Consider the following 144179-nt stretch of genomic DNA (forward strand, 5'->3'; position numbering starts at 1 on the left):
CATGTCTGAAGACATTATTTAAATGGAATTGAGCATAGATCTTCTTGAAAGTATTCGTGTATTGGATATTTCTGAGTTGTTGATGTTCACAAAAGAATGCTGTGTAAGCATGATTACCATTCTCCACATGTCCATTTGGGTAACTGTATTCCTGTGATGCAACTTATGTGCTATTTTAGTATGTAGAAGCTGTTCTGGTCCGAATACGGAAGATCATGCTTAGGTATATCCCTAGCAAAACCAAGTAGCTTTCAATTCTTGGATCGGCTGTATCTATGCCACTTATAGTTCTCAATGGAATTTCACATGTCATTTGCACAAATCCATCTTGTACATTATCTTGTACATAAATCCATATTTCAACTATCTTTCTTTATGGAACAACAAACCTATTAAGTTCACTTATTTTTTAGTCAGATCATGTTTGGATTACTGTGATGTTGTCATATGGGTCTATTCCTGAAGAAAGCACAACTGGTACAGTAATTACGGTATTCCTCCGTAAGACGGGTTGCCAACCTTTTGGATCTCAGGGACCACCAAACTCATAATTTTAAATCCCGTGGACCAGATACTCTGGGAAAATCCCAAAAAAAGTCTGCAGGAAAATTTCCCACCCCGTTTTCCTACTGATTGATCATTCTTTATTTGGGATCACAGGATGCTGTCTCCAGCTCCGTTCTTGGGGGGTGGGGGAGGGAGGGAGGGAGGGAGAGAGAAAGAGAGACTTTTGGCTTCATACAAGGAAAACAGCAGAAGTAGAATAAGTCTTTCTTTCTCTCCCCCAAACTCCACCAGAAATGATTCTTTGTGAGACTTGTCGAGTCAGCGCAGCCTCTTGGAGCAGGATGCCTTGCAGGGTCCCAAAGACTCATTTCTGGTGGAGTTTGAGGAAGAGAAAGAAAGACTTTGGCTGCTTTCCTTGTGTGCAGTCAAAAGCAGAAAAAAAAAAAAGCAGAAAGAAGCAGCCTGTTGGCCTGGCAAGTCTTGTGGGGTGAGTGGGGCAAGTTCCGCCCCTCCATCCTTTCCCCCCTCCCCTCACTACCTCATTTGTTTGCAATGCAAGCGATGCAAACCTTGTGTTCCCACGGGCCATGTGGGCAGCGTAGCCTTGTGTTCCTGCACAGCCTGGATTAATTGCTTTGGTGGGGGGGTGCTTTGGGGGTGTCATTTCTCAAGGACCACTAAAATTTTCTCATGGACCACCAGTGGTCCCCAACCCACTGGTTGGCGACCACTGCTCTGTAAGATCTCTGCTTTAGCTAGACTGATTAACCTGGCTACTGGATACAATTCAAAGTGTTAGTTGTCACCTCTAAAGCACTAGATTGCTGGAACCTGCTCATTTTTCAGTGAATTCTGTTCTTAAAAGATAAAAAAACAGGGGAATACTTGAAGTCCCACCAACTGAATACTGCCAATCCTGCCCTCTACAATAACATCTTTCCACAGTTTCATTTGACTCAACCTTGATGTCCTACAGAAGGACTCTTAATGTGGTTTTCAAATAGGCTAGAGGTGATTTCTGATCCCAAACAATAGATCATGGATGGATGGTATTTGTATATTTATTCCTAGTGTATTATACTGGCATATAAGTATAGCACTACTCCCAAAAGGACTGCTGGAGTCTGGGTTCCCCTGGCTTCTTGGTACAGCCACTGGTCCCTCGCTCAGGCACCTCTGCTGGCCTGGGTCATTTAGTGTGGTGGTCAGTCTTCTTTCAGCAGGCAATGAACATGATGAAATGATATTCATGTGGCTGGTCAGCTCTTCTTCCTTTTCTCTTTCTCTTTCTCTCCTCTTTCTCTCTCTCTTGAATTGCCTCCTGGGCTCTCCTTCCACCACCTTTGCTCTTTCATGGGTTCTTCTGCTTGCCCCACAGCCTTTCCTATCCTCCCTGTTGCCTTCACTCCTCTCCCTTTCCACAGGCCTCTGTCTCAATTTCTCCCTTAAGCCTCCTTTCCTCCTCTCAGGCCTCCTTTCCCCCTGGCCTCCCTTCCAATACTTCCTTTCCAGCCTCCCCCCTGCCCCGACCAACCAAATCAATTCTACCTTCCTCCTCTCGCACTCCTTCTATCTCCTCCCCTTCTTCCCCAAACCTCCTCCTTTTATTCCCTTCTCCCCCTTCCCCTCGCTACATATGGTTTCTGTTTCATTTTTATATTGTTTTAACTTTGTATGCTACTACCATGAAGCTGGTGGTCTATAAATATGAATGAATGAATGAATGAATGAGCAATGTTTGTGTACTGCACAATTTCTAGGTTTTAGAATAATGAATAAGCAAAACTAACAGAAAAAAAAATCCTGAAAATGAACAAGAAATGCACAAGAATTACATAACAATGATTACAATAAATAAAACCATCTCCAAGGCCTTCTGTAAGCTAGGATATTTGAAGCAGAGTGTTCCATGTTATCCTGATTTCCTGTCTTCATCCAGTGGATTTCTTGAACTAGTATGGTTCTTGGCAGACTTTCTCTAAATGACTAGGTTGGATGAACAGAACCTTTTTTCTGCCACACTGTAAGTAAGGGGTTATCCATATCCATCTTTATTTTTTATCTTTCTCTGTTCCATATAGCTGTATCCATATCCATCTTTATTTTTTATCTTTCTCTGTTCTCTTCCAATGCACAGTTCCCTGAGCTGAGCCCCAAAGTCTGAAAACAAAAAAAGGAACTTAACTTCCTTGTCAAAAACAACTCTTAAGAAGCAGTTGTGGTTATTCTGCTATTGCTGCTACAGAATATGGTAGTGTGAACTAGGAGTATGAAAACATTGAGTACTGAGATTTGATTTAATAATTCCCTAGATCAAAATGACTTTCCAAAATAGGTAGTTCGTGTTTACAGAATTATCAAATCAATTATTTTTCAGCACGGAGGGGACAGGACAGTTGTTTCTGAATTGAAATGTCCTTCTTAGTTAGTTTTATTTTATACTATAATTCAGAAATATAAGTCAAGCAGGGACTATGAATTGAATCAATGATTTAAACAGAATTGATTCAATTTAAATCTATTGTATGCAGTAAGCACTATGCAATATAACAGTTTTTGAAGTTATTGCAAGCTCGTACAAAAGATAATTAAACAACTATCAAAAAATAGTTGAACAATGGTTATTACTGAAATCATTCCCAATTTGTATAAGTACACCAATAAACACAGCTGAAGCTGAATACTATTTTTAGGAAAGCTTAATACCAAAACTTTCTTTGGCTTACCAAAATCTGTCTCTGATTATAATATAACTAATTCTCTTTGAAAAGTGTTTTTCTGCTACAAGGACTCATTGTAAAAAAATGCTGCCTTGCTTCTTTTTTTAAACTTTGCCTTTTGAATAAACTCTTATTTTAAGATGGCTCCCAATTTAAATGCTCCTACAATATGAACACAGAGAAAATGCTGCTTGTTATTAACATCATTTCCCCAATTACCTCATTTATTTGATTGGCAATGGCATTCATGAACATCTATGATATCATCAACAAAACTGCATGAATTGTCAAAGCCAATCAAAGGGAATTGCCTGTAGGCAAATAGATTGAGCACAGAAGAAGTAGGGCCAGCCAGCAACTATGAGAGAGACAAAAGAAGTAAGACAATAGTGAAATTCAACTTTCAGGGCTGCAGAGTTTTTAAATAATACTATACCAAGTAATTACTGTGCATATCTTAGCTACAGCAACCAATTTATTATTCCTTTTAAGAGAGCCCTGGATTAAATTTTAGTATCTTTTCAGGAATATGTGGCAAATTTCTCATGGAACTTTTTTTAGCAACCTTGGACTAGTTTTATGAATGCTGACATGAAGCAGCTATAGCAAATAACAACTTTCCTTCTGAAATAGAACTGGTCCCAATTTATTATTCCACCTATTAAAGAACTTTAAGATATGAAGTGACAGAAGTGGTGCCTGGAGAGTTGGTGGAAAAGACTAAAATTGAACCTGATCAAGAATACATATGAATTCAAGGTCATACTATGGTGATCATGGCGCTAAATGTTATGCATGTTACCTGTATTGTGTTGGTTGACTGTCAATTGGTGGCACTATTTAAGTTATCCATCTTTCATTAGGAACAACTTAACAGGTAATTCTGCCTCTCCCTTGGCTTCTTTGTATGTGTGTGTGTGTGTGTGTAGGTTGGCTAGAGACAGATTTTTTTAATGCAGGGGGGTGATGTCTGTAGCCTTTTTAAAAAAAAGGTACTTTTTTTAAAAGGTCTTCTCTGCATCAATCCATTCTCAAACTTGGTTTGGGGGGTAAGTTGCCAAAATAACTCATCTACATATTTTCCTAGAATTGGATTATTTGTTCAGTTTCCAGTTGAGTCTTTTTTTAAATAAACTTTATTAGTCTTTTATATCTTTAAAAACCGAACCAAAAAATATGCATAACATTAACAGTGTGTGACATCTATCTCATAAACTTCTATTTCATACTTATTTACAAATATATACAATTTATACGAACATAAACCTTTAATCTGTAGGTTGTTTATCATTAATTCTTTCATCATCCACCTGTCTTAATTCAATCCAATCATACCATTTTCCCCAAATTCTATAATATTCAGACTCCTCTTTCTCTCGTAACCAGGGTTAATTTATCCATCTCAGCACACGCCATTATTTTTTGAATGATCAATCCGTCTGATGGTATATAATTGTGCTTCCAACATTAAGCGTATTCAATTCTAGCAGCTATTAAAATGTGTAATATTATATATTTTCCCATTTCTTTTTAAATATCCCTAACAAGAATAATTCTGATTCCAATTCTATTTGTCCCTTAAGGATCTCTTGAAACCATTTTTAAATTTTAAGCCAATACTTCTGGGCTTCTAAACAGACCACCACATATGATAAAAAGTACCCTCTTTCTTCTTGCACTTCCAACATGCCGGGTTCATGTTGGGATACATCTTTGCCAATCTCGCAGGAGGCAGGTACCATCTATAAAACATCTTATAAATGTTTTCTTTATATGAGGCCGATTTTGTTAAATTACAATTTAGGTTCCAAATATTCTCCCACTCTGTCAAATTTATTTTGTGTCCAATGTTTTGAGCCCAGGCTATCATACATCCCTTAACCACCTCTTCTTCCAGTTCTATGTCTAACAGATATTTATAGATTCTTGTGATATTTTTTTATCTGGACCTGTTAGGATTTTATCCAATTGTTGTAGTTCCAAATATATTCTGAAATCTTCTATGTCTTTTTTATACCTGTTTTGTAGCTGAAGATATGCCCACCAGTTGATGTGTATCCCTTGTTTTTGAAGGTCCTGGATCGATTTTAAATTTTCTTGTATGTCTAAAACATCGTTATATTTTGTCATTTTACATAAGTCTAAATTGTTTGGGTGTATCATAGCTTCCATTGTAGATAGCCAAATTGGAATTTTCATATAATGTTTCTTTCTAATTTTAATCCAGATTTGTAGTAGGGAATCTCCAATCAAATGCCTGTGAAAATATTGTTGTTTTTTAGTTCCTGTTTCCCACAAAAAGACATTCCATCCTCTTTGCAGGTCGTGGCCTTCTAGACTTAATATTCGCTTATTAGTTAGATTAACCCATTCTTTAATCCAGATTAACATTGTCACATTGTAGTATAATTCCCAATCTCTGCTTTTAATATCTTGTAGTGCTTTCATCTTTATTCTAGGTTTTTTTTGCCTAACCAAATAAATTTCACCGTAAGTTTATTAATCTCACTAAAAAGATTTTTCCCTAATTTAATGGAAATCATCTGAAATAAATACAGGAATTTGGGTAAGATGGACATTTTAATGGCTGCTATTCTTCCTAACAGTGATAATTGTAATTTAGCCCATAAATCTAAGCCTTTGTTTGTTGTATGAGTTTATTATAATTATTGTCCTTTATTGTTATGAACAGCCAGTTGAGTCTTATGTGCAATACTTCACAACAGAAAGTATATTATATGCAGGCATTATACCCTTTAAGGTCAGTGAGCACTATTAATAGATATTCAGCTCCAACCCAATCCTTTCCTATGTTGCTTTATCCTATTGTGTTTTCCCCTTTTTCCAAATAAATGAATTATTGCATCAAACTGTTCCTGTTTTTCATTGTGAAGACTGGTCAAAGATAAAGATATTTGATAACCAAAATTTCATATACAAACAAAATGTATATGTATAAATTTAAAGGTATCTTTAAAGATAAATGAAATATGCCGGTTTACTCAGGGACCAAACAGGGAGTTCCACACTAGAATTGGCTGAAGGATTGACAGCAGACTCCACCTTCCCTCCTTGTTCCTTGCTCTCCGCCCATCCATCTTTTTGGTTATCATATTGATGTATTCCAATTGTGTTCCTTTTTCAATGTTTATCTTATGGTTCTATTATTTTACTTCTGTTTTCACTCCTTTCATTTTCTACCTTATTATTTTAAGATGCTTAGAGTAGCCCCATGCACAATAGGAAGTAAATAAATTAACAAATAATAAACCTAAAGAAAAAGCATTTTTCCAATAGTGTTTAAAGCCAATCTTTTTTAGAGTCATATTTAAACCAGACCAATTTTGAATAGCATACTTATTTATTCATTTGTTTATGTAACAGCATACCTAATCTATGTGACTCTGGGTGGCTTATAAACAGACACGCACACACACACTAACCAAAAATAACTAAAATAATAATAACCAACAGAACCTGTGGAAGAGTGCAGTCAATCTTACTAACAGTGTCACCATTTTGCAGGTTGTACAATGCTACCAGATCCCAAAGCAGGGGGTAAAGCTATATTCTCAGCTGTTTCTGGAAGACCAGTAAATAACAAAGGTATTAGAAAGCAAAAAGTTTAAGAGATTCAATAAAAAAAACTTTATTTGAAATAAACTAAAATACAAACTGGAGATATTACAATAGCAATAATTAAACAGACTAATAAGAATTGAATTAATCTTTGTTGAAATACAGACCAAACTCTCCATACAAAACCAGTCTGTGGTTTCTTTCCAAGTTCCTTTAAATCCAAATGATTTTTTCCTAATTTATTTTCTTCCAATAAGAAAGTAATGAAATAATTCACTTTTTTGCAAGGTGTATAGAATAGCTTTCCTGTTCATATCATCGCCACACTAATGGTCCCTCCTATTTGCATAACTTTGTGGGAAAAATGTTGGATTTTCACTCATTTTCCTAGTGGTCTCCTGATTCAAGCAAGAGACTGATGCTTTATTTTTTTGTTTTTTTATCCCCCTCCCCCCGTTTTTGTGTCTTTCTCCAAATTTAATCTCTTTCCTTCTTTTCTTTTAGTCTCCCTCCAAACTAATTTTTTGTTTGATTGTAGCACAGCTCTGAATCCAGCTATTTTTAATCCTGAAACATCCTAATAAATAACTTTGGATAGGTACTTTGTGGCTTATGAACACCATCATGACCAGAATTTCCATCACTAAGTAAGGCAATTGTTGAATGAATAATGTGTGTGGTTTGCCATTAGTTTTGTCATGGGTAAGCAAATCAGTGCACTTCTTAAAATGATTCGGCTTTGCTTAACAGCAGCCAATTGAGAAGGTCCTAAATGGCAATCACATGACCCTAAGAGACTGCAGTCATCATAAATACATGTGCCTGAATTTTAATCAGATGACAGCGAGGATCTTGCAATGGTCTTAAGTGCAAGGATCAGTCACATTACTTTTTTCAGTGCTGTTATAACTTTGAATCCCTTAATAAGTGGTTGGAAATTGAGAATGAAATCCACACCCAGAGCCCAAAATCCCCTCCTTTCAGGCTGTTCTTTTACATGTAAATCTTAGAATAATGTGCATAACTGAAAGAAAACTGGTATCTTTCATCCTAGCAAAACTATGTAGGATTGATCATTTTTAAAAATTGCTTTGGTATTTTAATGCAAACTTGATTCAATTCTGTTTAAATTATTTATAATTTAAAAAACTAAAACTAATGGTTAGATATTGCAAGAAAGAAATCCCATACATATTGTCTATTTTAAATATTCACTAGAATGGAGTTTTAGTAATATGATAATACACTGATGAATATTTCTTCAGAACTGAAATACTATGGTCCCAACTCAAGGATTTTCACACATGCTTCCACCAAATACCACCCAGATTTACATTCTATAATGTAGGAAATCAGTAGTTATTTCTAGATTCAGTCTAGAACGTAATCAGTGCTATTTTCCTCAAAGACATCCTAAAAATATTTAAACACATACTTTTATCTAATACGTCAACTTTAAGAAGCATTTTGAGTTGATGCTAGAAAAGGGTTCAATAGTTTTATACTGCTGTGTGCTTGACCAGTAAACAAATCTAAACAGCAGCAAATAAAACTTAGATCTTGACTTTATTTCTATTTATTCCATTCTCCTTAATTCAACTTGTAATTAAAATTTCTTTTGTCAGTAAAATGATAAGAATATCTCAAGTATTTGATATGTTCAGAAAACATGTTATATTGAAAACAACCTATAGTAATTGTTGTGTTGGTAGCCACAGTGATCGAGGAATTTATCCAACAAATTACTGAAGAAGCAACACTTCTGAAAACAAAATTTGTTGATATAGTATCAAATGTCTATATTTTTCCCTAGTAATATGTTTTTCATAAAATAAGCCAAGTATGATATGTTGTAAAATAAATTATGGATCGGTGTATTCAGGAGATATTTTATTACCATATATTAAGCTTTACAAGTTTTACTGAAGCTCATTAAAAGCATTACAAAATTATAACCTTACAGAGAAGAAATTAATTGTATAACATAAAACATAAGACAAAAGAGGAATGGGGAATAAAGGGGAAAAGTCAAGACATAATCTACAAAAGGAAGCACTAATACTGATTAAAACTGGACAATAATTTCTTTGGAATGAGGGAAGACAGGTAAGTTTTCAGGGATGAAGTCAGAATTTAATTGCTTTTAAGAGTATGATGAAGATCAAAAGTGCAACACCAATACACAGGTTTGTTGTATATAGGCACAAACTAATGGAGAAAAACAACTGATATTATGCATAATATAAACTAACTTACAATAAGGCAGCACACAGTTTGTATTGCAACCTTGGCACTTACGTGATTGGATAATATTTGGCATAGCAGTGAAATGATACATAGAAGTTTTTTGTGTGGCTCTCCCCACATTTTTCTTTTTATATCAAAAGTACGCTACCCGTTTGAACCTTGACTTTTTAAAGTAGGTTTTCTGCTTGTAACGTTACCCTTGTAATGGTAATAGTAATCATATACTGTTCTTTTTTTAAAATAGAAATCATGTAGAAACAAGACCTTATGAAATTATCAGAAATAATTAAGTTCCTACTGAACTAATAAATTTAGTGATGGGCCTCTAGTGTCTTATGAGACAATATGATTCTAAAATTATGTTATTAATATTATTTGATTGTAGTATGCAATCAAAAAGTACTTTTTAAAGCTCTTTAAAAATTGTGCTAGTTGTTAAATTCAAAATTTTATAAATTACTTAATCTTTGCTAGAAGATCAGTATTACATAAATTTGGGAAGCATTTTTTTTAAAATGTAGCTCATTTGAATCACTTGAAACCAAGTCACCTACAGTCACGCCCCTACAAAACACTCCTTGTATTATTTTCATTAAATTTGACAGAAACAGTTATTTCATCAAAAATCTGAACATACTCCTGAGGCAAAATTTTCATTTAAAAAAAAAATTAAACAACACTATTTTGTAATTTGTGATATACAGTTATGCAATATATGTTATGTGTATTGATAACAATTTAAAATTAACTTCTTTAAAGTATTTTATAATGTTATAAATGGAACTTATTATGTTAACTACATATCATATATTGGCATTCATTTGCCTGTACATGTATATTTCCTGCCCTCATTTAAACTACTACAAAACACCAAACATTGGTGCTTACATTACTAAAAAATCTTCAGGTTAAAAAAAATCCCTAATACTAGGGTTTGTTTTTTTACATTTTAAAACAAGGATAATTTCTTTCTAAATTTGAATTAAAATAAAATTTAAATTTTATTAGGTGAACAAAGACATTTAAAGTGAATTTGCAAAGTAGAAAGAGCTTCTTTCAGAGTGCAATCATCAGGGATGTTTAATGTCAGTGAACTTTTTCCCCAATGAAACAGAAGGAAGGAAACAACAGCCAATCAATATGTGACATGGTGTAGAAATGTTAGCTAAAGTAAAAGCTAATAGTATTGACTACTGCTATTTATGCTATTTTTTTAAAAAAATTAACCATTCAATAACAATTTTAATGGAATTATTTGCATAGAACAGGGTTATACTTGTTAAAAAAGACTTGAGTAAGCATTGCAACACAAGATAAGGCACGTGTTTTTTTCTGTAATATATGAAATTCAGAAACAATTTTTAGGAGATGAATACTCCTACAAGGATGCCTGTTTTACCCTGTTCTACCTGAAGAATGCAAATAAGCAGCTGAACATAAAATAAAAAAAAATCTTAATCTTTTACAAGAAAGCCTTACCTGAAGCCCTAAAAAAGAAGAATTATACTTAGTAGAAATAGAAAGCTAAAGTAATATTTTTGCTTTCAAACAAACTACAGTAACAAAGAACAGCTATAAAATGCAGACTATTAATTTTTATAATGAATAACTTTTTTCCTACAAGTGCCTTTTGAAGATAATGAAGCTACTTTGTGAGGCACTTAGGCTAACTGTAAAGAAGTAATGTGATGAAATTTGTTGTACAAAACCTAAAACTGCATTTCATTTCTTTCTATCAAACTTTCTATTAAAGTGCTAGAACCTGAAGTGTAAAATAAAAGAAGAAATGGAAAATCATAAGCAAGTACGCAATTAAACTAAATGCTTTACTTGCTCTTCTGATTAGAACACCAGGTTCAAAAAAGCTTGAAGTAACGTATGAAATTTTTATGCTATTTCAAATAAGATTGTCAGAGTATCCATTTTATTTTTAAAACCATAAAACCATTTGCCTTATCTTATGCTCTAAATGTGATGCAGCGATTATATTACAATGGTGCATACTCTCACTGACATGTGCACACTTTTAGGCTATAGGAATAGCCTAACTTCCACATATAAATATCAAGTTTTGAATGACATATTCTATATGCATGCATATTAAGTGCAACATCTGATTTTCATTTTCTGATTTTAGAGTCTTGATCAAACTCTCTGCAAGACTTTGTTGCTGAACTACACAAAACCATTAGATGCTAAATCTGAGAATGATCTGGATTCTGTTGAACGATGAAGTGATTGAAGATGTGTCCCAGGTTGAGTGCTGACAGCATCTAATTGCTGTAGATAATTATCCTGCAAGCTTTCGTCAGCAAACATATTCTGAAACTGGAAAAACAGACAAACATTTATTAAATAGAAATCATCCAATCTATCTTAATCAGGTAAAAATGATATCACACCCAGAAAAAATAATTTTATTGCTTAAACAGAAAGAATTGGATTTAACTAATTGTCCCCATTGAAACAATATGAATTTATTCATCATAAGCCAACCTGATTTCAAATTAGTTAATTTAGGAGTAGTTAATCCCTCATGTCCCACTTTTCTATTGGACAATGCTTTTGTCTTATCCTCAGACCACTGTGGAGGAGTTATATTTAGTTATTCCATTATTAATAAAGTTGTATTTGTCTCTCTTTTCAACAAAAATCTTGCTTTATAAAATATCTATGACATTTTAATGATGCTGCTGTCTGGTCACAGTGTGACCAGAGTTATAGTGTGAACAGAGAGGCTATATTGGCTTGCACAGAGCTACCTGATTGTGGCTCTGAAGACAAAATAGACTTGCTCTTATATTCAGGTCCAGTGGCCATCTGTAAGCTGTTACACTATTAAACACAGGAAAAGATCACTCGCGGGTTACATCTTAGATTAGCTTATTATATTTTTCTCAGGGCCTGACAAATACATTTCAAAAAAATGTATTTCCTGTATATTTTATTATTTACTGTTACAGACTATGCCATTTGAAATATACTTGCACATCATTTTCTCTATTTCATATGCTATTTTTGAACCCTATTGGGTATCACTTGCTATTAGCCGTGCTATTTTTTGGGACTTGGCCAAGATTCTAAATGAGTGAATGAATATGCTGTCTGAGTGATTAAAAGGATATAGTATAGGGAAGAGTTTACAGGCACATCAATAGAGCTTCACTTATATGCCTCCTATGGCCCCTCCTACTATTTGAGTGTCATTTTCAGGCATTTTAAAAAGTAAATTTGAAACACATTTTCAAGAGCAGTTTGAAATAATTAAACACATAAATTTTTTTAAAAATGTTTCAGATTAACCCACTAAATATTCAAACAACCAGAAGCAGAACAAATGAATTGAAATTTCCAAGCACAATTTTTTTGAAGGATCATCTGTTAATTTTATACAATTCTGTTTTCTATATTTTGACTTACTATAGTAGTGATCACATTAAGGGTCAAAAACTCCATAAGACTGTTTTAAACGTATTATTTCTGTACCTTGTTTGATGGCTGTTGTTCCAATAATACAGGATCATACTGCATTTGCTCTGACCCATTTGCCTGGGTTTCAGATACACACTGATACATTGACAAAGCACCAGCATAGTATGACTCCGAAGTTTCTGTAACTTGCTGAGAGTTCTGCTCACAGGACTGACTTTCAGGGACTTGAAAACAGTTGAGAAAATCTAAATCGGAAGAACTCGAAAAAGTAGACACATTAAAGTTTTCAGTGAAAAAGTCTACCTCTGTAAAATCTGGGAATTGTGACATCATGCTGGTAGGTTGCTTGTAAGGAGTATATTCCCCTCTACAAGCATATGTTGCTGTACTGTCTTCAGATTTGTAAGGGAACTCCTGAGTTATTTCTTGTATGTCAGATAAGTCAAATGGCTGTATCTGCTCTTCAGAAGGGTTAAGAGTTGTGCTGCTGAGAGAGTTCCAGTTTCCGAACATCCCATTTACCTGCATAAGCTTCATCTTCTGGCACAGTTGTTGCTGTGGCAGCTGCTGTGGCAGCTGCTGCTCCATCATTGGTGGTATCTGCTGTTGATCTATTTGCTGCTGCATTAAACAAGCAGAATTCTGAAACATGGGATCCTGCTGCTGACAACTTGAATATAAGACATCTGTCTTATTTAAAGACTCTTGAACATAGGTCAAGATTTCATCAGTTATGTCAATATCTCTAATGTCATCCACACCAGCAAAATCATTCTTAAAAAACTCATCGTCCTGCGGAAAATTAAAGTCTATATTATCAAAGTCAGTTTCGAGCATATTCATGATACCGAACAATTCATTGTTTTTGATATCCTGAAAAAGCCCTACATTTTCTTCGGGAACCATCAAGTTACTATCTTGAGGACAGTCAGTCAGCTCTTGCTTGAGGATGCTATTATTCCCTACTGATAAAAGAGCATCCTGCCAATTTCTGGCCATCATGCTGCTCAATTCACATCTAGTATCTGCAAAAAAGTCCCTCTCAAGGGAGATTTTATTTGAAGCAGGTGGGCAAAGATAAACTGATTCATCCTGCTGCAACATTGCTCCCAAAAGTGAATTGGGATCAACAGATTCTTTGTACAGTGCAGCCTTGGCAGCAGCTCCTTTTCCAATACCACTTTTAACCTTTGTCTGAGATGAATCCATTATGCCAGGCTGAGGAAATGCTACCTCATACAATACAGCCTCACCTGTAGCAAACATGAAAGGCAACTTCATATTGCGCTTTCGTAAATGCTCTGCCCCCTCTTCATCTCTGAATTGAGAAACACAAAGAGAGTAAAATTAATTGAATTTCAGTATTGAAATATGCAATGAAATATCTACGTGTGCACAGAAATAATCTAATAAAATATGTTTAATAATTATAAATAATTATAATTAACTAGATTGTTAAAATGAGTTTGATCATGTATAAATTGTATAGATTAGGAACATGCAGGATTTTATGCAGAAGCTATAAATTATGAATACATAAGAAATATAAGCTAGTAAAAATAACACTGGCAGGATGGGGGAGAGGGCAGATAATTAAATTGATCACTATAATTCTTTGTGACCATACAAGAATTGTATTCCCAAACCAAGCTTATTTGCTTTTTTATTTTAAAACTAAAACTTACAATGTTTGGGATTTTTTGTTTACTTGTTTGTTTTTAAATGATGATTCTCCTTCCTCCAATACTATCACAGAGAATTTCTTTAAAAAATAAAACCCGGTATGATTATAAGAAGAGTGAATTAATATTCAGAAAGGGGAAATGATTGAGCATATTTATAATTTGTGCACATTTTATTTTCTATTTTTACTTCTGTGTGAAATGTATCCATTCATTCTTTAATGTCACAAGGGACAATTTTTTATCAACATTTATTGTGTGGATGCTTCCATTAATAATTTTATTAAGTTTTATATCCCCACTTTATTTTATACAAAGGATTCCTTTAATGGTTGATTCCTAAACATTGGCTTCTATGAAGCATTTTTGTTTCAAATCTAAAAGCATACAATAGTAGTTAATAGGGGAAAATATTTGAAATGAACAGCCATAAATCTTCATTACTTCGTTTACTTATGAGAGTATGAGAGTATAAAAAAATATTGCAACCACAAAGAGTTATATGAAATATAAAAAATCTGTTAGCAGCATTAATTATGTAATTAATCTGCCACTGCATTTGTGTAAAATGTAAGAGCAATTAAACACCAAGTGAATGTATTAAATTATTTTGTCATTAATATTATACTGTTATATTTTTATTTCCTTGTTTAGGCTGAGATCTTAAAAAATATTAAATTCTAATGAGTTTTTAAATAAACATTTTATTTTAGTCATAAGAACTCTCTGTGATAAACATTCTTCCAAGTAAGAGCCAGGCAGTTTGATATCTAAACCACATATGTTGAATTAAACTATGAGTCAAGTTTAATAACCCTAAGGAGCTCACGGATATTATGGGGATATTATGTCCCCAAAATATCACAGATCCATGTCAGACATTGTCTAATGTCACAACCTACCTTGAGGTTCCGATACCATTGTTAATACTAGTTATTTTATTTTTACCTTTTGTAAGGACGTATATAATTTGTTAGTCGTAATTAATTACTACTTTTGTTATTTAGCAGAGGGTTTTCTAGTAAGATTGGTAATACTAACTTATATATAGTAATTCAACCCTCCTCTACAGTCCCCAGAATATTTTAAATTCACATAATCAAAATTTTTCAGCAGATTATTTACTTTAAAACAAACCATATAAATTATATGAATTATGAACATTTTGGACTTTTCATCACCAAATACACCTCTCTGAAATAATAAGAAAAGAAGCCAGCCTGATCTATATTAGTATATGCTGGTTTATCTGATTTAGGAGTTGATAGTTATAATCTTATCTTGATAGCTACTTACGTAAGAGGTCTCTGGGTGGCAATGATATAATCTGGTCTTCCATTTTTATAAACTAGACGAGCATTTGCTTGAACCCAGGCCCATCGGTTTTCCTTGGTAAGAAGTCTAAACACTGTCATACCACTCTCTCCAGTTTTTATCACTAAAAATAAATACAGAAATATTTCAATTAATTTAACTAGATTTAACATTCAGATTTATTAGTATATTTTCATCAAATTCTTATGCAGCTGAGCCAAAACCATAACTTGGTGAAAACAAAATTGAAGACCTTAACACTCTTAAAATATCCTAATAATACTTACAGTAGGTCTGGCACCCAATAGATCAACTACTGTACATTTATTATAAATATTGTCTACCATTTATTAGAGGAGCAATATTTAAATAGGATAAAGATACTTGCTGCTCTGTATTGGTGAACCAGAGAACTACTTCTGAGAAAAAAAGAAACAGGATGACAATTCTTCCACTAAGAAAAGGGGAAGAGTGTCTCTGATAAAAACATTTTTAGTAGAAGTTCAACCAATCAACATAAAATGTTGATTTAAAAATATTTAAATACAGCAAAATACTGCAATACATTCTAAATTTTGCCTTTGGAAAAATGCTTTAATATATGCATTCTAACTGGATCTAGTGGCATAAAAGAAAGAAATACAGAGTGGGAAGCAAAAATAATGTGCATGAGCATATTAAAATATTGCCTTTTCCAACATAAACTTATATTTAGTGAAAGGAGGTGTCTAAAGGAAAGTTGAAAAGAAAATGTGTATTAGGATATATTTAAAAATATTCTGGCACTTATTTCTCTCCTTATCAAAACTTCATGAAGATATATTTCTTACTTCTGACATGGTTCTCAGCACAATAAAGCATATCGGCTGCATGGATAAACTGGTATCCTGTTCCTCTCATGCAAAGTTCTGCCTCACTGTAACCCAGCACAATTCTTCCCCTGTAAGATATATTTGATAGAATTTTTTATCAGTCACTCAGAGAATTTTTTTTTTTTTACTAACCACATTATCAGTATCAGCATTCAGTAGGTCAATGGGAAAGATCAGCTAAAAAGAAAGAACATTACTACAACTGTTCTTCACAACAGCATGAGTGGAAATGTTAGAGCATCTGTTTAAATAATGGGAAAAAGCAAAACACGGTCTGGCTGTCTGCAGTTACTATCTCAAGATATCAGTCCTTGAACTATACAGAATCAGCAGGGGCTGTTCTGACTAGGATTTATGACTTTTCCAAACCTTGGGGAAAAAGAAAAAAATGTTCTGGGGCATGTCACCCTCTAAGCAGAGATTAAGACAACTGTTTTACCTACTCCCAGAAGCAGAACAGGTTCTTGGGTGGGAGACAATGTTACAAACAATGCTTCCCTCCCTTTTAGTAATGCTCAAGAGACAATTCTAAAAGGGACGCGCCTTTCAGAATCCCCAAGAAAAGCCTTAAGAGTATGGACATCCCACTTTTATTTTTACAAGTTTTGTGGGCATGAGAAAAGAATGCATATTATTAACTAGTTGTGGTTGATGTTGAAATTGTCTGGAAATACTTGCTGGAAAAAAGTAAGATGAATATCAAATAAATAAATAAAACAATGTGGGGCAGAAAACTTAAAATAACATAATTTAGAGGATTTTGCTAACAGTTGTTATAGAAAAATGACCTATCCAAATGTAGCTACCTTCCTAAATATATGCCTAAAATCTATTCTTTGAAAAGTATAGTGGATTATGATTTTTCTTAGCAAATAATTCTTTATATAACAAATGAAAAGCAAATGGCATTGATGTTTTGAAAAACTATATGTACATGTTGAAATTATAGTATACAACTTAGCAAAAGATGTGCAACAATATTCATTATTTATTTATTTTACTTACTTTGCATCACATCCAATTGGTGTGAAGTCCAGCTTATGTTTAGTTCTGAAAATAAAATTCTTCGTACGAATTTCAAGAATGGAAGGTGGCTGAAGTGGAGTAGCCACTGCAAACAAAGCCAGTTGGGGCGATATAACAGTTCCATCTTTCCCTTTCTTGTTCTGACCATGGAGGAACTTTAATCGCCCTTGAAAATTCATAGCCTTTAGAAGAAAAAGCAAAGCTATAATCATATTATTTAGTTTTAATCCATATTATATCTTCACAAAAGACAACTGCAGTTAAAGAGAAAGTGAAAGAGAAATTTGCAATTCATTTATTATAGGTAGTCCTGGAGTTACAACTATTTGTTTAGTCATTGTTCAAAGTTATAATGGCACTGAAAAAAGTAGCTTATAATTGCTTTTCACTCTTATGACCACTATATTATCCCTATGGTCATGTGATCACAATTTGGGAGCTTGGCAACTGACATGTATTTATGACAATTGCACTGTCCCAAGTAATCACCATTTGTAACCTTCCCAGTCAGCTTCTGATAAGCAAAGTCAATGGGGGAAGCCAGATTCATTTAACAACTGCATGATTCACTTAACAATTGTGATTTGCTTAACAAATACAGCAAACAAGATTGTAAAATGGGGCAAAACTCATTTAATCATGGCTTAGTGGTGGAAATTTGGGGCTAAATTTTGATCTAAGTCAAAGACTATCTATATTAGTATCATAACACTTCTGTATATAGGTAGTCCTCTACTCACAACAATCCATTTAGTGATCATTCAGCATTGAAAAAAGTGACAATTTTCCACACTTATAACCCTTGCAGTATCTCCATGGTCACATGATCTTGGCAACTGGCATACATTTATTATGGTTTCAGTATCCCAGAGTATGTGATTACCTTCTACGACATTCCGACAATCAAAGTCTTTGAAGGGGGGACATAAGCACACCATCTTAAGGTTTAGCTTTAAAAAAACAACCCTTTTTTAATTGTAATTCTGGTCTTCCTTATATTCTTATAGAATGTGTTAAGATATCCATAAAGTAAAGGGCTTCTTGTGAACTGTTGAAGGGTCTGCTCTTATGATGGATTATCTCAAAGCCAAGTTTTTAGAACTAGTGTGGTGTGTTTAAAGCACCCGGAGAAACCAGGAAAGTGTAGCTCCAGTCTTATCTTAGGCATAAAGCTGGCTAAGTGACTTTGGGACAATTATTCTCTCTCAGCCCAACCCACCTCACAGGGTTGTTATGGTGAAAATAGGAGGCGGAAGGAGTGTTATGAATGTCCATTACCTTCAATTACTTATAATAGAAGTAAATTCAGGATAGGAAATTAACAGTAATTAAGAACTATTTTGACTTCAGAAAATTCATTCTTGCCTATCTAATAAGCAGGATATTGCTATTTCTAAACATTCCATTTTATTATGGAAATTATAAAGTTATGTGTTAACATAATAGCATTTTCTGCCTGCTATTTATTCTTTTCCAGATATTGAAGATTCATAGATCATAGTCTGCAATGTGTAAATTCTAGAAGTTAGCAATGTTTTAGTAACCTTTGTAATGTTTTGGCTATTTTCCTTTGCTTTGTTATTCACTGTAGTCTGTGTAGAAGTGAATTTGCAAATTAGTAATGCAAAAGGTCAAGGAAATCCTTCTTGCATCCAGAATGCATGTATATCTGATTTTCATTATTTCCTATGCTATTTAGAACTATATTTTCAGAATTCTTTCAAAAATCTTCTTGCAGTTTTTCTGTAGATTGCTGTGCTAGTAGCCTCCACACACACCCAGCTCCATTTACTTTTCTGGGAATGAAGGAAAATTGATCAAACAAAGAAGACTTCTAATACTTCCCTATAATGGAATACTTTTTCAATTTCATAAGTTTTTCGGCCCTTCTTTTCCTTTTACGCAGTAGTTGCTGCTAGTAATATGCCACAATTGCAGATTTCTTAGGACACATTAAATATACTATAACCAATTTGCAACATAGTCTTGACTTACCAAATTTAGCTACTTTCAAACACTCAGTACGTCACCAATTTTTAATGACCGTTTGTGGTAAACACAATTTTGTATACTTAATTAACACCTATTATGTATTATTTTGTGGTAACAGGCTTTTATATGTGTAGGATAAGGAAAGTGTGGTAGAGAGGCTATAAAACAAAGATTTGTAATAGAGCATTGCCATCATGAGAAATTAAATCATTCATTGAAATCACATAACTATGTACCCACCAAAAATCCAGATGAATTATCCAAGAGACAGCGTAATCTACAAATGAAATTTCGCTCCATGAAGGATGAATTTTCTGGGGGTAGCTGATCGGGGTTGTAATATGTTGCTATTTGTTGAAAGCCATTATCTCCTATAGGGGAAAAAAAATAACCTTAGAACTTCTTTGAAAAATATCTGCATTATAAAACTTGCGATTTAAAGGAGTCTCTGCCCAACCAGACTTTGAATGGCATGTCAAGAGTACTACAAAAAGGGATGCAGCAGCAAAAAGTGAGAGAAAAATAATTAAGTGAAATATTAATACTTTTGTATTCAATGAATTTCATTATTATTTAATTGTGACATTTTATTTCTGTCACACGCATAGCTATAAATTTCAGATTTTAAAAAATTAGATTGTTTCATGTGGAAAGGTATGTATTCTTAGGTTTTAGGAAGTTTTTTTTTTCCTGAAAAACACATATAATTTTTTGTTCATAACATAAAACTTCCATTGTTTTCCCACAGTTGATTTTTTTTGTTTTCAATATTATTTATTCACTTCTAAACACACAAATTTAACTGATGTATATTTTTAATTTTAATTCTATCTATCTATCTATCTATCTATCTATCTATCTATCTATCTATCTATCTATCTATCTATCCATCTGTCTGTCTGTCTGTCTGTCTATCTATCTATCTATCTATCTATCTATCTATCTATCTATCTATCTATCATCTATCTATCTATCTATCTATCTATCTATCTATCTATCTTCCATCTGTCTATCTATCTATCATCTATCTATCTATCTATCTATCTATCTATCTATCTATCTATCTATCTATCTATCTATCTATCTATCTATCACATCTATCAATTTATCTGTACCATCCATCCATCTCACATATCGAAAATCAATTCTAATTTACAATTATTGTATGAATAAATTAAACCTTTAAATTTGATGTACCAAAAATACTTTTATGAGCAAAGTATATATTTCATATATATTTTATAAATCTGACATATACTTAAGAAATAAGTGGTAGTTATTATTTCTATCTGCTCCAAATTATATTTCTTCTTGAAGAGATTGCAGTTTTGTAAACTTTTCCTTTAAAAACTGACAGGTGCATAAAATTAAGGGCATTTTTATATAGGGCATCTGATGTAAAGTGGCAAATGCATTATGAAATACCTCTTCAATTACCTGTAAATTTTAAACTGATTAACTTTTTAATTGAAGCACTGTAACTACTTGCAGCTATTTGATTCCTCACCTTGCATTATCTGTCCAGAATCTGAGGACTGTATAGGATTAAGAGCCCAGTGAATCTGACGCTGGAATTCTGGTCTATCCTCTGTGTGAATTAATTCAAATACACACTGGTGTATAATGTCAGACTATATCAAAGAAATAATAATAAAAATATTTCAGCCATTTACTCACCAAATCTGATTACTAGAAAATAAGCACTACAGTTTATCTCAGTATAATTGAAAAATAACACAAGGAAATGATTTACATGGAAAAAAAACCTTGCTGTATAAGTTAGATTTAAAAAAAAAATCATTCTGGAACAATACTACCAGTGAAGAAAGGATAGACTAAGCATAGGATACACTAAACATCTAGAATCTAGAAGTGTAGGGTCCTTGGTGCCTTCTGACGTTGGTTGGTTGTTTTTTTTTGCAGACGTTGCAGTGAAGAAAGGATAGACTAAGCATAGGATAGACTAAACATCTAGAATCTAGAAATGTAGGGTCCTTGGTGCCTTCTGACGTTGGTTGGGGTTTTTTTTGCAGACGTTTCACTATCTGCAAGAAAACAACCAAGGTCTGTAGCCAAAACAACCAAGCTCAAAGAGCACCAAGGATACCACACTTCAAGTATGAACTCCAAATATTCTCTTCAATTGATAATTAGAAGTATGTGGAAAAGAAAGAAATCTTAAAGGGGTTTCTTTAGAACAGATGTGAACATGAAAATGAATCTATTGTTAGCCCATTCATCCACAGAAGAGGATTATAGGATATAATTTGGAATCAAAACTTACATTATTTAATAGTTTAAAAACTTTTAACATATCTTTAAGCCACCATGTTGCCTTTTTAATAACATTTCCTAATTTTAAGGCCTCCTATATTAAAATTGAATGCTTGTTATCTGTGCAAGCAGTAGATGTCATTAGGCAGGGACATTTACTGAGGACAATTTAACTCACTAACTTACTCTGAGAAGTTAACAGGTCTGGAAAAAACATTTTGAACAAAGAGAAAAATGAATAGTGAAAGTGAATAGAAATGACACAACTTTCTGGATTGTTTATACACTGCACTATTTTTTCAGTGAACCAAGGAAGTGATGTTAAAAAAAGTTGCATTTCATTAAATAACAACAACATAGTAATAATATGATTTTTTTTTTTAAAATGTATAATTAAAGTGCATACCTGCTGGAAACCCAAATAATCCTGGATTGTAGAAGACACATAAAATATGTGGGCATCTGATGTGACCACTAGCACAAAGCCATTTAATGCCTGAAGACAACAGCAATATGATTTAAAAAAAAAATCATGCATGAACAATTTACAAGTACACAAAATAGCCATAGTGTGATATATTTAACAGCACTTTGTGAACACACCCAACAAAGCAGCAGAATTATCTTTCCAATTCTAGCCTCTTACTTTAAAGTAATACTTTACAAAGCACACTGGTTTTTATGAATAGTTGTTTAACGGACCAAGGGGATGAAATTGAAAAAAATCTGGAAAAAAACATTTTAAGTTTTGGGAGGCTTTTTATTTTTAACACAGGCATAAGAGTTAAATATAAATGCAAAACCTGATAGGCGACCAGAAGGATTCAAGGAGAGACTGAGGGGTTTTTTTAAATGTAGTTTTTAGAGTATTGACATACAGTGGCTAAATGGCACTAAAGTGAGATTTTTCAATCATGAATTTTCAGAAAATCATACATAAAAATTAACAGTGGGTAGATTCATATATTGCACAAAATAAGAATCAAGCAAGCATAATGTCCCTTAGTTTGATCTATTAAGGAAACAACTGCAATTTGTTGCTAGAAGAATTGTAACCAAACTATTATACAACATTTGTTTAATTGCCAAGCAAAATGTATTTATTTATAAATCATCTACTACTACAATCTGGGCTGAGAAAGAGAATGTGGTCCTGTTAAATCAGTGGAGAAATGAATTATGATTCCCAAAAGTGCTTTTCCAAAAGGCAACTGGACTTTCTTGGAGAAGGTGGGGGAGGTTTCTTTGAAAGCATTTCCGCTTCTCATCCAAGAAGTTTCTTCTATTCTAAAGAACAAAAAAAGTTTCTTGGAAGAGAAGTGAAAAGTTTTGAAAGAAAAAAAGTTAAGTCCAGTTTCCTTTTGGAAAAGCACCTTTGGGACATTAATGATCTGGACAATTGAGAATAATTCCTCAAATAGCAAGAAATTTGTTAAGAGATTAGTAATTCAGAAGTCCATGAAACTGGTGAAATGATTCCTTTGACTGAAGTAGGAAAACAAAGGAAAGGTAAAAAAAAAAAAAAGAAACAACAAAAGAAGAAGAAAACCTCCAAGGACACTTCTAAAACTGTATTAAGAATAATAATAACTGGGCAGACCCAAGACATTTTATACGATGAAGTTCTTTTGTATATTGCTGCAAGGAATTCCTTTGAAATATTCATAGTAATTCTGATAATTACCTGCAACAAAAGTTCACCTTCTAGCATATGCATTCTCCCTCTGGTCTGCAAGGTGCTATTGCTGTCCTGCATGCTATTTGTTTCAGGTTTTGCTAAGCTCCTTGACTTCAATGCAACTGTAGGGAAAAAATGAAATAGTCAAAAAATATTATAAGCATTTCACAGAAGTTAATTGGATAAAAGTACCCAATCAAAATGTAATTCTGAAAATAATATTAATAAAATGCATGATTTACCACTGTGTATAGACAATTTAAAATATAAAGGAAAATAAAAGCAATACAGCAACACAGAAATTCTATCTGGTCAACATAGGCAAACAGTTATATTGGTGTAAAATGCATAAATTCTTAACCTACCTCTATTCTGCTTTGCCAGCAAATGGTGGTATTCTGATTCTGGGTGTGCAAGAAATACTAAGCAAACCCTCCGGCTTTGCTTGATCCTCCCTCTACCACCAGCCAATGGAGAACCAACTTCCCAATACAGCAATATTGCAATTGGCAGATTGCTTTGCTGATGCGTTTAGGCATCCTCCCACTTCTCCATTTTGAAAAGAAAAAAAAGTAAGTTCTTGATGATTGGATATCTACAAAGGAAGCCAAGCCAATCAAGCAGCAGTCCTTGAAATATTAAGCCAGCTACGTTTTAAAGAAATGTTATGTCTGTTTCAAAGACATGTCCCCCATTGTTTTTCTAAAAGTGCCGGTGAAGCAGCTGTGCATCATCGCTAGGGGCAGCCTTCAACCTTGCACTTCTTCCAAATAGTGTATCTACTGTGAAGTTTTGAGAAAACTTAGTTTGGTAGTATCTTTTGTAGAGTTTTTTTTCCAAATGTCTTGCATAGCCTTACGATGCAAAAATAAGCAACTTCAGAAATTATATGATTACAAATTAATATTAGTTTATGTTTTAGTACATAAATACATTTAGTACATTTAGTGTATAGTTTATAAAATTTAATAAAATTATTAAACAACTAAAACAGTTATTTCATGAAAACTGTTCCCAGCCTGGCCAGCTGAAAATGTTTGGAGAAAGAGAAGCTGCTGTAAGAGACGTTGAACTTTTCCTTCATTATCAGTATGTATAAAACCTTCATCTTGCAATCAGGAATGAGACAAGTCAGAAACTTGTAATATCATAGTTGGATGCTAGATTTCCCAACAACTGACATCCTTGATTATCAAGGTTATAAGGTTGACCCGATAGCTTATAGCAATAAAGATTTTTAAAAAAACGCTCTAATCCAAACAGAAAACAGACCAGAAACATGTTTATAACTATAACTGAATAGGAAAAAAAACTACTACATAGAGTCCATAATTTTATGAGACCAGAATTTCCATTGCTAAGCAAGACAGTTATTGAGTTGTATCCATTTTTTGCCATGATGTTAAAGAAAATCACTGCAGTTATTTAATGAACCATGCAGCTGTTAAGCAATCTGGCTTTCCCCATTAACTGTGCTTGTCAGAAGCATGGTTAGAAAGTTAGTAAATGGTGATGACATGACCATGGGGATACTGTAACAGTCCTAAGTGTAAGTTGTAACTCACCTTTTTCAGTGGCATTGTAATTTCAAATGGTCGCTAAATGAATGGTTGTAATTATACAACCATACCTGAAGATACCTGTATCAATTCGCCATCCTTACCCAAGGAGTAAAGCAATGAACATATGTTTAACTACTTTTTAAATGATGGGAAGATAGGAACAATATAAGTATCTTGAAAGCTGCTGTGAAAACCTGATTTTTACTAAAAATTACTGATCAAGCCTGACAATATCTCTGCCCTTATTACTCCATTTCTTTTTCACAAGCACAGGTGAGCACTGACCTTCATTCTCCTTTAAGAAGCAAATGTATGTATCTTTGCAGAGCAAATGTATGCATCTTTGCAGAGAGAATTCCAAAAATATGACACTGATAACTTGACAAAGGAGAAGATTGATAACCAATTATCAAACTGAGTTAATTATAAAGAAATAGAAAGTTAGGAGTAGCCTGACAGCAAGTAGATGAACCTGGTCTAGCTCTAATACACAGGTGTCAAACTCATGTCATTGTCATGTGACGTATTGGGACTTTTCCCCCTTTGCTAAACCAGGCATGGTATGGCCAACACATGACGCATCCAGCCCACGGGCTAGGAGTTTGACAGTCCAGCCCTAATGGATCAGCTTCCAAACATTTATACCCAAGCCAATTTCTTCTTTTCTGCCCATCTTGATCCAATCTGCATCTAATTTTAACTACCGCTTAATTTAGGCTGACTTGCTGTGTAAAAATTTTTAATAATGCTGACAGACATCTAAACAATAATAATTTCCAAAAGATATTGTCTTTACTTTCAAAATATATCTAACCTTATTTTAATGAGTTTTAGGTCAAAACAAAAACAGTTGATTGAAAGACTGTAAGTCTCTAAAAGAAAGAAAGCTAACTTAAAAAAAATGTATTGGGAAAAATGTTAGGCTTCCAAAATTTATTTTCTCCCTGAAAATGTTTTTCACATTCACCTTAGCTCTAAGAAATATAGCATTCTGGAAGTTAACGAATGCTATGTAGAAAACACAATACCACAAAGATGTGTATTGTGTATCAAAATATATAATCTTCTAAGTTATAGATGAAAATTGGCATCATAGGGAATGTTCAACACTGTTATATTTGCAAGTGGTACTCAAGTAAAGATGATCATTTCCTTCATCCAATCATAAAATGAATAAAACTCCTGGCCAAGCCAATGTTAAGAACTGGAAAATTCCCTTTCATGGGCATTTAAGAACAAGTATTACTTAATAAAAATGTGCTGTAAATGCACATTTGCAGACTGATGATACCATAGTTTGTAACCACTTCAGGTAAGTAATGAAGAAGAAAAAGAGAGTGCAGAACCATGTGCAACCCCACAAAGAAGAGAAAGAGAACAGGATCTCTTCTTCCCAGCCACCATGAACACCCATGAAGCTGAAAAAAGGAGAACCAGCAAAACAAAGTGTCACCCATCTCTAAGAGCTGATTTCCCCAACCAACTCCTAGACCTGATCCAGAAGGAAACCATGATCAATGGTACTGAAGGCCAAGAAGAACAAGGATGGATGCACAATCTCTAACCCAGCAACATCAGAGATCATTACAAATGAAAAATGATCTTGTCTTCAGATTCAACATGTTCAAACTGATACCATTTAAAATAGCAAGAATCTGCCTTGGGCATCTATCTAAGATCTGTAGCAAGGCCAACATTCAATAGAAAACAAATCTGACTGATTTTATCTGATAAATGCTGGCCAACAGTTCTGCATGGCCTTGTAGAAGAATTCCTACAAGGTGCTTGACCCCATCAAGAGGGCATATGTTACCTGAACAAGACTGCAGGATAGCTATTGGTAGATGCAGTAACAGTAAAAACTTATCTAATTTGCAAGACACCAAGCTGGTAGGAATAGCCAATACTCCAGAAGATAGGTTCAACCAACAGAATCATCTTGACACACTTGAACACTGGCCCTACGTAACAAAATGAAACCCAGTGTTGAGAAAAGTAAGGTTCTATATTTAGGCAAGAAAAACTAAATGTAGAGTTATAGAATAGGTGGCACCTGGCTCAATCAGAAAGAGTTCTTAGAATCCTAGTGGACAATCATATGAAGTATAAGTGTGCTGCAGCTTCCCAAAACACTAACTCAGTCCTAGGCTGCATTAAGAACATATGAAGTGTTAGTACCACTTTAAAATGCCTTGGTAAGACCACATTTGGAATACTGCATCCAGTTTTTCTCACCATAATATAAAAAAGATGTTGAGACTCTAGAAAGAGCGCAGAGGAAAACAACAAAATGATCAGAGGACTGGAAGTTAAAACACATGAATAGGCATGCCTAGTTTAATGAAAAGAAGGACTAGGAATGACAAGATACTGTTCCAATATCTAAGGGGCTGCCACAAAGAAGAGGGGGGTCAACTATTGGCCAAAACAGCTGAAAGCAGGATACCAAGCATTGGATGGAAACTAATCAAGGAGAGAGGTAGCCTAGAACTAAGGGGAAATTTCCTGACAGAACAATTAATCAGTGGAACAACTTGCTTCTAGAAGTTGTGTGTCCCTCCCCCCCCTGGAAATTTATAAGAGATTGGACAATCATTTGCCTGAAATAATACAGGATCTCATGCTTTAGCTGGGTATTGGGCTAGATGACCCCCAAGGTCCCTTCCAAATGTGTTTTTCTGTTGAAGTATTGTCCTTCGCTGCCCTTACAATCAGGAGGTAGGTTTGGTAATAGCAGCTCTAACCCATGTTCACTCAAATTTGTTCCTTATCCAGTGAAATTCCAAAAGGAAGGTCACATGTAACATTCTTTTTGAATGCAAAATGAACACCTGAAAAAGATTTCTGTTTAGAAGAGGAAAACTAGTGATCCTCTGTGTATGGTTCACTAGACCAACAACCTCTAATTCTGGAATGCTTAATAAAACAAATAAAACTAATATTATAAAAGCACATTAGTTACATATGATCTTAAAAGATCACGGAAATTATTGCATCGTAATCCACATTATTCAGGCAGAATGATTTCTTCTTTCTCATAGAAATTTTTTCATCTTTAGCAAAATATTTTATAACTCACAGACCTCTTCAATGAATGAAAAGTGATTCAAGGGAAAAGTTACTCCAACACTCAGTAGGCTCAGCTCTTCATAACAGAAGGAGAATAATGTTTGGTTTCATTCTGCTTGATTAGTACAACTCATTCTGTTGGAATTACATTTAAAAAGTATCCAGAAGATGCAAGTGGTACAAAATGCAATAGCTGTCCTGTAGAACAGTGATCCCCAACCTTTTTTACGCCGCGGCCCGGTATCCCCAACCTTTTTATGGCGCGGCCCAGTACCGACATCAGCTGGGCGCCGCCATCTTGTTTTGATGAAAAAGTGCTTCCGGTGAGCTTTCTACCGGAAAAGCTCACCGGAAGCACTTTTTCATCAAAACAAGATAGCGGCGCCAACAAGCCAGCGACCCGGTAGGATTTGTTCCACGGACGGTGCCGGTCCACGGACTGGTGGTTGGGGACCCCTGCTGTAGAATAGTGCAAAATACAGAGATTATCTCTTTTTGATACTGAAAGATTTACATCGATCACTAACTGATTATGAGGCATACAGTATGCTGTACATTCAATCAGGGTTCTTCATTATAAAGCAAAATAAAAGTCATGAGGTATTTATTAGAAGTTGCACAAGTCCATATGATTCTATAAATAAATTCTCCTCGATATAGTCTTTGTATACTGTTTATGTCTTATTAGTTCTTTTCTATAAATGTAACAGAATAACAGAGTTGAAAGGGACCTTGGACGTTTTCTAGTTCAATTTCTTTCTACCTTTAACATTATCTTATATTATATTGTGCCATTAAAAATAATAATCCTGAAACTAGTCACCGTAGGTTTTTTTTTGTAAGATTTCCAAAGTGCTTTCCATTGTCTGCCTCCTAGGTCTGAGAAAGTGTGTCTGGCCAAATATCATTCAGATAGCTTTGTCCCTAAGGTGGGATTAGAACTCATGGTCTCCCAATTTTTAACCTATAGTCTTAACCACTATACTAAACTGACCCTCATATTGTCTTAGTCTACTACTTCTTATATTAACTCTATGCTATTTTTCACTGTTATGGCAACACCTAGCATCTGGTGCTTCTTGCTCCTTTTTCAAGCACAATTTTTCACAATATCTGTAGCAACATATACTAAGAGGAAATATGCGGCTATAAGAATTTTGGCAACTATTTTCCAATTTCCAACAACTGTATTCATAGCATTCATTACAAAGGATCTGTCTTCATCTCCTTTATATTATAGCAGGGGTGCCAAAGTCAACTTCATTGAGGGCCGCATCAGGCCTGTGGTGATCTCGGGGGGCCAGGCAGGTATGGCCAACTGGGTGAGCACTGCCAACTTGACACCACTCCCCAAACTGCTGGCATGTTTCCTCTTCACATTGGGTAGACTGGGCCAAAGCCACACCAGCATGGGGTAGACCGGGCCAAAGCCAGGCTGGCTGATCTTTCCTCTTCCCATGGGGAAGACCGGGCCGAAGTCATGCTGGCCGATCTCTCCTCTTTGCATGAGGTAGAGCAAGTCAAAGCCATGCTGTCCTGATCTTTCCTCTTCGCATTGGATAGACTGGGCTGAAGTTATGCTGTCCTGATCTTTCCTCTTTGCATGGGGAAAACTGGGCCAAAGTCACGCTGGCCTGACCTTTCCACTTCGCATTGGGTAGACCAGGCCGAAGCCAGGCTGGCCTAATCTTTCCTCTTTGCATTAGGTAGACCAGGCCAAAAACATGCTGGCCTGATTTTTCCTCTTTGCATAGGGTAGACCGGGCCAAAGCCAGGCTGACCCAAACTTTCCTTTTTGCCTGGGGTAGAGCAAGCCGAAGCCATGCTTGCCTGATCTTTCCTCTTCACGTTGAGTACACTGGACTGAAAACAGGCTGGCCGATCTCTCTTCTTTGCATGAGGTAGAGCAAGCTGAAGCCATGCTGGCCTGATCTTTTCTCTTTGCATGCTGGTGTACCCAAAGCCACACCAGCATGATGTTTCCTCTTTGAAAAGGGAAGACCGGGCCGAAGTCACACTGACCTGATCTTTCCTCTTTACATTGGGTAGATCGGGCCGAAGCCACACTCGCCTGATCTTTCCAGTTTGCATTGGGTAGATCAGGATGGCCCGTGGGCCGGATCTGACCACATTGCAGGCCGAATCTGGCCTGCAGGCCTTGAGTTTGACACCTTTGTATTATAGGATTGGGAACCATGGTCCTTTCCTGGCTCAGGAATTCTGGGAGTTGAAGTGCACAAGTCGTAAAGGGCCATAGTTTCCCACCTCTGCCTTATAACCATCTTTCTGGGAATTAGCAGGTCTCTTCAACGACAACAAAGGAGCTTCTAAAAAGCTATACAGTGTCCTGAATACTTATCAATCCTCATTATTCTGGAACCATTATATCAATCCTCTCTCTGAAACCTGGAAAGCAGAGCAGCCTTTCTGGAGAAACTGGAACAGTGGGGTGTGTAGCAGCAGCTAACTTCAGCTGCTTGTTGTCTCTCTCTACTAGCTATGGTATCATCTGGATAATTGCTTGAGCCAACTGATTTATCTGCATATTGTCTGGCACTGACCTCCTGATTTTGTTCTGGAGTAAAGCAGTTCAACCATGATCGACAAGAGTTGATTACCAAAGTCTGTGTCTAAGCGCACCAACGTGCCTACCGTCCCTGTCCTATTGTTTCTCTTATTCTTTTATTTTTCTTATATGTACCCATTTCATGTATTCACAACTATGTATACGCTTATACTTATTATCTTGTAAACAATTGGCAAATCAAATAAATAAATAAAATAAAATAGAATTACCTACTGTGTAGATGGAATAAAAAGTTGCCAAAATAATGTAATACTCTTGGCCTGTGTTTGAAACTAAAAGTAGTTCCTATTCAAAGCATATCAAATTCTCCTAAGTATGATTATGAAAAAGGGGGATGGGATTAAAAGAATTCTGGCAATGTACTATTTCTTGGCATAAAATTTGTTTCTATACTTGATTAATAAATTATTTCACTCTAGTTGTTTTAGGCCTCTTTATTCCAACATACATTATATTCTCTTTTACTGTCTTTATTTAACATTAGCTAACAAATATTGCAAACAAAAATTATCAGAGTACCTGAGAAATTTAAATAAAAATGGGATAATCAGCTGGTGGCAAATGTTCCTATTGAACTGATAGTAAAAAGAATGGGGGCTGTTCTTTCTATAGTATCATATCACAGGGCCAATTTTGTGTTTCATAAGGAGTTTTCCTTTAGTTCCCTTTCAAAACAGCAATGAAAAAAGGACAATATTAAATTGAACTAAACTTGAAGCTGTCCTAAATTTTGTAACTGTGATGTTACAAAATATGAGGCTGATATAGAAGGTGAAATTTGATTCGAAAATGTGTTGAGAAATCCTTTGCCTTAATATTGATTTAACTTGATCTAATCCTAAAGTTATGGAATGTTAATAGGCTGTGCCATGAAGTGCTCTTTTAAATATGGGCATCATGCACAAGAAGCTAGTCTTCTCTGTCTCTTCCTACAACTCTGCTAATGCTCAAGACCCATCTTCAATGCCCTACACATTTCTTCTTGCCAGCATGATGAGCTTGTTCTCATTGTGCTCATTTTTCATTGTTTATTTATGGGTTCTATTATTTTATTTCTGTTCTGTTTATATTCTTTTTCTTTTTATTATTGTAATAATATACATAATTTTATAGAGTACCTCATGGCAAGATAGGCAGCTAATAAATTTAACAAATAAATAATAAATATCCAGCATAAATAATATTAAGAAAGCTTTATATTAGCTAAGATAATAGTTATAAAGGAAGAAGTTATACCTCACACAAACCCAATTTTAAATCATGCTGCCAATAACAGATATAAACATGTATTTATATGTTTACATAAATATAGCTCTAGAAGAGAAAGGCACACTTTGTTATGTGCAGTGTTTAATATATGTAAAGTTAAGATGAAATCTTATTTAAATCATCTTCTTTGAAGGTGACCTTTGATGAATGTAAGAACTAAAAGACTGCAATATAAAATTGAAGTAGCTTGAAGACTAGAGAAACACATGATGGTAAGATATATCAATTGTCTTTGAATGTTTTTATCATAAAATATGTTGACTCTGTCAAACATATTACAATGGCATCAATTGAAAGTTATTTTAGGATAAACATAGAATTAAGTAATGTGAAATAAAACAATGATTGCAGATCTATCATCTCCAAGAATCTCTTATATCACAGTGCACTGGGAATTTTGTATAATTTTGTATAATGGCTTGTAGGACATAGCAATAGATAAGGAGTGGTGATCAGCTACATTGGCAATTTGTCACTTTCAGTCATTCTGGCTGATCATCTGTCATTGCTTTTATATTGTTATCTCTTTATTATATATAGTTTATTTTCTGAATATGGCTAGTTTAAGTGCTCACATTTAGTTCTGAATGGCACTCATTACATAGTTTTTTAATAGAATACAACAAAATCTTTTCAAATGGGGATGGCTTGATAAATGAAAGAAAAAGCATAATGGCAAATATTTTTATTTTATTTCATTTTGCTAAATATTGCCAATAGCTACAATTGATTTCTACAATTAATTTGGCAATATTTGGAACTGTACACCTCACTGAACATTGTGCTCTGTATGAAAATGGAAATAAACAAGAATGGTATGAACTACAAAGTATACTAGTAACATTTTTCATCTCTAAGTTATCATCATAATTGTGCATTATTTGAAGTTGGAAAAAATTTCATTTTCAACAGATTGCCAGGAATACTTTTGCTTACACAATAAAACTATTATTATTCTTTTACCAAGTCTGGATCATGATGTAATCATTGCAAAATACTTAAAAAAAAATCTTTTGCAGTTGTTTGTCTATCTCACTGCTTTGCTGCATGACCTAATTGTGCTTTAACTTCAGCTGATGGATAACGGATATGATATTTTTCTAAATAATTCTCTGAGATGAAACAAAACATTTCTCGATAAAACTGGGGCATCACTCAGATTTTATTTAATTTTGCAAATTTAAGATAAACATCAATATTCTTTTCATAAATACATTTTTATCCAGTTTTTTTTCTGATCATGGATCCATGATTATTGATTAATAAAGGGGGGAAAACCCTATAGATTCCTAGACTTATATACTAAACATATAGATTCCTAGATTCTAGATTTTTCTAGGTTTTCACAGATGGTTTCATGATATGCTCATGGAAGGCTTTAGCAGGACAACCACTCTTAGAAAGATTTAATATTGTCAAACATTTTCAGTTTTGAGACTATATCTCTAAGAGTAGATCCGTGAAGAGTTAAGAATGGTTTTGTAACTGTTTCTAGACTGATGAGAGGTATCAATTACTTTTTTATGAAGTTTAAAAAAAAATCTCAAAATTACTGAGAGTTGGAGAGCATAAACACTTATACTTTTTATTGTTTCTTTTCATCAAGATCTGTAATATAATAACATAATATTTCTTTGTAATGAGGAAGCCACAGTATGTGAAATTTATATAGAACAGGTCTGGCCCAAAATAAAGTCTGGTTGTTTAATTTAGTCCTGACACAACTTCTCTAGTTTTAATATAGTAGAACTAAGAGAGATACATTTTTTACACCAGAACACTGCATGTAGATTGGTGAAATAAATACCAAACAAAAATCAACATCCTGATCACATGCATGATAAAAGATATGCAAAATTTCAAAAAATCCAAAAGAGGAAAATACAGAATGCATGCATGTGACTTTGATATACAGTGGAACCTCGGGTCACAAACGCTCCTGTTCGCCAATTTTTGAATCGTGTCATGATTCAAAAATTGGGTGGAGAATAAAATCGGTGCAGAAAGATTCCTTTCCGTGCCAATTTTCCCTTCAGCGCCATTTTTTTGACTGTGCACATGCACAGTCAGTCGTGCTTCCGGACACTATCAAATCGGGTTGCAGCCGGAGTCTAGGAATGGATTACGGTCACGACCCAAAGCTCCACTGTATTTTCCTTTTCTCATTTCAATTTTTCTGAATATTTTTCTGGTGGTGGAGGGACTTTTTCACTGATCCTTAAAAGACAAGGTTCTTCATTATCATACTGTCGGCTAATAGAAGGTGAATCAAATTAGAATTTTAGAAACTTGTATTTGAGCTATACCATATTTATAAGAGTCATACATGTGTCACCCTTTGAAGTATATGATTTGAATTGTCATATAATGCAAATTAATTGTTAAGACATTCCCATGATGAAACTGGTGCAAGGATTTTACTGTGTACCATTTTATGAGATAATAAATTTTAAGGTTAAAATTATTTATTATAAGGATATGAAAGGGATTGTCCTATGCCTAAATTGCCTTATGCATCTTTTTGTTCAAACATCTGAAACCAGGAACACATTTTTACATATAGCTGTCTTGTGTTGGCATTCATAACAGAATTACTCCTTTATAATGTAGGATTTTTTAAAAAATCATTAAAAATCTTAATGTGTTGTTTCAATTTGCCTTTTTAAAAAATAAATATCTGTATTGGAATTGAGTTGTGGTTTTTTTTAAAGTAAGTTGATATGTTTAGAGATACTGTTGATAATTTCAAGATTAATTCATAAATGATTTGTATATAACCAGAATTCTATATCTAAAACATTATGTTTTCTGGCAAACTAGAAAACAGCTAATTACCTCACTTAACGTAAAGGACATTTCACATAAAAGTGTAATGTTTATAACCTAGATAACTAATTGGAATAAGTGTTACTATTTAAAAAGACATGATATTTTACAAATTAATGTCATTTCTCATGATTATTACTATCTTTTTTCTGTATACATTTTTAAGTTCTGTAATAGGTTACTTTTGAATAGACTGTGATAATTTGCAAACATCTTCTTTGCTGGATGGATATTTTTACTTTATTTTTTGCACAGATGTCCTTTAAAAGCTGAAATAATATGGTAAGTTCCAATTGAACAGGTGTTCTTTAGTTGACAACAATAAATTATTAATGATATGAAAATATGTTTTTCATTTCTTTTAATGTTACCAGATTTTAAATTCAATTTGAATTCTAAGATTACAGAAAAATACAGATTTCTCTTCTTACTTTAAGAAGTAAATTGTATTAAATTTTTATTTAGATATTTTTTTAAAAAACTTTAATTTATTTAAAATACAAATTTATGGAAAGAGAGTTACCATTTTTTATTTTAATCTGGATTTATAAAATATAAATCAAATTAAAACTTTAACTTCACAAAAAAATAAGATAACCCAAATATATAATCCTGACTTCACATACTCTCCATATTTGCTAACATGGGTATGGGAAATAACAGACTTCGAAAGTATCAATATAGAAAAGGTCAACCAGAAGAGACTATGAGGTGGAACCTGTCTGAGGACTTTACCCAGAATAGATCTGGATACAAATACAAGGAATAGAGGAGAGAAATAAAAAGTGGAGCAATAGGGATAAGAATTCCTATTAATGTAATTCTAATTTTTTAAAAAATAAGTTTACCATATATTGATTAAAACCAAACTGTAATAGCTGCTACGAAGGAGATCATTACCGGATAATTTCATAATCAACTTCTTATACTTGTTGATAAAATAGACAAATATATAGAATGTAAACAGTACAGCAAATAAATGAAAGAGCAAATGTTGATGTTGTGATCGTATCAAAACATGCAGGATATTCATACTACTAGTAGTAACCATTTTTTAATCCCGACAGTCCCCTTGCCTTTTTATTTTATTTTTTGCTTTTTCTAGCATATCATTTGAATGGACTTTTCAAGTTACTGCTAGAATTCTCAGGTTTAAGCAAAAATTAGAAAGACTAATTGCTAAATGAAAAAAAATTAAACCTACATCTTCAGAGTAGAATTCAACTTGCTAACTACAGAAAGAAAAGAAATTCATCTGTACAACTATGCAACATTGTTTCAAATATAAACATACTAATTCTTAGATTCAGCTTTCAATTTGAATATCCAGATTTATTAGTAGTCAGCAGTGCTTCTCTATAGCAAAGTCTAGGGTACTCAATACTGAAAAGTCAGAGAAGACCATTGTTACATGACTTAGGCTCTTCTTGTTTGGACTACTGAAACATGTTATATCTAAATAACCTGTAAACAGTGTTAGGTATAACATTGATACCAAATATGGTTTGGGTGAATAAATATATAAAACTTAGATATCATGGTTTAAGTGCTTATCACTTTAAGCACAATGCAGCAGGCAATTAGCCGATTAAGGGTGCGGTTAGAAGTTACAATATAAGGAAGCATTAGAAGCTGGAAAGCTTACTGTGAGCTGACTGTCTGGCTGTGACGCTGTCTGGCTGTGATCTGTCTGGCTGTAACTGTTACTGTGTGCTGCTACGACTAACTGTGATTACTGACTGTGAGTGCCTGTGACTGAACTGTTTTTGTTTGCTACTGTTTGCTGAATATCCAGCGTTTGTTTCTCTGGAGAGTGAAACCGGAGGAGGAGAAGATATCTTTATCGGCTGATAAAGATATTGCAAGGACTCTTAACTTGGACTATACTAGTGAGTCTTACTGGATGGAAATACTGTGAATGACTTAATGGACTGAATGACAATGCTTAAACTCTAACTGGATTAAAAACTATTTAAACTACAAACAGTGTTTGTGTTCAGTGTGTGTATACTCTGGGGCCCTTCCGCTCTCGTTTGGCTGCCTGGCTTGACTACTGTTGCAATACTCTGCTAGGGGTTAATCTCCAAACCCTAACATTGGTTATGGGCCCAGCAGCATAGTCTAACTAACCAGGATATAGCAGAGAGAGTTGGTGTGAGTTGCACATTACTGTAAAAACAAACTGTTTTAATTAGTTTAAAATAGTTAAAATATCTGAAGAGTAATAGCACAAGTAAATTTGTCACAACTGTCCATGATATCCAGGCTGGATGGAACAAACTATGTTTCATGGTCAATGAAATGTAGTTTACTTCTACGCAGAGAAGGATTGTGGGACATTATAGCAAACCCACCAGATGTGAGTAGCTGGGATCCTGCTAATGATGATGATAAAGAAAAGTTACAAGACTTTAAACTGAAGAATGAGCAGGCTTTATGCATCATAGGACTGACTCTCTGTGATCAGCAGCTTGTCCATATTCGTGGAGAAGAAAATGCTGCAAACTGCTGGGAGAACCTCAGGAAGATTTATGTTCGGGACAGTGTAGGAGCACATATAAATCTTACACGGAAGCTTTTTCGAACGCATCTTCAGAGGAATGGAGATATGTTAGTTCATTTAAATTGTATGAAAAGCATTTTTCAAGATTTGCAAGAAAAAGAGCTTATATTTAATGAACTGCAACAAGTCTACATAATATTATCTTCATTAGATCAAAGCTATGATGACTATGTGACTTCGTTAGAGGTATTGCCAAAAGAAAGCCTCTCATTAACCGAGATTACAGGCAGGCTACTAGAAGAAGCCAGAAGAAGGCGTGAGCGTGACGAGCTGAGAGAAGATAAGAAAGAAGAGAAATTATCTTCAAAGCTTGAAAGAAACCAGCTAAGCAAAGTAAAGCACCTGGAAGAAGAGAATTTATCTTCAACGGCATACACAATTAAAAAGTGTTTTAATTGTGGAGGCAGAGGACATTTGGCAAGATTCTGCAAAAAGAGAAAAAGCCAGAATGTAAAAAAGCCAAAGAAAGCATTTGAACTAGCCACGTTTAGCAACTCTGATGTGAATAATAATTTATGGGTGGTTGACAGTGGCGCATCCCACTGCATCACAAGAGATAAGACAAAATTTATAAAAATGTCTACAAGTTCTCAACATATATCTCTTGCTAACGGCTGGAAACTGAAAGCTAAAGGTCAAGGTTTTGCACGTTGTCCGTACATAAACCAGGATATAAAAATGTTGTATGTACCGCAACTAAAGTTTAATTTGCTTTCAGTAAGGGTATTAGATAAATTAGGTTATGTAATTACTTTTAAGGATAATAATTGCATAATTGAAAAAGATAACAAAAGGGTAACTGCAGCTTTAAATGGAACATTATATGTATTAGATAATAGTAAGAAAGGGGAGGCACAAACTGTATTTAATAATATAAAGCCTCATGAAGAATGTATCCATTTATTGCATAGGCGTTTGGGGCATGTAAATTTTAAAATGCTAAAACGTACAGTTGAGTTATCTGAAGGAATAAGGTTAAAATCTTGTGATAAATATTTACGTTGTAATGTTTGCTGTGAAGATAAGAGCAAAGTATTGCCTGCAAATAGGCTAAATGGTTTCAAAACAAAAGAACCTTTAGAAGTAGTATTTGCAGACATAATAGGTCCAAAGAAACCCAGTATGGGGGTGCTAGATATATACTGAGCATTATGGATCATTATTCTAGATATGGGTTTTGCTATTTAATGAAAAGCAAAACTGAAACATATCAACATTTTTTCAATTGGCTTAGGTTTGCTGAAAGAAAGTCTAAACGACAACTGATAACCCTGGTGACAGATAATGGCACGGAATTTATTAATAACAAATTCCAGAACAGACTTAAGGTAGCTGGAATAGAGCATAAGAAGTCTGCTCCATACAGGCCAGAACATAATGCTTTTATTGAAAGAAGAGGCCAAACACTACAGGCAATGGTTAGAACAATGTTAAATGATTCTGGGTTACCTGATTCTTTGTGGGGGGAGGCTACAATGTGTGCTAATAACATATTGAACAACGTTGTTAATACAACAACAGGTGAAATTCCATTCACCAGGTGGCATGGCAGGAAACCTGATCTAAGTTACTTGCACACATTTGGTGCACCAGCATGGGTGCATATTCCTGCACAACTCAGAAAAAAAGGGCAACATAGAGCTAAAAGATTTTTCTTCGTTGGTTATCAGGCAAACCATAGGGCATATAGATTTTGGGAGAAAGGCACATCTAAAGTGTTATGTAGTGCTAGTGCCCAATTTCTAGAACATGAAGGATGGGAGAAATTAGAACAGGATGCCAATAAAGATGTAATTATTGAATCCTATAGAAATCCCATTAGTTATCCCTGTAACTTTAAAAATAAAGTAAAGAGAAAAATACAGGATGAAATAGTGCCCATAAAGGAAGAAACAGATTCAATAGCTGAACAGGATGAGGAAGATGAACAGGTAGTAGTTCAACAAAGTCCTCCTGTAAGCCCTGTAATTCCCAGAAGAACTACACGTATATCTAGACCGCCTGATAGGTACCAGGCTAACACAGTGTGCCAGATTAATCAAGTTCCTAATTCTGTAGAAGAAATTAAAAAGTATCCTAATAAGGAAAAAGAAAAATGGTATGCAGCAATGAATAAGGAACTGAATTCATTAAGTGATATGAAGGTGTATGAAAATGCCAAATTACCTGTAGGAAAGAAATCCATTGGCTGCAAATGGATATTTAAGGTAAAAATAGATAAGGATGGTAATTTAATCCATAAGGCAAGGTTAGTAGCCCAAGGTTTTAGGCAGAATGCTAATGACTACGATGAGGTGTTTGCACCTAGTCTTAAGGCAGCAACCTTGAGGGCAGCTTTAGTGTGGGCAGCTAGTAAAAACTATATAGTTAACCATTTAGATGTGGAAACTGCTTACTTGCACGCCCCATTAAAACATATTATTTATATGAAAAAACCTGTTGGTATTAAAAGTGAAAGTAAGGATAATAATGATTGTTGGTTGTTAAAGAAAAGTCTCTATGGTCTTAAACAATCAGGCTATGAATGGAACCAGTATATTGTAAAGGAACTAGACAATATAGGATTTAAAGCTGGTTTAGCCGATCCATGTCTGTTTAAGAGGGATACAAATGGGAAAGTATCATTATTATTACTGTTCACAGATGATATTGCTTTGATAACTGAAACTAATGATGAAGCAAATAAAATAATAGCATCATTAGGAAAGAGAATAAAGATCAAGCAATTAGGGGAGATAAAGAAGTATCTCGGTTTGAATATAAAGAAAACAAGGAAAGGTTATAAGATATCTCAGGAAGATAAGATAAGCAAATTGCTAAAAGATTACAAGATGGAGCTTTGTAAGCCAGCTAAGACTCCAATGAGTCAGGAGTTTAGCAACACTGATGTACAAAGCCCTGAGTTTGATAAGGTGATTTATCAATCTTTAATTGGTAGTTTGAGTTATATTAGTAATTGGTCTAGACCAGATATTTCGTACTGCGTGAATCAGTTGGCTAGATTCAATTCTGCACCATGTGAAAGACACTGGATAGCAGCTAAGAGGATATTAAGATATCTTAAAAAGACAATGAATTATTCATTGTATTTAGAACCAAAGGGTGATTTAATTCTAAGTGCTTATGCAGATGCTAGCTTTGCATCAGAAAGAGACACTAGAAAGTCGACTTCAGGAACAGCCATAATGCTGGGTAATACATTAATAGGCTGGAAGTCAATTAGACAACAGCATATAAGTTTGTCTACTATGGAGGCAGAATTCTCCTGTTTATCATTGTTATGTACAGAATTAATAATGTATAAACAAATGTTAATTGATATAGGTATAACAGTAGATTATCCTATAATTATACATGAAGATAATCAGGCAGCAATTCAAATGGCCACAAATATTGGAGTAAAAACAAGGAGCAAGCATACAGATCTAAGATATCTAAACGTGAGACAATCTATAAGAAGTAAGATGATTCAGCTAGAGTACTGTATGTCGGAGGACAATTTAGCTGATAATTTTACTAAAGCCCAAGGTGCCAGTAAGCACCAGGAGAGTTGTGAAAAATATGGGATAAGATTGTAAAGGTATTATATATTTATTTCACCCAAAAGGGGAGTATGTTAGGTATAACATTGATACCAAATATGGTTTGGGTGAATAAATATATAAAACTTAGATATCATGGTTTAAGTGCTTATCACTTTAAGCACAATGCAGCAGGCAATTAGCCGATTAAGGGTGCGGTTAGAAGTTACAATATAAGGAAGCATTAGAAGCTGGAAAGCTTACTGTGAGCTGACTGTCTGGCTGTGACGCTGTCTGGCTGTGATCTGTCTGGCTGTAACTGTTACTGTGTGCTGCTACGACTAACTGTGATTACTGACTGTGAGTGCCTGTGACTGAACTGTTTTTGTTTGCTACTGTTTGCTGAATATCCAGCGTTTGTTTCTCTGGAGAGTGAAACCGGAGGAGGAGAAGATATCTTTATCGGCTGATAAAGATATTGCAAGGACTCTTAACTTGGACTATACTAGTGAGTCTTACTGGATGGAAATACTGTGAATGACTTAATGGACTGAATGACAATGCTTAAACTCTAACTGGATTAAAAACTATTTAAACTACAAACAGTGTTTGTGTTCAGTGTGTGTATACTCTGGGGCCCTTCCGCTCTCGTTTGGCTGCCTGGCTTGACTACTGTTGCAATACTCTGCTAGGGGTTAATCTCCAAACCCCAACAAACAGTGATTAATTTTTTTACTTTGGCACCAAGTCAAAGTATTGATAGGAAATATGTGAATGTCCATTATGCAATTAATTACCTTCATTGTTGTTCTACTTATATCTATAGTTTAAACACTTACATGAAGGGTAGTTAAATAAGAGGAACAATTTTTCCTATAAGGTTGGCTTGCATTTCAAGATTTTCAGACCTGGTCATTTCTGTACTACCAAATTTGAACCATATTTTTAATGAGAATTATCTAGATCCTACCTTCATAGTTTTAATGTTTTCTTAAAGAGAACTTGATATATCTATTGACCTTTATTTGTTGACTTGTAATCATTGTACAATGTGTTTTAGCTAATTGTAATTTATGTTACTGATGTTTGTGCTTGGACAGCTAGGTGACACTACTCGTGCCAGACATAACTGTTACAGAGTCCACGAAACAGATGTCTCAAGTCCAGAAAAAGAATGACTGGAAGTGTGTTAATTCAAAGTCATGAAAAAGGTTCAGAATTTAAATAGTTATAGTTTGTTTGTGAAAATTGTATTGTAAGCAAGTTTGCTGAATATGGAGTTAAGGATCTGGTACGTCAGCATTTTAAGAAAACTAAATTTTAATCACTGGCTGCTAAATTGAAATCCACCCAGTTCTATTGATATACTTAAATTGTGATACTACTTATACTTACCTGAATTAAACCCACTAGGGTTTATTACTTAATTTTCACAAAACATACATACATATACACTTGTGCTGTTATGTTTATTCATTTTTTTTCACATGCTTTTCTATATAAATGGATGAGATAACAAATTATATTACTGAACTATGTTAATCTCTTATCCTCAAACAAGAGGCTGTTTAAATAAATACTTTCTGAGGAGCACTTTAAAAATTCATTTAAAAATAACCTTCAGAACCAAAAAATCAATGAAGCACATTTTTAAAAGCTATAAATAGGTAACATAAAAACTACAACAGTATACTTATATTTTATACTGAGAGTACAATTCCTGGTATACATGGCATTTAGTGTAGGATGAGTTTAATTTTATATAAGCCAGTTTGCAGGTTACAGAGTTCAGTTTGTCAGATTGAGTAATTAATTGGCAATAAATTTTTAACTGAATTATTTTAAGAACGGATATGCAAAATATAAGTAACAAAAGAAGCTCCACAAAAATGGTTTCTGCTTTATCTTTGGTAGGTATTATTTTAGTTAATTTTTAAGCATTATACAAATTGCATTACAGAGCCTCGGTAACGCAGTTGTTAGAGTGCTGTATTGCAGGCCACTTCTGCTAACTACTGACTGCCTGCAATTTGGCAGTTCAAATCCCAATAGGCTCAAGGTTGACTCAGCTTTCTATCCTTCTAAGGTAGGTAAAATGAGGACCCAAATTGTTGGGTGCAATATGCTGACTCTGTAAAACCACTTATAGAGGGCTGTAAAGCACTATCAAGTATTAGAAAAGTCTAAGTGCTATTGCTATTTCATTAAACCAATAAAAAGAAATTCAATATTAAACATAATATCTACAGTTTATATGAACTGAGATACAATGTATGTAATCTTATTAAACTTATATTAACAAATGAAACAAGATTATTCTACCTAGTATTAAGTACAGATATTTTGGAAATATTTCCATTGCTGTAATTTGCCAAAGTTTTTCAAACAAGTTGTTAATAGTTAACTATTCAAATCATACCAATATCTGGCAGTAACCAGTAATCCTAGCAGCTATAAACACATGAGATTATTTGGTATGATTTATAGCTATGGTGGTTTGCATTTGCTGACTACTGGTACTAATATTAACTATGTAATAATTAATTAACTCTATTAACAAATCATCACATAATGTGAAAAGTCCACTTAGATGCTTATAAAAAGGAAACTACTTGAAAAGGAAAACTTGGTGAAAGGGAACATAATACTCTGCAATCTTCAATACAAAGATTCCCGAATAACCATATTTTTCTCCCATATTTATCTTTGTTTTAATATATCAACTAAATTAACAGGATAAGACAAGTTTAACCTCTGTTTTTAATACATTTTATATGCCTATCCTTTGCTGTAGGACATCTGATATAATTATGCATCAAAGTAAAATGCAACTGCATGGTTCATAAAAAGTATCTGTTCGCTTAATATTTTAAATCTAGATGATATCTCAAAAGCTCCATACGATTTGATTAAAAATCTATAACAAACTAGTATTTGTACACCATTATTTATTGCAAGGCATTATGGAATCATGACAAAGCAATATTTTTGTCCCTATTCCTACCTTCTACATGCAAATTTCTTGAATGGATCATTGCAGAGAAAAATCTCAATTTTAGACAGATTTTTTTTTAAAAAATATGCAACTTACAAGCCCAATTAAAAATATCATTATATTGATAGCAGAAACAGCTTTTCCCAATGTTACAGTACTAATGTTATAATAGTACACCAAATTATGGTAATATCATTAATCCAAGTTTATAATCAAAATTTCCACACAGAAAAATTCCACTCCATATAAGTGCTGCAAAGCTTTATTGACACAAAGGAAATATCCTGCCCACTGTTCAAGTAAGTGGAATCTCTCAAGTTTGTAAACTTACAGTTTTTCCTGTTCTAATACAAAATGAAATTCAATGGTGAGAAAAGTTCTATATTTACGCAATAAATGTAAGAAAAACCAAATGCACAGGTATGGTACATGACAAACTACTCCTAAAACTAAAATCTTACAGTATCTCTGGACACCTGCATTACTGGATAGAAGCATTCTGTCTAACAGACAACAAATGGTCAAAATTGGGAGCATCCTATCAAACTCTGTACCTGTCAACAGTGGTGTCCCCCAAGGCAGTGTTCTAGGATCAACTCTTTTAATACTCTACATAAATGACCTCTGTGATCATATCAAGAGCAACTGTGTTCTCTTTGCTGATAATGTAAAGCTATTCAACACCATAGACCATACTGCTACCCTTCAAAAAGACCTTGACTATGTATCAGAACGGTCAAACAAATGGCAACTTCAAATTTCAACAAATAAATGCTCCGTCCTACATATTAGCAAAAAAAAATCAGAAAATAAAATACAGGCTGAATAGTCAAGACCTTGTTGATGATCCAACTCTGTCAAGGACCTTGCAGTACTCATCTCAAATGACCTAAGTGCTAGAGCCCACTGTAACTACATAGCCAAAAAGACATTAAGAGTTGTTAACCTAATCTTACATAGCTTTTTCTCTGGTAATATTACACTAATAACTAGAGCATACAAAACATTTGCTAGACCAATACTCGAATACAGCTCATCAGTCTGGAACCCACATTACGTATCTGATATTAACACAGTTGAGAAAGTCCAGAAATATTTCACAAGAAGAGTTCTCCACTCCTCTACTCGTTGCAGAATACCTTATGCCACCAGACTTGAAATTCAAGACCTAGGAAACCTACAACTACGCCGCCTTCGGTCCGATCTAAGTATAGTATATAAAATTATACATTGCAATGTCCTACCTGTCAATGAATACTTCAGCTTCAACCATAACAACACTAGAGCAAACAATAGATACAAACTCAAGGTTAATCACACCAAGGTTAATCGTCGTATTTCCTGATTGCAGGAAATACGACTTCAGCAACAGAGTGGTCAATGTCTGGAATACTCTACCTGACTCTGTGGCTTTTTTCCCCAAACCCCAAAAACTTTAACCTTAGACTGTCTACTATTGACCTCACCCCTTTCCTAAGAGAGGTCTCTAGGGGGCGTGCATAGAGACTAGACATCCTTTTGCCTGAAATGGTACAGTTTCCTGCCTAAGAAGCAGGTTGGACTAAGAAGCAGGAAGACTTCCAAGGTCCCTTCCAACTCTGTTGTTCTATTATTTGTTATTTTATTAGAATAGCACAGAAAATCATCTGTAAATTTCCCTTCCAGATTAACTTCATTCCTTTTCAATTTCTCCTTCCCTAGCTTGTATATTTCTGAGATCTCTTTAATACTGAACATACATTCTCTACTGATGCCAAGTCTACATCCTAGAACAGGGGTGTCAAACTCACGATGTCACGGTCGCGTCATGTGGCACATCAGGTCAGCATGTGATGCATTTGGCCCGCAGGTTGGAGTTTGACATCCCTGTCCTAGAATCATCACAACATCCTCTAAAGTCCAATCATAATAATATGAAAGAAATCACAATCTTTTCTTAGCTGTTTTTTACTTTCCTCTTACTATTCTTCCAAAGGCAAAAGTCATTTCACATAGCCATACTATTTTTTACATTAATCTACAGAACTGCTTTTTAAAAACTTTTAAGAAGGTTCCAAATTAATTATTTAACTTGTGTTTCATAAGATTTGTTTCAATAAAATTCTGTTCTGAAAATAATTTAAATTAATCTCTATTATTTTCTTGTATTTTCTAAGGGATTTCCTTTTCTACAATAAGCATTTCCAATTATATTTCCTTATGTTTTGTCAGGAAACATGCTAGTTTGTGTATGATCTGCTTATGGAATTAAACTCGGATTACACCAAGAAAGTGCTACTGAAGTACACATTTTCTTAAATTCCCTTAGGTGTTCATGTCCCAGAATGCTTGTTCTTTGAGTACAGAGAAATATTCTGAAAATAAATTTAAAAATATGGGCTAAGTATTGTACCATCAAAAATCTATTTTCCTATGAGCAATAGAATAATATATAGTCTATACTAATTTTTAATTTTTCCAAACAGCATTCAGTGGGTGGGGTAGTAAAATATTGAAAAGTTGAAATGAATGTAGTAGGACCAATAAGTTCAGAAGTCTTTGAAAGTAAGATCAGGTTTGAAAATTGGCTGGATAAGGTAATGAGTGACAGAGAAAAATACATCTCCTGATGTATTCCTACAGGGTGGGCAGTTAAGCAATAACTTAGTATGCAAGTGAAAGTACCTTCTTTTTCTTGTTCTCCTCTGGTCATATAATTCAAAATGAAATATATAAAACACATTCCATACCTTCAAGTGTACACAAATCTGCACAGATATTTCATGAGGTAAGAGCATCAACAAACTCCCCAATGTGTAGATATTTTACTTTGTTATACAAAGTACATATGCTTTTTATGGTCACTGTTGGTGAAAACAGTGAAAGCAATTATTCTAGAAACCATACTCAGCATGTCTTGCCTGGCTTAATTTAAACATTGTTTATACAAAAGTAGAAAGAAAGATATAAAAAGTGAAAATGTAAGAGATGACCAGGTTGAGCCTGAAGGAGGGGTCAAGTGCATCATTAGTCTTCATCTTTTCATGCCCACAAGAGTCCAGCCACCTTGAATTCCGTTGATTCTTAACTACCACTATTTTGTTTGGACTGTTAATAGTTCAGGTTCTTTTTGCTGAGCCGGAGTGGGCATGGCCTACAGGTGACACATCTGGCCCGTGGGCTGCCAGTTTCACAAACTTGTTGTAGAGAGTGTTAGCATGCAATAAGCCTATATTCATTTGAACCGCTCTGGCTCCCAATTCCTTATGCTTGACAGAAAAGTCAACATTATAGAATATCAGAGAATAGTGCATGCAAACTTGCTTCTTTCAACTGGAATAAAGCAGACCTTGCATTTTACTGCCCATGGGCCTCATATGGCCCCTTTGGCTCACCTTGTCTGGCTCCCAAGATCAGCAGCATCAATGGCAGGTGTGAGCAGCAGGAGGGAGAGGGTAGTGTTGCCAGGGATGCAGTATCAGGGGAGAACAGAATGTTTGAAGGGCAGCATTCAGTGGGTGGGGTAGCTGCATGGATAGTAGCAGCCCTCCACAACAGTCCCAGTTTCTCACATGGCCCTTTGGGAAAATGTATTGCTCACTCCTGGAATAAGGAGTGAAATAATACTTGAATGTCAAGAATAGCAAATATTTTAACACTGCCATTTGACCACTTTAAAAAAATAACATATTGCTTAAGGCGTACTGTTTCATAAAATATTCTCACAAGTAAGCCTGTTCTGGTCCTGGATTAACCAACTTCCTAACTGGATTGTTTAAATCTAGAAAAAGGCAAGTGTTTTCTTTGGGGAAGAAAAATCTATTGTTTCAGATAACGCTTGGGTTTCCTTTTAAACGTGATCATATGATTGCAGGTTTATATTTTAACTTTCCTCAGGAATTCACACACCCCTCATTTGTATCCTGTTATTCATTTAGCATTTCCCTTTTGCTTCAACAGACTTAACAAAAATCCATAAGCAAAAGAGAACTTTTACATTTACAAGACATGTTATAATTCAATACTAATACTTATGTGTTAGAACCTGCTTCATGTGTAAAACTGTATTTTTACATCTTTCCACTAATTATCCTCTCTTTCATGTAACTCCATGATTAACTATAGCAAAGGAGGCCAACAAGCAAGAGAAGCATGTATATGGTTGCCAGCCAACAACAGCTTCCTAACTTTACTGGGTATTGCTTCCATAAAAAAACTATTACTATACTGCAGGCTACATAAGCCTGGCATGCTACAAACAGATGAAGTCATATCTGCATGGGGTGGGGATGTATTCAGAAGGTGAACGTGCAACAATACATCATATATTTGTTTTGAAATCACCTTACAGGTATTTCTAAATCTAAATCTCTGTTAACACTGAAGACTTTATAGAGCAGGAATGGAAAATGTATGTTGCTTAACCAACTAATATAAAGCTTTGCCTTGATCTAGACTATAATATTTCTAAAACAGATTCACTGATATCAATGGTTCAAATAGAACTAGAGAACATCCATTATTTTAATATGCTCTTTTTATTATTATTTCTGTTCAATCATGTCCAATTCTCAAAGACTGCCTAAAAAAGTTTTCTTGGAAAGATTTTTTAAAAATGGCTCACCATTGTCTCCTTCCCAGGGTGAAAGAAAGTGACTGGCCCAAGATCATTTAGGCTTTGTACCTAAAGTGGGATCAGCCTCCCAGTTTCTAGCCTGATGTCTTAACCACTACACCAAATTGACTCTCCTAACAACATTAGATGCTGTGGTAATACAGTGGTTAAAATACAGTATTGCAGGCAAACTTGCCCACTGTTAGGAGTTTCATCCTGACCAGTTCAAGGTTGACTCAGACTTCCATCCTTCCAACATCAGTAAAATGAGGACCCAGATTGTTGGGAGCAGTAGGCTGACTCTGTAAGCCATTAGAGAGGGCTGTAAAGCACTATGAAGGGATATATAAGTCTAAATACTATTGCTAGTGTTATTGCTATATCCTGACAGCTCTCTATTTTCCCCCAAACTCATATATGAGAACAGATATCCAAAATCCATATTTTGTGCTCTTATTAGCCACTCATTTATTTTTGCACATTGTTTCAGGGTAAAGGGATTGTCCAATATAGCTGAAATACAGTAGAGTGAGTCCTAATTCTTATCTTCAATTTATTTTTCTTTGCTTCATAAACTCACAGAACAGGTTGATAAATAGGCTTAATGAGAAAAGAAAAAAATGCAAACGTGCAAAAATTGTCAATATGAAAAAGCACCAAGGCTTTGTCTGCACAACCTCACCATTCTGCTGATATCTAACTGTATTTCAAGGTTACAAGCCTGTTTGCGGGCTGGTTGGCAGATTTTCAAGCACTCTTGAGACAAAAAGGAAAATGGGAGTAGAGAACTTTGCCTGGGCCCAGGATGAAGATATTCCATGACCAATCTAATTGGCTGTACTAAAATATCAATACCAAATTGATCTCACCATTCACTAATCACTCAACTATTCTTCTGGTATTTTAACACATCTTGAAACTGGTACCTGTTGCTGTTTGCTCAAGGGAGAAAAGCAACACTTTAGCATAAGAACCGCAAAGAATGATTTAAGATGTCTCACACGTGATCAGACAGAAAGCATCATATGGATATATAAGAACAAAAAAAGGGGGAGTATCTTGGGCATGTATGTGCAGTGATGAGGTATAAGTAGAGAAAGATCATTGGTAAGAAACTGTCCCAAACACTCAGAAGAAATTAATAAGACAGGAGAAGCTTAGCATTTCACAATCACCCAACATTCATCTACTATAAAGCATATTCTACTCAATTAAATTCTCCAGAATTACCAAAAGCCAAACATTCTCACATTACTAAATTGATGTAGCATGCAAGTTCTGCTTTGGATTTGTTTCCAAGAGAGTATATATTCTAATAAGTTACACTGATAACCCAACTCACAGGATCAAAATTTAACAAAGCTATAGATTAATTTCTGTGACTGTTTTTAAGAGGTATCCATACTTATTTTCCTGTACATTTTGTAAAATTATGCACTGAGAGTAGGGGTGGAGAAGGGCCAGAAACATTTTGTCCAGCCCAAACCTGCAGTGGATCTTGAAAAAGTTCTTAAATCTAATCAGGTAAAGAATTCTTTCAGATTTTGAACATTGTTTCTACAGGGATGATTGTGTTCTATTGTAACCCTTCTAAGTATATAATTCAATTTGATAATGAGAGACAATATATGCCCTTTCTAATCTCTTGCACAATTCCATATCACATTGATATAAAGTACAATTGCAACTATACAAAGTACAATCGCTAATATTGTACACACACAACTCCTCCTCAGTCAGTTTTCTAACTCTGAGAAAGACACACACACACACACAGAGTGGTGGGATTCAAAGAATTTAACAACCAGTTGGCTGTCATGGGAGGCGTGGTCCATCCCCGTTCTTCAGCTCTGCTGCACATGCGGGGCGAGCCTCCCGCGATGGCCAACCTGACCCTGGGCACTGGTTGTTAAATTACCTCCCCCCCCATCAAAGTGGATTCTGGACGCTGCACTGCAATGGTGAAACGGGCAACAGAACGACTGACAGGAGGGAAGGAGGAAGAAAGAGAGAAAGCGGCCTTCTCCTTCCCTCGTGCTGGCTGCTCCGTTGCCCGTTTCTCCATTGTAGCACTTAAATCTACAGTTAATGTATATATAATGTACACTAAATGTACACTTACCGTATATGCCGCGTATAAGGCGACCCGGCGTATAAGACGACCCCCAACATTTCCACTCAAAATATAGTTTGTTATATACTCGCCCCTCTTCCGCACGCCTTCCACTTTTGCACTTTTTTTTTTTTGAGGCACTTTTGTGCACCGTGGAAAGCGAATCCCGTGAAGCGAAGAGACAGCCAGCCTTCTCCCAGCTCCCAAGGAAGCGAGGCTCGCACCGCCCGAGCTCCGCTGAGGTATCCGGCTGGGGCTGTCAGGAGTTGTTACCGCTGGCGCAGCTCCGCGCAGCTCCAGTCCCGCGTTGCCTCGAGAAGGGGAAAGGCAAAAAGGAAGAGCCGCCGCGGCGCTTTGCAATGGCAGCAGCGGCTCTTCCTTTTGCCTTTCCCTCTCGAGGCAACGCGGACTGGAGCTGCGCGAGCTGCGCCAGCGGTAACAACTCCTGACAGCCCCAGCTGGATACCTCAGCGGAGCTCGGGCGGTGCGAGCCTCGCTTTCCTTGGGAGCTGGGAGAAGGCTGGCTGCTCTTTCGGCTTCACGGGATCGCTTCCACGGTGCGCAAAAATGCCTCAGCCATGGCAGCCGCAGTGCTTCCCAATTACTATTTGCCGGCGTATAAAGATGACCCGGCGTATAAGACGACCCCCCCAATTGGAGGCATGTTTTTCAGGGCAAAAAAGTCATCTTATACGCCGGCAAATACGGTATATACGCTTAAAAGGAACACAACTTTTAAAAGGAATACAACTTTTAATTTTTTTAAACATTGAGAGCCAAATTCTTCTCAGTTTCAGCTTTAAAAAAGAGGACTAAAAAGGGGGGATAACTTAAGAGAATAGTAACATTATATCGGTCAGGAAAACAAATTCAAATTTCTTACCATCAAAGAAACTTTTGGCTCTCAGGTAACTCACGCTCAGTCTAAGTACAGAAAGTTTATCCAATTTGGCAATAACATCCTGAGGGAATGGCAGAAGACCAGCCAGACGATCCAGCTCAGCATTCAATCGATCTCTATGCCTTTTCGATGGATTTGACTTCACTCCTTCAGGAGGGGAAGGTTTTACTCTGCCATAATAATAGGACATAGTGAGATCACATTTGAAACATGTGTATTTTCACCTATAACAAGTATCATTCAGAAGTATCCCAAAATAATATATACAATTTCTTACTGGTCCTATGAGTTTCAGTGAATGTATTTTTGTTTTCAAAGGTATCCATTAAAATGAAAACTGTTAGGAAGTGACCAAGCAGGGTAAGGGCAGAAGAAGAGCTGAAAGATATTCTGATCATACTTTGGGTTTAAAATGATAATATCTTGCAACTGTTTTATCAGTATGTACCATCTATAACTAACAGAAAAACTTTATATTTAAGTTTTTTAGTTATTTTATCTTTTTTTAAAAAAAAATGTTACACATTATTATTACTGACAGCAATTAACTATAATCAAGTATGCTGATCCAGTGCAGTTAGATAATTTTTTGAATTGCCAGCTAGACAGTGACTGGTCCAAAGATGCCTAGTTTACTGTGCCTAAAAAGGACTACAACCTGGGCTTCTCTGTTCCTAATCCAGCATTTTACCCACTATACAATATCAGATCTCAAATAGTACACATATGTTTATAAAATTGATATACCACACTTCCAGAAATCTTCAGGATAGTTCATACGCACTATAAAACCCACGCACTATAAAAACAAACAGTCATATACGGTAGATATAAAATTGTTAAAATACCAGTTTTGAGATATATAAAAAAAAAGTCAAACCAAGATATTTAAAGTGACCAGAAGAGACCTGTGTAATCTGACAGATCTAGAGTGTTTTTGCAAAGAAAAGTGGGCAAAGATTCCCAAGGCAATATGTGCCATGTGATAGGCTCCAAAGGACTAATAAAATTAAAAGCTTCTTTGATGATGTATTAGTTTAAAGGTGTAAACACTTATTCAACCACACTACTGTATGCTTTTTATTGTTATTTTGTCAACCTAAAAGATTTAACTTTGTTTTTCAATTAAATGATACAATTAATTTGTTATATAAAAAATTTCTAAAGTGATTTATCTTGGTTTGGTTTTTTTACATCTGAAAAATCTGACATTATAGCACAGGTGTTCAGACTTTTTATATCTACTGAAACTATCAGAGCTATAATATTTAAATTCTAGACTAGAGAATACAAATACATTTACCAAGAATTGAAAATATATTTATATAAGGTGAAATAATCAGACTCAGTTGCTATTCTCCTCAGAGGTTACACTGTCATGTAAAAACTATTGGAACCTTAAACTGCAAGCTTACTTATGCATGTGTCTCTATGTTGTTGAAATATATTTTTCATTTGCAACTGCGCAGCTGAGTCCCCAGAATTACAGAGTTACATAAATAGCTTATGAAACAGATAATATGCACATAGTTACTTTTCAAACATCCGCCCACACAACAAGGTTAATGTGTGAATTGGGTCATGTAACCAGTAGTTGGCATTCCTAATTTTTTGAAAACATATTTTGTTGACAAATAAATTTATTTAATTGCAGATTAATTTATCTATCTGTTGAGTTCCAGATCAGGTATATTCTGTTCCAGATAAAATTGAAATATTTCATCATGAATAACTTCTACAATAACTATGTCTTTATGCTCACAAAAACTCAATTGTAAGAGTCAATAAATGTCTAGATTTTTAAAGAGGCTTTTAAAAGAGGGAATCATACAATGGAACAGGTCTTGAATGTTCACTATAAATTAAATGGTTCATTCTGATCATAAAGCCAAAACCAAACTAGCCATTGCTTTCAATTTTTTTCAAAAAACATTACCTTCAAAGTTCATTGGGGACCATTGATTCTAAGAGTCACTGGCCTGCCCTCATGGCCCACCTACCCACTGGCCCCCACCCTGCAAAAAGCAGTGCAGCCCTCACCAGCCAGGACGAGGTGATGGTGCTGTTGCAGCAAGGGGGGGGGGGGCTGGAGGCACAGGCGGGCTGAAGTGGCAATGGAGATGGCCGGAAGGTGCAGGAACGCCACGCTACTTGCATTTTCGCAGCAATCCCGCACCTTCCAGTTCGCCTCTCCTGGCCTGGGTTCCTCCTCGATGGCCGTGGGCTATAGGGACAGCCCAGGGCAGGGAAAGTACCAGCTGGTGATGGTGGTGGGAGAGGGCGGAGTGGGCAAGTCTGCACTCACCACCCAGTTCAGAGGTCCAGAATAGGGCGGTATCGGCAACGTCAGTTTTCTCGTCCCTCTCGGCGCTCTGGTCTGCTGCCGCCCTCTCCACAGCACCAGCCATCGCTGCCTGGGTAAAACACAGGAAAAGTGAGCAGAAACATAGCTCTTGCTGGGGCGAAAGAGTGGAAATCAAAGAAGGCACAGGCAAGAGAAGACAGAAGCTGCCACCTTTGAAAGGCAGAAACTGCCGCTTTCTGTTGCCTGTGCCTTCTGATCTCCGCTCTTTCACCCCAGCGAGAGCTATGTTTCTGCTCGCTTTCTTTTCCTTTCTTTTCTAGGCAGCACTGGATGGGGCCATGAGGGGGCAGCAGAGACGTCAGGGCTGCTATCCCCCTCAGCAAGCCAGGCCTGGAGGAACGCAAAGAATTGTGGGCGAGTGCCAGAGAAATGTGTGTTGGAAATGCCAACACACATTTCCAGTGCGCTCTCCTCTATCCTGAAGTAGGACTGAGTGGGAGGAAGGGAGCAGGGAGAAGGGTAGGAGGGAAGGGGAAGCCTGGCTGGTTTTCCTTTGGCATGGGGTGGGGGGGAGACCAAACGAGTGCTGAGGAAGACGGGCTCCTAATAACCAGCCTATTTATGCAGGCAAGAGCTTTTCTGGGCTCCACCCCCCCCTTCAGCCTCCACATAGGGCCGGACCCTTCTCTGCTTGGAAGCAGTGGGAGAAACCTGTAGCTTAGTCTGAGGAGGGGAGTCTTCTTGTGTGGAGGAGGAAGGGGAGGTGTTGCCTAGTTATTAGGAGCTCGTCTTCCTCAGCACTTCCAGCTGGCCCTCCTTCCCTCCCCCAACTCCAGGCAGCCACACCTGGCAAAGGAGAGATTTCCTCTGACTTGGGGGAGATATGAAATGACAGGAGACTATTCCTTCCGTTTGGAGCCGGTTCCTCCCCGTCCATATCTTCCCAGCCTCCAGGCCCCTCTTTCTTCCCAAAGGATGAGAAAGGCACCTCTTTTTCCTTTGATCTGCCCCACAATTATGATTAAGCATTTATGATTTTGTTATAATTATATATATGTATGTATGTCTAATTAAATTTATATTTAATATAAAAAATAAAATTTTTATATTAAATATATTTAAAAAAAAATTGTATTAGTGGTCCTCGGGATTTAAAAGTATGAGTTCGGTGGTCCCTGAGGTCCAAAAGGTTGGTGACCCCTGATTTAGTAGGATGTTTGCATTTACAACTGCTATGCCTAATCTCTGCAACATATACTATCGAAATCCATGTTCATATACATACACGCATGCATGCATACATACATATACTTTTTCGGAACATATGCATATACTCAGCAACTTATACAAAAGTTAGCCAGCTGGTGGAAGTACAGAAGGATATGAAGATTAAGGATAAAATTCAGTTATTGAAAAAAATACAGTGGCTTGACTCCATCTGAAGTCCTAAAGCCTGCTAAACAAAGGCTCAAAGCACGGCTAGCAGGCCAAGAAGATAAATGCCCTATTTGAACTATCCAAAGTATCCTGAATACAAAACAGTAATAGCAGAACCACCAACAGCAAAAATACAGGAGAAAAAGAAGACCTATAATCCCAAATGCAAAGCACTTGCAGGACCCAAGAGCGTATCACCCAGCAATCTCCCAGAACAGGAACTAATCACGGGCACACCAGCAGACATTCAAAAGCAGGCCAAGAAATGAAGAGCTGGACGACACCTGGCCCAGATATGATCCATATCTACTGGCTAAGAATTAGCATTAGCGTGAACGCTAGCAGCATAGATGAACAGCTGTCAGCAACATGCTACCACCAAGAGTAGCACAAATGAACCAGCTGCTAGGAGCAGGCTCTCACCAATCTGACTAACACAAGGAAGAACAGTGATGTTTAGGTAAAACCCTCACAAGGGAACAGCACCATCTAATTATAGGCCAATAACTTCTCACTCTACAACAAAGAAAATTCTATCATGCATCATAGCCACTGTACTACAAGACCATATGGATAATTACACAGATAGATAATGCAGTCACCCAAGACTCAAGGTCTAGACCAGATGTGTCAAACTCTATTTCATTGAGGACTGCATCAGGATTTGAGATGGTGCGTAGTTAATTCAGTGTCAGTTGTCGAGGCTCTGTTTTCAACCATGATATCATCCTGCAGCTCTCTGCCAACAAAAATGGAGTGTGCGGTCACCCTGGGCCTCCGTTTTCGCTCGCTTAGGACTGCAGGAGACCGTTGTGGCCAAAAATGGAGCCCAGGGGGGCCTCCCTGAGCTCCATTTTTGCTGGCAGAGGCACTGTGGGCTGGTCCTTTGCTATTTACAGGGAAGCCCCATGGCCCAGTTCTAAGCACCCCGCTGGCCAGATCTGGCTCCCGGGCCTTGAGTTTGACACCCCTAGTTTAGACAGACCAATCTAACCATAGCCTGAATTGATTACAGGAAATTACATTTCAATGACATACATATGGGTCTGACACTATACAAAGTTAACAGGGCACTATGGACTTTCCTGTGCCATATACTATACTATGTGGCATATATTAAGGTAATGCACTGTCCCTGCTGCTATTCCGCATAGTTTAGAACCCCCCAGCAATATAATCACAAAGACTAGAAATGGATAGAACAAGAGTGGAACTACTACCAGCCACCTCTTCTACCTGGATGACAAAAAGCAGTATGCTACGAGTGAATGGAACAACTTGATATAGATCTAATGACATCAGGAAGTGTGGCCAGATGAAAGTGAAGAGAGGGAAAGTAGTTGGAACTGATAAGAACTACAGCAGGCCACATATTGACCAACTATGAGTACCTTGGTATCCCACAGTCACATTATGAAACCATAATGAGGCAGCAAAGGAAAAAAAAATCAGCATCCAAATACTACCAAGACCTCGAGAGCTAGGCCAATGAGAAGAAAAAGATTCTTGCCATCAACATATACACCTGCCAGTCATTAGATGCACTGCAGGTGTAGTGAATTGGCCAAAGGAAGACTAGCAAGCTGCTGAAGTGAAGCCCAAAAGATCCTCATAATATATGGAAATGTCCAGCCCAAATCCAACACCAGAGATGTTACATTGATCAGAAAGAGGACAGGCAGAGTCTGGTGAATGTCAAAGTAACTGTCCTGCACAAAACCCAGAATATCCAGAAATACATCAATAAAATGGTACATAAAGAGGAGCTACTAAGAAAATGCCTGAGACAGTAGATGACACCTTATATGGGATGCATCATCAACAAATATTTAAGGTTATTGATACTGGGAAATGCTGTCAGTGGCTGCAAAAGGCTGGACTAAAAGACAACATTGAGGGATCAGGGATATTCTATGGATCTGGGATATCAAATCCATAGAAATAGGTCTTGAGATGCAGTGTGTACAAAGAGGTTTTAGACACAGTCCAATGTAAGATGTAAGATACAAATAGGAACAGCATGGCTGTTTTAAAAATTTTGAGTCATATTATAGAATTTTCCATAATAGTTACGTAAGGAGAGGTAGTCCTCTACTTACAACACAGTTGATCCCAAAATTTAGGTTGCTAAGCAAAAAAAATTGTTGAGTTTTGCTCCATTTTATGATTTTTCTTGCCATGTTTGTTAAGTGAATCACTGCAGTTGTTAAATTAGTAACACGGTGGTTAACTGAATCTGGTTTCCCCATTGACTTTGCTTACCAGAAGGTTGCAAAAGATGATCACATGACCCTGGGACACTGCAACTGTCATAAATGTGAGTCAGTTGTCAAACATCTGAATATAAAACACATGACCATGAGATTGCTGCAATGGTCATAAGTGTGGTCATCAGTTTTTTCAGTTGTAATTTTGACGGTCACTAAATGAATTGTTGTAAGTCAAAGATTACCTGTATTTTGTTACTTCCTCAAACTAAGCGTTGTAAGCAGAAATTTTGACACAGCTTGTCAATCTACTCTTATTTTTTAGAAGACAAATCAAATTAATGAATATTCTTTTGGACAAATCAAAACAAACTATGTTAATAATTGTGATTATAAAATATAAAAGTGGTTTTGTAGAATTTAAATGCCATTTATGATGATTAAAAAAAATATTATTGAAGTAGAAGCTATAACTTAAGCCAAAGTAGAAAAACTGACACTACACTGATTTTATGAATGAATTGATTTGTCTCTTTGATAAATACATAATTTTCCCAGATAATAAATTAAAATCTTCATTTAGTTACCCTTATATTTTCATCTAACACTGTTAATTACTCCTCAAAGTTAAACAATAAAACCATATTTAAACCCATTCAAATAGTACGTATAAATCTATGCTACAGGACCAACTTCCTATAAATATGGAGAGTTTACACTCTAACAGGAGTATAAAATAATATATTTAGAAAATTGCCATTAATTCTTATTTAGGATCTTGATAGGATTTAAGGGGAGCTTTTTTAATTCTCCTGACAATGGTTTTTTACAGGAAAAAAAGGCCTAGAAATGCACAACAGATGATAGAGATGCAAAAAGATAGAGAAGCCAATTATAGGAGAGAGTCAGTCACAATTGTATTTCAAAATGATCTTATCTATATGGGAGGGAGGGAGGGAAGGAAGGAGAGAGAGAGAGAATAAGTGAATTTCATTTGGCCACTAAAATATACAGTATACTTTCCCTTAACACTCCTTAACACTTAAATATTTCCCTAAATTTGAAGACTCCATTATAAAATGGCATGCATGATAATTTTTAGGTACAGATTATAATACTATTCCTAGTTGGAATGACCAGATTCTTTTTTTAAAATTGCATAGTAACCAGGATCTGTTTCTCAAACAGGGAATATTACATATTTCCTATTATTTCCTAATATTTTACTCTATATATGTTTAACGTACATATTCAGTACATATATGTGAAAGATTAGTAAGATTAATAGGTTTCATTTGTACTAAAAATGTTTAAAACATTATCATTAACAACCTATAGGTATCATTGTTCTAAATTCTGACCATCACTACTTTCAAAAGATTAAGCATTAAAAAGAAAAAGAAATATTTTTTAGGTCAAATGCCATAATGATTAGTAAATTTAAATGTGTATTCCTGAGATTGTAATATGTAATTTATGTATTTTTATATTAATTATGTTTTAATGAATTACCAAAATATTTGTATAGATATTACAAAATTAAATTTCAAAGTATTTCAAAATATATCTATTATCTATATGTCTTGTGATAGGAAAGAGAGAGCTTTGTTTTATTAGACAACAAGCATAAAAATTTAAAGTTACAGGTAATTTACACTTAATGACTATTTGTTCATTTGAAGTTACAATGATGCTGAACAAGAGGGACTTATGAGCTGTCCTCTAATTAAAAGCCATTGTGTAACCCTATGCTCATGTGATCAACATATGAAAACTTCCCTGCCACCTTCCCCAAAGAAAAGTCAATATAGAAACCAGCAGGATGTCCCAAGCCAAGGTAATGTGAAATCCTCACTTAACAACCACAGTAATTCGTTAAATGACAGCAATTAGAAGTGCCAGAATTGTCATTGTAACTCAGCAGTCATGCAATTCTTTTATTTACAATTGCAATGTTTAACAATGGAATTTTCATTCCCGATTACCATCATTAAGTGAGGACTATATGTACAAAGTCATTTGCACAAGATGACATTCTTAAACATCTCTTTCAATTGAGACCTGAGTATAGTGCTACGATGGCAGTAATTGTGGATGATTGCTGGTAGGATCAGGATGATAGTAATGCATACATACTGGCTTTCCTTGATCTCTTAGTGGATCATGATATCATTCTGGACTGGCTTAGAGATTTGAGAACAGAGACCACAGTGTTGTAGTACAGGGATGCCAAACTCGCGGCGTCATATTGTCATCACGTGACATATCACAACTTTTTCCCCCTTTGGTAAACCAGGATGGGCATGTGTCTCATCCAGCCCGTGGGCCGTGAGTTTGACACCTCTGTTGTAAGTAGTTCTTTTCCTTCCTCTGGGATTAGTTCAAGCTGGTGTTGGTAAAGAGTGAAGTTGAATATTGAGCCCATGCATTGTAAGGTTCCTTAGAGATTCCCCTCTTTTCAGTCCTAATTAACAACTGTATGAAGCTTCTGGATGGAGTTCTATTGTTGTAATGGTATGTAGGAATGATCTTAAGAAATAGAAGTCACAGACACAGACTAAAGATGGAACCACATATCAAATGGCATGTAAAAGATATTTCATCTCATGTAAGCAGGAGGGTGTAGGAAACATTTTAAAGGGACTCTCCCTAGGAAAAAAAGAAAGAAAGAAAGAAAGAAAGAAAGAAAGAAAGAAAGAAAGAAAGAAAGAAAGAAAGGAAGGAAGGAAGGAAGGAAGGAAGGAAGGAAGGAAGGAAGGAAGGAAGGAAGGAAGGAAGGAAGGAAGGAAGGAAGGAAGGAAGGAAGGAAGGAAAGAAATGCTTTCAGTTGTGCAAGATTCTGTTAATAGCTCTATAATAAAAATAGAGCTGGTAATCCTGGTTGTGCTTCTTGTCTGGACTACTTCACAGGGCTAACACCTGTGCAAGGATATAGATATTATCTATATGCCGCTGATATTCTTAAAGTTATAGAGCCTTGAGACTCTAAATGACAGTTAGGATATAAATCAAATACAAATATACATACATACATATGTTCCTTAATGAAAAATAAAAGAGAAACTTCAAAAAAACTGAAGCTAAACAACAAAAGCTATCTTTTTTTTTAATGATTATTTCCTAAAGTAAACATTTAAATATTCTATTGCTATAGAATGTTTTCTTAAAATTACTATGTTAAATACGTTCATAAACATCAATATGGGAATAAAGATGGAACCACATATTTTCTAATCTATATCAAGGAAATCTGCCAAAAATAACAGTTTGGATGGAAAATAAAGGACTAGTTAGGAGCAGAATTTCCAGATGTGCCTGCCTCAATTAGATTGAGCAAATTAGAAAAGAGGAAAAATAAAAATATATTTCCTGACCCTCACAGATCCTCATTCATTACCCAATATTACCTTCTCAGGTCTTTGTCATCAAATACTAGGTTACTGCAGACAATAAATTTCCTAATAAGCCAATTATAGTTCTTTGATCACAGTATTATCAGCAAGTCCCATTGCCTTTAAAGGATATATAGTTTATCAGAACTATAGAAGATGCTACATTTCTTAGGCAAAGCTCAAAGCATAGAAATCAAATAGCTTTTCTTCTCATTCATAACATAGACTGTTGAACATGACAGTTAAAAAGATGCCTTATGCCCTAAAATATTCTATACGACAAATTTGGCCCATAATATCAATTTATAGTCTACAATGGACATATTCAAACTAAAGATACAAAAGGAACACCTGGTAAACTCAAACTGTACTTCACATCCTTAACAGTAGCACAACATACACAAGCTTAGAAGCTTTATGACTTTTCTCAATGATTCTCTGGATCAATATGCTTATACATATCTTAACTATGCTGTTTTGATCAAGAAACAAAACAGAATAGTTAAGATATGTATAGTAAGCTATTACATATTACTTAATTCTGATTTCTATATGGGCTGCTTTGTTTGTTAAGTATTACACTTAAGACGTATTAAATAAACAGAAAAAGAAGCAGACAAGACTGCATCAGCTTTCCGTTGGCAAACGTATTTTACTATTCCAGTAACAGAGAGAAGAAAAGGCCAAATAGTGTTTACTTAGGCATCATAATTCAAGATATTTTCTTGTAAAATTTTATACATACAAATATCACAAAGTCTATTAAGGACTCTTATTGCCAGGTAAGTTTTTAAGATTCCAGTTTGCGGGAGCTATCTAAATTTAGACTAATCAATATTTAAAATATACAGCTGGATTTCAGTTCAAGGAAGTAAACACAAAAATTGAACAAGGAATTTCTATTCGTAACTCATAATTCTCTACTATTCTTTAGTAACTTTGTAATGTACTTTTCTGCAGAGTTGGGGGCAGGGTATTGCATAAAACTTCTAGGCGCTTCAAAAGCAATCCCAACATCAATTTTAATAGCTTAACAATATATAAATAATGTTATTTGCAGAAAAGAAAATCATTTATCCTTCTTTTGAATTGTTTGTATGTTTATATGGCATGGTGGCATTTATTGATCTAAATGCACTAATAAAATCAGAACCTGTTCCTGTCAATTTTAGTTCTATGTACAGAAAAGAGTTGGTTGAATGGCCTTATATCAAAATCAGTTTTCTAATATTAAAGTATTGAAATATCTATTTGCTTGCCTTGGCTGTAAACATCTTATTCCTTTCAGTACTCTATTGCAAATACTTTCTGTTTGGACATTTTCATATGAAAAACTGAATGGCTAGCAAAATAAGACAGTGATTTAGTAATTATTTTAAGATAATTATGTTATGCCAGAAAATATTGGAACAAGTTAACTTGTTAAAATCTAGTTGCATACCAGTGAGTCCATTATTATTTACAGAACGAACCGTATTGCTTAATAGTAAATATTGCATAACTAACAACTGTCACCTCTAAAGGAAACTCTGAGGACATATTCATTTTATGGGGGTGTACTACTTTTATATAAAGCCCAGAAATCGGTATATAATATACCTCACCTCTTAAGGCCGCTTTATAAGCACAGAGACTATCATACTGCAAAGTCACACACTGATCAAACTTATTCTGAATATCAAAAATGAATAGCATATGAATTTTTGCACTACAGAGGACAATTAAAATATGATAAACATTTGTTCTCAGTGTATTCATGCTAACACTTTAAGAATTTATTTATTATATCCCTTTCGTTATTTTTATAAATACCTCAAGGTGATGAACATACTTAATCATTCCTCCTCCCATTTTTTTCCAGAACAGCAACCTTGTAAGATCAGTGACTAGGCCAAAGTCACCCAGCTGGTTTCATGGTTAAGACAGGACTAGAACTCATGGCTTCCCTTTTTCTAGTCTGATGCCATGATCACTAGACCAAATTGACTAAAAAGAATACCAATAGATGGTAAGAGAATTAAGCAAGAGAATGATCCTTAACATCCTCTGAACAGACAGGTGCCCCAAGCCCACTGACACAGATCTAGGAGCACCTTTATGGCAAGAACAAACAATCTTCAGGGTACATAAGAATAAAAGATGGATGAAGGTGACTATTGAGCAAGGAATAACATTAAAGGAAGATATAGCTGAAGTATCTGACCTGCCTTACTTTGTGGGACCCTGAACAGAGTCGGAAGAGTTGGAATGCCTAAATGTAAAACCAATATGCTCAAATGGAGACTCTTTAGTAGATAACATGCTATGTGATTGTGGAGAGACACAGACCCCGGCCCATCTGCTGATATGTCAACTACTATTAGAAAAATGTACAGATAGTCCTCGACTTATAACCATTCATTTAGTGTCCATTCAAAGTTACAACGGCACTGGAAAAAGTGACTTATGACCATGCTGGCGCAGTGGTTAGAATAGAGATGCATGCTAATTTTCTGAGTCTCAACAGGCTCAGGGTTGACTCAGTCTTCCATCCTTACAAGGTTGGTAAAATGAGGACCCAGATTGTTGGGAGGAATATGTGGACTCTGTAAAGAGGGCTGTAAAGCACTGTGAAGCAGTACATTAGTCTAAGTCAGGGGTCACCAACCTTTTGGATCTCAGGGACCACCAAACTCATAATTTTAAATCCCGGGGACCACTAATATGCATTTTGACTGATGGTGGCTTGTGGACGTTGGTGGGAGAGAGTGGGGGAGGTGGGGAGAGATCTGATCTAACCTCTCTCTTTCCCTCTCTCCCTCTCCCCCCCACTTCCCCCTCTCAAATACATACACACAAACACAGAGGTAGGGGTGGGATTCAAATTTCTTAACAACTGGTTCTGTGGCATGGCCTAATTTGTGGATGTGGCATGTGACTGGCTGGGTATGCCTTGTATGTAAATAATATAAATACAATAAAATAAATATTTATGTAAATATTGAATTATTAAAAAAAGAGAAACTTTTACCCCAAATCAGGCAAAACAGGCAGGCAGATTGAATTGCTTACAGAATCACTCAGAGATCTATTTTTCTGGAATCAGCTACCTGAGTCTGTCACATAAAATTTGCTTGCAAGCAAACTCATATTTGCTAGCAAGCAAACTCACAAAATCAACTCACAACATACCATGTATGTAAATATTGATTTTTTTTATTAAAAAGAGCAACTTTTACCCAAAATCAGGCAAAGAAGGCAGGCAGATTGAGTTGCTCACAGAATCACAGATTCATTCAGATATCTATCCATCTGCCATTGGCTAACTGAGTCAGCAGTGAGAAACAAAAGCTTCAGTCCTAAGGAGATCTAAAGATTAGCTAGAAAGCTAGAAATCCAATGATTTCCTGCTTTCTAGCTAATCTAAATCTCACGGCATAGCAGAACACCTGATGGTCTGGGGGAAAAAAGGAAAAATAGCAACGTAGCAGGCAAGTTTGCCAGGTAGAGTGAGTGGGCAGGGAGGGTTCCTGCAGCATGTGGGCAACGCAGCTTTGTATTCCTGTGCAGCCTGGATTAATTGCCATGGGGGTGACATTTCTCTGCAGACCACCAAAATTTTCTTGCGGACCACCAGTGGCCAACTGCTGGTCTAAGTGGTATTGCTATTGCTATTTTTCACTTATGACTGTTGCAGCATCCCCATGGGCAGTTCATTTACATTGACAATGTAAATCACAACTGACTCACATTAATGCAATATCATGGGTTTTCAATTCAATGTTTAGAATGTGAAGAATGTGTGTTTCTGTTTATTTTTATAATCATAATGTACACTGGAGATGCTATTTAATTTTGTTGTATGAGGTGCAATGATAATGAACTAAACTAAATATTTATAACAGTTGCAGTGTCCTGGAGTCACGTGACCCCCTTTTTGTGACCTTCTGAAAAGCAAAGTCAATGCGGCAACCATTCACTTAATAATTGTGCTACTAATTTAAGAACTTACAGTCTTTAACTTATGAACACAGTTGGCACTGTAATTTCCATCATTAAGTGATGTGATTATTGAGTCATCATGTGACTGTACAATATAACATTTAACTGCAGCTGTTAAGTGAATTAGCAGTTGTTAAGTGAATCTGGCTTACCCCACTAACTCTGCTTGTTCCTTAGGAAGGTTGCAAATGTTCTAGTATACTACAATCATCCTAAGTACATGCCGGTGGCTAACTGCCCATTTGTGATCATGTCATGGGGACACTGCTGTGGTCCAAATTCGAGGACTGGTTTTGTCTTTTTTCAGTGCCTTTATAACTTCAATATATTATTAAATGAATGGTTGTAAGACAACGATTACCAATAATTTTTCAGGGTAATCTTTGGGAAATATCTATAGACTCAATGCAGGTATGCTAATGAATATTTCATCAGCAGTCCTACTTAGACAGTAAACATGTAAGTAATTTAGTAATACTGAAAAGAGTTATAATATCTGACATTATCAGATGACCAAATCATCAAAATAAACTTTATGCATGACTTGATTTAGATACAAAGTCGAGTGCTATGCTTATTTTAAAGTAAATGAAAATAATCATAGCACTTGACTAAAATCCAAATCAAGTAACAATGAAGTTAATTTTACTAATTTTAGTGAAGTATTTTTTTAAGAATCTATACTTTCATTAACATTTTTTAAAAATTCCCAATGCCACAATCTTTTTATATATAATTATATAGAAATTCATGTTATTTAGCTAATTACGTCTTAAGTAATTTTTCAATACACTTTCTGATATTTATACCTAGATTAACTATGATTTCATAAAATAAAGAGCTTTCTTAAAACCTGATACAAATATTGCATAGAGATCCAGTATAATGTAGTGATTAATGCGTCAGACTAGTACAGCCAGTCCTTGACTTATGACCACAATTGAACCTAAAATTTATGTTAAGTGAGATACTTGTTAAGTGAGTTTTGCTCCATTTTGTGACCTTTCTTGCCACAATTGTTAAGTGAATCACTGCAGTTGATAAGTTAGTAATCTGGTTAAGTGAATCTGGTTTCCCAACTGACTTTGCTTATCAGAAGATCAGAAAAGGTGATCATATGACCCAGAACACAGCAATAGTCACAAATATGAACCAGTTCCCAAGCATCCAAATTCGATCACATAATCGATCATAGGGATGCTGCAAAGGTTATAACTTTGAAAAATGGTCATTACAATGCCGCTGTAACTTTGAATGATCACTAAACCAATTGTTGTAAGTTGATGACTATCTGAATGAATGAATGAGTGAATGAATGAATGAATTCTTTATTGGCCATGTGTGATTAGACACAAAAGGAATTAGTTTTGGTGCATATGCTCTCAAATGTACATAAAAAGAAATTAGGAAACTGAGTTCTAATTTTGCCTAGGTGACGTTGGGCTAGTAACTCTTTTTCAGTCCTAGACGCAGGTAATAACCACTTCTGAAATCCTGTCAAGAAAACTGCATGAACTTATCCAAGCTGTTGCTAGGATTTGAGAAACCCTCCCCCAATAAAAGTTTTGCAGACGTTAAAATAGCCAATTTTTAAAATAGATTTAAGTGAATGACTGTAGTTAAGTTAGTTAACACAGTGGTTAAACAAATTTGGACTCCTCATTGACCTTACTTGTCAGAAAGTTGCAAAAGGTGATCCTATGACCTCAGGGATCTTGCAACCATCATAAATGAATCAGTTGCCAAAAGGCTGGATTCTGATCATGGGACCATGGGGATGCTGCAACATTTGAGTAAAAAGTTAGTCTTTTTTCAGTGCCATTGTAACTTTGAACAGTTACTAAACAAACTATTGTAATTTGAGGACCATCTATATTATTAGATCAAAGAAACAGAACTAGCTATTGTTTGACTATGAATGTAGGGCTGTGTAGATCTCTTTGAATCTGAGGACAAAAAATATCCAGATCTTTTCAAAAGGTTTAAAGTCCCAAAGAGCTTTAGGTCATCCATATTTGCTAGTAGAATAGTTGGTGAAACTCACCAAGTGAACTGTTATAAGCCAAGGCCTGTTATAACTGTTATAAGCCAAGGTATTACCCTTCTTTCATTCTGATTTCAATAGCTGACCATTTGCAAATATAAAATGTCCATCGGTGGTCTTCAACTTACAACAGTTCATTTGGTGATTGTTCAAAGTTATAACAGTACTGAAAAAAGTGACTTATGTCATTTTTCACTTATGACCATTGCAGCATCCCCATGGTCACGTGATTTACATTTGGATGTTTGACAACTGTTTCATATTTATGACGGTTGCAGTGTCCCGGGATAATGTGACCATCTTTTGCAATCTGTAAAACAAAGTCAATGGGGAAGCCATATTCACTTAATAACCCTATTACTAATTTAACAACAACAATGGTTCACTTTACAAATGTGGCAAGAAAAGTCATAAAAATGAGACAAAACTCAAAACAATTTCTCACTTAGAACATAAATTCTGGGCTCAGTTGTGATCGTAAATCAAGGACTCCCTGTACTTGTATTTGCTTTTCAATACTTTAAAAGTAGAACAATAAAATAAAAAGTACATAAATGAAAACTTCAAATATTCTGATGTAGAGTGAATATTACTCCTTAGACCAGAGAGAGAAACCCAGTAGCAGTACAGATTATAGCCTGCACAAACTGGATTACTGCACATGTATACCAAACTGTGGCCCAAATGCACTCTGCATTACTGCAATCAGATTACAAATCAGGACCCAGAGCTAACTTTAGCAAAAAGCCATAGACTTTCAGTAATTATTTATAATTTCAGTAATTATTTAAAATATATCAAATTCTTGATTAGGAAACCCAGCCTAGTGATTTAAAAGCATATGACTTCATCCTTTCCCACTTGACAGGCTTTTTCTGACTTTAATCAGCCACCGGCTTTAACAGAGCCACATAAAATCAGGGCATTGAATTGAGGCTTGAACTGTTATCCTCAGTCCAGCAACCTGTATACAACACCAGAGTATTCTAAGTCCATGTATTTTTAAGAAAGTCTCTGGGCATGTTTAAAATGCTAGCTTTTACCTATGGATCTAAATAACAATACTCGGGCCTCAATATTCTTTTCTTTAAAAAAAATCATCGATGTTCCACTGACTTAAAAGCAAACTTTTTATATAGCCCGAAAACAGTCTCTCACTAATTATTTACAAACATCTCAGGAGTTACTAGAAGCGACTGCGAAGGGGAGGGAGGGGGAAGGAGGAGATGAGCAGAGATTGCGCAAAGCTCTTATTCAGGCCACCGAAAACCCTTCGAGGCTGGTTAGGGTCGCTTGCTTTTAGAAAGCACGGCCCAGGTTTCTGTTGCTTTTTAAAGATGGGGAGGCCTCCAACCCTGAATTCTCCTGATCCCCTTAAAAGCATGTAAAAGGGGCAGAGAAATAAAGTAAAACACAAAGCTGCAAGTCAAGAAAGAACCGCCAAAGACGCCAAGAAAGAGAGAGAGAGACCACACGTTTCAATGGACACCGCAGTGGGTCAGAGGTGTCACTTCGTAAAGGAGGGGTGAGGCCGGAGCCCAGATGCGCGGCGAAGACACGCCAAACATTGCGCCCGTCCCCCTCCCCCTCCCCAAGACTTCCTTCCTTCAGCGCCCAGACAAAACATTCCCCTTACATCTTCTGCACGGGTTTCCGCCGCTTGCGGCTGGCGTAGGTGACATTGGGATTCATCCTGCCGCCCACGCCACAGCTCCTCTTCGGCCAACCGGGGTTTTCGGCACAGAGTTTTGAGTTTTCACTCCTGGCTATAAACGGGAAGGCAAAGGGAAAGAAAGCTCCGGGCACCGTGCCAGACAGCGACGGCTTTGAAGGGGGCTTTTTCGCCGAAGCGAGCCCCGGCTCCACCCGCTACTTGACCCGGCCCTTGCGTGTGGTTCCTACTCGACACGCAGAGCCCCCGCTCTTCCCGCCACACAGAGTCCCCTGAGGGGCGGCCGACTAAGGAAGGCGAGAGACGAGGGAGCGTGGGTTGTGGGGGTGGCGGCGGCAGAGCCAGGTGCTCGGCGCCGGCAGCACCCACTCCCCCGTTGTTATCGTGGTCGCCCCCCCCCTCCTCCTCCGAGCGGGCGGGTGCCTCTGGGCAGCCGCAGGGCGGGGTCTCCGAAACAGGTGCGGAGGCGGCTGCAGACCGGCGGACCGATTGGTTTTCCCCTCCCCTTCTCGTCAGGAGCAAAGGGACCTAGGCGGCTGCCACGGCTGGAAGCGAAACCTCCCTTCCCTCTGCAAAGCTCGCCTCGCCGCTGTCGTCAGCAGCGGCGTTCTTCGAGGAGCCAGAGGGCCTGGTTACGTTTCGTGTTTTCTCCTCCCACCGCCGATCTCTGCCTGTCTTCCTGGCTGCGGCGGCACTCTGTCCCGGACTCCTGGTCAGCAGCGACCCGGTTAAGCCGCCAGTCCTTTCCTCTCCCGCGGGTCCAGCCCACAGAGGAGGCCTCAGTGTGGCTTGGGTAGCGGAAGGGAGCCGGAGACTCGCCACGATCGGAAACCAGAAGGAGGAAAGCAAGCAGCCTAAGCGACCGGGGAGGGGGGGATAAAAGCGGGTAGCGGAGTTCTCCCTCAGAGCCGCAGGAGGATCTCCGGCCTTGACACACGGCTGCCTACTTTCGGGATAGTCCTTAAGTGGCCTTCGGAGGCGAATTTGCCTCTTGGTAAAACGAAGCCCCAGAAATATAGGCGCGGCGGAAATAGTTTGCAGGGGGATCTTTGCCGTCCACCCCCCGCGAGTGGTAAAACACAATATCTGCATAACATGGGCTGTTCCCTCTGAAAGCTGGCTCTACTTCAGTTGGGGCCTCCATAATCTCTGCAAGAATTGCAGATCATCTGATCTCCCTCCAAGATAATGGGTGACAAAGCCTAGCAGATTTCAAGTTAAAGTGGAAAAAAGCCATGTGGGTAGCAAGTTTCTCCAACTTGGTACCCCTCCCCATAAATTGGAATGCAAGTTCAAACAGCACAAACAAAACTTCCCAGGTCGAAAACAATTCATACCTCCTACATTTAAAATATTGCAGTTTTTAAAAATTACTGGGAGTAAATATCTCCTTATGCCAGTCCTTAAGTAAGAAACATGGTTTATTTTTAAAATGTAGATGTGCTCTGGAAAGGCTTCATAGAAGAATGTTTAAAATGAGATATTGTATAGAATAATTTTACTTTACTATGAAAACATGTCCCTGTCTGCTTAAAAATATTTTTCCCATGGCAGCATTAACTAAAATAAAATATGATCCAGAAATCATCTAACTAGCTACAGATCAAATAGAAATAAACGTACCAAAGTGCATCAATTCTACATTAGAAACTCATAGATACAAGAGCTGTATTTTTTTGAAACCAATTTTCTTAAAATGCTCTCCTTGGTTTATCTAAATAAAAAACAACATAGAAATTAATTTCCTCAGTATGTCCTATTTTATGCAAGTCTTTAATTTTAGAATATACTAAATCTTGATTTAATTAACTATAATACCAATGTTTTACTCAATATAGTACTTTCCCCCATAGCTTCTGGTAACATACAGGTTAGTGTTCAGTGACCAAAATTGCAATGGCACTGAAAATAGTGACCTTTACCCATTTTTCACATGACCGTTGCATCATCCTCTTGGTCACATAATCAAAATTGAGATGTTAGGCAACTGGCTCATATATATGATGTTTGCAGTGTCCCGGGATCATGTGATCACCTTATGCAATCTTCTGACAAGCAAAGTCAATGGGGAAGCAAGATTCATTTACAACCATGTTACTGTTATTCAGTTATTCCCATAAACCCTGGCAAGAAAGGTGGCAAAATGGGGCAAAACTCATTAAACACTCACTTGGCAACAGTGGGCTCAATTGGCTTAAATCAAGGACTACATATATTTTATATAAGAAGTGCAAATTTTATTACATTCAGTGATGTCTCTTGAAATATATTAAATTTTCTAGTTTTTGTGGAATCAAAATTATATCTAATTTATCTCAATGTGCCTTAATTCACAATAAAAAATTTTTTTTGCTGAGGAAATAGTTTCATCAACTATTTTTAAAGTACATTTCAAAGCACCCACATTTCGAGCAAAGATGAATAAGGACGAGAAGGGACTAAAAATGTGTAAGCCTAATTCTTTAGATTGTAAAACAGATACAAGCAGTCGGTTAATGTGGTTGGGACTGGCAACTCTGTCGCCATGTGACTGTAAAATGAAAAATAGTGATTGGGCTGACTTTTAATTCCATCAGTTTGGGCTGAGATCGTTAAATGTGATGTCATACCACAAGTACAACATTTTGCCATTTTACCCATTGCTTGGCAGAAGCTGCCTATCAGGTTTCTGGGTAAATCAGATAAAATAACTAGATTATCTAAAACTGTTTTATTATAAGGGTATATTAACAACATCTTGCAAATCCGAAGATACAAAAGTCCTATCGCTGCCACTTTTAACCATCTGATCAACACAAGCAGGTCCTTAAGTATCTTCCTTTGATCATTAAGTCCTTGAGACTTCCTCCCTCTCTTGTCTGATTTTTTTTCAAGGAACCTTTTTCCCTCATTCCCCAAGGTTATCTGCAAATTCATTACACTGTAATGAAGATCACAAATGGCAATTACATCACCATGTGACACTGGTATACTCTGACCATGAGGACAGCTGCAAATTCGAAGACTGCTTGTATATTTCCTTGTTCAGCACCATTGTAACCAAACAGTAGCAGAACAAGTGGTTGCTAAGGTCTATCTGTATACAGCACAGCCACTTTTTTTTTGTCTCACAGATATCTCTGGTTCAGAGATGGTATTCAGCAATTTCTGACCAGTTCAGAAGAACCAGTAGCAGAAATTTTGAGTAGTTCAGAGAACCGGCAAATACCACCTCTGACTGGAGATTTTATAGTATTCTTCCCCACACGCCCACCAAGCCACGCCCACAGAACCGGTAGTAAAAAAAATTGAATCCCACCACTGCTTTGGTTCCTTTAACTTTCCGCACAAGATTTCTCTAGGACGGGTGTCAAACTCAAGGCCTAGGTGCTGGATCCAGCCCATGAGCTACTTAGATCTGGCCCACGGAGCTTCCTTGGAAACTTCTGCAGTACTTCTGCCAGTGAAAAGGGGCTCCTGAGCTCTATTTTTGGCTGCCAAGGGCTCCTGCAACATTCTGCCAGTGAAAATGGAGCCTGCGGCCTTCCCGAGTTCCGTTTTCATTGGCAGAAACACTGTGGGCCACCATAGGCGCCCTGACACAAGTGATATTGAGCTGGCCATGCCCAGTCTGAACATGCCCATGCTGGCCCCCTGAGGTCAAACACAATCCTGATGCAACCCTCAATGAAATCAAGTTTGACAGCCCTGCTCTAGAATAACAGTGTGTTCTATGTTTGGTTTACTTCCTGACAGAATTGTAAGCTAACTTTGATCTCTTATGCCAAATGGAGATCTAATAAATGATCTCAACTGAATGGTAGTCAACATAGGACTAGCAAGTTGTACAATTGTGATATTTGCTTGAATCTGCAAATATACGGGAGATAATTAGATAACAGCCATTTTAAGAAGTCATTTTTATTAGGGATGCCACTTGAGTTTTTTAAAAGGAACCCTGCTACTTATTTGTACTGCTGAGATTTGGTGTAGTTCCCACTAACATTTGCCAGCACATTTTATTCATGCCAGGTTCTGGAAAGCTGCTTGCTGGTTTTTATTTTAATGTAAACTTGAAGGTTCTGCTAAATCTGGAGATTACTTTTCTTTATTTTGAAGAGACTTTACTTTGGTCGTGACCAACTTTGTTTTCTTCCTTTCCCGTTTAAGCCTTCCTCCTTGTTTGTGTGGTAAAAATTGGATGTCCTCAGTCAAAAGGATCTTTACACCTCCTGTATATGGTTAAACCATGAAGTAGAAAATAAAATTTCAGGATTCAATAAAATTAATAGGACAAGGGAATCTCATTGAATCTAGTGGGATTTCTAGTAAGTACTTCAAATTGTGCAGTAATGGTTCTACAAAGTTGATGTATGGGTCAACTTAATGCTGTGCACACACTATTATATATTAAATAGGGAAATATATCAGGACTTTTAGAAAACTCTATTGATAATTATATTATGAGTTCATATATACAGTAGTTTCAGGCAAGATGACATTAGAGAATCATTAATCATTAGGAAATGATTAATTGGAATCATTAAAATATAATATCTTCAATAATCTAGTATTTTATCTAACAAAAAAAAACCCCAATAACTTCTGTGTTTTTCACAGAAGTTCTAATATAATTTGGCTAAATTCTAATAGCATTAATAACTTAAGTATCCATAAAAATATCATAGTAAAAATCTAAGCCAAAAAAATTATATAAATTTTATACAATTCTTTGGGAGAACAATTGCATTTGTTATAATTGTTGCATGCAAATTTCTGTTAATTTAATAAAAATAAGATTTCTGCTCAAGTTCCAATGTTTTTTCAGAACTTGCTGCCCAGTGGAATAAGGCTGGAAAGATGGTCGACTATTATAAATGTGAAGATAAAAGGCAATGCCGTATGCAATATTGAAAGACACTATATAGCGTTAATACTTCATGTCTTCAAGCAAATACCTGAATATAGCTATAATTGTCCTATACAGATCAAAAAATAAAATCAATAGGATAAATTAGTAGTATCCATTTAAGACTTATTTATTAGTCAGAAGATTTAAGTATAATGTTTAATAGTTGAGAATAAGATTAAACCTAGAAGAAATAAGCAAAATTAGGACATTCAGTTCTGTGTACTTTTGGTGGGACAGGTACTAACCACAACATAATCCAGCTAATTTTTCTCTTCCAAAACTCCTGGCAATATTGGAAGCCAGATAGAAAATAGTAAATAGATACATTTAAGAACAATTAGTCTTATTAAAGTTTTTTTTTTTTTAGAATAGGACAGAAAATTTGCCAGATTGCATAAATCAGGGGTGCCAAACTCGATTTCATTGAGATCCGCATCAGGGTTGTATTTGACCTCAGAGGGCCAGGGTGGGTGTGGGTATGTGAGCATGGCCAGCTTGACATTACTTGTGTCGGGGGCACCTGTGGTGGCCAAGTGCGAAGGCAGCACTTCCCTCAGACCTCCCCTCACTTTCATTACAATCTTCCTTCCTTTTCTTCTTTTTCTTACCTTCTTCATTCCCCTTTCTTCTTCCTTTCCCTCTTCTTATTTTTCATTCCTTCCAGTGGTGGGATTCAAATTTTTTTAGTACTGGTTCTGTTGGTGTGGCTTGGTAGGCATGGCAGGGGAAGGATACTGTAAAATCTCCAGTCAGAGGTGGTATTTGCCGGTTCTCCAAACTACTCAAAATTTCTGCTACCAGTTCTCCAGAACTGGTTGGAACCTGATACCACCTCTGCTTCCTTCCTCTCTTCTCATCTTTCCTTCTTTTTCTTTCCTCTTTCTCTTTATTGTTCCTTCTTGCATGCCCAAATGCAAAAGGGGAAACATTTCTCCTTTTGTTTTTAGTTTGCTTTGATAGCCCTCTGCCAGCAAAAATGAAAAGTTTTCACTGGACCCATTTTCAGCTGCAATGGTCTCCTGCAACCCTCTGCCAGAGAAAACGGATTGTGTTTTAGCTGGCAGAGGGCTGCAGGAGACCGCTGTGGCTGAAAATAGGCATGCAACCTCCATTTTCACTGGCATCATGGGGCCAGTACTTTGCTGTTTCTAGGATGGCCCCTTGAGTCAGTTCTAAGAACTCAGCGGGCTGGATCTGGCCTGTGGGCCTTCAGTTTGACATCCCTGGCACAGATATTCTAAAAACTGAAAATAGCAACAATGCAGATTTATTCTAATTTTTTAACCTTCAATTAAGAAAACCAGACTGATTATGGCTAATCTTGAAAAGCTAAACAAAATCAGTTCTGATTAATTGTGATTGGAAATAGAGGCATAGACTACAATGTAAAACTTAAAAATCTGCTGCTCACCCCTCCTCCAGCCCATCTTGCATGCAACTGTGGGTAGATAAATAGGTATCACTTCGGTAAGAAGGTAACAGCGTTCCATGCACCTCAGCATATAGTCATGCTGGCCACAGAACTATGGAAGAATTTTCAGACAATGGTGGCTCCCTCAGATAAGAAATAGAAATGAGCACCAATGCCTAAAAGCAGACATGACTGTACAGGGGAAACCTTTACCTTTAAGAATAATGAGAGATCCTGAATGTTTTTGGAGGTATCAAAAGTATGTCTGTGTGTGTAAGGGGAAATGGACACAGAAGAAAAGAAATTACAATAGAACAACCACAGGAAGAGGAGTGGTAACTTTTTATGAGAAAGTATTAGAGGAAAAAGTTCATCTCCTAACAGATGAATGGAGGCATAAGGAAAAATTACTTAAATATTGCTTGGAATAATATAAAAAGAATTATGTTTCAAAGTACCATAGAAATGTGTAATTATATCAGTGAGAAACATAATTAAGACTGCTTGATGGAATGAAGTGAAGGGGCCTGTAAATGTGGATAAAAATTTATATAAGGAAATGGTCACTGCAAAAAAAAAAAAAAAGTCCAAAGAAAGTCATAGTACATAGAAAGGACTAAACGAGCCATCAGCAAAATAAATAAAAAAATAAAATGAAAGTGATGAAATGAATACGATGAAACTGAAATGATGGAAGAAGTATTCTAGAGATTTGTATAGAAATTATAGTGTTATGTTGGAGACTAGAATTGGAATGTTTTATAAATGTGTCCAAGAAAAAAATGGATGACAAGAAAGTCATAAATGTGAAAATATTTTTTAAAAATCAGTTAAGCTGCAGATGGTACTAGTAGCATGATGGAATTATACAAATGTTATAATTATTTCCCTATCTGATGCTAGTACATAAGTCACAGCATTTGCATGAGTACAGTTACTGTATATGATATTTCTTCTCTTCTCTGCAGATACCCAAGAACAGTATAACTGGAGGAATGTTAGGGTGGGGTTGAGTTTGCAATTTGCTTAATATGTATATAAAAACTGCATCTGTGCTTGAGAATTGGAAGAATGCCATTATTGTTTCTTTATGTAAAGGGAAGGATAACGAGTGACTATGAATTTAAAAAGTTATTGAGCGACTAATGTAAGGTATCTGCAGAATTCTGATTCAAATGATAAAGTGAAGTGACAATAAGAAAAAAAAAGTATTTCTACATAATAGACATAGAGAGTGCAGATCAAAGTTTTGTTCTTCAGTTGGTCACTGTGAGAAAGAAAGATTATTGTACATTTGCTGATTTAGACAAAGCCTAGAGTTGAAAGTTAGTTGCTAAATGCATTAAAAGTATATGCACTAGAGTTAGGGGGAATGCACATATGGATTGTTTGAAGTTATGGCAGTCACAGAACAGATAATTTACACCCTCTACACTATCCTTATCTGCTATAAATGGTCACACTGCTCCTATTGCAATCACATGACCACATTTTGCAATGGTTTTTTTTAATGATTTCTGTCATTTTGTTTTGGCAAAATAGCCCCATTAAAATAAATGGGTTTGCTTAGAAGGTTGGAAAATTACTTTAGATTACATGGCTTTTTATCTTCTTCAATAAATAGGTCAAATGATGTCAAAAGCCCCATCTCTCCATCCACTATAATAGTGTTCAGAGGGAACAATCTATCTGATCCTTGTTGTTAAAGTGTCATTGCCCACATTATAGGCGGAAAGTAGACTACATATTGCTGGTCCAAGCTGGTTCAGGTGATCAGCCATTGTTGTGGTTCTGATTGCAAGAATAAATTAAAAAAGAAGTAATTTAAAGAAATGCAAAGGCTAGATGAATTATATTCTAGGACACTAAGGGAAGTAATAGAAGTGGTTACAAAAATGTTTTAGTAACTCTAGATTAACAAAACAACAGAGTTAGAAGGGACCTTGGAAGTCTTCTAATCCAGCCCCTGCTCAAACAGGAAAAAATAGTTGTCCAATCTCTTCCTAAAACCTTTAGTGTTGGAGCACTCTCAACTTCTGTATGCAAACTGTTCCACTTATTAGTTGTTCTAGCTGTCAGGAAGTTTCCCCTTAGTTCTATGTTGGTACTTTCCTTGATTACTTTCCATTCATTGCTTCTTGTTCTGCCTTCATCTCTTCTTTGTGGCAGCCCCTTAGATATTGGAAGTTTCAGAAGACTAGAGGAAAGCAAATGTCATCTTCACCTGAAAGATACCAGCTTGACATCTAACACTGGACAAAGTTTCCAAATAGATTATCCACCAGCATGCTTGTGAACATTTGGATGGGTTTGTTATAACTATGAGACACTACAGTTGGGGGGGGGGAGCAGAGGTGGTATTCAGCAGGTTCTGACTAGTTCTGGAGAACCGGTAGTGGAAATTTTGAGTAGTTCAGAGAACCGGCAAATAGAGATTTGTCTGGAGATTTTACAGTATCCTTCCCCTGCCATGCCCACCAAGCCACGCCCACAGAACCAGTAGTAAAAAAAATTGAATTCCACCCCTGGGGGGGAGGAATCATGCCAGAGAATCTATCAAAGTAACATTGTCAAAGTTATCATACTATAACATACTGGGATTTGGTATACCTAAACCTTAAAAAAAACAGCAGCAGAATTGCTCGTGATATACTTATTATTAATAAAATAAAAGGTAGATTATATTAATTATAAATGGGCCCATGGTTGGCTGAATGACCACAATCAAACAATGCTCATTAATGGCTCTATTTAATCTTGGAAGAAATATGAAATGGAATAGCAGGTGCTATTTCTTGGGCCTTTGTTATCAAACATTTTATGTTTGTATGATGGAATTCAAGGGACATTTACCAAGTTTATAGGAGTTGGAAAAACTGAAAAAATTAAAGATGAACCAATACTGTTGTGCACCTGTGAAAAAGGCAAAGGAATATTATAAATGTTCCTTTTAATGTTGATGATTGATCTATGAGTACTTATCTTGGGTTACATTAACAAAAATATAGAATTCGGATTACAAAAAGTAATTTATCTACTCTACTATTTCCTGATCACACTCATTTAGACTCCTGTATCCAAATCAGAGAAAATTTAAAAGAGAGTTACCAAGATACATATAAAGCTCTATAATGAAAAGTTAAAGTATCTGGATAAATTTAACAACCAGAGAAACCTAAATAAGATACAATATTGCTCTTCAAATATCTGAAAGTTGTTAATTCTCTTCACAGGAGTTTTCAAATAAGCTGGATCATTTGTCAGAAAAGCTGCAACTGCTAACAGATTGATATATTCAAGACCCAGTAAAATGTTTACACCTTGGAATCCAGTTCTGGTTAACACGCTATGAAAAAAAAGATGTTGGGACTCTATAGAGTGCAGAGAAAAGCAACAAAGACGATTAGAGGACTGGAAGTTAAAACATATAAAGAACTGTTGCAGAAATTGGGCAGATATTATGTCTAGTTTAATGAAAAAAAGGGGCAAAGAGTGGCATGATGACGGTGTTGCAATATCTAGGAAGGTAGCCACAAAGTAGAGAGGGTCAACTTATTCTCCAAATCTGAAGGAAAAATGAGAAGCAATGAATGAAAAACAATCAAGGACAGAAACAACCTAGAATTAAGGGGAAATTTACTGACAGAACAATTAATAAGTAAGCTTTTAAGAAAAGGGTTTCCTGCTTGGGCAGGGGATTGGAATAGAAGACCTCCAATGTTCCTTCCAACTCTGTTATTTATTGTTATGATACTTGAAAAATATTGTTTCCATGAGTGATATTTAGAATACTTGCATCTGGTAGTAAACAACCCTAGTTATAAACAACAGTTAATATCTAATATTTCTAATAAATAGCATTATAGTTAATATTTGAAGAGCAATTGGGGATAGTAGCTTTCACTCCACATTTTATAGTATTATCAATTGGGTAGCATAAGAAAATGATATTGAGTGTTTTGCTGAAATTCAGTATGCTATACCAACACATTATCATGATGTACCAAATTAATATTTTCCTAAAAGAGTTGTTAAAAGTTAATCTCCCTCCCTCCTTCTGATGAATTGATATCTAGATTGTCATAATCCTTGTGGGGTTTGTTTTGGAAGAGATTGATCTGAATCTTCTCCACTGTTGACAGGATAACTGGTCTCTATTTTTCTGAATCTTCCTTTCACCATAATTCTATTGATAGTTAACCCATCTATCTTAAATGTATCACTTCAAATTAGCATAGGTCAAAAATCTATTCTTTTTTTGCAGAAGATTGTAGTGTAATCTCTGGTATTACTATATAAAGCTGAAATGATTGCATAAAAGCCATCAAAAAGCAGTCCATATTCTAGACAATTATAAGCTAGATAGATCAGTAATGCAGCCATTTATGCTTCTTTAAATAAAAGTTAGTAAAACAACAACAACAATCCTATCACTGAGAAATGTAACTTGGAAGAAATGAATTAAGATTAACAGGTCATTAGAAATATCACATTCACTACACATATCTCTAAAATTTAGAAATGTGTTTTTAATCACATAAATATAGTTAAATGTTTCCATATAGCCATAAATTTATATGAACATGAATGTCTTTTAATGTATGGGGTTATAGATATGCAATTTATGGGATTATAGACATGCAAGCCAAAATAATTCCAATCCATTTTGCCATCTGTAGAAGGTATTAGAATCATTTTGTATTATTTTTAAAGTATAAACTTTAAAAAATTAATATGGAGAACTTAGTTTCCCTCGATGTTCAGTTTTTAACATTAATTATCTTAAATGTCATTTAAGCAAAGACTGCTACAGAGTAAAAAGTTTCTCTTTAATCACATTACCATGTACATCAGGGGTGTCAAACTCAAGACCCTCCATCTGGATCCAGCCCATGGGGTGCCCTTGGGGCCAGTCTGGAAATAGCAAAAGGCCAGCCAGTAGGGCCTCTGCTAGCAAAAATGGGGCATGGGTGGGGTGCGTGCCTCCCCTGCAACCACTTTTGGCCTCTGGAGTCCCCCAGGAGGCCCTCCAGGCCCAAAACAGAGCCTCTGAGTATCCAGGAAGCCTTCCAGGCCCAAAACAGGGCCTCCGGAGTGCTGCAGGAGGCTGTCCTTGACTCAGAAGGTTATACAGAAGGTTATACTATAGTCTATGTCAACAATGTTGTAGTTCTAATTTTCCTATGGAATCAGTTTTTTGATCTGGTCTCTTATAAGGTGATCAAATAGATCAAGTAAGTATTAAAAAAATAAAATCACAGAAATGTACACCTCCCTATTTTTATAAGTTTTTAAAACCATGTCTGTGAAGGTGCGGTCCAGTGTCACGCTCACTATAGCCACGCCCTCACCGGCCTTCCAAGGTCAAATCCAATCCTGATGTGGCCCTCAATGAAATTAAGTTTGACATCCCTGATGTACATTAATACAACTTGGAAAGGGAAAAGATTTTTACAATTCACATATGTTATATTGCTGGCAAATGAAAGTATTATCTAAACAGGGCTCATTTTTGGGGAGAAAAAGGATCAGTAATGCAAATATAAACATTCAAGTGTTGGAAAGCTACTTTCAAGTTTTAAATGATCCTGAAATGGTCAGTGCCCTATGTCAGATATAGATAGGTAAAAATAAGAGATGTGATTAATTTTTAACAAGGTATAGAGGATGCATATTTATTATTATATGTGTATATACCAGAGACAATGATGAATATATCAGGAGGAAAAGAAAACAGCTGATCTGTTACAGTTAGTCCGTGCTTATTATTGATTACTGAATAAGTAAGTCTCATATCTTCTATATAAATGCTGTATATGAAAGCAAATGTTATAATAAGAAAATGTTGTAAAAAGCACCAATTAAAATATTTAATTTTTTTGCTAAGAGTTTACTGTCCTGAGCTAGGTATTATAATTGTTTGCAATAGTGGCAAATGTCTATAGCTTGTGGATATCTGTAGAATGAGGATGAAAGTTCACTCTTTCAGCTTGTGGGTTGGTTTCTGAATGTTTTATTACCAGGCTAAGAAACATCTTCAGCAGAATTTAGGGAATGTCCATGTTCTTCTGTTTATAAGGATTTCAGGTGTGGGTGTGCCAACTGTGGGTCTTGTAATGGTTCTTGTGATGGGTCAGGTATGAGTCATCAGTGAGAATCTTGTGATGGGTCTTGTGATGGGGAGGTTACATCAGGTGAGGGTCATTGAGAGATGACCTGCTGGACTGTGCAGTCTGATTTGCACAGTCTGAGAGGTTCATAAGCTGGTTGACCTACATTGACCTATGGTATAATCAGTCTACAAACCCCTCAGAATCTAAATCAACCTCATAGCCAACTAGAGACAGCAGCAACAACCCTCAACCAAACCATGCAAGCCCATGCATTAGCAGTTCACCTCCCAATGATCCATTACAAGACCCTCACTGGACACAACCACACCTGAAGCCCTTATAAACAGAAAAAAACCATATGAACTCTGCTGAAGATGTTACCTAGCCTGGTAATAAAATCTTCAGAAACCAATCTACAAGTTCGGAGAATGAACTTCCCTAATTATAAATGTTCTTTATAATGTTGATAAACTGTGAATACATATTATTCACAGTGATAGAATAGCAGATTTTCTTGATCGGACACTGTTCTTGAGTTGCCTAATGGAGTTTGGAGTTATGGAAGTTTCAAGTGTCATTATCAACATCAGAAACCATTTGAAGTTTTTATCATAATTAAAATCGCCTTTTCCACAAAGCCAATCATAGTTGCAACATATTTTTATTCAGGGTCAAGTAACAACTTATTAAATATCCATTACATTGCACAAGAATACTTACAGTGATTCTGTTTACTCCAGATGAATATAACATCTGGAGTCTGTGAATTAATTTGGGCCCACTGTGTAGTCAATTCCATTGAAAGAATTGCAATAGTACTTAGACTTAAATACTCCACTGTGCATTCTCTGAGCGGTATATAGAGTCAACAGATTGCCCCCAACAATCTTGGTCCTCTTTTTATCATGGAAGGATAGAAATCTGAGTCAACCTTCAGCCCATCAAGATTGAACTCTAGGCTATGAGCAGAGTTAGCCTGCAATACTGCATTCTAATCACTGTGCCATTAATGGTCTTCAAAGGCAATTTTTTGGTATTTTTAAGGGGTATGCAATATCAACCAGTTCTTTGATAATTATGAATTGAGCAGAAGTGGAATCCCTTGGGTTTAGAGAAGATGGGGAGGGGGGAGAGGGAGGGAGATAGAGAGATGCAATTAAAGACCTTTATAAGACTTTCCACAGCTATGGTTGGGCAATTGATCTGCAGTACTCCTATTTGGTCATTATGGAATATCATTACTCCACTTTGATAGCCCTGGAAAGTAATAAAGCTGAAGCTAATAGCTTTTTTTCTCCAAAGAGGTGCCCACGTGATGTAGACAGTAATTCTCTGGGACTTATATCTGTTTTACATCTTGGAAATTCAGCTTTCTGCTTCCCACAATGCACAATTCAATAGAAAAGGGAAGAATTCCTGAAAAGGGGATTGTTTTTCTCAAAATTCCTAAGGTAAAATTTTTTAATAGCAAGATGGACTTTACAGGTAATCCTAGACTTACCGCAGTTCATTTAATTACTGTTCAAAGTTACAAAGGCACTGAAATAAGTAACTTATGTCCATTTTTCACACTGTAGCATCCATGATCATGTGATCAAAATTCAGATTCTTGGCAACTGGTTCATATTTGTGACTGTTGATGTGTCCCAAGGTCATGTGAACACTTTTGCAACCTTTTGACAAGCAAAATCAATGGGAAAGCCAGATTCACTTAATAACTGTGTTACTAACTTATCAACTGCAGTGATTCACTTAACAACTCTGGCTAGAAATGTCATAAAATGGGGCAAAATTCACTTAACAAATGTTTCATGTAACAACAGATATTTTGGGCTCAATTGGTCATAAGTAGAAGACTACCTTTATAACATGACTACTCTTGTTTCATCCAAACTGAGTCCTCTTCACCCTCCATCCAAGGATTTTAGCTAGAGTCCACTGTCAGTTAACAAAGTAAGCAACTGCATAGGAAGCTGTTTTCAGTAAGTAGAGGGGGAGGGGTAAATCTAGGGACACTTTTTAAAGATCCAAGGCACTCATTTCCTAATTATATGCAGGGGATTATAATTGATTATATACTCTGTCAATATAACATGTTTATGGTGAAGCAGTGAATCAGATAACATTCAGACCTTAGCCATTTTTATAAAGGCAGATTCAAACCGTACCGGAATGTTAAAGGGTTTTTAAAAAAATATTTTATTTTTATTATTAAATTAAAGTTGCCCTGGTGGATAAAGAATATAAAAATTGAAAACAGGTAGGATGATCATTAGACTTAATAGCTGCCTGCACTGTTCCCTTCTTTACTGACAGTGAGAATGTAATTCCTACATTAAACAAGGCATAGATATGCTCATGTAAATAAACTTCTGCCAATATGCCCCCAACCCTGCCAGAAGCATAACTATCCTCTTCCTCCTTTTCCATTCTTAGTTGATAGAAAGAATAGATCTTCATCCTTTTTCCATTCCTCCCTCTTTCAGGTTTACATACATACATAGCTAAATACATAAATATATCTAGCATTAAAATCAACACTTTATGTTTAAAGTGTATGTGCCTTAGGTGTGAATTTCAGGGGAAAATTGGCAAACTGAAGACAATTCTACTAAAAATGGAATTGACAATATCATATCCTTTGTCTCTTGTTCATACTATCAGCTGTACTATCTATATGCACACCTTCAAAGTACATTCGTTTATTTTTAGTGAATCTTTTACATCTCTTACCATAAGGTATCACCATCATTTTCAGCCAGTTTTTTACAGAACAAAGGCTTTTTTAATATATCAGAAGCAATGTCATGCTGGCCCAGAGAGTGCATTCATTGCTAATGTATTTGCAGTGCAGACTATGTGTCTGTAGGCCAAAGGAGAAATGATTAGATATTTCCAAGTATTTTTCTTTGTTTCAAGGTAGTTATAGAGAGAGGAGCCACTAATCTGGATTAATGCCATGGCCAGTTTAATTTTTTTTCCTTATACAAGCTAGTACATGCCAAATATTTTGAATTGTATTTCCCCACTGTGCCTCACTAGTGGCCTTGCTGGCAAAGATTGATAGAAACTGAAGTCTAAACACTGGGTGGCCACCAGATTGTCTTTTCCCCTCCTTAGTTCATTTTCCATCTTTCAATTAAATTGCTATAGGTGAAAGAGGAAGGATCTGTACTTGCTTTATGATGTCCATATTTGACAGAACCTTTGACAAGATTTAGGAAAGCAATATTGGGGAAGAAAGTTAAGCCTTCTCTTCCAGCCTGGGACTGATGTAATTACACATTTACAGCATGAAGACTGATTTTAAGCAAAGAAAGATGGAGCTCTAACTCAATTCTCCATCTTGTTGTCTGATATTAGTCATTGTTTCAATATGTTTTTAGCATTGGAAAGAGTCTATACCATAAAGATAAGAAATACAGAGGTAATAGATGTCTCTGTGATTCTCCATAGAAGGGATTATATGTAGAAACCTGATAGGAAGCACACTGAACATAAGTATTGATTCCCAAGTGTACCATGAGTAACAAATGGATCCTATACAAATCAACCTACAGTACAGGTAGTCCTCAATCTACGACCACAGTTGAGCCCAAAATTTTTGTTGCTAAGTGAGACATTTGTTAAATTAGTTTTTCTCCATTTTACGATTTTTCTTGCCACAGTTGTTAAGTGAATCACTACAGTTGTTAATTTAGTAACACAGTTTAAATGAATCTGGCTTCCTCATTAATTTTGCTTTTCAGAAGGTCATATGACTCAGGACATTGCAACTGTCCTAAATATGAGCCAAAGATCTGAATTTTTATCATATGACCATGAGAATGCTGCAATGGTCAGAAATGTAAAAAATGGTCATAAGTTACTTTTAGTGCCGTTGTAACTTGGAATGGTCACTAAATGAACTACTTGTACTTACTTAAGGTACAGAAGATCAGGATATCATACTTCTGACATATTTAACTTAGGGCAGGTGAAGAGCCAGCTCCCTTTAAAAGTCCATAATTCTGGGACAGGTAAAAGAAAAGAGACGAAGACGACAAAGGATGCATGAAGTTGATTACAGTGACAATCAGTCCAATTTTGGGGCATCTGAAGGGCTAACCTGGAGACAGGATATCCTAGGGCAGGTCTATATGTGGTTCTTAATGTTCATCTCTAGATGAATCTTTGGCTCATTTGTAACAAACATAACATTTTTTTTAATTCCACCAATTGTGGAACTAAACTGTTATCTTTGTAGGTCCTAGATATGGAAGCAATCTACTAACCTCATATATAAATGTCAGGACATTCTACTATCTATAAAGCCAGGCAGGGGTTCTTCATAACAAGTATAGTAAAACAGAAGATAGGCATACAATAAATAAGTGTATGAGTACGTAAGCAACAGTTATCTATTTGCTTGGAGCGAAGCCTCAATGATAAGAGGTAACTCTTGATTCTTTAACATTCTTGTAAATGTTAAAGTAATCTTACTGATTAATAGTTCTGGTCAAAGACAAGGTTGCAACTCGTCTCATACTGATACCAGAAATGGTGGTAAGAAGGAATGGGCACAGAAACAAAGACTCCACTAAATATTCTCTACAATATTGTGACTGATTGCACGACTTCTGGGATGATTTCCAAGAGAGAGAAAAATAGCCTGAAGAAAATGTACAATTGTGACTAGGCCCATGAAATTGAGAATGAATCTGGCATTGGAATTAGTCATTTTAAGGGAAAAAGTGAACTGGGAACTATTCTGAAGACCTGGCAAATGATGAATAACCCAATGTGCAGGAAAGACTGTTACTTTTGGCAAAGAGATGAAACAAACTGTATGGGAATCTTTTAAATTAAATGTTTTGATGACAGAGCAGAGAATAGGAATAGAAATGGATCTATGAAAAGGTTTAATGTGATTATCAGACTATGTTGACATAACATAGGGAATTGGTCCATTTTTTGTAGAAAAAGCCAGAGAAAAAGGAATAAAATATGAATACCAATTAGAAAAACCATTAAACGTTCCAACAGACCAATTTGCACAAGCAACACAGATTGTAGTGTAGTTATTGGCTTAAATATGGCCATTCTTCATTTATTCTGTGTTCCTCTGCCCATGGATACTCATGAGTCCATCATCCCAAACTGAGTGCCATCCAGATGCATTGGGACTACAATTTCCAGTCTAACCAAAGGAATTCTGGAGCTGAAATTTTAAAACTACAGTGTCCCGCTGCTTATCTCTTCCTCCCATCCCACCACTCTAGGTCACCATTCCCTTCTTTAAAATGTAGCCTTCTTGAAAATGGAGATTTCCAAACACGGTTGAGAGTAGGCACCTACTCGCATAGTGGCACAAGGTTCCTTCTTTAGGAAAGCTGAGTCTTTCAGCAGCTGGGTACCTCTGTCAGAAGCTGTGAGAAACAGAAAGGTAATTTGGGTTTTGCTGGCCCTGATGTTGGCTGAGGAACAGGCCAAGTCTTACAAGCTGCAAAAGCTTTGTGAACCTCAGTAGCCTCTGAGCCTGCCTGAGGGATTAAGTGGCTGTGTTAGGAACAGGCCCCATGCTTATAGGGACACAATGGGGGTGAAAACAGGCAAAATTGATCTGTCTATATCTTTTGAACCTTGGATCCCAAAGCAGTCAGTAAAAGGTAATGATTACATATTCAACTAGCCATGTTAAAACATCAAATTCTGCTCGACCTTTGCCCAGTTTTTCATCTTCACTACAGGTTAAACAATATAATAACAATATGCAGGTTATAAGCAATATTTGGAGACAAAAATCTTTTTTATCATATAATATAGTCTACAGAAGAGAAAGTACAGGTAGTCCTCGATTTACAATAGGTCACTTAGTGACTGTTTAAGTTACAAAGACACCAAAAAGTGGCTTCCACACTTACAACCATTGCAGCATTCCCATTGTCACATGATCAAAATTCAGAAAGCTTGGCATATTTATGTCAGTTGCCAAGGTCATGTGATCACTTTTTGAGATTTTCAACCTGCAAACAATGCATTTGTTTAATAGGTGGTCCTCTACTTATGACCAGTGGTGCTTCAACACCTTCCACTAGCCTATCTCTCTCCATCTATGCCCTGCACTCTGTCTTGTTGGGCAGCAAGTAGCTCCGGAAGCATCCAGTCCTGGGACACCTCATCGGCCTCAGTCCATTCCACCTACAGTAGTACTAGTTAAACATTCATTTGCCCAACTACTTTCTTTGCTAGTTTTTTGCATTGAACTCACTTTTTCTGCCCAGCCACTGCAGCCAAAGCCTTGCTGCCTTTTCTGTTTCCTTTTTGGTGCCTTGCCTGACTGCAACTCCTTCAAGAAAGTGTACTTTTCCCTAAGAATTTATAAAAGAAACTGTCCTAAGAAGTAATATTTTAACTACTTTAAGGAATTACAATCATACTCCTATACACATTTTGAAAATTATACAGCTCTACTATATACAACTATATAAATGACATATATGGTTTATTTACCATCCTTGTGAGATGTCACAACAGCTGCAAGACACTCACATAAAAATAGCTAAATTATTTCATTGACACGTAGGCCAAATACATCTCATTGACATTTATGCTAAATACATCTTATTACAAAAAAATAAAAATAAAAAACCCAAATGCTTAGTATGCATATTTGCTTCATTTTAGAACAGTGATTCATACATAGTAGCACAGCATTCAGTTATTCAGAGTACAAAAAAATTAAGCTATGACTTCATCATGGTCTAGTGAAAGAGTTCTTTTGAAGGAAAAATGCTTTGAGCATTTTTGGTCAAGAGTATTTTGTTGTTGCTGATGTTTAAATACACTGCTCAAAAAAATAAAGGGAACACTTAAACAACACAATGTAACTCCAAGTCAATCACATTTCTGTGAAATCAAACTGTCCACTAAGGTAGCAACACTGATTGACAATCAATTTCACATGCTGTTGTGCAAATGGAATAGACAACAGGTTGAAAGCATAGGCAGTTAACAAGACATCCCCAATAAAGGAGTGGTTCTGCAGGTGGTGACCACAGACCACTTCTCAGTTCCTATGTTTTCTGGCTGATGGGTTGGTCACTTTTGAATGCTGGCGGTACTTTCACTCTAGTGGTAGCATGAGACGGAGTCTACAACCCACACAAGTGGCTCAGGTAGTGCAGCTCATCCAGGATGGCACATCAATGCGAGCTGTGGCAAGAAGGTTTGCTGTGTCTGTCAGCATAGTGTCCAGAGCATGGAGGCGCTACCAGGAGACAGGCCAGTACATCAGGAGACATGGAGGAGGCCTTAGGAGGGCAACAACCCAGCATTAGGACCGCTACCTCTGCCTTTGTGCAAGGAGGGACAGGAGGAGCACTGCCAGAGCCCTGCAAAATGACCTCCAGCGGGCCACAAATGTGCATGTGGCTGCTCAAACTGTCAGAAACAGACTCCATGAGGGTGGTATGAGGGCCTGACATCCGCTTACAGCCCAACACCGTGCAGGACGTTTGGCATTTGCCAGAGAACACCAAGATTGGCAAATTCGCCACTGGCGCCCTGTGCTCTTCACAGATGAAAGCTTTCACACTGAGCACATGTGACAGATGTGACAGGGTCTGGAGACGCTGTGGAGAACGTTCTGCTGCCTGCAACATCCTCTAGCATAACCAGTTTGGCAGTGGGTCAGTAATGGTGTGGGGTGGCATTTCTTTTGGGGGCCACACAGCCCTCCATGTGCTCACCAGAGATAGCCTGACTGCCATTAGGTACAAAGATGAGATCCTCAGACCCCTTGTGAGACCATATCTGGTGTGGTTGGCCCTGGGTTCCTCCTAATGCAAGACAATGCTAGACCTCATGTGGCTGGAGTGTGGCAGCAGTTCCTGCTAGATGAAGGCATTGATGCTATGGACTGGCCCACCTCTTCCCCAGACCTGAATCGAATTGAGCACATCTGGGACATCATGTCTTGCTCCATCCACCAATGCCACATTGCACCACAGACTGTCCAGGAGTTGGGGGATGCTTTAGTCCAGGTGTGGGAGGCGATCCCTCAGGAGACCATCCGCCACCTCATCAGGAGCATTCCCAGGCATTGTAGGGAGGTCATACAGGCACGTGGAGGCCACACACACTACTGAGCCTCATTTTGACTTGTTTTAAGGACATTACATCAAAGTTGGATCAGCCTGTAGTGTTTTTTTCCACTTTAATTTTGAATGTAACTCCAAATCCAGACCTCCATGGGTTGCTAAATTTGATTTGCATTGATAATTTTTGTGTGATTTTGTTGTCAGTACATTCAACTATGTAATGAACAAAGTATTTAATAAGAATATTTTATTCATTCAGATCTAGGATGTCTTATTTTTGTGTTCCCTTTATTTTTTGAGCAGTGTATATTATATCCTTTCTTGTATTTCACCATTCCCACAATACAGATGAGTGTCAAAGACAATTGGACAATGATTATTTATACTACAGTCTATGCTAGGGGAGTCAAACTCACATCCTTATGGAAGCATCACGTGACATATTGGGACTTTCCCCCCCTTTGCTAAACTGGACATAGGTGTGGCCAGTGATGACACATCCGGCCCACGTGCCAGGAGTTTAACAATCCTATTCTCTGCATTCACTTCTTAGGGCAGTGTTTTCCAGCCTGAACAACTTCAAGATGTGTAGATTTCAATTTCCAGAATTCCCTGACCAGTATGGTTGCTGGGGAATTATGGAAATTGAAGTCCACTTATCTTAAAGTTTCTGAGGTTAAGAAACACTCTTTTAGGGCAATAACTATAAAATAAGGATGGGAAAGTTGTTGCTTCTTAGATGTGGATGAATGAACTCAGCAGTACAGCCAATGTGGCTATTATGGTGAGAAGCACACTGAACTTTATTCAAATAAAACTGGGGAAGAAGTTTTATCCATCCTAATGTCCTATTTGTAAAATGAAAGAAATCCAACAATGCCACAATAAATATTGTGAGAAAAGTACTAGAAAGATTGTGAATTGGACAGATAATTCACAGGCAATTTAGACAGTATAAAAATCATACTGTGTTTTCTTTCTTTATGTATTGGAAGCTAATCATGTTTCCATAGGTAACATTTATTAGACCAACACAATATATTCAGCTTAATAAAAATTCATTTTTATTAAGTTCATTATCATTACTGATTTAGATCTGCACCATTACACATATAATGTAATACATTGCTCTGATTATCAATTAAACATACATTCAAATATAATCAATTACAGTTAGTATTGGTGGAGAATAAAATGACTTACCTATTCCTTTTCATCTTCAAAAAAATAAATTTTGTTGAAATCACCAAAGATGATCACCAATCAATGAGAATATATGTTGTGTGTGTGTATGTGTGTATGCATATCTATCTTTCTATTATCTCTCTCTTTTATCTATCTATCTATCTATCTATCTATCTATCTATCTATCTATCTATCTATCTATCTATCTATCTATCTATCTATCTATCTATCTATCTATCTTTATATCTATACCTCAAAATATTTAGCTAAAACGTTTAAAAAATAATATTTCCAGACTAAGAATTCAGCCTCTATTTGTAATGAAGGAATCATAGTGCTGAGGGGATCTTGGAAGATCTGCTCCAACCACCTGTAGAAGGGCAGAAATCATCAAAGCACCCTAGGCAAATGGCTCTTCAATCTTTGTTTGAAAACATCCAAGGATAGAGCACCCATGATCCCAAGAGGCAGACTGTTCCACTGCTTAATAGCTCTGTCTTGTCCTACTCTAGGGGATTACAGAGAATAAATCCACACCGTCTTTCTGAGACAGCTCTTCATGTATTGCTATCATTTCTCCCTTTGGCCTTCTCTTCTTTAGGTTAAACATGTCCAATTCTTTTAACTATTAATAGGACTTAGGCTCCTTTTTGTTACTGTTCTCTACAACAAAGATTGAATTAAAGCTGATGACACATATCAGTGGTTCAAAAATTATCACATTGTATCCTGTTGTCATGTCCAAAATATTTGTTCTATAATATTTTTCCATAATATTTATTTAAGATCAGAAAACAATTGCTAGCTCTAAGAGTAAATGGGAATTAGTCAGTATATAAATTGCATTATATTTGCATTATAATTGTTATACATTATTATGGAGCATAGGTGATAAAGATGGAAGATATCCATAGCTCAGGTAAGCCTAGCTTATCCACTACTGAGCTGAAGTGCAACACAGTATTGGATTGTGTTGAAATTCAAGTGAAGCCATCATGGGCAAAGATTGTGATAGCAAAGAAGATTAATACTGAAGTACAATGCATGTTGAAATCAATAATATAGGAATAGAGGAGCTATTTTTGATAGTGCTGTCAGCAGCATTTGTTCCCCTTGTTGCCAGTATATGTTGTTGTTCTAACCTCTTTGAGAGTATGCATGAAGAAATCTTCTAATCAATATACCATTTTAGGAATCAAAAGTTTCCCACTAAACAACTACTACAAGTTGTGCCCTGTTGCTTAAAATAAACCCAATGTCTTCCATGTGTTACAAACAAGTGTGAGAAAGAAGTCTATAGTTCTAAGAAAAAGAAAGGCCTTTTCAGTATACCATTTTAAATCCTACATTCTTATTATTCCATTGAGAAATAAGCAGAAGCTCTTAAAAGATATTGTGAAATATATAAAGGAACTTGCATGAAGCAATGTTTCATAAATGTATGGGAATGTTTTCATTGAAAGAGGAACCTGAAATTTGAGAAACAAAAAACATACTAGCTAAATTCTGTTTTGGAAGGGTATTTTAAAATGGGTGACAACGTGTGTGTGTGTGAGAGAGAGGGTGGGAGGGAAGGAGGGAGGGAGAGAGAGAGGGGGGGAGAGAGAGAGAGAGAGGGAGAGAGAGAGAGAGAGAGACAAACTTGCCAAATAACACTCATCTAATAAAAATATGTTTGGTTTGTATAGAACTTAATATTTTATGCCAATCCAACCAATTGTAGTTTATTCTAAACCAAGCATAAACATAGTTTGCCACTCAAGTGGACAGTTTTGAATAGTATTTAAGTATGCTGCACTAAAATATTTTTATCTGGAGCTTGGCATAACCTCTGTTGGAGGCCTCCTGTATAGGTCTTTCACTCCCTTGAGATAGTAGAATATGAAGTCTTAAGGGACATACTTCAAGTTATGAGGTATGGTTTTTCATTGTGTGGGCTTGGTGTCCTATCCCCCTCATTTTAATTGATTATTTTGTTTCATCTTGAAATGAGATATTGCATGAGAACTTGTAATAGGATAGCACATATGATGCAATTCCAATGAAGGGACATGATTGCTACTGCCCTTCAATACTATTCCTTGGATCTGAAAAACTAATTACATATTTGGCTCCAGGTCTCGGCTCTTAAGTTGCCCAATTGCATAGTGTGTATCATTCCTGTAAACACAAGATTCAAGATCGGTCTGTGAGTCTTAGATGGAAATGTATATACAATCCATACTATCTATATATAGCACCAACCAGTCATCGGTGTACTGGTATATCACTGACAAGGACAGAATATAGTGATATATCAATAATGAAGGTAGGGATTCATATCAGCGATGGCTAGATAGACAGCCTTGTAATAAAAAGTCTAATAATTTTCACTAACCTAATTGTTAAACCATATTTTCCCTGTGAGATCCACATTCCTTCAGGATTAATCAGTGGGCAGAAACACAAGGCAATAGTGTGTAAAGTTTAATGTGACGGCACTGGAACAAGATGGAACAAGAGCCAAAAATGGTGATATTTTTTTCTCTTCTTTTTTTCAATCACTCCCATTTCCCTACTCCATGGGCTCCATCGCTGACAAGATAGTCCTCCTCACTTTTTTTCAGACATTGAAATTGATAATTTACAACCATAAGTTTAAAAAAAAAGATTAAATTATCCCATTCTATTCTTATTTAACATATGAGTAAATGCTATTTTACTTCAATCTTTCTCTCTCTCTTTCTCTCTCTTGCTCTCTCTTCTCTCTCTTGTGTGTGTGTGAGTGTATGCATGCTCATGCATCAGCATGTACCCAGGCATACACGTTTACACACACACACACACACACACACCGGGGGGGGGGGGCAGAAGAGATTGGATTGAAAATAAGCCAATTCACCTTCAAGAAACTTAAAAAGTACGAGAGGATAAGAAAAATGCATCCTTTCATTACCTGATCACTAATCTTGTGCATTTTGTGCATTTTGTAGACCAGAATTTCTGAACCAACATGACTGGAGCAGGAATTCTGGAAATTGAAGTCCACAAGTCTTAAAGCTGTCAAGTTTAAAGACCCTTGTTGTAAACAAAACATCAGAGATCTAGGGACAGCAATGAATAGAACTGCACATAGCACTTCTATGCCAATCAATACTCTACCCTATAAGAGAAGAAATCAGAAGTGGTATTCAGCAGGTTCTGACCAGTTCTGGAGAACCGGTAGTGGAAATTTTGAGTAGTTCAGAGAATCGGTGGTAACTTTCCCCCAGGAGTGGGGTGGAAATGGAGGTTTTACAGTATCCTTCCCCTGCCATGCCCACCAAGCCACACCATGCCCACTAAGCCATGCCCACAGAACCAGTAGTTCATTTTAAATCCCACCATTGGAAGAAATGTGCTATGCAACATGTTAACAACATATGTGTTCATCATGAATGTCACCGTCATTACAGGAATGGAACACAGCACTCTGGTTTTCCCTTTTTCTATAATATTAGGCTGCCTTTGGACTACAAAACACAAGAACACAAGAATGGTCTCAGAAAAACTATTTGAATACAAAAACATAAGGGAGGGATTTGCTTACTGACATCTTACTCCTGTTCTAATCCCATTTTTCTGTTTAGCTTTTAGAGTTCAGGACACTTATCCATATCAGCACCAAAGGAAACCTACCATTGTAATTATCTATGGAGATTCTTAGTTATCCAGGTCATAGTTCTTCTTCCTCAAGGGAAAAAATCCCAGTCCATTTGCCTTTTGAAAAAGCACCTTTGAGATTACCATTCTAACATCTGATGTTAACAGACAGGAGAATGTCACGTTGTTGTTCTGGTTCAGTCACTAATGTGTCCAAATCTTTGTGATCCAATGGACCATGCATGCCAGACTTCTGGCCTCACTGTCTCCCAGAATCTATCCAAATTCAGATCCGTGGCCTCAATGACACTATCTATGCATCTCATCCTCTGTCATCTCCTTCTCCTTTTGCCTTCAATCTTTCCCAACATCAAGGTATTTTCTTCTCTTCTCTCAACTCTCTTCTCATTTGGTGGCCAGAGTATTTTGAGTTTCAACTTTCCTCATATATTTGTAATGATCATCAAACAGCCACTTTGCTGCCATGGTGCCTACTCACTGAAACATTATCTGCTTAACCCAACATTGTTAGATTGGTCCCGACTTCCTGGCCTTCAACTACAGAGTGGGTATGCACAGGTATGCTTATTTAATAGATGTTTGTGGCCACTCAATTTAAATGTATGGCTTTGGTAATTCACAAATAGTTAGATATATATATTTAAAAAAAAGAATTCTCAACAGCCAGAATGTCATAAAAACAGCCACCAACATATCTGGGAGATGGGTCCATCAGGACCTCAAGTCTTCAAGGTTCTATGGAAGGCCAGGACATTCGGGCCAATCTAATGATGTTGAGTTAAGCAGATAATGTTTCAGTGAGCGGGCACCATGACAGAAAAAGTCTCTCCTGGGCCCAACCAACTTATATTCCTTAACTGATACAACTAATAGTATGACTCTCCTGATGGTCTGGATAGGATGGGTAGATAATAACTAGAAAGAGAAAGTTATATAAGTCACATGTGCTGAAACTCGCACTATTAACTGCCCACATTCCATATTCTATGCCAGCTGAAGCTAGGACTTTCCTTATTAATCTGGTCCTCCACTACATAAAAATACCGACATAGAAAGAAAGTTAACAGGATAGTAATAAAAAAATTAGGATTCTCCTTGCAAGTTTTGCAAGAAATATTTCATAAAAATGGTAATACAAGTAAAATGACAGAAGTTGATTAAAAGAAAAAAGAGCAATATGGCATTAAAGTCATCAGCATAAACAGATCTGTAATAGGATTAATAAGTCATTTAAAGAATCATGGATAGCTAAAATGCTTTGACATTTCCCACATAGCATTTTACTGAAAGAAAGAGTTAATTTTCTATCACCTTTGTTCTTAGCTACAAAGATAAGTCACAAAATGAACATCCTGTGGTTGATGTCTTTTAGTTGAAGTTTTCTAGGAAGACAGTCACATTATCTCAGAACATTTTGTTTGTTCAACATTACATCTGCATTTAAAATTTTGAAAGACAAAATAGCTAACCCTCTTTACGTAAAACAATACTCAGTTTTCATAGCTTAACGATATAGACAAAACTAGTGCTATGACCCACAAAACATGTCTATACGTTATCTAATACAGATTAAGAATTTTAAAAAACAAAGTTTCACTTACAAATTTATTTTATTTTACTAATGTAATTAATTTATTAAAAAGATTGAAAAAGGTTTCTTTATGGAATACTAGTACAAATAATAAAAACTGTCTTCAATTATTTTTTCTGCTTCTATTGTAAAGTTCTGACAATATTTTTCCGTCTGGATTCTTAATAACTGTATCATCACTTACTGTTACTTTTTAAACTGTTTAAAATGATGAAGGCAAAATATATGGACAAATTAATATTAATTTTGTATGGTAAATACTTGTGAAACTGCTTGTCACTTTTAAATTGCTGTTTGCCCCTTATTATTTAAATAGCTTTCATTATTTAAATTGTAATATCTTTATTTTTAACCAATGTCTGTGTATTGTGTGCATGTGCACATGTATTCCATAAAATAAGAAAGCAAAAAACAAAACATCAGTTTAATACTAGAAAAGTAGCATCACACAAATAAACAAACCAGCAGTGCCAGGAATAAAGTCTGCAAATTTTATTAACAAGCTGTTCAGCTTAGTAATAAGAATCAAGGCTGGATGAACTCAACATTTGCTTCAATCACAATTGACCTCTACCTGTAGAAAGTTATAAAAGGGATCAAACTGAGCTCAAGGTATGAATGTGAAAGAACAAAGAATGTTCCCCAGATCTTTCTGTTCTGTATAGGGTTTAAGTGTTCTTATGTCCCTTCTTTGTGTACCAGAATGTGCTGTCCCATCCTTGCGTCAATTAAGTACATCCACTAATTATGGCTGTCTCATGCCTTTTTTTCCATCAATGGTTGATGGTTACCTCTACAAAATTAAATATGAACCAAAATCAATAAGAGTGTTGTACCCATTAATTACATTTTCTTATTTTGGCAATCTCTTTTTGGCAGGTAAAAACTTTTGGATATTGCATTTACCCCTCAGTAGCAAAAAAAAAAGCCCTTTCCTGGACCAACAATCACTATTCACAGTCACTCATGCCCTAGTCACTTCCCATCTTGACTATTGCAACGTGCTCTACATGGGGCTGCCCTTGAAGAAAATCCAGAATCTCCAGTTGGTGCAAAATGCAGCAGCCGGTGTGCACATGTATCACCTCTCCTGCGGGAACTGCATTGGTTGTCAATTTGCTTCTGGGTGCAATTCAAGGTGTTGGTTGTCACGTTTAAAGCCTTTCATGGCTTATCTGAGGGTCCATCTCTTGTCGGTCACATCTACCTGACCCATCAGAGCGCGGAGGCAGGGAATCTGTGGGTCCCATCCCGGAGGGAGATACACCTGGTGGGACCCAGAAGAAGGGCCTTCTCTGTTCTGGCTCCTTCTGTCTGGAACATCATTCTCACAGAGATTAGAACAGCCCCCACTCTAATACTCTTCTGGAAGGTGCTAAAAACCTGGTTCTGCCAGCAGGCCTGGAGAACGCAGAGAACCCATTAAATGGGTTATGTGATCTTCTGTTGCTGGGGCAGGGAGTGATTTTATTATGATGTTATTATTATATTAATTAATTTCATTTTTAAAATTAGTTTTATGGTTTTAAATGTGGTTTTTATATTCTGTTTTTATATTCTTTACATTTATATTCCCTATAAATTTAATTATATACTACTACTACTACTACTACTACTACTATTACTACTACTACTACTAATAATAATAATAATAATAATAATAATAATCTATTTATATAAAAGCCAAGTACCACTCACTCATCACAAAATCTCCAGAACCATAAAGCCTACAAAATTTGGCACATATGTTCCTCTTGGCTTTTAGGTGCTCGCTAAGAAAAAATTTCTAAGTGACCATCAGGTCATTACTATTTATTTATTTATTTATTTATTTATTTATTTATTTATTTGCCAATTGTTTACAAGATAATAAGTATAAGTGTATACATAGTTGTGAATACATGAAATGGGTACATATAAGAAAAATAAAAGAATAAGAGAAACAATAGGACAGGGACGGTAGGCACGTTGGTGCGCTTTATGCACGCCCTACAGACCTCTTAGGAAAGGGGTGAGGTCAATAGTAGACAGTCTAAGGTTAAAGTTTTTGGGGTTTGGGGAAGAAACTACAGAGTCGGGTAGAGTATTCCAGACATTGACCACTCTATTGCTGAAGTCGTATTTCCTGCAATCAAGTTTGGTGCGGTTAACTTTGAGTTTGTATCTATTGTGTGCTCTTGTGTTGTTATGGTTGAAGCTGAAGTATTCATTGACAGGTAGGACATTGCAATGTATGATTTTATATACCATGCTTAAGTCAGACCGAAGACGGCGTAATTCAAGGTTTTCTAGTTCTAGAATTTCAAGTCTGGTGGCATAAGGTATTCTACAACGAGTAGAGGAGTGGAGAACTCTTCTTGTGAAATATTTCTGGACTTTCTCAATTGTGCTAATATCAGATACGTAATGTGGGTTCCAGACTGATGAACTGTATTCGAGTATTGGTCTAGCAAATGTTTTGTATGCTCTGGTTAGTAGTGTGATATTACCAGAGAAAAAGCTACGTAGGATTAGGTTAACAACTCTTAATGCCTTTTTTGGCTATGTAGTTGCAGTGGGCTCTAGCACTTAGATCATTAGAGGTGAGTATTCCAAAGTCCTTTACAGAGCTTGGGTCATCAACAAGATCTTGACTATTCAGCTTGTATTTTATTTTCTGATTTTTTTTGCCAATATGTAAGACAGAGCATTTATTTGTTGAGATTTGAAGTTGCCATTTGTTTGACCATTCTGATACATAGTCAAGATCTTTTTGTAGGGTAGCAGTATTGTCTGTGGTATTGAACAGCTTTACATTATCAGCGAAGAGAACGCAATTGCTCTTAATATGATCACAGAGGTCATTTATGTAGAGTATGAAGAGAGTTGGTCCTAGAACACTGCCTTGGGGGACACCACTATTGACAGGTACTGGATTTGATAGGACGCTCCCAATTTTGACCATTTGTTGTCTGTTTGACAGGAATGCTTCTATCCAGTTATTCAGTTGTCCAGAGATACCATAGGATTTTATTTTTAGGAGTAGTTTGTCGTGTACCACTGAATCAAAGGCTTTACAGAAGTCTATGTAGATTGCGTCTATTGCTTTGCCCTGGTCGAGTTGTGTCGTCCATATGTTTTTGCAGTGTAAGAGTTGCAGATTACAGGATAGTTTTTTTCTGAAACCAAATTGTTTATTGGAGAGTAGGTTATTTGTCTCTAAGTGAAGGATGATGGATTGATTAATAATTGATTCCATGACTTTACAGGTGACGAGCATAAGGAGATTGGCCTGTAATTTTCAACTAGGCTTGGGTCTCCTTTTTGAAGATGGGGATGACTGTGGCTTGTGACCATAGGTTAGGCAAGGAGCTGGTTCTGAAAGATTTTTCAAAGATTATGCTTAGAGGTTTGGCTATGGCAGTGGATAGCTTTCTTAAGAAGTAGGCACATATACCATCCGGTCCAATAGATAGAGATGGTTTTAGGTTGCGTAGTGCTTTTTCAACATTGTCTTCTGTGAAATCGATATGTATTAGATCATTGTTGTTATCTGTGGTACAGCTAGGAAATACTGGGCATGATCCATTGCTGTTTACAAATACTGAGCCGAAGAATGTGTTAAAGATGTTGGCTTTAATGGTGTCGTGCAAGCAGTCTTTACCATCAGGTCCTATCAAGGGAGGGATGGACCTTGAGTCTTTTAGTTTGTTGTTTACAAAATTGTAAAAAGCACGGGTGGAATTGGTGCTTAGAAGGTTTTCCTCTTGTTTAATGTGATAATTGGTGCATTCGGTCTTTATCTGGTGGCATAAATTTTTGTATCGGTTTTTGAAATTGGCAACGTGACCAGATTTGTTTTTCCGCCAGAGTGATCTCTTTTTGGATTGAAGTTTCCTTATTGATATGGGTAATCTGCTTTTTTGTTTTGTTTTGGGAGTTGTTGTTGGTACATGGAACTAAGATGGACCTAAATCATAGCCCAAGTCCTCCAATAGTGAATGATGTGTTCAGACTTGAAGTTGTACCATTCTTTATATGTCTGGCCCATAAACACCCAATCACTCTTGATGTGCCAGCATAGAAATACAAAATGTATGAACTTTTTCTTTCATCTTGGACTAGATATTTTCATAAATGTTCAATCTTTTAATTTTTTTTATTATGGTTTATTATAGTTGGAGACTGATAAAGAAATCACAGATTGCCTAATTTAATAGATAAATCTGATTGACATTCCAGACCAGCTTACAAAATGTGATGCTTTAGAATTGTTTACTGCACAAAATTATTTGACACATGTCAATTAAATAAAATGATTAACATGTTCCAAAGCTCACTGTTTTTATTATATTGTCAATCCTTTATGAAAGACATTGTGTGCAAGTGTCTCCAACATACTTTTAAGTATGAAGCACATTAGAGCAATATTTTTCAAATTTGGCAACTCTAAAATGTGATGGTTTCAGTTCCCAGAATTCCCCAGCCAGCAGTTGTTTGGAAAAATTTGGAAAAGCCTGCATTAGAGCAAGCAGTTACAAGAAACAAAATATGTTTACACGAAATATTAGTTTGAGGATAATACAAATTAATCATTCACTTTATAAAACAAGGATGGGCTTGTTTTATAACTTAAGTCCAAATGAGTTATAGACGACACCTCAGTTCAAAGTGGCATGAAATACTAAGCAAGAAAGTGCAACAGATTTAAAGACATATGACATTGCAGATGTAATAAAATACTGTTTCCCAGCAACAGTTAAGCAGAAACAGACTACATCTGATTCTGAAAGTAAAGTCTGGTCCTTGTGAACAGTAATCACTAATAGAGGGGCCAAGGGTTTCTCTAATAATGTTTTAAAGTATTTAAATTAGTGGTCAGCACCATAGAATAATAGTCTAGAACAACACAAAGTAACAGAGTTCGAAGGGATCTTTGAGGTCTTCTAGTCCAACCCTTTGTTCAAGCTGGAGGCCATTCCAAACAAATGGCTGTCCAGTTTCATCTTAAAAGCCTCCAAAGATGGAGCACCTAGGACTTCCGGTTTGCCAGGCTTCGGCGGCGGCAGGGATTCACGATCCTGCGCGATCCCTGTTGCGCTAGCCGTCTTGGTGCCTCCGACCCCGACAGGTCTGGAGGATAAGGCTGCCCCGTAGAGGCAGCCGAAGATAGGGGGGATCCAGATAGGGGTTTGGGGGTATCGCAGACCCCCTCCCCAGCCGGCAAAACCCCCTTTTCTCAAGGCGGTGGAGCGGCGGTCAGCCGGCAGCTGGACAAGATAGTGCTGGAGGAAGAAGGAGAAAGTTTTGAAGTGAAAGTTCTTTGGCTGAACCGGGATCTTAAGATACATTTAATATCCTGAAAACTTTGACTTTTTGAAAGATACTTTGTTTCCAGAGGAGATTTTTAAAACGGCGAATGGAAGTGCTGAAAGAGAAAGTTTACTCTCCTTCCCTACGGAGTTAACAAATGGACATTGAAAAATCTGCTTTTTTATAGAAGGTAAAAATTTAAAGCTTTTTGTTACAAGTGGGAAGGGAGAGGTCAAAAAAAAAATTATATTAAGATCTTGTTGGAGGAGATGCCTGGAAGATTTTGAGACTAGAAGTTAATTGCAATAAGGCTTTAAAATACAGATTGGGTTTTTTTTTCAACTGATATTACCCCAGGAAGAGAAAGTGTAAAGGGAAGAACTTTGTGCTCTGTTTGGACTGCTTGATGACTCTGGGACTTTGGGGAACTGTTTTAAGCTTTGAAATATCTTTGTTGTTTTAAGAAGAAGAAGAGGGAAAAAGAAAAAAGAAGAAAAGGTTTATAATGGCTTTATCTGTTGATGAACTAAGAAAGGAATATGGAAAAACAAAGAAAGAAGGCAGGGACGCTTTGGAAGAAGCGTTTCACTTTTTAGAAATGGCGCTTGCTATTTATCAGCAAACACAACAACTGATGGAGGAAGCAGAAGAAGAAGAAGAAGAAGAAGCCATCTTTAATGAATCCAAAAGTTTGATTAAGAAAGAAAGGAGAAAGAGAGGAAGGAAAATGAAGGACTTAAGACCTAAAAAAACACCCAAGAAAGAGAAAAATAAGACGCAAAATCAATACAATGTTAGAAAGCAAAAGAAAAGAGGAATACAACAGAGAGGTGAAGCTAAAAAGGCAGAGGTTAGGAGGGGGGGGGGTAAAAAGGCCAGGTGGGATAAGAAAGGAAGGGAAAAGGGGGGAAAAAGCCACAAAGGTATGAAACAAGATGGGAAAAAGCAAATTTTTTTTAGGGATAAAGGGTAATGTATAATTAAAAAAAAAAGATTCTGCAAGGTACATAAGATAGTATTGTAGTATTTGTATTAGAAATAGAAAATTAGAATTTTATAAGATCTAAAAAAAGATTAAAATATTAAAATGCTTAATAATGATAGATTTTAAGATTTAATAAAATATTAAAGGGAATGTTTAAAATACTTAGTTTAATTATAGAGTTTAATTGACTATTGTGTTGATGTTATTATAAACTTATTATTGCAGCATTTGTCTTTGAAATAGATAATTGGAATGTTACAAGATTTAATATTTAATTATGTACTTTATTATTTTATAGATTTACTATTTTCTCTTTTTCTTAAAATTTAGTAGGTAGAATGTACTAAGCAGAATCAGATTGGGAACTAGGTGTTATTTTAAATGTCAGTTTAGGGGAACGATAGAAAGGCATCATACTTCGATTAGTGATTTCAGGAGAAATCCTTTTTTTATTATTATTATAGGGAATGAGATAAATAGATAATTGGAAAAGAATGGACAAAAGATACAAGTATAATGATTTAAACTAAGATGAAATAAATAAAATAGAATTAAGAAGAGTGAAAAGAGGGGAGAAGCTATATAGAAGATATAGAATGGTAAACAAGATAGGTAATGGTATATAAGATGAGCATGAATTTAATTGAAGTCTGTATAAAGAGAGGTAATCTGGGGCCAAGCCACTTTCTAAAAAGAAGTTTTATGTTTTTGTGTTTTGTGTGTTTATGTTTGTTTGAGAATTAATAAAACCTTGGAGGAATGTTAGATGAGAATAATTGTAAACAAGTCAGAGGGAAATATGAATATGATGACTATAAAATGAATAAATATAGAAAAGAAATGTAATTGAATAAGAATAAGGAGAAATAATGAGAAATTTGCTAAAAGATATTTATGTGTCCATATGGAAATGGGATAGATTAGAATTATGTTGTATAAAATAAGGTTTTATCTGCCCTGTAAAAATTTATAATGGAAAGAGGTTTTATGTGTTCAATGTTCAATGATGTTTTGTTTGTCTTTAAAATTAATAAAATTTGTTTCAAAAAAAAAAAAAAAGATGGAGCACCTACAACTTTTGAAGGTCATTCCACTGGTTAATTTCTCCTTAGTTCTAGGTTGCTTCTCTCTTTGTTTAGTTTGCATCCATTGTTTGTTCCCATATTGCTTTCTGGTACTTTGAAAAATAGGTTATCTCTCTACTTTGTGGCAGCCTCTCAAATATTGAAATATTTCTATAATGTCCCTCCTAATACTTCTTTTCACTAGCCATACTCAATTCCTGCAGCTATTCTTCATATATTATAGTCTTCAGTTCCCTAATCATCTTTGTTGCTCTCCTTGATAGGAAATTCTATAGTTTATCATTTACAGATACAGATTAACAGAGTTGGAAGATACCTTGTAGGTCATCTAGTCCAACACCCCTCCCAAGCAGGAGACCTTACACCATTACTGACAGATGGCAGTCCAGTCTCTTCTTAAAAGCTTCCAGTGATGAAGCTCCCACAACTTCTGAAGCAAATTTTCCCATTGGTTGACTGCTCTCATTGTCAGAAATTTCTCCTTATTTCCAGGTTGAATCTCTCCTTGTTCAGTTTCCATCCATTATTCCTTTTCTGGCCTTCAGGTGCTTTGGAAAATAGCTTGACCTCTTCTTCTTTGTGACATCCCCTAAAATATTGGAACACTGCTATGTTCATATCTCCACCTTCTCTTCACTAGACTAGCCATGCCCAGTTCCTCCAATCATTTATCATATGTTTTAATCTCCAGTCCCCTAATCAACTTGGTTGTTCTTCTCTGCACTCTGTCTAGAGTCTCAATATCGTTTTTATAGTGTGGTGACCAAAACTGGATGCAGTATTCTAGTAAAGCTTTACAGAATGGTATTAGTACATAACTTCATCTTGATTGTATCCCTCTGTTAATGCAATTTAGAAATGCATTGGCTTTTTTAGCTGCTGCTGCACACTGTTGGCTCATATTTAATTGGTTGTCACTTAAGACTCCAAGATCCCTCTCACAATTACTGCTATTAAGCCTGGTTTCACCCAGTCTATATGTGTACTTTTTTAAAAAAATGTCATTTATGAAGATATTGAGGATTATTGGGCCTAAAATGAAACCTTGTGGTTCTCCACTGCCTACTTTCCTCCATGTAAATATAGTACCATTAAGGACTACTCATTAAGTACAGTTTGTCAGCCAGTTACAAATCCATCTGATGGTGATGCTATCTATCTCACTTTTTTCTAGTTTACCAAGAAGAACGTTGTGGTCTACTCTGTCAAATGCCTTGCTGAAGTCTAAGTATATTATGGTCTACTGATTTATTTAATTTTAGTGAAATTAATTTAAGTATCCTTTACCTCACAACTTATCAGTGTAAAAATCACCTATAACAGTATATCAAACATTTTTTGAATTATAAAGAGAAGCTCATTTTAATTTATTTCTGAACATACTTCTGCCAGTGAAACAGCATAATTTTTCAGTGGCTAACCCATTAGCAGAATATTTTCTTTCTACATAGTTGGCATAACCCCAAGACATTCAGGCCAAGGAATATTTTCTTCCCAACAGCTGCTGCTTACTGTTGTGCTGCTTCTATCTTGATATTCTCATCTTTGGTTCTCATGATTTGCCAATATTTCACATCAACACATAAGCTTCCATTCGCATTCATCATATGACAGCAGTTATCAATCAGTAATACCACCCAGCTGTGAAAGATTTTATTACCATTGCTGTCTGAGATATGCATTAATATGAACTGCCATTCCAAATATCTTGGATGTAATGTCATTTGGTCAAGAGAGGTAGAGAAAAAGACACTGTTCCCAAAAGTGATATACCGCATACCATTTTATGCACTGGTGGCAGTTATCAGAATGAATCCACAGAGTGAGCTTGTTTCTCTATTCTCAAGGAATGGGATCCAATATTCATTTATCATAATTATTTATATCATGCTTTCTAGGATAACAATTCTTGTACATAAAACACCATAAATATTACATAAATAATGTTTAGGGAAGTTGGGTGACAATGACATCAGGGTGGCAGTGAATGGTGGTGCCTTCCTTCCTTTGTCTTCTGTCTTCAGGCAATGAAAAGTTGGTGATGATATCCCTGTGGGAGGCAAGAGTCAAGGAAGAAAAATGTTTAAGATTCACATAACTTGTATTTTGCATCACCCCTTCCATTGCCTTTGGATCAAAATGCATTCTTAAGGAACAGTAGATTGCAGTTTAAGTCAGTTAAAAAGTCTAGCACTTATTCAAAATTTCTTTCCATATCCCTAGACAATGATTGATAAGGCACAGTATATTTTGGTTAAATATGATATAATGTGAAGTGTGAAGTGAAACATAAATCAGGCCTAGTGTTCTTTGAGAATTTAGGGTTAAAATTAGTCAAAATTTAATATGTTGTTAGAAACCAGCTGCAGAATTTTAAAAAATGAACAAAAATGGTAGAAATATTCTTGATTTTATCAGTTCAAGTCAAGATAGAAGACATGGACGATATTAATGAAAACATTTTTAATATTTCAGACACTTGACAACAATTTGAAAATGGAGTAGCTTTATTAATTTTTTTTTTTTGCAAAGCTTCATAGACATTCTTTTTCAAACTTCTCATTTACATTTGTGGATAAATTAGATAGATCTTATTCTGAATTTCTCCTGGATACAGGATTTATTTAATAGATTAATAGGAGAAATGCATGAAGTATTCCCAGATATTGAATGGAGGCCTCCACTTCCCAGCTATGCTTATAACACACATATACACACACAAACAAACAAAGAGGAAGGAAAAATTCCAGATATAGAATTGATTATGAGAGTAAAACTAACTACATTTTTATTGGGAATTCCTTTTATTATAAGGAACAAAAAGAGGACAGCCATCATAGTTCAAATATTATATACAAGAGTTTTTTAGTCTTGATAATTTTAACATGTGTGGATTTCAACTCTCATATGCTGGCTGGATAATTCAGCTGGATAATTCTGGGAGTTGAGATCCACATATCTTAAAATTGGTCGTATTGAGAAAGGTGCACAGAGTTTATGTTAGAATTCATAAACAAATGTCAAGATAAAATGCATTAAACTTTGAGAAATGGGAAAATTAAGAAAAAAATCTCAACTGAAGTGACATCCAACTAGATCCTGGTAGTTGAACTGAGCTCCCTGAAAATAGCATCAAGAATAACAGAGACCTTACCTGGCTTCTGTAGGTCAGACAGTGGGAAACCCTGGATAAAGGTTTCAGGTAAAATTTTGAATATACAAAGAAGGAAATATGGAGACAGGTGATCTTTTTCACCCTCAGTTAATAACTCATAGGATTGAGAAACCAACATTTTTTCATAAATGAGCAATAGTCCCTGTTTCTAATTCTTTTTCAGAAATATAGCAATTTCCTCATTTTTGTTTAAGTCTAAAAATACAGGCAGTGCAGTTACATTAATCTCTTTTTCTTATGAAACAGTGTGAAAATAATCTGAACTGATTGCTGAACATATTTCACAAAAGGAACTGTTAATAGTTAGGAAAAGGTGTCCCTACTCCACCCCACACCAATTTCTCCCTAATTCCAATTTGAAGACTGTTGCTGAAATGAGTAATTTACCCTTCTAAAAAAAATCAAATGCCTTTTTTTACTCAACATCCTCAAAGGGCAGGAATTTGGCTAAATGATTCCAATTATGTATTACCAAATAAGCATAATCTTTAAATTAAAAAAAATGGGAAAATAGTTGCACTAGATGAATAAAGTAAAAGAAAAAAATAACAGCTATTAACTGTAATATTTTCCTTGATTCTTTCTCTTTTCTCAATTTATATGCTAACCATCTACCTGGCCTATTTGCATCTTCAAAATAGTTCTGTTTAGCACTTCTAATTTTTTGTGCCAGTTCTTCTTTCTACTTGATCCATTTTATGTTTGATTATATCCATTTTGAGTTTAACATCTTTTTTCTGTATGCTTTTCTGTAATTCTTTTTCCAGTTTTTTATGGTCATCTTCTAGAGCTTTAATCATTTGCCTCTTCCTAATGTTCTTTTTCTTTGTATAGTCTATTATTAATCCTCTTAGATATGCCTTCATTGTATCCCAAACATTCTGTATTGAAGTATCTTCTTTTTTATTTTCATTAAAGAAGAAGGCCAATTCTTTTTCCATCCATTGTGTAAAGTTTTTTTCCTTTAAAATAGTATTGTTTAATGTCCGTCTAGATCTTCTTTTTTGTCCTTTCCATTTAATTGTCATTGGATTGTGGTCTGCCCATGTACTTGTTTCAATATTTATTTCTTGAATATTGGATAATAATTCTGTTGATGTCCAAATCATATCTATTCTGGACCATGATAAATGTCTATTGGAATAAAAAGTATATTGTTGAATTTTAGCATTTCTTTCTCTCCATATAAGTTTAATTCATCTGTCATTTTAAAAAAGGATTTAGGGAGAATCTTCCTATTTTGTCGTGTTGCTTTTGCTGTATAGTCCAGTTTATTGTCTACAATTCCATTGAAATCTCCCATCATAAGTATATTAACATAGTCCAGTCCAATTATTTTCATGTGTAATTTTTTATAGAATTCTTCTTGTTTATCATTCGGGCATAAATTGCAACCAAGAGCGTTTTGTATTATTATCCACTATTTCAACCATTAATACTCTTCCGTCTTCATCAGTATAAATCAGTTTTGCTGGAATGGTTTCTCTAATGTACAAAACCACTCCTCTTTTGTTACAGTGAGTCAGAGAAGTAAATATTTTCCCAATTTTGATCGTGCCAGTAATTGTTCGTGTTGTTTTTTAATGTGTACTTTTGTAGACAAATTATATCAAATTTTAGCTTCTCTAATTTGTGAAAAGTTTTTCTTCTTTTGGTAGCTGAATTCAGTCCATTTATATTCATGGAAATCAGTTTTTTTTCCTCCATGGTTATGCTTTATATTTAGGTCTAACAGCTCTGTGGATCTTACTTCACGTTGTTCTTTGGTCTCCATTTGTCCACCTATTGCGCCTTCTTCTTTTCCCGTTCCCATTTGGTCCTCTTCAAATTCAGTTAAAATGTTCTCTTTTTCTATCTCCATTTCTCTTCTTTCGAAAAATTCCTTGTAGAATGTTTCTGCTTTCTCAATTGAATCAATTCTATGTCTCTGTTCTTGCCATGTAAACATTAATCCTTCTGGAATCAGCCATCTATAATTCACCTCTTTTTTCAATAGTATTTTGGTCAAAAATCGATATTCTCTCTCTAATCTCTCTCACTTTTCTGGGTACTTGTTTTAAAACCACAATCTCTTTGTCTTTGTATTTCAACACCTTCTCTCTTGCCACTTGTAATATTTGAGCTTTAATAGTTTTTTTGGTGAATCTGACATGGACCTCTCTTGGTAGTTGGTTCCTCATCGCATATCTTGTGGTGACTCGATATATCTCATCTACCCCATCCATCATCTTTTCCTCTGTTATTTCCAAGGCTCCAGCCAATATTTCAATCATTACAGCAGCCAAATTTTGTCCTTTTTCTTCCTCAATATTTTGGAATCTAAGGTAAAATTCTGACCTATCCATCTCCCACTTCAACATCCCACTTTTTTCTTGTTCAACCGTTGTTAATCTGCTATCAATATTTCCAATTATGTCATCTCTTTGCTTATCTTTCTCTTCTATTTTTTGGATTCTCTCATCATGTTTCACCATCATCTGTTGAACATTTTCAAATTTTTCATCAATCTTCCCAATTCTTTGGTCAATACTCTCCATTCTTTGTTCCATACTCATTTTTAGTTCTTGTATTCCTTGCATAACCGTCGTTAAATCCACTTGTGCTTTATCTTGCTTCAAATTTATCTTGCTTCAAATTTGTTATGGTAATAAAGAGAAAAAGGCAATTATTCGAGATTTCTATGGACAATTATATAAACAGGATCTTGATGAGGAAAAAATTAAACAGTATTTACAAAATGCTAACCTACCTAAGATATCTGATGAAACTGGGAAAATGTTAGAAAGTGCTATAACAATGATGGAACTAACCGAAGCACTTAACAGACAGAACAATGGAAAAGCACCAGGACCAGATGGTCTCCCGGCAGAATTTTATAAAACATTACAAGAATCGTTGAGCACTTCACTGTTAGAAGTCATGAACGAAGTTATGATAAACAAGAAAATACCTAAAACATGGTCAGAAGCTTATATTACACTTATCCCAAAAGAAGGGGTTGACCCATTACAAATTAAGAACTATAGACCTATTTCCTTATTGAATGCAGATTATAAAATCTTTGCTTCAATCTTGGCAGAGAGGCTTAAAAAATACTTAAACAACTTTATTCACCCTGATCAGAATGGATTTTTACCAAAGAGACAAATTAAAGACAATATGAGGGTAATCCTGGACACATTGGAATATTATGAGGCTCACCCTGAAAAACAAATGGCTTTGATATTCTTAGATGCCCAAAAGGCATTTGATAATGTGAATTGGAGATTTATGTTATTATTATTGGAACAGATGGGCTTTGCTAGAAAATTTATCCAAGCAATAGAAGCCATATATTATAAGCAAACAGCAAAAGTAATGATAGATGGAGAATTTACAGACTCTATTAATATTAAAAAAGGTACAAGACAAGGATGCCCATTATCTCCTTTGTTATTTATATTGACTTTGGAAGTGCTAAATAGAAATATTAGAGAGGATACAAACATAAAAGGAATGAAAGTTAAAAAGGAGGAATTTAAACTGCAAGCCTTTGGTTTTTATTTTGGAAGATCCTCTAGAGACAGCTTTAAAACTATTGGAAAAGATAGAGATGTATGGTGAGATGGCTGGCTTGAAAATAAATAAAGACAAAACAAAGATTTTGACAAAGAACATGCTGTTAAGACAAAGAGAAGAGCTGGCAGACTTATTGAAAATTCAAGTTACGAACAAAGTTAAATATTTGGGGATATATTTGACGTCAAGATGTACTACACTGAAAGAGAATAACTATATTAACTAAACTATAGTTATCTCGCTTAAGTATGAATTAGTAAAATTATAGTCAAATGATTGTTTAATAATGATATTAGGATATATAATTGTTGATTGATAATATGAGTTATTATGTAATATAATTATTATGATGACTATGAAATGGATGCATAAAAAGGAGTGGTAAACCAACCGATACACTGTCTGTAAATTTATGAAGGATGATGATGTTTTTATGTTATGTTTTATGTTTTATGTGTTTTTTGTTTGTTGTTAAAATCAATAAAACTTTTACTTAAAAAAAAAGAAAAAATAACAGCTAATTGCATATAAAATCTACAAACTCTCCATTTTTGCTCAACTAAAGGTAAAAAAAAACCTAAATAACTTTAATGAAACTAGACTTTGGTCAAATAAGAGCTCAGAAAGTTTGCTAAGGTTGGGAAAAATACTATTCTTCAAATAAAAATATAATTTGCATTTCTCTTTCTGTCTGTCTCTGTCTTCGTCTTCGTCTTTGTCTTTGTCTTTGTCTTTGTCTTTGTCTCTGTCTCTGTCTCTGTCTCTGTCTCTTTCTCTCTCTCTCTCTCTCTCTCTCTCTCTCTCTCTGTATGTGTGTGTGTGTTTGTATGTGTGAGACAGAGGGGGTGAGAGGGAGGGGAGGGGGGCTCATAAAGGGTATAGAAAGGCCTTCACAAAGATGAAAAGTAATATTTAATCAACAAAGATATAGTAATAGCACTATATCAATATACCATTTCACTGTGCTTTACAGCCATCTTTACAGAATCAGCATATTGCCCCCAAGAACCTGGATCCTCATTTTACTGACATTGGAAGGATAGAAAGCTGAATCAATCTTGAGCTGATTAGAATCGAACTACTGACAGCCAGCAGTCAGCAGAAGTAGCCTATAGTACTGACTTCTAACCCCTGTGCCACCACGGCTCTTAGAAAGATATGCATATAACTTATAGTCAGTAAGATGCAAAAGGGAGGCAAATCTGATATTACAATATCATTGCAATTTTGATTTCCTGAGAATTGCCCCCAAAACTCCAACAACTACTGAGCCATCTATTTTTTTCCTTAATTAATTAACACATAAATTCTGGACTTCCAGTTTGAGCTTCTTCGGCGACTGACCAAATCCGCGATTGTGCATGGTTTCGATCCGTGCTCACCACCAGAGCGCCCCAAGCAGGCTGGATTTGGGGCTAAGCCATCCCGTAGAGGTGGTGAAGGGGGGAGACCTCCAGCAGGGTCGAGGAGAGCCGTATCTGTCCTCGCCAGCTGGCCATTACTCCCTTTCCCGAAGGCAGTTTCAGTGGTGGTCAGAAATGGCCCCCTCAAAGAAGAACTTGACCGGAAAAGAATGTGTAGGAGGAAGATAAGAAGATAAAGTTTTGGTTGACCGGGTTGAACAGAAAAAGCAACAATGTAAGGTACCCTGGGATTTGAACTATAAAAAATAACATTGTTCCCAAAGAAGACTTTGAAGCAGAGAAGGAGAGAGGGAAGGGAAATTATTTGGCTTTTTTCCCCTTCCCTTTCTTATACTGACAGCTAAGAGATTTAAGTAAGAAATTGACAAAAATCCACTTTGACATCAATAGGCATTTAAGCTGAAAATAAAATGTCAAAGGGATAATAAAGACTTTAACCTTTAAAACCTTTAAAAGCATAAACCTTTAAAAGCAGGAAAGGAGAGAAAAGGAAAGAATAAAAGGGTGGGATCTGGAAAAATGGAGGAGACTGCCTGGAACTAAAAGGAACTTACAGTGAAACTTTAACAAGATTCCTAAAAGATACATTCTAACTGAAACTTTGTAACAAAATAATAGAACCCCAGGAAGAGAAAGTGGAAAAAAGAAGCAAGAAGAAACAGTTTTGGATTATTTGGATTATTTGGTGATTTTTGGATTGTTGGCTATTGGATTTAAATGACTAAAATCAATCGGGTGGTTGTTTTGAAAAAGATTTGAAAAAACAACCAAAAAAAAGAATAGTTTAAAAAATATTTACAATATTAGAAAGCAACAGAAGAGAGGATTACAGAAGATAGAATTAGAAGTAGAGAGACAAGGAGTCAAAAAGAGGAGGGAGAAGAAGAGGGGGAAGAAGGAAAGAAAAAGAAGTTATAAAAGAAAGAAACAAGATATAGAGAAACAGGGAAAATGTATAAGGATTGAAAGTATAAGCCTATTTAGAGATAATGGGTGAAAATTTAATTGAAGAAGGGATTCTGCAAAGGTACATAAGATAGTATTGTTATATTAGAAATAGAAATAATTTTAGAAAATATGAAACAATGTATGATTAAAATGATGGATAAAATATTTATGGTAATGCAGTGGAATGTTTGTTAATAAATAAATGAAATAAAGAGAATGAGAGAATGAAATTAGGAAAGGATGGGAACATTTTAATTATTATTAATGATTTATAAAAATATAAGTGAAGAGAAATATGAAAAAAAAAAAGAATTAATTATGGAAAGTTTATAAGTGTTTCCAAGGAAGTATGATATTCAATTGAAAAGAATTGTTAAAGACGTTAAGATTCTAACTAATATTAATGATAGAATTGAATTGGAATGGAATGAGTGTTATATATATATATATATATATATATATATATATATATATATATATATATATATATATATATATATCTCATATTAATGAGAAAAGATAATATGAAATTGAAACAGGACAGACAAAAGTATAAATATAATGATTAGAAAGACATTGAAACTTAGAAAAAGATATATAATTGAATTTAGATATGAGATAATTAAAAATAAAGTTGAGTAAACCAAGGGAGGGGAAAAATTATGGAGAAAATGTTAAAATAGTAATAAGATATGGAATAGAACACAAAGATGAATATGAAATTGAGTTTGTATCTGTATGGAAAAGTGATAACCCGGGATCATGCTATTCTCAAAAAAAGATGTTTTATTTGTATTATGTTTTTGTGAAAACCCAAATAAAATTTATATTAAAAAAAACACATAAATTCTAATTTATTGAAGGACTAAATTAACTAAGGTTCCATGAATACCTGATGGCTGTTATTGTGAATAATAAAACTTATAGAATCATCCTGAAAAATTTTTGGATAGCAGTTTCTAGCATTTTATGGAATAGAATAATTACTTGATATTTTTTAATGCATGCATGTCTATGTCTGCTACATCATAATATGATTACTTTGTTTTAGATTAGAGTATTGTGTAAAATCAACTTTTATGATTTTTTTTTGACATAGCCAGTTGTGTAAGTATAATTTGTGACTCCAGATAACTATGAGGTATTGAGTAAGACTTAATTAAGCAAATTGTAACTTGGAGAGATATGTGAAGGAAGTCAACAACTTTTTATAGGAGAGACAAATTTTTACCAGAATGGTTTATATTATCCTAGTACCACCAATAAAGCTGTAAGGTAGTCTAAAATTAAAACAACAACAACTTAATCTCAATAATATTTGATAGTTTATCAACATCAATTTTTATTTCAATAGTTATTGAATCCATTTAGACATATGCTATTCTGCTTCCATAGTTTCACAATAGCTGAAGATTTCAGAGGAAGTAATTGCAGTTCCTATATCCATAACTTATTATATAAGCTGAAGAACACTCTTTAAATTGGATTAGTTATTTAAGCAGCTAAGTTGAATGTCCTATCCAATAAAGCAGTGGAAGATTAAATAAAATAATGTGCAATTAGTTTGCATGAAGTTCAAATAAGATTAGTAGAAATTGGTGGATATACTGGACCTTTTAAGCAATGTTTATTAAGAATTGTGGCAATTACCTTGAGGTTGGAAATGCAATTCAAGAGTTGGAACATTAATTAATGCTCTGTATTTGTTATACTACCACATTTAAAACTCAAATCACAAATATTATAAGCCTAATAAATTGCTGTATGTAAATATATGTGTATTTACTTGACAATAACCAAGTATTTTGAATCTCTTAGTAAATAAAAAAATGTAGACTTTTGAAACATGTGTCCTGTTGAAAATAAATATATAATGCTGAAAGAAGAATTCTACTTTTGATCAGTAGCAATATGTATGCTTTTTATTTATCAATTATTTTTCTGGCACCCAAAAAGGATATTCAGGATATCCTTCCACTACAAGTTTATCTCTCTGCGAGCATTTTTTATAATGTAAAAGATAGCCATTTTACATTTTTAAGGGTCTGGGAAAGAAAGAATGAAAGACACTGCACAACATTTTTTTTGTTTCTGAACACTTTTGATTGTATCTAATAGATGTTGGGGCTGCTAATCATAAAAATGATCTGTAATTTAAATTATCATACACCGTTTTATAGAAATGTTCTGTTTTTACACATGGCAATGTACAGATTTCTGTATCTGTTGGCCATTATGCACACATGAAAGAAAAATTCAAAAACATGGAACTGTTGCTGAAGCAGATTCAGTACAACTGAAATATCTATGGAGGTCTAAAAGTAGTATCGCTGCTGCAGTTACACAGGAATGCAGCTCAGATATACCAAGTACTGTTGTTATATACGTGAATGGGATAGCCATGCAAGAGAGTTGCATTACATTAAAAGGAAATAGTCACTCCAAAATAATTTAGTTCCAGGACAGAAAAATGTGACATGCAAACTCCTTGTTAATCCAGTAAAGATACTTTTGCCCCATCTTCACATAAAATTTGGACTAATGAAAAATTTTGTGAAAGTGATAAACAAGGAAGATGAAGTTTTTCATTATTTGAAAGAGATGTTTCCAAGATGCCAAAATTAAGAAAGGCAGTTTTGTTGGAATCAAAGATCTGTTTATACCACCAGAGATAATCTCCTGGAAAGAATCCAAGGAGCATTAAAACTACATTCAGCTGGTTGGCAAAAGTCTTATAATATGAAGACTATGAAGTACAACATGTCACTGAAGGTTTTTTTGCATTTGCACTTGAACTTCTCCCTGCTCCCAGAATCTAGGTGCAGTTAGTGATGAACATGATGAAAGGTTTCACCAGGATATTGCCACAGTGAAAAAACTGTATCAGGCCACTGTATCAAGCAACCATCAATGCTGACTGATTATTGTTGAATACGTCTTTCCAAGATGGCACCGACAACGGCTGCCTCAGTGAAATGCTCTCTTTATTAAGTGTTGTACCTTATGCTTCTTGACTCTTGACTCTTGACAAATGTATCTTTTATGTACACTGAGAACATTTGCACCAGGACAAATTCCTTGTGTGTCCAATCACACTTGGCCAATAAAGAATTCTATTCGATTCTAACACTGCAATGCATCAGGCACTGAATACAAATGAAAATGAGCAGCAAAATATTTTTAATCCTGTTGAACTCATGCAGCATGACAGATTATGTGATTAAGTGCATTATAGTAATTAAAAATTAATTTCATATTTCTCAAGATTCCTATGTGATACAGTCATTCTGAAATTATCTTTGTCTTCATTTTGAAGAGATCTATGATAATCATCAAAAGCTTTTCAAAAGCAAAACTTTTGAAAAAAATTGTTGTCCTTTGATATTAACAATGGTCATGCTAAAAATATAGAATTATGGATTTGTCCCAAACTAAAAATCAGAAAGAAAAGAAAGAAAAGCATAAATGGGGTAGAAAGTCTTTCATTATTTTTTTTACTTAATTTCTTATCATATATAGTAATATCACGCTGCAACTGAAATAGGTAGCTTGTTTAATGAACTTCAGAGATTTAGACAGTTTATTTCTAAAAACTAACTTCTGACTAATTTAATTTTAGGTTATAATTAAATTACTTAATTCATTCTTCAGGAATTTATCTCATGACAGTGATTTTTTGACTACCAGGCTTGATATAATAGTTGAAATTACGTTGATTGAAATCTGTATTAGACTTGATATTATTTTCTCAAAATGAGTTTATAAAACGAAAAAAATGGACTAAGAAAAAAGATGTTGTATTGTCTATACTTCATGAATATGCACTTAGAGTAAACATACCAAAATGAAAAAGATATGGAATGCACAATTTAACTCAGTTCAGCAGAACAAATAATCTTGGCCTAATATTCAAAATTCAGATGTCTTCCTTGGCATGGCATAATTTAGCAAATGACTATAGATTATATAGATTTACAGCTGTGAAAAAGGAGACTACAGTATTATTTATCATTTACCCAATGACTGTGCAATTTATATCTAAGTCTTCAAAAGCAATTTCTCCTGCTTCTCTGTCTTATTTCCAATCCTGCACTGAACTATATGGATCAAACAGAACTTTCTTCTCAAATAAATATGCAAAGAATTGCATCAGTAATTAACAAATATGTTTTATTCAAACATTTATTCAATTCAGTCATCTTAAATAAACATTATTTTATGTTCTCTTTTTACTTATTACCTCTGAATTAATCAAGGATTAATAACATATTTTTTCTCTCTCCAAAAAACAGCAATTATCAGGAACAATGAGCTGTTTCCTAATGACAAACCAGGGAGTTTTCTTTTTAGAAAAAAACAAACAAATCTGGATCAACTGTGATTAATTAAAGCAGTCCACTTCGCGGAAAAGGTTTATCATGTAATTTTCAAAGTAGAATTTGCATAATTAAACATTCAGTACAACTCCACAGTAAGATTTGATATGACATCAATTGTTGTTGGGGTAGTTTTCCACTGCTTGAAACACCACTAGATGGCACCTAAAAGTAAATGCATGACTCTAAATAAATATGGCTTTCTTGACAACAAATGTCAGCAATTTAGAATTGTTATGAAATCACTGACAATCTCTCATATAGCTAGCTTACTTTCTTTGAAAGCAAGCCAAGATTAGCTAGCTGCTTATATTTTCTATGACTAATGGTATCTAACAGCCACATTGTAAAAAGAGTAGTACAATATAAAATCATTGAAATATCTGAAGACAGGAAATCTCAGAATCTGTCTATGTTCTCACATGAAAGTTTCAGGACATGCAAACGTTATAAAACTTGTTACATTATTTATTTATTATTTTTTATAAATTTGAAGGTAGAGGGCTTATGAAAATGGCAAGCTATTGTTTATTTTCTGATAGATCTGTGAAATCTACATTCAGTAATAGGCTTCCATTGCTGAATTTAATAGTGAGATACCATGTCTGTTGTCTATTGTATGGCAGAGAAGCAATCTGAAGTAGTGGTTAATGTGCTGGTCTAGAAACCAGGAGACTGTGAGTACCAGTCTTACCTAAGGCATGAAAGCCCACAGGGTGATTTTGATCCAATCACTACCTTGCAGCCCAAGTCACTTACAGGATTGTTGTTGTGGGAAAAATAGAGGAGAAGAAGTGTTATGTATGCTTGTGGACTTGAATTCCTTATAAAGTAATAAAGGCAGAATAGAAATTTAATAAACAGATAAATAATGTATGCCTATATCTCAACAATAATATCAACAATAATATCAACTAGTCTAGGCAAAGAATACTTGATTGTGAATCTGGAACTCCATGGAACTATAAAGGAAATTAAATTCATTAAATTCTCTACAGTTCTTCAACTATTGTGGAACTCTACAATACAGGATTGTGCATTTAAGTAGGTTCCTGAAAGTCCACTCACAAAAAAAATGCATACTGTCGTACATCAGGGGTGAGATTCAAATTTTTTAACCACCAGTTCTGTGGCATGGCTTAGTTGGTGGGTGTGGTTTGGTGGTCATGTGACTGGGTGGGCATGGCCAACTCTACATCACTCACATCAAGGGCGCTTCTCCTCGCCTGGCCTCTCATGACAGTGGGGATGCTGCAACGGTCAGAAGTGTGAAAAATGGTCATAAGTCACTTTTTTCATTCCATTTCATTCCATTGTAAATTTGAATGGTCACTAAATGAACTGTTGTAAGTCAAGGACTACCTGTACAAAAATACAAAAAGCTTCTTTGCTTGCAAAAAGCTGCCCTAAATACCAATCATTAGATTAAAAATACCTGCAAGCCAGAGTTACAAATCAGGCAGGGTACCAGAGCACCTTTAGGAATTAAAATAGTTAAAATGCAATTATAACTTTTAGCAGCCAACTCTTGCTCATAAAGTGAAACCCTTTAGCAGAGAGGTCATTTAAGCTCTCCAGAAAGAGCACTCCCAGGAGAAGCAATCCTTAGATCCATTTGCACCACTTAAAGATACCAGCTGGTCTCACTCATCTCATAAGATATCCTAAAGAACTCATCCAGATTTAAGGAAAGGTCACATGTTCCCCAGAAAGGCAGTAAAAAAAAATCAGTGCCAAGCTTGCATCCTGCCTCTTGGAAGTACACCCCAAAAGGACAGTGCCAGATACCACTAAAGCAGAGAAGGAAGACCCGCTCCTCAAATAGAAAAAGAAACCATGAGGCAGGAAAATTTTTAAACACAATACAAATAATTAAATCACAACAGTAGCTGTTGCTTGTTAAACCAATTACTAGAACAAATAGACACAGGTTTCTCAAACCAGTTTCTTTTCAGGAACAGAGATTAATCTTTTTCTTTCCAAACAAAACTGAACAGGGAAAATTATCCCATCAATAAACAGAGAATTAAACATCACCAAGCACAGAATTAAACTTCACCAAAAACCAGTTTTAAATCAAAACTCAGAAAGGGTATGTAAACTCATGTTTGAATGTCAATCTTTCTAGCTAGCCAAGAAGAAGTATTTCCAGGGGAGTATTTCCTCCTAACAGCAGTGTAAAAAGCTTAAAATAACCCTTCCCCTTTAAGAAAAAAAGAACCTCCTTCAGAGACAGTAAATCTAGGCTGTCTGCCAAGAATGTAATAAGGGTAAAAAAAAACAAAAGGAGATTTCTAATTACCGGTTCTCCGAATTGTTTAGAAAGTTAAGAAGGGGTTCTATAGAACCGGTCAGAACCAGTAAAATCCTACCCCTGCTATACATGAAATCTGGCAATTACAGGTTCTCAATGCCATGCATATGTAAACCAGAGGTGGTATTCAGCAGGTTCTGACCAGTTCTGGAGAACTGGTAGTGGAAATTTTGAATAATTCGGAGAACCTGCAAATACCACTTCTGACCGGCCTAGCCCCATCTATTCTCTGCATTCCGAGTCTCAGCTGATCTGCTGGGTCCTCTTTTGTTGCCCTTCACAGGAGAATGGAGCTGGAAAGCAGGTTAGTAGGATGGGGAGGGAATGGGATTTTGCGGTAACCTTCCCCTGCCACGCTCACCAAGCCACACCATGCCATCAAGCCATACCCACAGAACCAGTAGTAAAAAATTTTAGTATCCCATCACTGATGTAAACTGCACTGAAGCAATCCAATGACTGAATGCTGTCTGGGAAGTAGAAACCATCCTGACCTATGCTGAAAAAAACAAGTCTTCAGGTTTGTGAAGTTTCATCCCCAGTCAAAGGAATACATAATAGTGTCTGTAAACACATAATTGCATCAACATTTGAAAGACTGACTTTCTTCAAAGCTATACTGGATGTAGAAGTAACTGTTACAAAAATGAATGAATTTTAGAAGATGGGAAATGAAAAGGGTTAAAAAAATCAACATTTTATGTTAGCTATTCCAAAGCAAGAATAGCACTTTAGGCATTTACAGCTGCAAGGCAATCCTGCAGAATTCATCCTTTCACTTTCATGTCTAATATGGCTTACATAGATGTCTGCATTATGACAAGATGACAAATATTCGGTCTTCAAGAGATATTAATGAAAATATATCTCCCACCCACAAGAAAAATATACATAGTTATGCAGGAATGACTAATTTCAGAACACAAGAATGCATTTTCAAGATGAGCTAGAACTTAAAAAGGGGAAACAAACAACATTAGGAATGAATAAAAGTTATTTTTTTTAATCAGGAGGAAGAAAAATAGATCCATTGATCTTCCTGAGTGAAATCTCTTGTCATCTCATGCCAAAGAAAAGTCTCAAAAACCATAACAAAATGAGTAAGTATTTAGAGCAAAAGCCATAGACTTATTTTCCGTATTTGCATCATTGTTTAGATCAGGCATTTCCCAAAGTTAAGCTACTTGTCATTATGTGCTTAATGTTTCCCCTGAACAAAAATATCCGCATCTTCTAAAAACTATTGGGAGTGCTGTTCTGAGTAAACTTGCCATTTTTGAGTGCCAAAAAAGAACACCTAACATTTGCTTCTCAGTTTGACAACCACAGTACCATGAACGAACAAAGAGGTCATGACCCTAAAGAGTCTGAGACTGAGTTGAACTTTAGAAATGACTGAATCAATGCCATAAAACAAAGGCAAGTATCTGAAAGTTGAAAAGATATTTTAACAAACCATGTATTGTATCTTATACAAAAACTTGAGACACAATCTTGTATGAAATATCCTAAGCTCTTCTACTTCTAATGTGATATTAATCACCTAATCATGTTATATACATTTTGTTTCTGCTGGTATTTTAAAATGATCATTGGGCTCATACCTGAGCAGGAAATTATATCTACTTGTCTATGATTATTCTGAATAATTTTACAGCTGAATTACTGTACTATAACAAACTTCAAATTAAGCTGGCAGAAACAATAGTTAGCTATTAGATGTTAACTGGAGCAGGTAATAGTTATATATCGGATCAGTGGTGGGATTCAATTTTTTTTTACTACCGGTTATGTGGGCATGGCTTGGTGGGTATAGCAGGGGAAGGATACTGTAAAATCTCCAGTCAGAAGGGGTATTTGCTGGTTCTCCGAACTACTCAAAATTTCCATTACCAGTTCTCCAGAACTAGTCAAAACCTGCTGAATACCACCTTTTTATTGGAAACATGAAACAAGGGTGTGTAAGTTTTAATTCCAGATAATGTACTACAACTTCTAGCATGCTACCATCAATAGTTAGAAATAAAATGTTCCAGATCTCTTTCTGAACACACTGTTTTCCATAAATTTAAATGGTTATACCTATATATAAAACAGAATCTACATCCAGATATTAACCTGTGTTGTATCAAAAACATTTTTATTTCCAAATCAATGTTATTTCTGTTTGTAAGAAATCATGGTATCTACCAAATTATTTCAAACTTGGCCACGCAATCATCTTTATTCCTGCCACTTTAGAATGCTGAGACCAATTATAAAATTACATAATCAGTGCCCCTCCAGATTACATTAAGTTAAAGGTTTCTCCTGTCCGATCATCTCTGACTCCAGTGCTCATCTCTGTTTCTTAGCTGAAGGAGCCAGAGTTGTCCAAAGACACATCTGTGTTCATGTAGCCAAGATGATTATATACACAGAATGCTGAAACTTCCCACCAAAGTGGTAACTAGTTATCTACTTGAAACTACATGCTTTTAGACAAAGCTAATATTGTGATAGTGCTCTAACATGTAAACTACATCAATGAAACCTGCCTCCCTGCATCCAAGACATATCGAAAAGGGGAAATGGATTTTGGTATCCCTTCTTCCCCTCTGTTTTCAGTACATTTATGTGCAGTTGTTTCACTGTTTTCCATAAACTTTGAGCTTCTTCCACAAATTACAGAAGTTTGGTCAACAACCAAGAATGTGTTATTTCTACATATCCTGTAAATTCCCTTGGAAAGCTATAATGGCATGACATTTTGCATCCAAGCACTCTTTTTTCCCCAAAAGCTGTAGCAAGCAAGTTGCAAATTATTGGTTGCAGTGCAGGGTTTCTATATATGTAGGAGAATAACAGAATACTTGAACCAAGAGCTTAGAAGCTGGAGTAAGGCAAGAGTTTGCAACATGCTGCTTATATAAACGGGATAAGTTTGATAATTTCTTACAGGATTTGTGAAAATGATGAAAGGATTAACATTAGATTTACTGTCAAGGTGACTATGAATTTTTTATTAAAAGCTTTGAGTCCAGGCAAGGAAGGTGAAATGACTTGCCACCAAATCCAATATAGTTTCAGAATCACAAATAACAATTAAAATGTGGACATTTGAGTACCTTGCCAAGAAAGCAAGAAGAAAACAAATTTAGTTAGCCATGGACAATTTGAATGTAATACTATAGCAGTAGGAGAATAGTTCTGGCTGAAAGTGCCATTATTAAATGTCTCCGGAAGAGCAAAGAATCTTCTTCCGCCTTGCTATGATGTGCTAGTGAAAGTAGTGAAATAATGCAAGTTGATAAAAATGATGTAGAGCACATTTCAGAAGAATAGATGGTCACTCTAAGGCCCAAAATTACTTTGTTCTATAATTATGTAGTCAGAAATAATAAATACTAAAATCCTCTGTACAGAAGTGAAGAAGTTCACAGGAAACAAAAACTTCAGAGTATTTATTTGCCATCTGTGAGATATAAGACATACAAACAGTATGTTGTTTCCCCACAGAAACTCCTCCAGTTGTTGAACAAAGCTGACACTACTGTTAAGCAGAATAAAGCAACTGCTTTTGGTAATTCAGCTTCTGGGCCTTTCCTCCTGAACAGCCTAGACATTCCCTTCTGCTGGAGAAAGAAACTCATTGTGCCAGGCAGCCTTTCTTGGTCAAATTGATTGTGATGGAGCACGCCAGTGGTGGAATTCATTTTTTTTTAACTACCGGTTCTGCGGGCATGGCTTGGTGGGCGTGGCAGAGGAAGGATACTGTAAAGTCTCCAGTCAGAGGTGGGATTTGCCGGTTATCCAACCTGTTATGAACTAATAAAAACTATTTAATAAAAACTTGTCAACCTCACGAGAAAGCAGGCTCGTAATCCTGCACCTTTGATTGGCCCATGGATAGCGAGCTGGGATTGGTCCTTACGGAGCAGCCTGATTGGCTATTAGCTGAACATCTCTCATTGGGTACAATTTAAATGTTTGAACGCAAATCATTGGTTAACGGGTCAGCAGCCAGCTCTATAAAAGAGCTGCTGCTGCCCAGGGTTTTTGCTCTGTTCTTAATCGTTAATAAAGAGTTGAAGTTCACTAGTTCTCTGCCTCGTCTCCATTCCTTGCGCCCATGCTCAGAACTTAACACTGGCGACGAGGATGGGATGCGGAGACAACAGAGCTGACTGAACACTACAGAGCGCCAAACAGAGCACGTGGCTGAAGGTGCACCAACAACGGCAATATGGCCAGCGGTGCTATACCACCCGCTCCATTTGACCCAGCAAACGAAGACTGGGACTCGTATATGGATCGGTTCCAGATGTTTCTGGAGACCAATAACTTAAAGGATGCTACGACCGGCAAGAAGCGAGCAATATTCCTGACCCATTGCGGGCCTGCCGTATTTAAGATGGCGAAATCACTTGCAAAACCGGCTGAGGTGAAAACGATGGATTGGGACACCTCGCGCCCTATGCCTGCAGTGCCAACACTTGTCCGTGAGGCACGAGTTTTACCAGAGGGACCAACGGAAAGCGAAAGTCTTGCAGACTTCATCGCTGACCTCCGGAACTTGGGTGGCCTCTGTGGGTTTTCAAACCTCGAAGAAGCCTTGCGAGACCGCATAGTTCTGGGATTAGATGACCACACGGTGCAGAGCAAGATCATGGCCAAGGGACATCGATCTTGCCGATGCCATCGCAGACGCCACCGTAGCAGAAGCAACCAGGAAGTCGGCCGCTCGAATGCGCCGCACCAACGCACCGCTCCGTCAACTCGCGAATGATACCTCGCCTCGCCCCGAGAGGCACTCAACAATGGCACACCATGAGGACCTGGAATCCCCATCAGAAAGTGATGAGGAAGAGGTCAACCGACTCGGTCCGAACAAGACCAACAAAACCAACGATTCCCGCGACAATGCGCAGGTTGTGGGGCAAACCACTCACGATCCGATTGCAAATTCCTCGACGCGCTCTGCCGTTCCTGTGGGAAAAGAGGCCACATCGCAAAGGTCTGTAGAAGCAAGCGAGAGTCCAGTCCAAAGCGCAGGGAGAATAACTGCAGCCAGTCTACAGGATATCCTCCTGCGAATTGAAACCGCCAGAACCACCAATGGAACAACCACTCCTACAGAAATAAAGCAACGAGACGAGAAGAGGCACACCAAACCATTACCATCGGCCACGCTTCATCCTTAGATGCAAGAAAGATCCGAGTGAGGGTCGCCATCGAGAATCAACCTTGCGTGATGGAAGTCGACTTGGGGTCGTCTCTCTCGATGGTTTCCTGGAAGACCCTCAAACAAACTAATCCCGGCCATCCGTCGTCAGGACCTCAGCCCCCAAAGGATCATACTCAAGGATTACCAGGGCAACAGAATCCCGGTCGTCGGTTCCAGCCAAGTCCAAGTCTCCTTCAAAAATCGTACCGCATCACTACCGCTGACCGTCGTCGACCATGACCGGCCTAGCTTATTAGGCCTACAATGGTTCGCCCCACTCGGGATCGAGGTAGCCGGCGTCCACCGAGCCGAGAGCAACGACTGGGAGGAGTCTCTCGTCCAAGAATTCCAGGACGTTTTTTCAGAAGAGCTAGGCAAGTACAAGGGGACCCCAATATCGTTTAACCTTAATCCTGAAGTAGCTCCCATCCGCCTTAAGCCTCGTCGGGTGCCTTTTGCACTAAAACCAAAGATTGACGAGCAGCTCGATAAATTAATAGCCCAGGGTGTTTTAGAACCAACCGACCACGCCCGTTGGGAAACCCCAATTGTAACACCCATTAAACCAGATGGATCGTTAAGAATTTGTGGGGATTATCGGGCCAGCTTGAACCACGCACTTCAGCAGAGTGCTTACCCGGTGCCGGTGGTTCAACACCTTCTCCACTCCCTGGGTGGTGGGAAGATATTCGCTAAATTGGATTTAGCACAAGCGTACCAAGAGTTGCCCGTAGATGCGGAAACTGCGGAAGCACAAACTATAGTTATGCATAGAGGCGCTTTTAAGTGCAATAGACTCCAATTCGGAGTGAGCGTAGCTCCGGGAATTTTTCAAAGTTTGATGGAGAGACTTTTACAAGGCATAAAAGGGGTCGTGCCATATTTTGATGATGTTTTAATCGCCGCCCCTAATAGAGATATCTTAGAAAAGCATCTCAGAATGGTTCTAGGGAAATTTAAAGACGCCGGCCTGAAGGTTAAAAAAAATAAATGTCAACTGTGTACTGAGAGGGTGGAGCTCCTTGGATACCTTCTCGATAGTCAAGGAATCCATCCCACTGATAACAAGCTAAAAGCAATTAAAAACGCCCCAACACCTAAAAATAGAACAGACCTCCAAGCCTTCCTGGGGCTCATTAACTTTTACAACATCTTCTTGCCCCAGAAGGCGACCGTAGCTGAGCCCCTACACAGACTTCTCGATAAAAGAGCAACCTGGGTCTGGGGACATCGAGAGGAACGCGCCTTCCAACAAGTGAAAGACTTACTAACCTCCAACGCTGTATTGATGCAGTACAACGAGACTTTACCCTTAACTATTACATGCGACGCTTCACCGTTTAGAGTGGGAGCAATCTTAAGCCATGTACTACCAAACGGAAATGAAGCACCTATTGCGTTTTTCTCACGAACATTATCAAGGGCTGAAAGGAACTATAGCCAACTCGATAAAGAGGCCCTTGCTGTTGTATCTGCTGTGAAGCGCTTTCACGAATACGTGTATGGACGAGCATTTACGATAATCATGGATCACAAACCATTGCTTGGTATTATAGTGGGAGACAAGCCAACCCCCTATATATTATCGCCAAGAATGACTCGTTGGTCTGAGTTTCTAGCTGCCTACAATTATCTGTTGCAACATCGCCCGGGGAAAGCCATTCCCCACGCAGTATGTTTGACAAGGTTCAAAAAATTAGAATGCAATTAAACAATAGCAAGCAAGGAAGGAATTAAAGCAGGGGTGTCCAACCTTTCACCTTCCCTGGGCCACATTAGAAGATGAAATTTTGGTTTGGGCCACACATAATTAAATTAAATTTAAATTAATTTAAATTAATTTAAATTAATTTAAATTAATTTAAATTAAATTAAATTAAATTAAATTAAATTAAATTATTATTAATTATTAATTATTAATTATTTATTTTTATTTTATAATTTTCCGGCCAAATTTTTATGGGGTGGGGGGAGGGAAAGCTCGCCCGCCTCACGCCTACCTCTCCTCCTGCAAATGCAGCAGTGGCGGCAGCGGTGGCGGGGGCAGAAGCAGCAGCGGCGGCAGCGGCAACGGGGGCAGAAGCAGTAGCGGCGGAGGCGGCGACAGAAGCAGCAGTGGCGGCGGCGGGGGGCAGAAGCAGCAGCGGCGGCGGGGCAGAAGCAGCAGCGGTGGCAGCGGCAACAGCAGGAGGTGGCGGGGTGGGACTTTTGGGCTGCGGCTGCCCGCCTTTTCTGTTGCTCGCCTCGCCCGCCTCGCGCCTACTTCTCCTCCTGCAAATGCAGCAGTGGTGGTGGCGGCGGCGGCAACAGCAGGAGGTGGCGGGGCGGGAGTTTTGGGCTGCGGCTGCCCGCCTTTTCTGTTGCTCGCCTCGCCCCACCGCGCGCCTACTTCTCCTCCTGCAAATGCAGCAGCGGTGGCGGCAGCGGCGGCAACAGCAGGAGGTGGCAGGGCGGGACTTTTGGGCTGCGGCTGTCCGTCTTTTCTGTTGCTCGCCTGCCCCTGCCTCGCACCTGCCTCTCTTCCTCCTCCTCGCTGGATCTTTCATGAAGGTTGGGGTGGACGTTGGGCCACATTACGAGGCAACCTGGGCCGCATGCGGCCCGTGGGCCGCGGGTTGGACAAGCCTGAATTAAAGGAAGCAATTAAACAATAGTTTAATCCAGGATTAGCTTTTTCTGCCTTTGTATCTTTGTCAGTATTTATATTTCACATAGTTATAAAGTATCACTGAAATATTGTTGTTTTAATTTTTAGTTTGCTCTCACTGAAATATTATTTTTGTATTATCTTATTTGGGTATTGCTTTTCTCTCTGGGATTAATCTTTGTTTTTCTAATACTCTCTCTTGATTTGTTCTTAAACATAAAATATATAACAACATTTACATCTTTTTCTTTTTCATTGCCAACGATAAATTCATTAAGTATATTGATTGACATTTTTGTTTAGTTTTTAGCATTTTTATCTTTTTATTTGCTTTTTAATAGGCTCTTTTATCTTCTTTATTTTCAGTTAACAAAATGGTTCTATCTGCATATTGCAAATTATTGCTTCCAAATTGATTCTACTGTAGTTGTTATCTTCTTCAATAGTGCACTTAGATTTATAAAAAAAAATATGATTCTATCATTACACTGTATCATAATGTTGACATTGAACTTATTCAATACTCAGCACTTTCTGCCATGTCCGTATTGTGAATTCAAGAATCTCCCTATCAATACTTATTGTTTATTTTGTGGAAATTTGTTTAAAAAGATCTTTTATTTCCTACTGTTCTTCATTTTGCATTGAAATTAACTGGGTAATACATTGAAGTACCTTGATGTTAACAAAGGTCTGTTTCCATTTCCAGAAAATTCAGCAGAACAAAATACTTCAGACCACACACAATGGTTTGAATTTCTCAGTTGCATATCTGGTACTGAATGTAGCTCCACTCCTCACTGAAACCATTCACCCAGCATTTGAACTTTATTTTAAAAAGTAATTGAATCAATTATACTGAAAAACCATCCTATGCATGGTTTTCATCTCTTCTGGGGGGAAAACAAACAAACTATGCACCCAAGACATCTGGGTTCATAGTCTTGAATATCTGTTTAATTCACATCTCTATCCCCACTATGGATCAATGGAATGTTTACGCCATAAAATAATACATGAAAAGAACATCAAGCATAACATTAGAGACAAAAACGGTCAGTACAGATAGCTGAAAAGAAGCAACTCAAAAAATTGTGATGGGCAAAGTTAAAAACCTTTGCCTCTAGGTCCAGTTTCAAAAGAAAAAAAGTTGGTCTCTCTAATTTCCCGTGCTTCCAATTCATGGCACTTCTTTTCCAATAAATGGGTTATAATAGCTGGCAGAGGTGTGATATGAGAAAAATGGAAACCTGGCAGTCAGTAAAACAAATGTGCAGCAGAGTGCCCTTAGATCAGCAGGAAACACACATTTCATAGCATATTAACTAGAGATTCTGAATTTTTTTAAATACTAAGTCATCTGGAAAGTATCCACCTGATGGAGGCAACATTGAATCAGATGGAATTTTGAGTTTTTGCATTTTCTCAATGTGGTACAACAAGTGATGCATAGGTACTAACAGTTCCCAGAAGTCTTTCTTTTCTGTGAGAAAGAACATCACATCTCCACTGCTCAATGAATTTGAAATCTCACTTATTCTTACTGATCTTTATGAAGTCTTTGCTACTTGAGCTCTTAGATTTATTTTTCCTGCTCCACGAACCATATACTGAAGTAGATGGGAGGCAGGGAATGGGGACTTAATCTCATTGTGGGATGCTGTCCGGACAGATAAGTAGGCTTCAAAACAGCACTAAAAATGTTACATTTTGTTTATTTATTTCTTCCTGAATAAGACATTAATTGAAAAATGGATGATTACTGGTTGTGTATTATTTGGCAAGACTAGAGGTGATGGTGAATGGACCCTAGGTTGGAAGATTTCTATTGCATACATATTCATAGCTATTCAATTTTAAATACACTCATACACACAGTAGCAAGGCCCTTCAATATTATGCATTATAGACATTTTAGGTCAGTCTCTCCTCTGACAATTCTCCTCAGCTGGAACTCAAAGGAATTGTAAAGTATTAGGAAGGTCATTTTGAGGCTACCAGTATATATCCAAACTAGCCTGAAATATACCAATCTAGTTATAGCCATGCTATAGACCCTGTCAATCAGAAAATTCTGATGAGTGGGATCTAGGAAGAGGACCTCTTCTGCCACTGCTCCTGTTTGTGGACCATCTTCCCTTCATGGGTGAAGAAAGTCCCAAGTCTTGATTTTCTGCAAAGGGCTCAAAACGTGGCTGGGTACCCTTGCCTGGGGAACACCATTATCCCACGACATCTGTATTAACAACTCCCCATCTTGCATCTCTCCATCTCTTATAATTTTATGTTGTTTTACATTTTACATTGTTAATATTACATTATTTTTATATGTTTTATTGCATTGATTAAATTGTACCTCATCCAGAGCCCCTCTGTGAGGGAGATGGGTGGATAATAATGTTAATATATAATAAATAAATAAGTGGAGAAAAGTATTTGATGCTACACACCACAGGTTCATGTTGTTTTCATATTTTAATCAGTTCAAATCACACTTAATTATTTATTTCAAAATTAATACCACTCTGATATTTTATATAATAGTGATTGATATGCAGCTTAATAAAGTCAGCTGAAGTAAGGCCTTTTAAATAATAATCAGATACAGTGAATGTTTCATACCAGCAATATCTTAGAAATTGGTGTTCTCATTTGTTTTTGAAACCACATATATAAATTAACTTCATTAGAGCAAAGCTTGCCCTTAACATTTACAAGGATTCATTTATATAGTTTAAAAATACACAGATATTTTGCCCTTCAGTTGTGCCTTTGAGGAAACAATTGAATTTCCTGAGTGCAAATGACAAACTCTGCCATTACAGACTCTGTGATTTCAAAAAGCATCTGTCATCACACAAAGACAAATACATTTCTCAAAGAAACATCTGGTGCTTTTTTAAATAAGCCTTAGGGCAGTTTTACGCAATGCATGGGTGTAATATGTATTATAGATAGAGCGATATTTAGCACTGTCTTTCATTTACACAACTGTGCATGGAATGTTTGTATTGAATTAACTATGTCTAAAATATTGGCTCTCAAAAAATGCTTGCTTGATTTTTTTTATTTTTTTTTGCAAAGAAAAGGTTATCTTTCCAGGGTGATGGCAAAGAGCAGCCAATATGTTCCACCTCATTTCTCAAATCTCTGAAAGACGTTTCAGCTAAGGGCTACAGAAGCACTTTCACTTTAGTGCCACAGTGGGAATCAGAAGGCAATCCAGCCAAGCATTTAAAATCCACCTGATTCAATATACTTAATGTCAGGTCTGAAATCCAAACCCATAGCTCTATCTGGCAGATAATATGACCATCCTATCTCTACAGCTGTCTTCCTAATCATCATTGGATAAGCAAGAGTTGATCTAACATGCTTATCTCCCACCCTGTCACAACTATGGGAAACCTGGTCACGAAGCACTTTCGGTGCTCAACAACATAGCTGCATTTATGGCTGTTTGCACCATCCCATGACTGTATTTACAACAGTGTTGCAAAAAAATCAGAAGTTACTTCCAGTTTTCAGCAAAAGTGCATCAAAGCAAACTTAATGATGCAGTGTTCATTTAATAACATTGGTATACATTTAACGAACATTTCAAAACAAATCATAAAATTGGGTCAGTCACATGACTGAACCATTTTACAACAATCATGACATATGACCATAATGGTAAGTCAAAGACTATCTACACAAATAAACTTCACCAAATGAATAATATTAGCTAAATAAGACTTGAGGGCAAATGAATGGCACATGGGACAGGAAGGTAGATAAGAATGTGTATCCTGGCTAGGAGTTGAACTTCAGTGGTTCTTTGAGAAATAGGAATATTTCAACACCTCTAGAAGGGCTACTCAAAATAGATCTAAAAATATTTATATGTTTATTTATTTACTCTGCTGATATGCCATCCAATATCGGAGGGTCAAATAACTAACAATATTATCATAAAAAAAGGAAAGAAAAATATCCCCAATCAAAAAAGGGAAAGACCATAAGATAGCTAAGTTGAGCATTTGGAAACGCCATCTTCAACCATAATTTACCCTCCTCCTCCATAAGATGAAAGAAATAAGTCTTGACAACTTTCCTAAAGCCTAGAAGGGACAGGCCTGACTATCTGCAGGAAAGAGTGGCAAACTGTGGGGGCACCAATCAGTAAAGCCAACTGACAATCAGAGCAGCTCCTGAAGCAGTGGGTCACTTAGATACTGTATTATACATCCTTAGCTGCCCAAACAGCTTCATTCTGTAACGGCTGTAGTTTCCAAATATTCTTCAAGGGCAGACTTTTGTAGAATAGAATGGAATGGAGTGGAGTAGAGTGGAATAGACTAGACTAGAACAGAACAGAACAGAACAGAACAGAACAGAATAACAGAGGTAGAAGGGACCTTGGAGATCTTCTAGTTCAATCCCCTGCTTGGGCAAGAAACCCATTTCAGACAAATGATTATCCAATTTTTTCTTAAAAACTTCAAGTGTTGGACCATTCACAACTTCTGGAGGCAAGATGATCCACTGATTAATTGTTCTGTCAGGAAATTTATTCTTGGTTCTAAGTTGCTTCTCTCCTTGATTAGTTTCCATCCATTGCTTCTTGTCCTACTCTCAGGTGCCTTGGAGAATAGATTGACCTCCTCTTCTTTTTTCTTTTTAAAAACAAATTTTATTAATTTTCAAAGACAATACACAAACAAACAAAACATAAAACATAAAACATCTTTTCTGAAAGCTGCTTATTAAGTTTTAACAAAACAAATAAAACATCTTATTTGAGTACAGCATAGTTCCAGATTATCACATTTCCATACAGACACAATTTCATATGCATATTCAGCTTATGTATTCAACTTCATATCTTATTACTCTTTTTCCTTTTCCAACTTCTCATTATTTCTCCCTTTACTTCTCTTAATTTTCTTTTATGGTTATCTCATTTTCTTCTTATTCAATTATATTTCTTTTACCTAGATTTCTATATCTTTTTATTCATTGTACTTATACTTTCATCTGTCTTGTTTACAATTTCATATGTTCTCCTCCAACATTCTTCCAAAATTTTATTAATTTTCAATAAACAAACATAGACAAACAAAACACAAAACATGAAAACATAAAACTTCTTTTTGGAAAGTGGCCTAGCCCCGGGTTACATCTTTTTGTACAGACATAAATCAAATTCATGCTCACCTTATATACCATTTCACATCTTATTTAGCATTCTATATTTTCTATATGTCTTCTCCCCTCTTTTCACTCTCTTAATCCTATTTTATTTATTTCATCTCAATTTAAATCATTATACTTGTATCTTTTGTCCGTTCCTTTTCAATTATCTATTTATCCTTTCTCTTTAATACAAAGTTTCTCCTGTAATCACTGGTTGAAGTATGATGCCTTTCTATCTTTCCCCTAAATTTAACACTTAAAATAATATATAATTTCCATTCTGATTCTGCTTAGTACATTCTATGTACTACATTTTAAAATAAGAAAATAATAAGTTTATAATATAGTTAAAACAATGTTCCATAGCAAATTAAACTCTATCATTAAATCTTAGACATTTTACACATTCCCTTTAATATTTTATTAACTCATATAATCTTCCAATTTTCTAACTCTATTTCAACTACAAATACTACAATACAATCTTATGTACTTTTGCAGAATCTCTTTTTTAATTGTATTTTACCCTTTATCTCTGAAAAAACCTGTTTTTTAACATCTTGTTTCAAGCCTTTATAACTTCTCTTCCCTTTTTCCTTTCCTTTGTTGTCGAATCTAGCCTTTTTACCCCCCATCTCTTAATCTCCACCCTCTTAGTCTACCCTCTCTCTTGTATTCCTCTTTTCTGTTGCTTTCTGACATTGTATCGATTTTTCGCCTTATTTTTCCCTTTCTTGGTTGTTTTTTTAAATCTTGTATTTTCCATTCTCTTTCCCTTCTTTTCCTTTTCTTCCTCAACTAAAATTATTTGTTCATCAAAGATGGCTTCTTCTTCTTCATCCCAGCCTTCCTGTTGTTGTAATTCCTGGTAGGTAGAAATCGCCATTTCTAAGAAGTGAAAGACAGATCCAGAAGAGCCCCTGCCTTCTTGTTCCTCTTCTTTTAACTTTTGAAATTCCATTTTCAATTCTTCAACCGACAATGCCATTGTAAGAATTTTTTTTAAACAACCCAAATGTTTTTAGTTTTTTTCAAAAAATAGTTTCCAAAAGTCCCAAAGTCACCAAGCAATCCAAATCAACACAAACTGTTTCATTTAGCACTTTCTTCTTTTTATACTTTCTCTTCCTGGGGTAGAATTCAATTACAAAGTTCCAAAATGTATTTTTTAGAAGTCTTATTGCAGTTTATCTCTGATCTTATAAGCTCCAAGAAGTCTCCTCCAGCAAAGTCTTAATATAAATTCTTTACCTCTCCCTTCCCACTTATAGCAAAAAGATTTTAATTTTTTTAATTCCAATGTTCAGAAATCTTTAATGTCCCCTTGGCTTTAATTTTCAGATTTAATTACCTTCTGTTGCCAAAGTGGGTTTTTCCGATTTCCATCTGCTATCTCCGTAGGGAAGGAGAGTGAGAAAAAACAAACTTTCCCTTTTCACTTTCATCCGCCGCTTTTTACAATCCTCTTAGAGAACAATGTATCTTTAAAAAAGTTGAATTTCCAGGGTATTTAGATGTTACTTGTTGTCCCAGTTCAGCCAAAAACTTTCACTTTCTCAGCTTCCTCCTGCACATTCTTGTCTGGCTGAAAGCTTCTTTGTGGCGGCCATTGCTGACCGCCGCTCCACCGTCTTTGGAAAAGGGAGTTAAGCCGGCTGAAGAGGGGGGTTGTGATTCCCCCGGACCCCTGCCTGGATCTCCCCTATCTTCAGTTACCTCTACGGGGTAACTATAGCCTCCAAATCCAACTGGATCGGGGGCACTCCAGCGGCGAGCGCAGCAGAAACCGCGCATGATCGCGGATTCCTGCCGCCGCCGAAGCCTTGCAAACTGGAAGTCAGATTGACCTCCTCTTCTTTGTGGCAGCCCCTGAGATATTGGAACACTGCTATCATGTCACCTCTTTTCTTTAAATTAGACATGCCTAATTCCAGCAACTATTCTTTATATGTTTTAGCCTCCACCCTCTCATCATAATCCTTGTTACCCTTTTCTGCATTCTTTCTGAAGTTTCAACATCGTTTTTACATCGTGGCGACCAAAACTGGATGCAGTATTCCAAGTGTGGCCTTACCAAAGCATTACAATAATCCAAGCAGGAGATGACCAGTACATGAGGAAGTATCAGCAGGGTTTCTGGACCCAGAAATTCCATCTTTGAAGGATTCAATCTGTTCCTCTGCATTGGTGTCAAACAGCCTCCAGATACTAGGTTCAGCAAATCTACCTAACTTGAGAGTCAAAATGTACAATTAAGTATCATACTTTACCTCTATTGACAGATTACCAACCTTAACAGTTCCAGGATAGAGAAGGATATTTGTAGAAGAAAAGAACGTTTGTGGAAACACCCCACATAATTGTCTCCCTACAAAAATCTTTCTTCCTTTCTCAAACGGAACTGCGCCTTCAGGAAGGAAGAGCGCCACTGCAAGACAATGTCCCCATTCCAGCTTCTTGGAAATGATCCATACTAATAGTTGATAGTATGAAAAACTTTGAGCAGTAAAATAGGATCAAGAGGGTTTGCAGCTCTTCAGTCCTGGATTCTTCCACAGAACAATCAATGCGTCTCTGTACTAAATCCTGGATGAAACTGACTGCTATGAGTGTAAATAATTAGTTTTTTAGAGCTCTTTAGATTCACCGGGCATTTCTTTCTGCAATCTTTTCTAGAAAGAAAAAAATTGAGACATATCTAAAGTTATCAAAATTAATTAAATTGGATGAAGAATTTTAAGAAGTGAGTTAGATTGCAAGATACAATAGGTTTTTTTTTTCAAAATAAAAACTTTTGCACAGAAACAGGATGATGTTTGCATGATTCTGAAGCATTAAAATGGAACAGTTTGTTGTTCATTATTGCCACTGCCACAAAAAATGCAAATTTATCATCAATCTTATTAAGCTTTTCTTTTCTAAGTATCAACATTTCTACCAGGAGAAATGCTGGCACTCGAAAATCTTGTAAAGTGCTTCTTTGCTTTCCACTTCATTTATGCTTGAGAAAAACCAGGTGGATCATAAAAAGGATAATAAAATCATACAGGACAGAATGAAAAGTTTTATTTCTACTCTTGGAACTGGTGTCCTAATCAAAATTGTGTTGCTATGAATTGAAATCGAGTATATCTCATGAATGCCGGGAGTATTGCAGTTATTTTAATTTCTGGGAAAGTTTCCTTTGATATAATATCCTGCAAATGCCATGAATTCACACTATTGTGTTTATACAATATATGAAAATACAACTAACTATATAGGAGAGAGGATGCATGTTGCATTTAGTAAACCAATACTAAAAATCAGGTTTAGAAGAAAATAAAAAGTAAGTAACCATGCAGCCACCGTTTTATCCTGGGGATTTTTGATGGGAATAGCATCCCCTTTATTTGACTGAAAAGGAACTGAATTTCTGTTGGCTTTCATATATCCTCAGAATACAACTTCACTCTCTCATTTATAGCAGGTGCTTAATCTTTTCCTGCATAGGAGGCTTCCCAGAAATTAAAATAACTACAACCCTCCTGGCATTCATCACATATATATCCAATTTCAATTCATAGTATTTCAAATTTGATTGAGACACCAATTAGGATAGAAAGAATACTTTTCATTCACACCTGTATCATTTTACCTTCCTTTTTATGATCTACCTGACAGTGGTGGGAATCAAAATTTTTTACTACTGGTTCTATGGGCGTGGCTTGGTGGGCATGGCAGGAGAAGGATACTGTAAAATCTCCAGTCAGAGGTGGGATTTTCCAGTTCTCCGAACTACTCAAAATTTCCACTACCAGTTCTCCAGGACTGGTCGGAACCCGCAGAACCTCTGCTACCTGACCTTCTCAATTGTTCAGTGGGAATCAACTCTTTGTCACCTTCATCCATAAAAATATGTTGACATAATAGTATCCTAAAGCATGGTGTATTGAAAGGATGAAACCTGCTTGTTAAAGCCATGCTTTAACAACAAATTAAAAAAATTATCTAGGCTTTGACTCTGTTATAAAAGCTGCTTCTGCTTCCTCCCTCCCCCTCCCGCAGCTCCATTTGGCTAGCTAGTATTGACCTATCAGAAGTTAAATGGGAAAAGCTAATAACCACTTCTGGACACATTTGCTTTTAAAGTAGTAGCATAAGGGAGTGGTGAACTTTTGTTGCTGCCCAACATGCTGGGTCATTTTTAGGGAGAACTAATAAGCATTAAGCACAAACAAGCAATATGTTAAAAGACATCATTGCCATCAGAGACAAGGCAACCCTATAACAAACTGTAATTATTCAAGTAGTCCTCAACTTAAGACCACAATGGAGTCCAAAATTTCTATGGTTAAGTAAGACATGGTTAAATGAGTTTTGCCCCATTTTACAACCTCTCTTGCCACAGTTGTTAAGTGAATCACTGCATTAGATAAGTTAGCAATCTGGTTGTTAAGTGAATCTTGACTTTGTCAGATGGTCACAAAAAGTGATTAGATGATCTTGGGACACAACAACAGTCATAAAAATGAACCAGTTGCCAAGCATCTGAATCTTGGCCACATGACTGAGATTGCTGCAAAGGTCGTAACTTGGAAAAAACATTATAAATCACTTTTTTCACTGCTATTGTAACTTTGAATGGTCACTAAATGAACTGTTGTAAGTCGAGGACCACTTGTAGTTAACAGTTAATATTCTTCATTTTATTCATTGCTTACATTCTAACGACCGTGGGTTCGTGTATCATGTTGAACCATATTTTATTGAGTAAACCATTGATGGTTTAATATGTAGCCATTAAGTCATTAACTGGTGCTATTCAATTTTAGAGATCTAAAGACTATATTTAATCCTGTTAAAGGAAATTTATTTATTTATTTATTTATTTATTTGATTTGCCAATTGTTTAAAAGATAATAAGTATAAGTGTATACATAGTTGTGAATACATGAAATGGGTACATATAAGAACAATAAAAGAAGAATAAGAGAAACAATAGGACAGGGACGGTAGGCACGTTGTTGCGCTTATGCACGCCCCCTACAGACCTCTTAGGAAAGGGGTGAGGTCAATAGTAGACAGTCTAAGGTTAAAGTTTTTGGGGTTTGGGGAAGAAACTACAGAGTCGGGTAGAGTATTCCAGACATTGACCACTCTATTGCTGAAGTCGTATTTCCTGCAATCAAGTTTGGTGCGGTTAACTTTGAGTTTGTATCTATTGTGTGCTCTTGTGTTGTTATGGTTGAAGCTGAAGTATTCATTGACAGGTAGGACATTGCAATGTATGATTTTATATACCATGCTTAAATCAGACCGAAGACGGCGTAATTCAAGGTTTTCTAGTTCTAGAATTTCAAGTCTGGTGGCATAAGGTATTCTACAACGAGTAGAGGAGTGGAGAACTCTTCTTGTGAAATATTTCTGGACTTTCTCAATTGTGCTAATATCAGATACGTAATGTGGGTTCCAGACTGATGAACTGTATTCGAGTATTGGTCTAGCAAATGTTTTGTATGCTCTAGTTAGTAGTGTGATATTACCAGAGAAAAAGCTACGTGAGGATTAGGTTAACAACTCTTAATGCCTTTTTGGCTATGTAGTTGCAGTGGGCTCTAGCACTTAGATCATTAGAGGTGAGTATTCCAAGGTCCTTTACAGCAGTGATCCCCAACCTTTTTTATGCCGCGGCCCGGTACCGGCATCAGCTGGCGCCAGCCCGGTCGGCATCAGCTGGGCGCCGCCATCTTTTTGATGAAAAAGTGCTTCCGGTGAGCTTTCTACCGGAAAAGCTCACCGAAGCACTTTTTCATCAAAAAGATGGCGGCGCCAGCAAACCAGCGCCCGGTAGGGACTTGTTCCACGGACTGGTACCGGTCCGCGGACCGGTGGTTGGGGACCCCTGCTTTACAGAGCTTGGGTCATCAACGAGATCTTGACTATTCAGCTTGTATTTTATTTTCTGATTTTTTTTGCCAATATGTAAGACAGAGCATTTATTTGTTGAGATTTGAAGTTGCCATTTGTTTGACCATTCTAATACATAGTCAAGATCTTTTTGTAGGGTAGCAGTATTGTCTGTGGTATTGAATAGCTTTACATCATCAGCGAAAAGAACGCAATTGCTCTTAATATGATCACAGAGGTCATTTATGTAGAGTATGAAGAGAGTTGGTCCTAGAACACTGCCTTGGGGGACACCACTATTGACAGGTACAGAATTTGATAGGACGCTCCCAATTTTGACCATTTGTTGTCTGTTTGACAGGAATGCTTCTATCCAGTTATGCAGTTGTCCAGAGATACCATAGGATTTTATTTTTAGGAGTAGTTTGTCGTGTACCACTGAATCAAAGGCTTTACAGAAGTCTATGTAGATTGCGTCTATTGCTTTGCCCTGGTCGAGTTGTGTCGTTCATATGTTTTTGCAGTGTAAGAGTTGCAGATTACAGGATAGTTTTTTTCTGAAACCCAATTGTTTATTGGAGAGTACATTGTTTGTCTCTAAGTGGAGGATGATGGATTGGTTAATAATTGATTCCATGACTTTACAGGTGACGCAGCATAAGGAGATTGGTCTGTAATTTTCAACTAGGCTTGGGTCTCCCTTTTTGAAGATGGGGATGACTGTGGCTTGTGACCATAGGTTAGGCAAGGAGCTGGTCCTGAAAGAGTTTTCAAAGATTATGCTTAGAGGTTTGGCTATGGCAGTGGATAGCTTTTTAAAGAAGTAGGCACATATTCCATCCGGTCCAATAGATAGAGATGGTTTTAGATCGCGTAGTGCTTTTTCAACATTGTCTTCTGTAAAATCGATATGTATTAGATCATTGTGGTTATCTGTGGTACGGCTAGGAAATACTGGGCATGATCCATTGCTGTTTACAAATACTGAGCCAAAGAATGTGTTAAAGATGTTGGCTTTAATGGTGTCATCGTTGCAGTCTTTACCGTCAGGTCCTATCACGGGTGGGATGGACCTTGAGTCTTTTAGTTTGTTGTTTACAAAATTGTAGAAAGCACGGGTGGAATTGGTGCTTAGAAGGTTTTCCTCTTGTTTAATGTGATAATTGGTGCATTCAGTCTTTATCTGGTGGCATAAATTTTTGTATCAGCTTTTGAAATTGGCAATGTGACCAGATTTGTTTTTCCGCCAGAGTGATCTCTTTTTGGATTGAAGTTTCCTTATTGTTATGGGTAATCTGCTTTTTTGTTTTGTTTTGGGAGTTGTTGTTGGAACATATAGTTTGATGACTCTTTTTGACTTCAAGTAAAAAATATGTTGTAATGGTCTTCAACGGTATTGCATCCAGTGAATAGAGATTGCCAATCAAGGGATGAGAGATCATTGTCTATAAGATCATAGTTGCCTTTTTTGAAGTTACAATTGGGGATTACATCATTGTGGTGATTTTTGTGTGGGCGTATGTTGAGACAAAAGTCAATCATATTGTGGTCACTGCTGGAAAAGGGTTCTTTAGTTTGTATTCCGTAAATTAAATTCAAACTATTGCAGAAGATGAGATCGAGGCAGTTGTTTAGTCTAGTGTTGTTGGTTACTAGTTGTTCCAGTCCCAGATTTGTAATAGCATTGTAGAAGGTTGCGTGTATGGTTTCAGTTGTACATTCATTTAGGGTCCAGTCAATATGAGGTAGATTGAAATCACCAAGAAAGATAAAAGGGTATGGGCAGGATACAGCCCATGTTAGTAATGTATTTAGCTTGTTTACATGTTCGATGTCATAATCAGGTGCTCTGTAACATAGTAAGAATCGAATTGTGATATTTAAGGATAGTTCACAGATGATGGTCTCAGGAAGAGCAAGCTCCTGGGTAACTTGGATATTTTTTAGATGTAAGGACTTTTTATAGAAGATAGCAACACCACCTCCTCTACGAATTTCACGATCTGATCGGTAAACATGATAGTCTCTTACTGTGGTAATGGAGTCAGGGAGAGATGCATTGAGCCATGTTTCACAGACAAATATAATGTCGAATTTAGCCGTATTTAGTAGGAGGAAAAATTCAGGTATTTTATTCGCGAGGCTTCTTTCATTGAGTAGTTTGCATTTAAGGCCAGCAGTAGTTGGAAATGAGGTAGTTAGGGGCGTGTGTGCCTAGTCTTGGGTGATGGTGGATTGGTTGAGGTAGGGTTGTGGTTGAGGTTTAAAGCTGAGTTGCGGGTTGTGTGGCTTACTTTTGATACAGTCAGCATGGAAATGACTCATTGTTAGATTTTCTGGCTTTTTCCTACCTTGCAGCAACCTTGAAGTCTGAAAGAATGACTTTCAGAGTCATTTCAAGCTCAGCTTTATTCTTTTGTTAATTATGGGAGCAGAAATCTGTTGACTCAGTGGTATTTTTGAGTCATATTTTTCTATGGTTAAATATACTTATAAACTATGGCAGAAGAGAAAAGCCCTGAGATGCTCAGTTCTGAGTCTGTGCATATCATCAAACCGTTTCTGTTTTGTTTCTAGTTTGTTTCTTTGTTTTATTGCTTTTAACTTTATAAAAAATAAATAATTATGTGTTAATAGTTGGGAAGAATTTTGAAATAGAAGTTTAGAGGATATTTCCTTTCTAATATATATATACACATACATATACATATAGCATACACAAACACATACACATATAGGTATAAACAGATTTTTAAAATTAAAAGCAAGTAAAGAGGCTGCATTTTTAAACAATAAAATGTCAGGAACTGAACTCAAAACCTCCTGCATACAAAACTCACCAAGCTATAGACCTTCCCTGAACAGCTTTTCCATCAAGATAATTTATTTGCCAGTTGAATAGGTCTATCTGCTACTTCTTAGTACTAATCCCAGTAAAATGGGCACATTAAAATAGACACTGATGGCTTTTTTCATATTTAGCCCCCTGTGTTTTTTAGTAAACCAGCCAACTTCAGTAGCAGTTGACTTAAATGATTATCATTGCTGTAAACCATTTTCCATGCTTATTCATAATATTTTAATTTTGTTTAATGCATGAATTTTAACAGCTGCAGCAGGATTGCAGACACGTTAGAAACCAGTTTATGCTTACAGCTATGAATTTCATCAAGAAAAAATTTCAACAGCAATCCATTCCAGTTCTTTTCACATTAAAAGTGACAGTATTATAAATACTGTAGTTATATATGAATAGACCTTTCCAGGGATAACTTAGAAAGTTATTTTTGTTGGGTACATATGTCACTGTAGATATTTTCACTGTAGGGGAAAATGGTTTAGATTATCTATCTTTCAAAATTCAGCAACATTCATGAATAAATAGGAATTCTTATTTTCCAGAAAGCTACATTACCTGTTTTAGAATCTTGGATAATATGGCTAAGAAACCAATATAACACATATCTCTAATAGTTAAAGGTACAGGGATCTTTGTGCTGAATAAAATATCACAAACTGCATCTTCTCAGGCATTTTGAAAAGGAAGAAGAAAAAGTTATTTATACAACCACTAAGATATTGCATTGGAAAATCCAAACAAGCCTCACTTTGTCAAATCCAGACCAAACCTATAATGAATTGTTTATCACATTGTATTTGGATTATGAGATTTAGCTCTGCTGGAAAATAATGTATAAGAACCTAAGAATGAATGAATGTATTCGTTAAAAGCTGTTTTTGTTGTTATTACTAACTTGCTTTAAATAATTACACATTTACAAATTTTGCCTTTCAAATTGTGAATTAAAACCAATTTTGCCTGACTGTTGAGCAATCCCATTTGTTTTTCTGCTTTTTATTTTTTACTCTCTTAAGTTTGTTCTAAAATAATCAGATACAGTCATATGATTTGATCTTTGATTGCAATAAATCTGTTAGGCAACCAAGTGGATGACCAGGCTAAGAAAGCAGAGATAAGTAAATTACAAGTGAATATAACAGAATCCAAAGTACACATGTTGGAAGTTATAAAAACCTCTCTCCTCGAAAAATGAAATATTTTAGGATCTACTAAAAAGGCAGAATATTTTCCCTAAAATAGAAGTAGAAACTGAGAGAGGCAGAAATTCAGACCCCTACTTTTGTCAATAGGCCATTAAGGCCTGGGCCAATCTATTTTACATAGCAAAGATCTACCTCCTTCAGGCAGACCCATAATAGGAATCCCAAAGCCCTTTCATTACATCATCATTCAGCAAGATTCAATCAAGCCTGGGACTCAGGACAGCCTACAGAGTTGCCCTGCATGGCCCCATGGGAGTCTGACAACCAATCAGAATAGAAGTTCAAATTCAAATCCCAACAGAGGGCATAAAGCCCAGGGACTCTCAGCATATCTGCCCTTTTTTTTCTTTGCCCAAGAGCTCCAAGGCATGTGATCCTGTCCACCATTAAACCAAGCGGCTTCCATGGTTCCAGTGGCGTTTTCCCCACTTGGAACTGAACCCAAAAGGACATTTCTTCCAACACACGCATCACACAGACAAAAAAATGAAATCTCAACCACACTATCATGGCCACCAACTTGATATTCTTTATCCTGTCTCCTGCATTAAACCTTGAATGGTCCTTTCCTTTTTTGCAAATACTGGCAGCCTCGTAGTTGCACAGTCATATAAACTCTTCTTTTTACCTATACTCTTGTCATTCTCCAGTCCTTCTCTCTTAACATGAAAAGGCTAGAAGATGAAGGGATATTCTACCTATGTGTATATCTCTGCCCCTTTCACATCTATATATTGTGAGCACTAGAATAAGTGAGCTGCCTTGGCCCATAAGTGACTGACACTAAATTCTGAATTACATAACCAAGTTTTCATAACAGAAGGAATAGCTCATAATCTTGCTTCCGCTTCATGTAGTTCCTGTGGAATATCCTTGACTACAGCTTTGTTTATTTTGATTTTAATTCTTTTAGAGCTGTTAATCTGAACTTCCAGTTCACATGACTGTTTCAAAGATTACTTTTTTCCCAGAGATAGTTTTTATTATCTTGTTGCTTTTTCAAATAGCAACACTTCTCCATCTGCTTAAATCCCACAATTCTTAAGGGCTGCCTTCCAGTCACATCAGCAGTTGACTCATAGAAAACTCCTTGGTTCATACTGTCTACATTTCAGGCCTTCTTGTGTTTTTTCTTAAAGAAGGCAATCTATACTGAAAACCAACAAAAATGCTATCAGTCTTTACCTGTTACATTATACATAGCTGTATATACTGGCTATTTTACTTTGTTTTGGCAATGTGTTATTATTTGTTTGTTTATTATTAACATTGTATTGGAAATAATAAATGCTTTACATGGAGATGATCTAAAAGTAGCTTATAAGCATTTAATACAGTTAAAAAGTTTCATTTGTTGAACTAAATTATGGTCATTTGTTTGGTTTTCAGGAACAACTATATCAGCCCTTTTATCATCTCTCTTTTGTTCTGACTATTCATGATTAACAAGAATAAAATATCAAAATGACATTGCCATTTTTTGAAATAAATGTTGTAAGACCGATACATATCTATTTTTATTTTCAAGACTAACTACTACTATAAGAATAAAGCTTTATTCAAAGCTTTTCAAAATATTGGCAAACTGGCGGTGACTTCAATGAAGTAGGGAAATAGCAAGACTACTGACACATCAATGAAAAGCTATTGAAAACAGGTGTATTTTCAAAATCCTTACTACAACTTCTTCCCTTAAATTATAGCACAACATCAAATCAGTTTTGTGTCAATTTTATAGTAATAAACAAACTATGAGTTAGCTAATAAAATTTGCTTTGGAATGATATATGACATATATGGAAGTTCCAAAGTGCTTATGAATACCATTTGTAACAGTCATAAAAATACCTAGCTTTGTTTACTTTAATGTTATTTCTTTTATTCAGTGCTGGCTATTCATGAGATGTATCAAATCATATGAAGGGGAGATAATAATTACAAAGCAATATGCATGCTTTCAAGTTTCACTAACTGTCATTTCCAATAAAGATAGTAAAACTATCCACTCAAAGGATCACCATCAAGTTTAGCCAACTTCTAATCTTCGTTTGTGACTGTAAACATTGGTGTTTCTTTCAGAGTGAGAACTGAAGTTCAATTCTTTAAACTTAATAGGAAAATTGTATAGAACATTCTTCACTATCTCCATTCTACAATTCACTTCCTATTCTTTTAAGTACATAAAATACAAAAGCCAAATTCATTTATAGAAAAAATTGTGTATTATGAACATTATTAGAACCTCAAAAGAGTTCAGTTTTTGCAGCTCTGATCTTTTGGGGTATTGGCCAAAGACAACAAGATTCTACAGCTTCTGAATAATTGGATTGCTTTTTAGAGTGTTATATACAATGTATTTATTCTAACTATGTTACTGGAGCCAAAGAAGTGAAATAATATATTCAATAGCTAAAATGCTGACTTTAAAAAATAGTCAAACATTAGATACACTAGGTTGAACTTTGCAAAGTTCACCAAAAATGTTTCCTGTTTTGCAGCTTCCAATGGGTGGTTCTCTGTTTTGGAAAGAGGAAACAATGCCACATACGAAAGAGGTAAAAGAATCTGTTGCTATTTAATTTTAAATTGCCCAACATTCTTTATTTTTTAGGCAATTAACACAATTAATGAAGAACCAATCAAAGAAGGCATAAATTTCAAGTATGATTCATATTTTGATTTTATACCCTACACAAAAGTCAGTTCTGCAAGGAAAAAAATCATTACAATATTAACATAGATCTTAAGAACTGATAATAATC

The 144179-nt window shown here is 36.1% G+C and overlaps 1 protein-coding gene across 4 annotated transcripts; it reads right to left on the reverse strand.

Moving 5' to 3' along the window:
* Positions 1-8679: 8679 nt before the first annotated feature.
* Positions 8680-69194, reverse strand: AHR (aryl hydrocarbon receptor). 4 transcript variants are annotated; one of them, XM_087945184.1, is made up of 12 exons: positions 68998-69194; positions 68326-68455; positions 51306-51493; positions 23330-23445; positions 22052-22141; positions 20879-21002; positions 19612-19742; positions 17359-17561; positions 16312-16421; positions 15464-15605; positions 12540-13803; positions 8680-11381 (listed from the first exon to the last, which is right to left on the reverse strand). In XM_087945184.1, exons 2-12 carry the CDS (start codon positions 68379-68381, stop codon positions 11229-11231), a joined length of 2577 nt encoding a protein of 858 aa, XP_087801310.1. In that variant the 5' UTR covers positions 68382-68455; positions 68998-69194; the 3' UTR covers positions 8680-11228. The 4 variants fall into 4 exon arrangements, with proteins under 4 accessions (XP_087801310.1, XP_026533808.1, XP_087801308.1 ...); XM_026678023.2 differs by lacking the exon at positions 68998-69194 and having other exon boundaries at positions 68326-68956; XM_087945182.1 differs by lacking the exons at positions 51306-51493; positions 68326-68455; positions 68998-69194 and adding an exon at positions 47090-47213.
* Positions 69195-144179: the final 74985 nt, after the last annotated feature.

The sequence above is a fragment of the Notechis scutatus genome, chromosome Z (assembly GCF_049901735.1).
Source record: "Notechis scutatus isolate UNSWTSFEM ecotype Mainland chromosome Z, rNotScu1.2, whole genome shotgun sequence".
In the NCBI taxonomy this organism is placed as follows: Eukaryota; Metazoa; Chordata; class Lepidosauria; order Squamata; family Elapidae; genus Notechis; species Notechis scutatus.

What these genes read in the sequence shown, in the direction of transcription:
- AHR (XM_087945184.1), bottom strand. Translation starts at nt 68,381, where the DNA reads ATGAATCCCAATGTCACCTACGCCAGCCGCAAGCGGCGGAAACCCGTG. An exon ending in TGCTGAGAACCATGTCAGAA is followed by an intron (nt 15,606 to 16,311) that starts GTAAGAAATATA and finishes ATTTATTTTTAG; the next exon opens with TGATAAAAACTGGAGAGAGT. An exon ending in AACAACAGCCATCAAACAAG is followed by an intron (nt 11,382 to 12,539) that starts GTACAGAAATAA and finishes CTGTTTTTCCAG; the next exon opens with TTTCAGAATATGTTTGCTGA.